Source organism: Hyla sarda, unplaced genomic scaffold, assembly GCF_029499605.1.
Source record: "Hyla sarda isolate aHylSar1 unplaced genomic scaffold, aHylSar1.hap1 scaffold_38, whole genome shotgun sequence".
In the NCBI taxonomy this organism is placed as follows: Eukaryota; Metazoa; Chordata; class Amphibia; order Anura; family Hylidae; genus Hyla; species Hyla sarda.
This window is the reverse complement of record NW_026610399.1, coordinates 584,320-728,498: the sequence shown is the minus strand read 5'-3', so window position 1 is coordinate 728,498 and position 144,179 is coordinate 584,320. Positions and strand designations below refer to the sequence as shown.

General features: G+C 47.8%; 13 protein-coding genes across 13 annotated transcripts; 6 read left to right on the top strand and 7 right to left on the bottom strand.

Moving 5' to 3' along the window:
• The first annotated feature begins 2,117 nt into the window (after nucleotides 1-2,117).
• On the top strand, nucleotides 2,118-2,560 carry LOC130332594 (histone H4-like). The gene has a single exon (XM_056553763.1). It carries the CDS (start codon nucleotides 2,144-2,146, stop codon nucleotides 2,558-2,560), a length of 417 nt encoding a protein of 138 aa, XP_056409738.1. The 5' UTR covers nucleotides 2,118-2,143.
• Nucleotides 2,561-9,766: 7,206 nt separating this feature from the next.
• LOC130332598 (histone H1B-like) lies at nucleotides 9,767-10,435 on the bottom strand. Its single transcript, XM_056553766.1, has one exon. It carries the CDS (start codon nucleotides 10,427-10,429, stop codon nucleotides 9,776-9,778), a length of 654 nt encoding a protein of 217 aa, XP_056409741.1. The 5' UTR covers nucleotides 10,430-10,435; the 3' UTR covers nucleotides 9,767-9,775.
• A 27,479-nt stretch (nucleotides 10,436-37,914) lies between these two features.
• Nucleotides 37,915-38,300, top strand: LOC130332583 (histone H4). The gene has a single exon (XM_056553744.1). It carries the CDS (start codon nucleotides 37,989-37,991, stop codon nucleotides 38,298-38,300), a length of 312 nt encoding a protein of 103 aa, XP_056409719.1. The 5' UTR covers nucleotides 37,915-37,988.
• Nucleotides 38,301-40,907: 2,607 nt separating this feature from the next.
• Nucleotides 40,908-41,288, bottom strand: LOC130332632 (histone H2B 1.1). Its single transcript, XM_056553800.1, has one exon. The coding sequence runs from the start codon at nucleotides 41,286-41,288 to the stop codon at nucleotides 40,908-40,910; it is 381 nt and encodes a 126-aa protein (XP_056409775.1).
• Nucleotides 41,289-41,625: 337 nt separating this feature from the next.
• LOC130332626 (histone H2A type 1) lies at nucleotides 41,626-42,289 on the top strand. Its single transcript, XM_056553795.1, has one exon. It carries the CDS (start codon nucleotides 41,626-41,628, stop codon nucleotides 42,016-42,018), a length of 393 nt encoding a protein of 130 aa, XP_056409770.1. The 3' UTR covers nucleotides 42,019-42,289.
• A 2,004-nt stretch (nucleotides 42,290-44,293) lies between these two features.
• Nucleotides 44,294-89,700, bottom strand: LOC130332630 (uncharacterized). Its single transcript, XM_056553799.1, has 4 exons — nucleotides 89,296-89,700; nucleotides 88,759-88,824; nucleotides 85,909-86,267; nucleotides 44,294-44,708 (listed from the first exon to the last, which is right to left on the bottom strand). Exons 1-4 carry the CDS (start codon nucleotides 89,698-89,700, stop codon nucleotides 44,294-44,296), a joined length of 1,245 nt encoding a protein of 414 aa, XP_056409774.1.
• Nucleotides 85,755-86,300, bottom strand: LOC130332625 (histone H2B 1.1). Its single transcript, XM_056553794.1, has one exon. It carries the CDS (start codon nucleotides 86,283-86,285, stop codon nucleotides 85,905-85,907), a length of 381 nt encoding a protein of 126 aa, XP_056409769.1. The 5' UTR covers nucleotides 86,286-86,300; the 3' UTR covers nucleotides 85,755-85,904.
• Nucleotides 86,622-87,014, top strand: LOC130332624 (histone H2A type 1-like). The gene has a single exon (XM_056553793.1). It carries the CDS (start codon nucleotides 86,622-86,624, stop codon nucleotides 87,012-87,014), a length of 393 nt encoding a protein of 130 aa, XP_056409768.1.
• Nucleotides 89,701-90,521: 821 nt separating the features above from the next.
• LOC130332622 (histone H1B-like) lies at nucleotides 90,522-91,204 on the bottom strand. Its single transcript, XM_056553792.1, has one exon. It carries the CDS (start codon nucleotides 91,191-91,193, stop codon nucleotides 90,540-90,542), a length of 654 nt encoding a protein of 217 aa, XP_056409767.1. The 5' UTR covers nucleotides 91,194-91,204; the 3' UTR covers nucleotides 90,522-90,539.
• Nucleotides 91,205-118,632: 27,428 nt separating this feature from the next.
• LOC130332590 (histone H4-like) lies at nucleotides 118,633-119,075 on the top strand. Its single transcript, XM_056553759.1, has one exon. It carries the CDS (start codon nucleotides 118,659-118,661, stop codon nucleotides 119,073-119,075), a length of 417 nt encoding a protein of 138 aa, XP_056409734.1. The 5' UTR covers nucleotides 118,633-118,658.
• A 2,598-nt stretch (nucleotides 119,076-121,673) lies between these two features.
• On the bottom strand, nucleotides 121,674-122,054 carry LOC130332629 (histone H2B 1.1). Its single transcript, XM_056553798.1, has one exon. The coding sequence runs from the start codon at nucleotides 122,052-122,054 to the stop codon at nucleotides 121,674-121,676; it is 381 nt and encodes a 126-aa protein (XP_056409773.1).
• A 337-nt stretch (nucleotides 122,055-122,391) lies between these two features.
• Nucleotides 122,392-122,784, top strand: LOC130332591 (histone H2A type 1-like). The gene has a single exon (XM_056553760.1). It carries the CDS (start codon nucleotides 122,392-122,394, stop codon nucleotides 122,782-122,784), a length of 393 nt encoding a protein of 130 aa, XP_056409735.1.
• Nucleotides 122,785-126,291: 3,507 nt separating this feature from the next.
• Nucleotides 126,292-126,974, bottom strand: LOC130332589 (histone H1B-like). The gene has a single exon (XM_056553758.1). The coding sequence runs from the start codon at nucleotides 126,961-126,963 to the stop codon at nucleotides 126,310-126,312; it is 654 nt and encodes a 217-aa protein (XP_056409733.1). The 5' UTR covers nucleotides 126,964-126,974; the 3' UTR covers nucleotides 126,292-126,309.
• Nucleotides 126,975-144,179: the final 17,205 nt, after the last annotated feature.

The window sequence follows — 144,179 nt, the reverse complement described above, 5'->3', positions numbered from 1 at the left end:
ATGTCATGGTTATGCCCCTCGTGAATTCACGACACACACCCCTTTCATAGACATGAATAGAGTGGGTGTGATGTCACCAGGGGGTGTGGCCATGATGTCACAATCACGGCCTCCATCTTTGAGTGATCTAAGAAAAACTTGCTACACTATTACTATACACCACTAGAGGGATCCCTGGGTCAACATGATATAATATGATATAAAGACATAATATGATATGTAAGGAACATGGGGTGAGGGGATTTATCAAATTATTTGGTCTTTTTTTTGTTTACTTTTGTCGCAAATTACCAGGCGCAGTCACTTTTTGCATTTTTTGGTGCGATAAACCTAATTGGTCAGAAACCAAAGTCTTGTATTTCAGTTGAATATTTAGTCAGGAAGGTGCAGTGGTAACAAATTCACTATCTGCAACTTTTCTAAAAGTCACAAATTTTGAGGGCAAAAGGCTTTGAAGAGTCGAAAACCTAAGTAAGCCTGGACCACACTTAAAATATCGTAGAGTCACATCTTTTTTTTTCTATTTGAGCAATAGTTATCAAACACCTTGCGACAAAAACACTTCACAAGAGTTGATCAATATCCCCAATGATATCCATCTTTTACATGGATCATATGAATTAGTAAATATTTACAATCATAATAATTAATATATTCATGATCAATAACTAGTGGATGCATCAATAGTGAGCAATTAAATAATTTAATTTATAATTAGATTGTATGGGTATTAATGTAATCATGGATTTAATTTAAAAAAACTAAACAAAACATTATAAATCCACAGCCCCTGCCCCACAGCTCCAAGGAGATCACATAATTCAGGATCTGGGAGATGGAAAATCTGTAACTCCACATCCTAATATACAAACCCTTCTATATTGCATCACTTTATTATAATGTTTTGTTATATCAAGCACAATACAGATGTATTTATTTGTTCCTGATCCCCTTAGGACACTTATACACCCTGTTTATTCTATACTAGATATAATAACACAGCACAATAATTTCAGCTGCTCTTAAAAGTCTTAGTCACCATCCATAGTTGTATCTATTTGCGCCTCTGTAACTTGTATCAGCACCTGGGAAATACAAATACTTGTTACTATTTGGTAACATGTAAAGATTAGAATACAAAGCTCTCACCACCAGGTGTCGCTATTGTAACACAATGTATCTGATCTGTATAAACTGTAACTGGAAGGATTTATACTGCTGTGATAGACGATCTCTATGGATAGATGTGATTTAAGGAAGTTATGATTTACCCAAATTTGGGGGTACATTTAACTCTTTCGATAGCTGGTTTTGCACATGGTGTTTTATCCATCCTGAGAATTATTGGGCTTATTTGTTTGTATGGTATTTTAATACCAATGCAGCCCCGAATGGAGTCTGATTATAGGGGGCGCTGTACTGCACAGTAAAGATTTAGGGGTAGTGACCGCTGACCGTGATTGGGATATGAAGGGGGAAAGCAAAGAGCAGACATAAGGAGGACACTGAAGGGTTAACTGTGTGGGCGGAGATATTAGCCCCGATACTGGAGGTTCATTGGTTGATCACCGGAGATCATGTGATTGTGATATTCCCGATCTTCGGCTGATCGTTTTCCCGCTCTCTCCCCTTCTATCATATAACACGTGGGGTCAGGCTCTCGGACGATTATTCTCGGTCACTCTCATTGCACATATCGGGGCTCCATATAATGTCGTACAATGTGTGCAGGGTCTTGGTGCCCGGGGGGTGAGCAGTCCTGTAGACCTGGTAATGCTGCCCGAGTGATCGATCCATTCACAAGAATCGTTCTGCCATCTGCTGCTCCCCGCACACACATTATACACCTGACAGATTATTGTGCTGCTATTGATCCTCTCCCATGTGTGTAACATACAGCTCACACACCTGCCCGATCACCATTCCCGCTCGGTACAATGACGACTGCTCTTCTCTACATTGTTGGGGAGAATCGCGGTAAGAAAAAAAAAAAAAAAAAAAAAACTGATTATTTAGAATCGGAAAATGCAGCAAACGTTTCGTAATGGGCGGGATATTCAAAACCTTCTCGTCTCGTGTTCAGCCAATCAATGAAAAGGGGAGGGGTCAGGAATGTAAATTTGGTTAAAAGAAACGCCCCCGGATGATGTCATATTTGTTACAGTTCTCTGTCTGGTCCGCTCCTGTGCTATATAATCAGGACTCGGCCGCACTCAGTATTCTGCAGTCTACTCGCTACATAGAGAAGATGTCTGGACGCGGTAAAGGAGGGAAAGGTCTCGGTAAGGGCGGAGCCAAGCGGCACAGGAAGGTGCTCCGGGATAACATCCAGGGCATCACCAAGCCTGCTATCCGCCGTCTAGCTCGCAGGGGAGGCGTGAAGCGCATCTCCGGCCTCATCTATGAAGAGACTCGCGGTGTCCTGAAGGTTTTCCTGGAGAACGTCATCCGTGACGCCGTCACCTACACCGAGCACGCCAAGAGGAAGACCGTCACCGCTATGGACGTGGTGTACGCCCTCAAGCGCCAGGGCCGCACTCTCTACGGCTTCGGAGGTTAATTCTGCTTCTACTCGGCTCCATCTCATCAACCCAAAGGCTCTTCTCAGAGCCGCCCACATGTTCTATGGAAAGGCTACAATTCCTTGTGTCTTCTGTACTGAGAGGTTGTGTGATCGGTGTTTTGCTCTTGTGGTTGCGGTGTTTTTTTTTCCCTTTTCTGCCATAATCTCTGCACCTGATCAGTCTATCGGTGTTTCCCTCTATCTGCTCCGGGGGATCTCCTCTGAATGTTCTGACTACTGCCCTCATCTTCCTCCGTGATTCTAGTTACTGTTACAATCTACACTCATCTTCTCCAGATTACATTACTTCCCTCCCCACCATATCAGTCATTACCTCCCTAAAGAGTCCGTGTTATAGAAGATGCAGATCTCCTGATAATATCCGGGTAACAATTATCTATATCCCGCTATCTGGACAAATGAGCCTTCACTCTATAACACCTGTAGGTTAATGGAGCTGTTCACACCCAAGTATATTGTATATATATTCCGCCTGTTCTCATAAGCAGAATCCCGGGATTGTTCTCTGCAGTTAACCCTCTCAGTGCTGAGTTCAGTTACTATAGTGATGTAGATCGTGTCCTCTGCAGTGTAATGCGCCTGTGTGATCGGTGCTGCTGGCTTCAGTCTCCCGACACCTGTGACCGTAATTGGTGCAGAGGACACTGAAGGGTTAACTCTAGGCGGAGTTATAGACCCGAATGTTCGCTCATTGGATGATCACCGCAGTTGACTATTTTGAAATCCCCGCTCTTCTTCTGGTCGTTTCTCCCTTTGTCTCGTCCTCTTCCCTGTACACGTGACTACATTCCTCTGGTTTCTGTAAATAGGAAGAAAAAGGCGGCGGAGGGGAAACTGTTAGGGGCCGATCAGGGGGATTCTATTGAGGCCTTTGCGGTAGAAGGAGAGAGGACACTATGTCCGGGGCTGACATCACAATGGTGGGTGTATACGGGGTCTTCCCTGCAGAGTATATAGAGGAGCCGCGTCCCTGTCCTATTCCAGACCTGATACCGATCACATCCTGCACCCTCCCCCAGCAGCCTGACACCTTCTCCTGAAGAGGAGGCGGCGGGGAAAGTATTTTTGATACATTTTATTGTTCTATGTATTAAATTACTGGAAAAGATCGCCCAGTGTGAACCCTGATCGTGCGGTTGTTTTACAATCTATTTTACCTGTCAGCGATCACCGTGTATTTAAACCTGATGAAGTCTTAGTGGGGGGAGAGATTCCAGGGCCCGTCATTGATGAAATCCTTCCCGATCTGGATATAACGCGTGTCCGTGTGAATATAGCGTTAACTATAGAAAAGCCTTGGATGAATCTTCTGAAATTAAAATATGATAACAAAAAAATCAAGATGGAACATAATACCAATAAAACGAGGAAAGATGCAAAAAAAGAAAATAAAACATTGATCATGAAGCATAAAAGTAGTCACAGGGCTAGTAGTATTATTGGTTACAATAGATAATAATCTAAACCACTGAAATGCGTCTGGTTACCCCCATCTATGTCACCACACAACTGGAAAATCATTATTTGCGCAAAAAACAAGCGCTAGATTGTGACAACTTTCAATCATTAACTCTTTAGCGAGGACTCTACTCCAGTATTATCACTGGGAACATCCAGACCGCACCTGGACACCACCGATCTCTCCCCTTCAGGCTTCCATGCACGGCCGGTTTATTCACAAGCTGAGACCGAGACAGCGGGAGGGTGATCGGTGTATGAGTGGGAGCGCTGTGCGGTTATCTACACCAGACTTTTACTTATAATTCATGACTAGAATTAATTTCCAAAGATTATAACCAACGGCAGCTGTGCGAGCATTGCGCATAGGATTAGGATCTTTATTGGTGGCATACACGAGAATGAGGGGGATCTCTCCATTGTTATCGGGTCTGGAAGAAGCGGGAAATTCAAACCCTGAACGTCCTGTGATCAGCCAATGTGTGAGTGTGGAAAGGGGCATTAATAAATTATCATTGACCCATCGGGATTTATATAGAATTAATGCTGCCTATGAGCGGAGAAATACCCTGATACTGTGGTGTCCTCCCTGCTGTGTAGAGTCGGGCTCGGGTCCTTTGTCATTTCATTGTAGTAAACATGCCGCTAAAGGGTTAACAATCAGCCGTGCGCGCGGTCCCGATTACAATGGAGAGATCTCCCCGAGATGTAGAGGCTGATTCTGTGGCTGACTACTACCCTCATCCTCCTTGTTTCTCTATTGTCCCCTCCCAGTCAGTGCACAAAGATTATAGCAGCAGGATGAGTGTCTCATAATAAACCCCAGCGATTCCGATCAATAGATTCCCCGATCAGTGAATGAGAATTTATTGATCGTGGAGAGACGACGTGTGGGCACAGGAGAATATACACCCTGCAGTCAGGGAGAACCGCAGCCGCCGCTCTGATCTCACCCGATGCAGAATATATATAGTATCAATAGACTGTACTGACAGAATAGCGGCCACATAGACAGAAGAGAATACGGGGAATACAGACAGGAGAAGCTCCAGCTCTATTATAGACAATGTGGGTGGCTCTTAGAAGAGCCTTTGGGGTGACAGCAGGAGGCGGAGCAGGTTACTTGGCGCTGGTGTACTTGGTGACGGCCTTGGTGCCCTCGGACACGGCGTGCTTGGCCAGCTCTCCAGGCAGCAGCAGGCGCACGGCGGTCTGGATCTCCCGGGAGGTGATGGTGGAGCGCTTGTTGTAGTGAGCCAGGCGGGAGGCTTCCCCTGCGATGCGCTCGAAGATATCATTCACAAAGGAGTTCATGATGCCCATGGCCTTGGAGGAGATGCCGGTGTCAGGGTGGACCTGCTTGAGCACCTTGTACACGTAGATGGCATAGCTTTCCTTCCTGGTCTTCCTTCGCTTCTTGCCGTCCTTCTTCTGAGTCTTGGTCACGGCTTTCTTGGAGCCTTTCTTGGGCGCTGGAGCAGACTTGGCGGGATCAGGCATGATGATCAGTCACAATCCTTCTTCACTAGAACAGAGAGAGAATAATGATGCTTCCTCCTCCCACCGCAGCCGTATTTATAGGCAGCCCATGCAAATGAGAAATGCTGTCTGCTCGCTGTTCTACTGGAGGAGCAAATCATGTGACCTGTGGGAGCGTCCTAAACCACGCCCTGGGAATTATTTATTGGTCAAGTCTCGTCACCATTGGCCGGATTCAAATCTACCCAATCACAGGAGCCGGAGGGCGGAGCTGAAACCTATAAAAGGCAGCAGAAGGAAAAATAATAGTTACATCTCGGAGAGGATTCTCTTGAACATTTGGGATTCACTTACCATTATGTCTGGACGCGGCAAACAAGGAGGGAAGGTTCGGGCTAAGGCAAAGACCCGCTCATCCCGGGCAGGACTTCAGTTCCCCGTCGGTCGTGTGCACAGGCTTCTCCGCAAAGGGAACTACGCCGAGAGGGTGGGCGCCGGTGCTCCCGTGTACCTGGCCGCTGTGCTGGAGTATTTAACCGCTGAGATCCTGGAATTGGCCGGTAATGCCGCCCGGGACAACAAGAAGACCCGCATCATCCCCCGTCACCTGCAGCTGGCCGTGCGCAATGACGAGGAGCTGAACAAGCTGCTGGGAGGGGTGACCATCGCCCAGGGAGGCGTCCTCCCCAACATCCAGGCCGTGCTGCTGCCCAAAAAGACCGAGAGCAGCAAAGCGGCAAAGAGCAAGTGATCACCGCTTATCCCAGACCCATCCTGAACACCAAAGGCTCTTCTAAGAGCCACCCACATTGTCTACTACAGAGCTGGCACCGCTGATCTCGGGTGTGAAAGGGATTTGAGCTGCTATATTTTTCTTACGTAGGACTACGTGTGGGTTGTGCCGAATGTAGTTGGTATCTGAGGGTTAATTCTCTTGTAATGAGTACATTTTCTTAAGTGACCGCAGTGTAGAGATGGCGCCCCCTATACTGTAACCTCCTGAACACATCGGATCTCCAGCCGATCAGGGGTCAGCGCTTCTCCATCGCTGGTTACATAAAGATCCCGGCACTCGCTGTATACAGTGCCCGGGAATTATCGCCCCAGAGCCGGCCGGTCCTGACACCTTATTACATGGAGACAATGAGCGCTTTGTATCCGACTATAGAACTGTTATGTTCCCGCTCATTCTACAGTTATCGCTGTAGAATGAAAATGTTGAATAAATAAAAATATAAATGACACAAATATAATTAAGAATAAAACGAGGGAAGTTGTAGTAAACTAGATATTCTCAGCTGGGTCGCTCGGAGTACAATAACATTGATCATGAAACATAATAGTCATCTCAGAGCCCTTTAGATACTAGGATTATTGGTTAAAATAGATAGTAATCACATAAAAACATAAAATAGTTAACCCATTAATGCACTAGTAAAACAGACAGATCGGTGAAGTGAAGGAAATTCTGAGTTGTTATAAAGAGTAACAATCCCGCTAGATGTAACGAATGAGACTAGAAACACTTTGTTACTAAGAAAATGTCTCAATATTAATTCCAATAAAGAAACATAAAACACCATTTGAATAGTTTTGGTTGGACACGATGTATGATATCGCACTGTGTGTATGCTACCAATGAAAATGTGAGTCCTATGCGCAATATTCGTAAATTAGAGTCCTGAACTAATAGTAAAAGGCCGGTGTACACTCACCGCTCACCCTCCTGCTGTCCCGGCTCAGCTTGTGAATAAATCGGCCTGAGGGGGAGAGATCGGTGGTGTCTATTTTAAACAATAATATTAGTAACCACAGGGTCCTGAGATTACTTTTGATTCATGATAAATGGTGTGTGTGTATATATGTGTATTTTATTTTTTTCCCCTGTAACTTTCCTCCTTTTATTCTGATCAATTTAATTGTTCCTTTTGCTCCATTTTTTTCCTTCCATTATTAGTCTCCCATTCTCTATCCCTTCCCTCCCAGGAGGCTGAGATTCTCGGACACTTATTCGGATAGAGAACACCGAAGGTCTAGGAGATTATTTACTATTAATAGATTAGTCCTGAGCTTTTCTATTAGCGCTATATTCACACGGACACGCGTTATATTCAGATCGGGAAGGATTTCATCAATGACGGGCCCGGAAATCTCTTCCCCCAATAAGACTTCATCAGGTCTAAATACACTGTGATCGCTGACAGGTAAAATAGATTGTAAAACAACCGCACGGTCAGTGTTCACACTGGGCGATCTCTTGCAGCAGAGTGACATAATATCGGAATGTATTACATTAAATCACTACAAACTAACAATGTATAAAATACAGGATAGCTTTCCCCGCCGCATTCTCAGCAGTGTCCGGCTGCAGGGTGTGATCGGTATCAGGTCTGGAATAGGACAGGGACGCGGCTCCTCTATATACTCTGCAGGGAAGACCTGTCAGCCCCGGACACAGCGTCCTCTCTCCTACCGCATCAGCCTCACTAGAATCCCCCTGATCGGCACCAACAGTTTCCCCTCCGCAGCCTTTTTCTTCCTATTTACAGAAACCAGAGGAATGTAGTCACGTGTACAGGGAAGAGGACGAGACAAAGGGAGAAACGACCAGAAGAAGAGCGGGGATTTCAAAATAGTCAACTGCGGTGATCATCCAATGAGCGAACATTCGGGTCTATAACTCCGCCTAGAGTTAACCCTTTAGTGCCCGCTCGTTTCCCCTCTATGCACCAATTACGATCCCAAGTGTCGGGAGACAGAAGCCAGCAGCACCGATCACACACAGGCGCATTACACTGCAGAGGACACGATCTTCATCACTATAGTAACTGAACATAACTCAGCACTGAGGGTTAAAGGCAGAGAACAATCCCGGGATCCTGCTTATGAAAACAGGCGGAGTATAGGAGCAGAACAATGGAGAGGATAAGGAATCAGCTCGTTCTATAGATAATTTGGTGGCTCTGAAAAGAGCCTTTGTGTTGTATGCGGGTCTCGGGCAGATCTAAGCTCGCTCCCCACGGATCCTGCGGGCCAGCTGGATGTCTTTGGGCATGATGGTGACTCTCTTGGCATGGATGGCGCACAGATTGGTGTCCTCAAAGAGTCCCACCAGATAAGCCTCGCTGGCCTCCTGCAGGGCCATGACCGCCGAGCTCTGGAAGCGAAGATCGGTCTTGAAGTCCTGGGCGATCTCCCTCACCAGGCGCTGGAAGGGGAGCTTCCGGATCAGCAGCTCAGTGGACTTCTGGTAGCGGCGGATCTCACGGAGAGCCACTGTACCTGGACGGTAGCGGTGAGGCTTCTTCACCCCGCCAGTGGCGGGAGCGCTCTTCCTGGCGGCCTTGGTAGCCAGCTGCTTGCGGGGAGCTTTCCCTCCGGTGGATTTACGAGCGGTCTGCTTGGTCCTGGCCATGATTCTACGTACACAGCGGAGAAGTGATGGGAAGAGAGGAAAGAGCCGAATATTTATACTCCTGGTCTCATCAGCATTGGCTCATGTAAACCCCACCCCTGCATCCCATTGGCTGATTCTTACAACCAATGAGCCCGCCAAAATACATGTGACGTCAACAATTGTTCTTTGTTAGAAAGAGGCAGGACCCATCCTCGCCCTATTCGGCCCTTCCCCATTTCGGGTGTTCACACTGAATATAGGGGAGCGGCAGGCAATCAGACTCTATTCGGGACTGCATGACTTTATATAGTAATAAAACTATGCAGCAAACTAACCCTCAGGATGGGGGAAATAATATGTACACAACCTATTACCCAAAGGGTTACATTTATCCCCAAATATCTGGTATATTAATAATTTCCATAATCCCGTCTATCCTTAGGGCGTCATTTATCACAGCAGTGTAAATCCTTATAGTTTATACACAAGATCTACAATGTGTTACAATAGTGACACCTGGTGGAGAGATTTATAATCTTTTTGTTGCCGATTTGTAACAATATTTATATTTCCCCCAAGCGCTGACCCTACAAGTGTTACAGAAAGATACAACTATGGTTGGTTACAGAACAGACTCAGCTGAGTGTTCATAAGGGGATCTAGAACTAGTAAAGGCAGATGTATTGGGATTGATAAAATATAATAAAGTGATGATAATATAGAAAGGATTTATATCACTGTATTATATTCTTTATACATCCCGGTGTTACACGGGCGGTGATCATACAGCTCTGGTGGGAGGAGGTGGTGGCTCTGAAAAGAGCCTTTGAGGGATAAGTACAGGACGAGGCTCCCGATTATTTCTTAGCCGCGCTCTTCTTGGCTTTAGTCACCTTCTTTGCCGGGCTTTTGGCAGCTTTGGGTTTTGCCGCCTTCTTAGCAGGGCTCTTGGCAGCTTTGGGTTTGGCCGCCTTCTTAGCCGGGCTCTTGGTCACCTTCTTGGGGGCAGCCTTCGGCTTCTTGGGGCTCTTGGCCGCTGCAGGCTTCTTGGCTTTCTTCGGGCTCTTGGCCGCGCTCGGAGCCTTCTTTGGCTTCTTAGGGGATTTGGTTGCTTTCTTAGCTGCTGCAGGTTTCTTGGCCGCAGCCGCCGGCTTCTTCTTGGCCTCCTTGTCCTTGGTCTCCTGCTGCTTCTTGTTGATCTTGAAGGATCCGGAGGCGCCGCTGCCTTTCACCTGGAGCAGGGTTCCCTTGGTCACCAGCCCCTTGATGGCCAGCTTCAGGCGGCCGTTGTTTCGGTCTACATCGTATCCTCCGGCAGCCAGAGCCTTCTTCAGGGCAGCCAGAGACACCCCACTGCGCTCCTTAGAGGCGGACACGGCTTTAACGAGCAGCTCGGACACGCTGGGACCGGAGGGTTTGTGGCTTTTCTTGGCAGCTGATTTCTTCGGCTGCTTCTTGGATTTTGCGGCCGTTTCGGCGGGAGGAGCAGCGACTGGTGCGGTTTCTGCCATCTTAGAACTCAAAAATATCGTGAACGATAAATGCTGAGACCGGAGCTGCTGGCGCCTCTTATATGTACAGCGGCTGCGCAATGATTGGCTGCTGAGATGTCACCGTCCGGAGCTGCTATTGGCTGACACAGAGCACAGGCCCCGCCCCATCCCGTCTGGACCCGGGCGAAGTTCCGCTACAACCTTGTGCTTCCCTGCCCGGGATAAAAGATCTTTAGCGGCTAGAACCGGACAGGCGAGCTCCCCTTCTCCGTGTCTTATTCCTCCCCAACATCCCCCCTAACAGTTTATACCCGTCACTGGCGGAGGTGCCGGGAAGGAGCCGGGAGGAGGCCCCGGGATCTCCATCACAGTCTTCCCGATCTGCACATCACTGTGTATCCGGGAATATAAATCTGCTGCTGGGGATCGTTCCTTCTATTCCCGGCACCGGTCACCATCACACGGATCTTTACTACAACATCTACCGTCCAGGAAGCTGATTGCACGATGCGGAGACGGCCTGGAGCTGCTGAGAGCCCCGGAGGGTAACACAGGCGGCGCCTCCGCTCACTGCCAGCTCCCTGTCCTGATATATAGATATAATACGGACAACGTGTCCATTTACTGACCCGGAGATGATGGGGGGAGTTGTCCACAAGTAGATGTGATGACTGTTCTCTCCTTCATCTTCCTTACAGCTTCCCGACCCATAACACCCGCAGATGTCTCCTCATGTCTGCAGAGAGCACATGGCCCGGGTGCGGGGGGAGGAGGAGCAGGATTTGGACCTAGAGCTGGGGCTCCTACCCCTGGGGATATTCTCTCACATCCCGGCTGTGCAGGAGGTCAGGGGGAAGGGGATACAGATTCTCCATGATGGGGAATTATGTCATCTCCTTGTTGTTATTCTTTGTAATCTCCAACGTGTTTTGAAGCCACCGGGCAGGAGCTGTCACAGCTGATCCGGCTTCGGGGAGTGTTCGGGCCGGGAACTGAGGAAGGAGATGCCGCAGGTATAAGATCTGATCCGGTCCCCGACTGAAGCTCTGGAAGTAGAAGTGGTCGGGTCGGAGGATCGTGTCCGGGCTGCTCAGCGGTGAGAAAGGAGACAGTGATAGCGGGAACCGGCGAGGACAGAGCGGAGGGAGCGGAGAGCAGTGACGGGGTCAGAGGGGCTGAAGATGGAAGGAGAAGTGAGGAGAACAAAGAAGATTCTGAGAAATAAAGTCAGAATCCTGATCCAGATACAAGAGACTCCGTATTCTCTGTAGGATCCTTCCCCCTCACAGAATGTCTTCCATCCCCAGATCCCTCGTCTATTAAGTGATGACCCCGAGGATCCTATTGTGATTTCTCTCACAGATTATCTCCATTACAGGACCTGCTTGTACATTACCAGGATGACATCGGGGATTCTTATATTGGTTGTGTATATGGTCCTGATAACAGAGAACATTATACCTGGGAGAGAAAGCCCTATCCCGGCCGCTGTACTGATACTTCCATGTCATATTTGTATTCCACACAACAATTGTATAAAGCCAGCCCGCCTGCTGAATCCCAGCTCCTGTGCTCGGGAAAGGTGGAGAGCCGCACAGCAAGCATCAGACTGCCGACATCCAAGAGGAACTCCAGCCCGGGCGGACAATAAAACTCTTCTTCTTTATTATCTTCTAATTAATAATGTAATAAAATATTGTATTTACCTTATACAATGCACGGAATTATAATGTATCATATTAATATAAATGGTTTATATAGATAACAATGTGAATTCATACAGATGTAACAGGCTAAGTCCACAAACTAGACTCCACCCTACAGGTTCGAAACGGGATATAACACGGTATAAGTCTCTATAACCATAAATCCTCATGTCTCTGATAGAATGATGTCTTTTATACTTCCATTGTAAATGTGCAGAGAGAACGATGACGTCACGGCCCATGTACATTAGGGACATGTCACCTACTGTGTTACAGAATGTCCATGTCATGTATTATATAGATGACACCAGACCCACAGCCCATCCACAACGGGGAAACATTATAAAGTAATAAATTCTTTGTTTTGTGCAGTCTCTCCAGGACAAACACATCTTATTCACTCTTTATGATGGACTCCTGTCTGTTAGTTTCCACGTTGATACATTAGTTATTTATTCATTTGTTTATTCTTATTCATACATTGTTGTTACATTGTATACTTTTGTAACTCCCCTTCCTGCTCTCAACGAGACTTCTCAGGAGTATTAGGGGTTAATGAGCAGAGACTGTAATAGAGTAATGGGCAGTATAGAGCTTTATCTCCAAGACGTGTATGACGTCACTATAATGTTATATCGTCTATACATAATAATAGATAGGAATCCTCAATTCTGTAATAGATCCCAGAGATCATCACTGAATAGACGAGGGATCTGCGGATACAATACAGTCTGTGAAGGATCCTACAGAAAGTCCGGATCGTCTTATATCTGGATCAGGATTATTACTTTCCTTCTCAGAATCTTCTCCTTTGTTCTCTTCCCTTATTCTTCATCTTCAGCCCCTCTGACCCCCTCACTGCTCTCCGCTCCCTCCGCTGTCCTCGCCGGTTCCCGCTATCCCTGTCTCCTTTCTCCCGCTCTCTTCTCACCGCTGAGCAGCCCGGAGATCACCCGCCGACCCCACCAGTTCCACATCCAGAGCTTCAGTCGGATCATATCTTATACCTGCGGCATCTTCCTCCTCTCTTACCGACCGAACACTCCCCGGAGCCCGTGTATTTTCCTCCAGACAGCAGAGATCCTGAAGAGAAGGAAGCGCCATCATAGTCTGGTGTATTTGGGGAATCCTGTTGGGGTTTACTGGGGCAGAACAGGACAGGAGCGCAGATATACTGAGGGATTAGAGCCCAGGATGTAAGGGGAGGAGGCCGAGGGTTTACAGAAGTCTTGGGGCGCATTGCCAATCATACATATCATCAGGAGACACTTTGGACACTTTGACCTCTTAATTTTACCCCAAAACCTTTGAACCGATTATTAAAATGTAGCTTTTAAATACTCATTACATACACTGTAGTATAACCTGCGTTTTATATAAAACAAATTAAGAGTGGGTGAGAAATGTGTGTGTGTGTGTGTGTGTGTGTGTATATATATATATATATATATATATATATATATATATATATATATATATATATATATATACACACACACACACACACACACACACACACACACACACACTACAATGCATATGCCTTTGTCCTAGATCCTCAAGAAGAGACACAAGCTCCCGGCTTGACTATATTCTCCATATTAGAGAAACTGGTATCGTGGTGTTCATATAACATCTAGTTGTATCTGTTTGCTACTCTGTAACAATTTTAGTGTCAGTTCTTGAGGAAATGTAAATACTTGTTACAATTTGGCAACATGCAAAGTTTAGAATACAAAGCTCTCACCACCAGGTGTCGCTATTGTAACACTCACTGCAACTGATTTGTATATCCTGAAACTGTAAGAATTTCGTGCAGTGACTAATAGAAAATATTTATTGGAAATTATTAATATTGATTAACCAGAAACATTGTGCTGATTTTAACCCTCTAATCTACTTAATAGGTTGTGGACATATGAAGTTACTAACCCATTCTGAGAATTACTGGGCATTTTGTTCGATCATGGGGGCGCTCTACTGTACTGCCCCATGTAAATGTATATAGAGATTGGAAATAGTGAAGCAGATAGAGCTCTGAGGAATTGTAGGCATAAAGGAGTCTGTATCCGAGGAGCGGGGAATCAGTGTGAATGCCCGAGACCCGGCATCGTGTCATACATGGGGGCGCTATCATCGCTGAGGATGGGCCCCGCCGCTTCAGAACAAAGATCCATCACAGATGTCTCATGTGTTTTGGCGGGCTCTAGTTTGTATGAATCAGCCAATGGGAAGAAGGGGTGTGGTTTACATGAGCCAATAAGGATGAGACCAGGAGTATAAATATTCTGCTCTTTCCTTTCTTCCCATCACATCTCCGCTGTGTACGTGTACAGAGGATCATGGCCAGGACCAAGCAGACCGCTCATATCCCGTCCCACCCCTGCCCCCCGTACCCCACCCCGGCCCACCCCTGCCCCGTCCTCCCCTGCCCGGGCACTTTCTCCTGCCCCCTGCCCCACCCAGCCTCCTTTCTCCCCTGGCCCAGCAGCACCAAACCCCCCTCCAACTGCTGGCACTCGCTCTTCGGAGGATTTTCCTGTGCTTCCTCCCCCAGGTACCATACAGAGAAAGAGGAAAGGACAATACATCAGATGAGTGTGGGGGGGGGGGGGGGGGGGGGTGTGTCTGGCCGCGGACTGGTATGGCTGTGCGAGTCTGAGCGCTCCTGCCTCGCACCTCCTGAGCACCCTTTTATTCCCACTTTATCTCACCAGGAATGGTGAAAATTGGAAAATTGGTCGTTATATACCTGGTGACCCACCTGCGATGCCCAAACAGAAAAGCCAAGCAGCCGTTACGACTTTCTTTGCTAAACGCACCGACAGGTCTCATGCTCACGCTCAAGATGGCGCCTGATCCCACCACACGCTGTAACCCTGAAGAAGAAGGAGGCCAGGACAGCGATTCGGAGGGCGGCGGAGTGGCGGCTATTACGCCAGCCTTCTTCAAATCATTCATGAAGAAGGCTCTAACACAAGCCCTGAAGCCAGTGAGAGCGGACCTGGCGGAAATCAAATCGGAGGTTCGGGCCATCGGCTTTCGCACGAAGGCCCTCGAGTCGGCATGCACAGAGCTCGCTACACACTCTGCTGCACTTGCCACCAGAACCGAAGCCATGGAGACGCATGTCAATAATGCCCTTACTTTGATCGAAGACCAGGAAAACCGCAGCAGGCGGAAAAATATTCGCTTCAAAGGACTTCCGGAATCCTGGGTGCCTGATGTGCTGCCTAAAATTGTCCGTGAGATCTTTGCTGGATTGCTGGGGGACGAGCGCGCTGGCTCCATCGTCATAGAGTGCATTCACAGGGCCCTCCGGCTTCGGCCGAAGCCAGCTGAACCCCCCAGATATGTTATCTGTGGTCTCTTGTCATTTGTGGATACTGCTGCCATCTTACAAGCTGCGAGGGAAAAGAGACCCATCCACTACGGAGCAGATGAAATTTTCCTATATCAGGACATTGCTCCTACTACGCTGATGAAGAGACGTATCATGCGCCCCCTGCTCGAAAAACTCAGGGAGAAAAACCTGACGTACGCCTGGTTGTTCCCGTTCGGGCTTTCGGTTCTGAAAGGAGGGAAGATGATCACCATTAGGACATTAGGACCCCTGACGACCTGCGGAGCGCCTGGCGAGTCCTGGACATCGCCCCTGTTGAGGTACCATCGTGGATGCCGCTGTCAGATCATGTGCCGCTTCCGCAGCTGCCGAACTTGGGAGAGTGGAAGATGGTCGCTCGCTCCAAGTCTCCGAAGCAGAAGAAGACCCCGGTGAAGATGCCTGCCCCAGAGGGTTGAGATAAGTAACCCCTTCTGACTTTTTTGATGGCCCTTTTCTCCAGCCTATATGGATGGCTGACCGGTGACTTTTCCCGATTGATGCTGTAACTAGAACTCTCCTGTTATTTTGTTTTGCACACCTTGCCTCTGCGTGGGGGATTGAGAGAACTTTAGTGCCCGGGATTGCAGCGTAGATACGAGGACTTCACCCTGTCTCCGAATACCTGGTCTGCATTGCTTGAGATGCACCGGGCAGATCCCTGGCATGGGATGCCCTGGCATTCCGAGGAGCCACCGATGAAATCCCACGGACGGGTGACTGCTACTGATCCCTCCTTCATCTAGACCGAGACTTTCCTAGCCCTGAAATTCGACATGGTGACCTAGTTACTGTCTGGCCCTTTCACTGTTGGTGGCCGACAGAGCTTACTTTATCTCCCTTAGGTGTTATATCTGTACCTCTACTATTACTTCTATCCCCTATTCATTTCACTTTTCATCATCCATGCATCCCCGCACACGCTCCCTCCCTCTGAACTCCTGATTCCTCCCTACCCTACCCACCTGCACACTCTACTGCCACAGCCATATCCTCACTCTCTTGTGTCTATTTCAATGTTAGAGGGATGCTTACCCCTAATAAGAGAAACCACATACTTTCTGTAACTAAACGCCTCAACCCTATGATCTAATTCCTGCAGGAAACTCATTTTAAACAAGACAAAATCCCTAAACTCCCCAAAAAACCCTACTCCTGGTTCCACTCCTGCCATCCAGCCTCTGCGTCCAAGGGTGTTTCAATAGCCCTGCATAAAAAATTACCTGTGATAGTACTCCAGCAGCATTCTGACGCAAATGGGAGAGCGCTCTTTTTGAGGGTGCTGATCAACAACTCCAAATATACCTTGGTGAATATTTATGCGCCTAATCATGCACAAGTTTCTTGGCTGCTGGGCACCCTGGACGACCTGAGACTGTTTGCGGATGGTCCGATCATTCTGGGAGGTGACCTCAATGTTACTCTAATCCCTTCTTTAGATACCTCGGCCACAAGATCCACCATCTCAAATCGTGCTTTTGCTTGCTTGCGTGCTAAATTGTCTAATTTGTCCCTTGTAGATGCCTGGCGGACGCTGAACCCCACGGTCAGAGACTACTCTCACTTCTCGGCTGCTCATAATTCCTTCCAACGGCTGGACTACATCTTCATCCATTCATCTCTTCTTCCCTCCCTCACGACCACAGGTATCGATGTCATTACTATCTCTGACCATGCTCCTGTCCACCTGTCTCTATACCTCTCCGGCCCTACACCCTTCACGATACGCTGGCGCCTAAACGAACACATACTGGAAAACAGCGCAGCTAGGGAAGACATTAAAAACCATCTAGTGTCTTACTTTGACCTTAATGGTCGGTCGGGACTGCCCACCCCTATAGTCTGGGAGGCCCATAAATCCTACATCAGGGGGATCTTCATCGCCTGGGGCTCAAAATTGAAAAAGACATACCAGAAAGAGATAGACACTCTCCTACTTAAAATAGCTAGCTTAGAAAGATTACACACGACCACATGCACTGGCCCCGTCCAGGATGACCTACGTTCACTCAGGGAACAATTATTGTCACACCTAAACTATAAATCCTCTAAGGCATATCTTAACTTTAGACACCGCTTGTACACTCATGGTAATAAAGGAGGCAAGCTCATGTCGTCCCTGCTTAAGAAAGCTAAGGCGAAACAGCATATCCACCATGTTAGGGACGAACGGGGCGACTCTTGCACCACAACTGAGGCTATTGCGGTGGCTTTCCAGAAGTTTTATTCTAAATTGTACAATTTAGACGCCACGATAGATCCCCCTACACCTTCAACGAAGACCTCACTCATTGAGGACTTCTTACAACACCTCTCCCTGCCTCGTGTGGAGTAGGGGATGGCCGAGAGCCTGTTAGCCCACATCACTGATGATGAGGTTGGGCGTGTTCTGACCTCTTTCCCTCCAGGCAAGAGCCCGGGCCCTGACGGCCTCCCCCTCCAGTACTATACGAGGTACCGAGACGTACTGACCCCCCATTTGACTGAATGGTGCACCTCGCTGTTTGAGGGCTCCCAATTACCTAGGCAATCCTTAGAGGCACACATCACCCTACTGGCCAAAGAGGGGAAGTATCCGAGTGATTGTGGCAGCTTTCGCCCGATTTCACTATTAAACATGGATCTTAAGCTGTGGGCAAAACTCCTTTCCCTCCGCATCAAAAAATGACTCCCCCACCTAATAGGCGAGGAGCAGGCCGGCTTCGTACAAGGTAGAGAAGGCCGTACCAACACTGAAAAGCTCTTGCAGGCTATCTCTCAGGCACAGCTCTCTGGACGGCCTCTGGCTCTTCTTGGAGTAGACGCCTAGAAGGCAGAGAGTTGACAGAGTTGATTGGCAATTCATGGCGGCGACCCTAAGGAAGTTTCAGTTTCCAGACTGGTTTATTTCTGCAATAATGTCCCTATACTCTTCCCCCTCCGCTTCCCTACTGGTATATGACTCCATCTCACCCCCCTTCCACAAAAAAACGGCACCAGGCAGGGCTGCCCCCTGTCCCCGACTCTGTTCATCCTTGTGATGGAGACATTGCTGCAGAGGGTGCTCCAGTGGTCAGGTCTCAGGGGATTCCACACACCGAGCGGCAAAATGAAAGTGCTGGCATTTGCTGACGACCTTTTGTTCCTACTGGCGAGCCCTCTGGAGGACCTACCCCCCCTGGTTCAACTATTTGACGACTTCGGTGCAGTTTCCAACTTCAAGGTGAATGTATCGAAGTTGGAACTATTGAACATTACCTTGCCCCCTAGAACATCCCGGCTGCTCCGCTCTCAATCTGATTTTAAATGGTCAGATAAGCATATTAAATACCTGGGAGTACATATCACCGCACAAACTGCCTCTTTATACGACGCCAACCTTGCCCCATTATTGAGAGACATCAAAAATATTCTGGAGGAATATGACTTGCCCCTGATCTCTTGGTTAGCTAGACGCAATGTCATCCAATGTTATGTCCTCCCCAAAATCACATACAAACTCGCCATGGTTCCCATAGTACTTCCTGATCGCTTTTTCATTGCAATTAGAAGGCTTTTTTCTGGATTCGTATGGAAGCGAAAAAGGCCCCGCATGTCACATACACTGCTCACCCGCCTGAGGTCGGAGGGGGGCATCGGGCTGCCGGATGTCCGTGACCTTTATAGGGGGATTCAGCTCCAGCGATGGGTATGGTACACCCACCCTTCTCATGCGCCGCGTGGTTTGACTCTCCCCCAGGCGCCTGCTGATGCTGACCCACTAGCGTGGTTGCCCCCTGTGTCCCACGCCAAATATAATGCAAAAAGCAATCATTTATTAATTGAGGGCATTATCTCCTCCTGGTCCTTTCTCTCGACTTTCCTCTCCCCTGGAATTTCTCCTCTTCTTCCTTCGCATCTTATACCTGTGGTCGTGGGGATGGATTCACCCACCTTTACTCCTTTGTGGAGGAGGTTATCAGGGGTTCCAGTCTCGCAGTTGTTCTCTGACGGTGGGGTTCCGGCCGCAGCGGATATATGCCAACTATTCCCTGAGGTAAATCTGACCTTCCTGCACCTAAACCATATCGTCTCATGCTGTACTGCTTTCGCCAAAAAACATTTGCCCCTCAGAGCGCTTACTGAATTTGAAAGCTTCTTGCTTTCCATAGGGGATAGGCCATGGAGGCTTACTGACTCGAAATAAGCCTTGAGGCGGGCGAGACCTCGGGGAAGGCCGGGTTACCTGGCCTCGTGGGAGACCGAGCTTCAGCGCCCCCTGAGTAACATGGAGGTGGATCGTATTCTCTCCTTCACGATGGGCCCTTCCAGATGTGTCCGTCTGCAAGAAAATCACTTTAAGATACTCTCCCGCTGGTACAAGGTGCCTGAGTTCCTACATGCCCACGGTCTCGCCCCCTCCGGTCTATGCTGGAGATGCAAAGCCCAGGTAGGCACACACTCACATGTCTGGTGGCATTGCCCCAGCATAGCCTTGTTCTGGAAGGAGGTGGAGGCCAAGCTGGCCGACATTACTGGTACCACTATTCAACTCACACCGGAATTGGTCCTGCTGGGGTTTCCCTCCATCTCCTATACCCCCGCATCCGACACTCTGATTTCCCCTTCGGCTCTCTGCCCTTATCCCCCCGCCCTACTCACCCCACCCTCATCTTCCTCTTTTACCCTCTTTCTACCCTGACCCCCTATTCCTTCTCTCTCGCTTACCTTCTTCTCCTCATTAACTTACAGCTCCCCCCCCTTCCCCCCCCCCTCACTCAGCTACTGCCTACTACCCCATCCCACAATCCCCCATTTACCCAACCCTTCTGCTAACTTATCCCCACCTGAAATTGATTGCCGCCTATAGTGGCATTACTCCAGCTTCTCCCTCTCCCCCCTCCACTTAACCTTCTCACTCATCATATATGTCCCCCTTCCTCGCCCCCCTCCCCCTCCCTCTCCCTTTCATGCCGTCCCCCTCCCCCATGTGTCAGGTTAACAGAAATCGTGTAGACTATTTCTCATTCGTTGTTCTGTTTTGTTTTGAATTGGAAAAACTGAGCATACTACAAACGCCACACCTGCGAGTGGACTTCATTCCCTTTTGTCTTTTTCGCTCAATAAAAATTATAGTTGAAAAAAAAATACACCAGATGAGTCCCACAAGAGAAAGATTATCGAGACCTGCGAGACCCCTCAAGTTTCAAATGAAGAGGAGGAGATGGAGCAGGTCTGCGAGAGCCTTCAAGCTTCAGATGGAGAGGAGGAGTTGGAGCAGGCCCAAGTGGAACAGGTCCAAGCGGAGCAAGTCCAAGCTCAGTCTATGGAGGAGCTGCTGCAGGACCCAGAAGTCAATAAAATCCTAGACACTCCGGCCAACGACGAGTTCTTGGAAGGGCGCTATGAGAAGTCACAGGAGCTGACAGGCGCCAGAGAAGAGGACCCGCCCGACCAGAGTGGTAACTGGTATCTGAACTAACCTCTCTTTTTATTCCCATGGCTGATCTCAACATCTTCTGCATTAATGTGAGGAGTGTGAGAGCTAGGTTTAGATTTCAGACAGTCCTTACGTTCTTAGATTCTCAGAGGTGTGATGTTTACATCCTGCAGGAATGTGCTTTGTCTGCTTCTAGGTCTTACAACCATCTGGCCAGGCAGTGGCCTCACGGCCCTTCCTACTGGTCTGGTGGGGGTGACAGTAGGTCTGCGGGGGTGGCCATCCTGATCAGGGGAGGCAACTTTGCACTTGATTCCGTCCTGGAGCTCGTCTGTGTCAGACTTCTCGTCGCAGACGGTTCCTGGGCGGGTGAGCCCGTGCGGCTCATCAACGTGTATGCCTCCCCTGAGAGGGATGTCCGACTGGAGGTTCTCCAGGCCCTGGGGGCTGAGCTTGCCACAACTAGGGCAGTAGTGTTGGGTGGTGACTTCAACTGCCCCATTGAGGTGGACGGCCGCAGTTCTGGCACATCCGCCAACCTCGACGTGAAGTCTAAGCTGTTGATTGAGATGATGACAGAGGCATCCTTGCAGGACATTGTTGGGTCCATCGGGAACGGCTCTGTAAACTATACGTGGAGCCGCCCCGATGGCTCGCTCCGTTCTCGGATAGACTTCATCTTCACTTCGAGAGCAGTCAGAAAGGTGTCGTACTCTATGGTCCTCTGCTTCTTCTCTGACCACAGGGACATTCGATTTTGGGGGACTTTGGGCCATGGATTCCCACCTGGCCCAGGCTCCTGGAAGTTGAATTGTGCCCTGTTGGAGCAGAGGGAGGTCATGGAGGAACTTAGGGATGCGTACCTTGTATGGCGTTATGACAAATGTCTGTTTAACTGCATCAGCGATTGGTGGGAATATGTTAAAGTCGAGTTCCGTTGTTTCTTTCAGGCAAAAGGCAGACAACAGGCGTGTGCGAAGAAGTGGGACTTCAGGAAGCTGCAGCACGAGCTGCGGTCCCTGCAGGACCTGCTCCAGTGTGGTTGGGACATCAGGGAGGAGCTGGAGGAGACCAAAAAGAGCTTGAAAAGGCACTTTGAGGAGGAATCCAAGCGAATCGTCTTTCGTTCCAAGGTGGAGAACCTGGAGAAGGGTGAGAAGTGTAACTCTTTCTTTTTCAGGAAGCTCTATGCTGGCCACATGCCCCTGACTGAGCTACGAGATGAGACCGGACACATGAGAAGGGGCAAGGAGGAGGTAGTGGGGGTTGTCTCCGACTTCTACAGCAACCTCTATGCCCCCAAGTCATCCGACCCCGAAGCCGCCGAGGGGTTCCTGTCAGGTATCACTAACGTGGTTGATCCCGCAGGTGCGGCAGCTATGGACGATCCCTTGACGGTGGGGGAGCTGCTCTCTGCCGCTAAATCCTTTAAGCCCGGCAGGACCCCGGGCAGTGACGGTCTCCCGGCTGAGCTCTATGTAGTGCTGGGTGACCTGATCTGTCAGGACCTGTTGGAGGTGTAAGTAGAGATGGTGGTGGGGGGCAGAATGCCTCCGTTGTTGAGGGAGGGGATGATCACAATCTTGTATAAGCGGAAGGGGGAGAGATGTGACCTGAAAAACTGGCGTCCCATCTTTCTCCTGAACGTGGACTACAAGATCCTTGCCAAGGTGCTGGCCAACAGGCTGAAATCTGTCATCGGGCAGATCGTCTATCCGAACCAGACCTGCGGCATTCCTGGTCGCAGGATTGCTGACAGCCTTGCCCTTGTGAGAGACACGGTCCATTACATCCAGGACCGCGGTGGCCACACCGCCCTGGTCAGCTTAGATCAGGAGAAGGCGTTCGACCGTGTCTCCCACGCATTCATGGGCAGAGCTGTGCGCAGGCTAGGTCTGGGGAAGATGTTTTGCTCTTTTGTATTTTGATATTTACAGCACGGTGTTGGTGAATGGCTGGAAGACTAACCCCTTTCCCATCCTTTCAGGGGTTAGACAAGGCTGCCCTCTTTCACCTCTTCTTTTTGTTTGTGTTATAGTGCTCTTCGCTGAGACTATCCGGTAGAATTGAGAGATCAGAGGGATCACCGCACCAGGACCAGATCGCTACGAGGTCAAGTGCTCGCTCTACATGGACGACATGACCGTCTTCTGCGCTGACCAGCGTTCGGTGACTGCACTCGTCCAGACCTGCGAGGACTTCGGCAGAGGACCGACTAGGAAAGATGAACTCTAAAATCGGACTGTAGAGCTCCAGAAAGCTCTTGATTGAAGGCAAGGCACTTGTCCTGCGGAGTGAAGTTTTGCCTGTGCTCCAGTATACCGCACAGGCCTGGCCTCCCCATACCACCGTTTGCAAGGCCATCATCCGGACAGTGTTTTGCTTCATATGGGGCAAAATGGACAGAGTCATACCCCATCCTCAGTCTCCTCATCACCTCATACACCACCTCCCAGCCCCCCCATACCCCATCCTCAGTCTCCTCATCACCTCATACACCACCACCCAGCCCCCCCCCTCATACCCTATACTCAGTCTCCTCATCACCTCATACATTACCACCCAGCCCACCCAGTACCCCATTCTCATTCTCATCATCACCTCATACACCACCACCCAGCCCCCCCATACCCCATCCTCAGCCTCCTCATCACCTCATACACCACCACCCAACCCCCCTGCACCCCATACTCAGTCTCCTCATGACCTCATACACCACCACCCAGCCCCCCAGTACCCCATCCTCAGTCTCCTCATCACCTCATACACCAAACCCAGCCCCCCCTGCACCCCATCCTCATTCTCATCATACACCACCTCCAAGCCCCCCCGTACCCCATCATCAATCTCCTCATCCCCTCATACACTGCCACCAACCCCCCATACCCTATCCTTAGTCTCCTCATCACCTCATAAATCACAACCCAGCCGCCCCCCGTACCCTTAGTCTCCTCATAACCTCGTACACCACCACCCAGCCTCCCCTCCAGTACCCCATCCTCAGCCTCCTCATCACCTCATACACCACAACCCAGGCCCCCTGCACCCCGTCCTCATTCTCATCATACACCACCTCAGTGGCGTTGCGACCCGGGTGCGGGGGGTGCGGCCCGCACCGGGTGACACCAACCTAATGGGGTGACACCAAGACGCTTTGCAGCACCCACACCCCCTCCCCAGCTACACTGACACCCCCCTATGTCCCCGACCGGCCTCCCATCCGTCAGCACCCAGCCCCCCTGTGCTGTGTGTGCGGTGCGCCCGTCCGTTAGCACCCCCCCCCTTTCAGTGCGCCCGTCCGTCATCACGCCCCCCCCCCCCTCTCACCTTCACCAGTACTGTGCCCGGCCTCCGCTCCCACGTCTGCGCCGGCCTGACGTCACACCGCATGGCCACGCAGGGGGACGTCAGTTACGTCACTCGCATTGCGCTCGGTGAGAAAGATCGCTGCGCTGGATGGGTGAGTGTGTGTGTCTGTCTCTATCTATGTTTGTGTGTGTAACTCTGTGTGTGTGACTGTGTGTGTTTGTGTGACTCTCTGAGTGTGTGTGTGACTCTGTGTATTTGTGTGACTCTGTGTGTGACTGTGTGTTTGTGTGACTCTGTGTGTGTGTGTGTGTGTGACTCTGTGTGTCTGTGAGTGTGTGTCTTTCTGACTGTGTGTGTTTGTGTGTGTGTCTCTCTGTGTTGTATGTGTTTTTTTTTTTTTTTTTTGTGTGTGTGTGTGTGCATGTGTGTGTGTGTGTGTGTGTGTGTGTGTGTGTAGACTTTGACGCATTGTGGGGAACCTGCAAGGGAACCTGCGGCCTAATGTGGGGAGTCTATGCTACCTAATGTGGGGAGTCTATGATACCTAATGTGCGGAGTCTATGCTACCTAATGTGGGGAGTCTATGCTAGCTAATGTGGGGAATCTGTGCTACCGAATGTGGGGAAACTGCTACCTAATGTGGGGAATCTGTGCTACCTAATATGGGGAAATTGCTACCTAATGTGGGGTAACTGGTACCTACCTAATGTGGGGAAACCGGTACCAAATGTGGGGAATCTATGCTGCCTAATGTGGGGAAAAGATGCTACCTAATGTGGGGAAACTGCTACCTACCTAATGTGGGGGAACTGCTGCCTACCTAATGCCCCCCCCCCCCCTGGCAGTAGCACCCTCATCATCCGCCAGCAACTACCCCCCCCCCCCCCCAGCAGCACCTCCATCAGCAGATCCTGATGGTGGATGATGGCGGTGCTCCTGCCAGGAGGATGATCCTGCCGATGGATGATGGGGGTGATACTGCCAGGGGGGATGGCCAGTAGCACCCTCATCATCCTTCAGCAACACCCCCCCCCCCCCAGTAGTAGCACCCCGATCATCCACTAGCAACACCACCAATACCCCCCTCCCGTGGTAATAGCATCAGCTAATGGATGTTGAGGGGTGTTACTGCGGTTGTGGTATTATATTCAGAGGGTGCACTGTATGGCAACGTTATATTCAGAGGGCGCAGTGGGTGGTAGTGTTATATTCAGAGGGCACAGTGGGTGGTAGTATTATATTCAGAGGGCGCAGTTTGTGGTAGTATTATTAGAGATGAGCGAACTTACAGTAAATTTGATTAGTCACGAACTTGTCGGCTCAGCAGTTGATGACTTATCCTGCGTAAATTAGTTCAGCTTTCAGGTGCTCCGGTGGGCTGGAAAAGGTGGATACATTCCTGGGAAAGAGTCTCCTAGGACAATATCCACCTTTTCCAGCCCACGGGAGCACCTGAAAGCTGAACTAATTTATGCAGGAAAAGCCATCAACTGCCGAGCCGAGAAGTTTGTGACGAGTTGAATTTACTGTAGTTTGCTCATCTCTAAGTATTATATTCAGAGGGCGCAGTGGGTGGTAGTAATATATTCAGAGTGTACAGTATGTGTTGGTATTATATTCAGAGGGTACAGTATGTGATAGTATTATATTCAGGGGTACAGTAAGTGGCAGATTTATATTCAGAGGGTACAGTATATGGTAGTATTATATTCAGAGGGTACAGTATATGGTAGTATTATATTCAGGGGTACAGTATGTGGCAGATTTATATTCAGAGGGTACAGTATGTGATGGTATTATATTCAGAATGTACAGATGTGTGGTAGTATTATATTCAGTGGGTATGGTGTATGGAAGGTTTATAATCAAAGAGTATAGTGTATAGTAGTATTATATTTAGAGGATACAGTGTCTGGCAGGTTTATAATAATACTTGTTTTCATATAGAGGATGAGAATGCGCTGACATAGTGAGGAGACGTCTGGGCGTCACATTCTAGAGAGAGAAGTTTTAGCTGGACCAGGCGGTATGTACCATCTGAATTAGATAAGGGAAGACTATAGAGAAGACGTCACTGATATCGTTGTACATTCTCCTCTCTATGTCCTATCAGAGCTGTAGTCGCTTGTCAGTTCTACAGTTATGGTCAGTGAAACTACAACTCCCAGCATAACCTCACCACTGCATAAAGGAGTACTCTACTGGAAAACATTTTTTTTAATCAACTGGTGCTACAAAGTTAAACAGATTTGTAAATTACTTCTATTTAAAAATCTTAATACTTCCAGTACTTATTAGCTGCTGTATAAGCGATTCACAGGAAGTTATTTTCTTTTTTAATTTATTTTCTGTCTGACCACAGTGCTCTGTGCTGACACCTCTGTCCATGTCAAGAACTGTCCACAGTAGGAGCAAATCCCCATAGCAAACCTATCCTGCTCTGGACAGTTCCTGACATGGACAGAGGTGTCAGCAAATAGCACTGTGGTCAGATTGGAAAGAACTATGCAACTTCCTGTGGAGCATACACCAGCTTATAAGTACTGTAAGTATTAAGATTTTAAATAGAAGTAATTTAAAAATCTGTTTAACTTTCTGGCACCAGTTGATATAAAAGTAAATGTTTTCCAGTGGAGTACCCCTTTAAATAATTCTGGGAGCTTTATATTTAAATGGTGAAAACTTCTTTAACACTTTCCCATTCTGTGGCAACTGGTATATCTGATTATTATACTGGAATTTCTCACAATGCGCTACAACAGTGGTGTCTGTCACAACAGGCTAAAAACTTACTGGGGGGAGGGGGGAGGTATGGGGGTGACACCATTTTCTACCGCACCGGGTGACACCATCCCTAGCAACGCCACTGCACCACCTCCCTTCCCCCCCGTATCCCATCCTCAGTCTCATCATCACCTCATACACCACCACCCAGCCCCCCATACCCCATCCTCAGTCTCCTCAGCACCTCATACACCACCACTCAGCCCCCCCAGTACCCCATCCTCAGTCTCCTCATCACAACATACATTACCACCCAGCCCACCCAGTACCCCATTCTCAGTCTCATCATCACCTCATACACCACCACCCAGCCCCCCCATACCCCATCCTCAGTCTCCTCATCACCTCATACACCACCACCAAACCCCCCTGCACCCCATCCTCAGTCTCCTCATGACCTCATACACCGCCACCCAGCCCCCCCAGTACCCCATCCTCAGTCTCCTCATCACCTCATACACCAAAACCCAGTCCCCCCTGCATCCCTTCCTCATTCTCATCATACACCACCTCCAAGCCCCCCGTACCCCATTCTCAGTCTCCTCATCACCTCATTTACCACCACCAAGCCCCCCGTACCCTATCCTTAGTCTTCTCATCAACTCGTACATCACAACCCAGCCCCCCATCGCCTATCCACAGTCTCCTCATCACCTCATACACCACCACACAGCCCCCCCCCAGTACCCCATCCTCAGTCTCCTCATCCCCTCATATAACACCACCCAGCCCCCCCATACTGTATCCTCAGTCTCCTCATCACCTCATACACCACAACCCAGCCCCCCTGCACCCCATCCTCATTCTCCTCATACACCACCACCCAGCCCCCCGTACCCTATCCTCAGTCTCCTCATTACCTTATACACCACCACCCAGCCCCCCCAGTACCCTATCCTCAGTCTCCTCATCACCTGATACATTACCACCCAGTACCCCATCCTCAGTCTCCTCATCACCTCATACACCGCCACCCCCCCTCCCCCGTTACCTATCCTTAGTCTTCACTATAGTCTTCACTCTTCACCTCATACATCACAACCCAGCCAACCCGTACCCTATCCTCAGTCTCCTCATCACCTCACAGTGGCGTTGCGACCGGGTGACACCAACCTAATGGGGTGACACCGAGACGCTCCACAGCACCCACCCCACCACCCCCCATATGTGCCCGACCGGCCTCCCATCCGTCAGCACCCCCCCCCCCCCCGCGGCCTTCACCTGCGCTGTGTGTGCGGGTGCGCCCGTCCGTCAGCAACCCCCCCCTTTCACCTGCACTGTGCACCCGTCCCTCATCACACCCCATCCCCCTCACCTTCACCAGCACTGTGCCCGGCCTCCGCTCCCACGTCTGCGCCATATCCTGACGTCACACCGCATGGCCGTGCAGGAGGACATCAGTTACGTCACTCGCAGGGCGCCCGGTGAGAAGGAGCGCTGCGCTGGATGGGTAAGTGTGTGTGTCTCTCTCTATCTATGTTTGTGTGTGTGTGTGTGTGTGTGTGACTGTGTGTATGTGACTGTGTGACTCTGTGTGTGTGTGAATGTGTGTTTTTTTGTGTGACTCTCTGAGTGTGTGTGTGTCTCTCTGTGTTGTATGTGTTTTTTTTTGTGTGTGTGTGTGTGTGTGGGGGGGGGGGGGGGGGGGGGTAAACCAGCGATCTAATGTGGGGAGACTTTGACCCATTGTGGGGAACCTGCAAGGGTACCTGCGGCCTAATGTGGGGAAACTACTACCAAATGTGGGGTGTCTATGCTACCTTATGTGGAGAATCTGTTCTACCAAATGTGGGGAGTCTAGGCTACCTTATGTGGGGAGTCTATGCTACCTTATGTGGGGAGTCTATGCTACCTTATGTGGGGAATCTGTGCTACCAAATGTGGGGAATCTATGCTACCTAATGTGGGGAATCTGTGCTACCTAATGTGGGGAATCTGTGCTACCTAATGTGGGGGAACTTGTACCTACCTAATGTGGGTTAACTGGTACCAAATGTGGGGAATCTATGCTGCCTAATGTGGGGAAACTGCTACCTACCTAATGTGGGGGAACTGCTGCCTACCTAATGTGGGGGAACTGCTGCCTACCTAATGCTCCCCCCCTGGCAGTAGCACCCTCATAATCCACCAGCAACACCCCCCCCCAGCAGTAGCACCTCCATCAGCAGATCATGATGGTGGATGATGGCGGTGATCCTGCCGATGGATGATGGGGGAATACTGCCAGGGGGAATGGCCAGTAGCACCCTCATCATCCTCCAGCAACACCCCCCCCCCCAGTAGTAGCACCCCCATCATCCACTAGCAACACCACCAATACCCCCCTCCCGTGGTAATAGCATCAGCTAACGGATGTTGAGGGGTGTTACTGCGGTTGTGGTATTATATTCAGACGGTGCACTGTATGGCAACATTATATTCAGAGGTCGCAGTGGGTAGTAGCATTATATTCATGGGGTGCAGTGTGTGGTAGTATTATATTCAGAGGGTACAGTGTGTGGTAGTATTATATTCAGAGGGTGCAGTGGGTGGTAGTATTATATTCATGGGGTACAGTGTGTGGTAGTATTATATTCAGAGGGTACAGTGTGTGGTAGTATTATATTCATGGGGTGCAGTGTGTGGTAGTATTATATTCAGATGGCACAGCTTTTGGTAGTATTATATTCAGAGGGTGCAGTTTGTGGTAGTATAATTAGAGATGAACGAACTTACAGTAAATTCGATTAACCACGAACTTCTCGGCTCGGCAGTTGATGACTTATCCTGCGTAAATTAGTTCAGCCTTCAGGTGCTCCAGTGGGCTGGAAAAGGTGGATACATTCCTAGGAAAGAGTCTCCTAGGACTGTATCCACCTTTTCCAGCCCACAGGAGCACCTGAAAGCTGAACTCATTTATGCAGGAAAAGTCATCAACTGCCGAGCCGAGAAGTTTGTGACGAGTTGAATTGACTGTAGTTCGCTCATCTCTAAGTGTTATATTCAGAGGGTGCAGTGGGTGGTAGAATTATATTCAGAGGGTACAGTATGTGGTAGTATTATATTCAGTGGGTACAGTGTGTGGCGGTATTATATTCAGAGTGTACAGTATGTGTTGGTATTATATTTGGAATGTACAGTGTTTGGTAGTATTATATTCAGTGGGTATGGAAGGTTTATAATCAGAGAGTATAGTGTATAGTAGTATTATATTTAGAGGATACAGTGTCTGGCAGTATTATATTCAGAGGGTACAGTGTGTGGCAGTATTATATTCAGAGTGTACAGTATGTGTTGGTATTATATTCAGAATGTACAGTGTTTGGTAGTATTATATTCAGTGGGTATGGAAGGTTTATAATCAGAGAGTATAGTGTATAGTAGTATTATATTTAGAGGATACAGTGTCTGGCAGGTTTATATTAATAATTGTTTTCATATAGAGAGTGAGAATGCCCTGACATAGTGAGGAGACGTCTGGGCCTCACATTCTGCAGAGAGAAGTTTTAGCTGGACCAGGCGGTATGTACCATCTGAATTAGATAAGGGAAGACAATAGAGAAGACGTCACCTGTAGTCACTGATATCATTGTACATTCTCCTCTTTATGTCCTATCAGAGCTGTAGTCACTTGTCAGTTCTACAGTTATGGTGAGTGAAACTACAACTCCCAGCATAACCTCACCACTGCTCACAGGGGTACTCTACTGGAAAACATATTTTTTTTTTTAATCAACTGGTGCTACAAAGTTAAACAGATTTGTAAATTACTTCAATTTAAAAATCTTAATCCTTCCAGTACTTATTAGCTGCTGTATAAGCGATTCACAGGAAGTTCTTTTATTTTTTAATTTATTCTCTGTCTGACCATAGTGCTCTGTGCTGACACCTATCCTGCTAAGGACAGTTCCTGACATGGACAGAGGTGTCAGCAAATAGCACTGTGGTCAGACTGGAAAGAACTACACAACTTCCTGTGGAGCATACACCAGCTTATAAGTACTGTAAGTATTAAGATTTTAAATAGAAGTAATTTAAAAATCTGTTTTACTTTTATATTAACTGGTGCCAGAAAGTTAATGTTTTCCAGTGGAGTACCCCTTTAAGTAATTCTGGGAGCTGTATATTTAAATGGTGAAAACGTCTTTAACACTTTCCCATTCTGTGGCAACTGGTATCTCTGATTATTATACTGGAATTTCTCACAATGCGCTACAACAGTGGTGTCTGTCACAACAGGCTAAAAACTTACTGGGGAGAGGAGGAGGTATGGGGGTGACACAATTTTCTATCTCACCGGGTTACACCAACCCTAGCAACACCACTGTCACCTCAAACACCACCACCCAGCACCCCCCCCCCCCACAGTACCTCATCCTCATTCTCCTCATCCCCTCATATACCACCACCTTGCCCCCCCATACCACATCCTCAGTCTCCTCATCACCTCTTACACCTTAACCGAGCCCCCCTGCACCCCATCCTCATTCTCCTCATACATCACCACCTAGCCCCCCCCCCGTAACCTTTCCTCAGTCTCCTCATCACCCCATACACCACCACCCAGCCCCCCGTAACTTATCCTCAGTCTCCTCATCACCTCATACACCACCACCCAGCCCCCCCTGCACCCCATCCTCAGTCTCCTCATACACCACAATCCAGTCCCCCCTGCACCCCCTCCTCAGTCTCTTCATCAACTCATACACCGACACCCAGCCCCCCTTGTAAACCATCATCAGTCTTCTCCACCTCATACACTATCACCCAGCCCCCCCCTGCACCCCATCATCAGTCTCATCATACACCACCACCCAGCCCCCCATGCACCCCATCCTCAGTCTCCTTATCACCTCATACACCACCACCCAGCCCACCCAGGACCCCATCCTCAGTCTCATCATCTCCTCATACACAACCCCCCAGCCCACCCAGTACCCCATCCTCAGTCTCCTCATCACCTAATACATCACCACCCAGCCCCCCGTGCACCCAATCATCAGTCTCCTCATCACCTCATACACCACCACCCAGTCCCCCACATACCCCATCCTCAGTCTCCTCATCACCTCGAACACCACCTCCCAGCCCCCCCCCCCCTCGTACCCCATCCTCAGTCTCCTCATACACCGCCACGCAGCCCCCCAGTACCCTATCCTCAGTCTCCTCATCACCACATACACCACCACCCAACCCCCTTTCACCCTATCCTCAGTCTCCTCATCACCTCATACACCGCCACCCAGCCCACCCCGTACCCCATCCTCAGTCTCCTCATCACATCATACACCGCCACCAAGCCCCCCGTACCCTATCCTTGGTCTCCTCATCACCTCATACATCACAACCCAGCCCCCCCCCCGTACCCAATCCTCAGTCTCCTCATCACATCATACACCGCCACCAAGCCCCCCCGTACCCTATCCTTAGTCTCCACATCACCTCATACATCACAACCCAGCCCCCCCGTACCCTATCCCCAGTCTCCTCATACACCACCACCCAACCCCCCTGCACCCAATTCTCAGTCTCCTCATACACCACCACCCAGCCCTCCCTGCACCCCATCCTCAGTCTCTTCATCACCTCATACACCGCCACCCAGCCCCCCTTGCACCCCATCCTCAGTCTCATGGTACACCACAACCCAGCCCCACCTGCACCCCATCCTCATTCTCATCATACACCACCTCCCAGCCCACCCTGTACCCCATCCTCAGTCTCCTTATCACCTCTTACACCGCCACCCAGCCCCCCCGTACCTCATCCCCCATCCTCAGTCTCCTCATACACCGCCACCCAGCCCCCAGTACCCCATCCTCAGTCTCCTCATCACCTCATGCACCACCACCCAGCCCCCCCAGTAACCTATCCTCAGTCTCCTCATCACCTCATACACCACCACCCAGCCCCCCCCCCCAGTACCCTATCCTCAGTCTCCTTCTCATCAGCTCATACACTGCCACCGAGTCCAACCCCCCCCCCCGTACCCCATCCTCATTCTCATCATACACCACCTCCCAGCCCACCCCGTACCCCGTCCTCAGTCTCCTCATCACATCATACACCGCCACCAAGCCCCCCGTACCCTATCCTTAGTCTCCTCATCACCTCATACATCACAATCCAGCCCCCCGTACCCTATCCTCAGTCTCCTCATACACCACCACCCAACCCCCCTGCACCCAATTCTCAGTCTCCTCATACACCACCACCCAGCCCCCCCTGCACCCCATCCTCAGTCTCCTTATCACCTCATACACTGCCACCCAGCCCCCCCGTACCTCATCCCCCATCCTCAGTCTCCTCATACACAGCCACCCAGCCCCCAGTACCCCATCCTCAGTCTCCTCATCACCTCATGCACCACCACCCAGTCCCCCCCGTACCCCATCCTCAGTCTCCTCATCATCTCGTACACCACCACCCAGCCCCCCCCAGTACCCTATCCTCAGTCTCCTCATCACCTCATACACCACCACCCAGCCCCCCCCCCCCCCCCAGTACCCTATCCTCAGTCTCCTCATCACCTCATACATCACCACCCGGCCCCTGTACCCTATCTTTAGTCTCCTCTTCACCTCATACACCACCACCCAGCCCCCCCTGCACCCCATTCTCATCATAAACCACCACCCAGCCCCCCCACACCCCATCCTCAGTCTCCTCATCACCTCATACACCGCCACAAAGCCCCCTGTACCCCATCCTCAGTCTCCTCATACACAGCCACCCAGCCCCCCAGTACCCTATCCTCAGTCTCCTCATCACCTCATGCACCACCCAGCCCCCCCCCCAGTACCCCATCCTCAGTCTCCTCATCACCTCATACACCATCACCCAGCCCCCCATACCCCATCCTCAGTTTCCTTATAACCACATACACCGCCACCCAGCCCCCCGTACCTCATCCCCCATCCTCAGTCTCCTCGTACACCACCACCCAGCCCCCCCCCCAGTACCCTATCCTCATTCTCCTTCTCATCACCTCATACACTGCCACCGAGTCCAACCCCCCTAGCACCCCATCCTCAGTCAATCCCCCGAGCACCCCATCCTCAGTCTCCTCGTTGTTAGGTACCCCCACTATCTGTGGTCTCCTCATCAACCGCCCCCCCAGACTCATTAATGAATAACCCCCACAGCCCCAGTCTCCTCATCAGTCAGTCAATCAATCAGGCCCCCCTCCCCCTGCCCTCTTTCTCCTCATCAATCACCCCATCCTCAGACTCCTCATCAATGAATAGAACAAACACACAATGTCCTCATGAGTTTATCACCCCCAGACCCCAGCACCCCCCTCCGGCAGCCTGTCACATGTCTCCTCACCTTCTCACTGCAGCGATGTGGGACGGGCGGCTGCACCTGCCTCTGCATGGTATCGATAACACAGGGCCAGAGGCAGGGATGCATCAGGGGCTTTGTGCTGACGTGCGTGCGTGCCGGTGCGGAGCACGTCCACTCCCATCAGCCCCAGCCCCTGTGGGCCACCCTGGCTATGGGGCCTGGTCGCGATTGTGACCCCTGTGACCTCCATAGCTATGCCACTGCCTCTATATGACCTATGTGATGAATATGATCTATTTGGTATGTGATCTATATGATGCAGGGGTGGCGGTTGTTCTGTCTTCTCAGTGGCATCTGGCACAGGAGGTTACATGTTCCATGCTGCTGGCAGACTTGTTGTCTTAGGGGTGATGACGGATCCTACTGTGCTGAATACTCTCTCTGATTCTACACTTGAGGGTGGATAAAATATCCCTGGTTGTTGTCAGATTTATCCCAGTGTTAAAATGCACACTAAGGTATCGGAACACACAATGGGCTTTTTCCAAGCGTTTCCAGAAATTAAATAACCTATAATAGACTGACACAAGAAAGTGTCCACAACATGCTTTATTATTTACAAAAATGATTAAATACAGCAAAATGAGAGCACTCCCATTTTAAAATGGCCCACCCCTAAAAAAACACCAACCCCAAAAACACAAGATGGGGTGCACATATTGGAATATTCCCAGAGACAACGATCAAACAACAGTGTCACATCTCCCTCATAGTGCACGCCATTATGCCATATGATTTACAAACAGTATTAGTTACCTGTTATTGACATGCTGAGGAATGAGAGAGTACACCCCACCACCACCTCAATACGTGTTCTGAATATTTGTCAGGAAGTGGGGGTGGGTGCAACTGCCTGCCTTATAGGGGTACTCCACTGGAAAACATTTTCTTTTAAATAAATTGATGTCAGAAAGTTTATACAGATTTGTAAATTACTTCTATTAAAAAAATCTTAACCCTTCCAGTGCTTATCAGCTGTTGTATACTACAGAGGAAGTTTTTTTTCTTTTTGAATTTCCTTTCTGTCTGTCCACAGTGCTCTATGCTGACACCTCTGTCTATTTTAGGAACTGTTCAGAGCAGGAGAAAATCCCCATGGCAAATCTCTCCTGCTCTGGAAAGTTCCAGAAATTGATAGATGTTTCAGCAGAGAGCACTGTGGTCAGACAGAAAAGAAATTCAAAAATAAAAACTTCCTTTGGAGCATTCAGCAGCTGATAAGTACTGGAAGGATTAATATATTTTAATAGAAGTAATTTACAAATCTGTTTAACTTTCTGACACCTGTCGATTTAAAATAAAATGTATTTAAAGGGTTACTCCACTGCTAGACATCTTATCCCCTATCCCAGCAACGGGACCCCCTTGATCTTCCGCTGCACCTGGCATTCAAAACAAATGCTGGTTTCTTGCGGCAGTGGTGGTTATGTCATGGTTATGCCCCTCGTGAATTCACGACACACACCCCTTTCATAGACATGAATAGAGTGGGTGTGATGTCACCAGGGGGTGTGGCCATGATGTCACAATCACGGCCTCCATCTTTGAGTGATCTAAGAAAAACTTGCTACACTATTACTATACACCACTAGAGGGATCCCTGGGTCAACATGATATAATATGATATAAAGACATAATATGATATGTAAGGAACATGGGGTGAGGGGATTTATCAAATTATTTGGTCTTTTTTTTGTTTACTTTTGTCGCAAATTACCAGGCGCAGTCACTTTTTGCATTTTTTGGTGCGATAAACCTAATTGGTCAGAAACCAAAGTCTTGTATTTCAGTTGAATATTTAGTCAGGAAGGTGCAGTGGTAACAAATTCACTATCTGCAACTTTTCTAAAAGTCACAAATTTTGAGGGCAAAAGGCTTTGAAGAGTCGAAAACCTAAGTAAGCCTGGACCACACTTAAAATATCGTAGAGTCACATCTTTTTTTTTCTATTTGAGCAATAGTTATCAAACACCTTGCGACAAAAACACTTCACAAGAGTTGATCAATATCCCCAATGATATCCATCTTTTACATGGATCATATGAATTAGTAAATATTTACAATCATAATAATTAATATATTCATGATCAATAACTAGTGGATGCATCAATAGTGAGCAATTAAATAATTTAATTTATAATTAGATTGTATGGGTATTAATGTAATCATGGATTTAATTTAAAAAAACTAAACAAAACATTATAAATCCACAGCCCCTGCCCCACAGCTCCAAGGAGATCACATAATTCAGGATCTGGGAGATGGAAAATCTGTAACTCCACATCCTAATATACAAACCCTTCTATATTGCATCACTTTATTATAATGTTTTGTTATATCAAGCACAATACAGATGTATTTATTTGTTCCTGATCCCCTTAGGACACTTATACACCCTGTTTATTCTATACTAGATATAATAACACAGCACAATAATTTCAGCTGCTCTTAAAAGTCTTAGTCACCATCCATAGTTGTATCTATTTGCGCCTCTGTAACTTGTATCAGCACCTGGGAAATACAAATACTTGTTACTATTTGGTAACATGTAAAGATTAGAATACAAAGCTCTCACCACCAGGTGTCGCTATTGTAACACAATGTATCTGATCTGTATAAACTGTAACTGGAAGGATTTATACTGCTGTGATAGACGATCTCTATGGATAGATGTGATTTAAGGAAGTTATGATTTACCCAAATTTGGGGGTACATTTAACTCTTTCGATAGCTGGTTTTGCACATGGTGTTTTATCCATCCTGAGAATTATTGGGCTTATTTGTTTGTATGGTATTTTAATACCAATGCAGCCCCGAATGGAGTCTGATTATAGGGGGCGCTGTACTGCACAGTAAAGATTTAGGGGTAGTGACCGCTGACCGTGATTGGGATATGAAGGGGGAAAGCAAAGAGCAGACATAAGGAGGACACTGAAGGGTTAACTGTGTGGGCGGAGATATTAGCCCCGATACTGGAGGTTCATTGGTTGATCACCGGAGATCATGTGATTGTGATATTCCCGATCTTCGGCTGATCGTTTTCCCGCTCTCTCCCCTTCTATCATATAACACGTGGGGTCAGGCTCTCGGACGATTATTCTCGGTCACTCTCATTGCACATATCGGGGCTCCATATAATGTCGTACAATGTGTGCAGGGTCTTGGTGCCCGGGGGGTGAGCAGTCCTGTAGACCTGGTAATGCTGCCCGAGTGATCGATCCATTCACAAGAATCGTTCTGCCATCTGCTGCTCCCCGCACACACATTATACACCTGACAGATTATTGTGCTGCTATTGATCCTCTCCCATGTGTGTAACATACAGCTCACACACCTGCCCGATCACCATTCCCGCTCGGTACAATGACGACTGCTCTTCTCTACATTGTTGGGGAGAATCGCGGTAAGAAAAAAAAAAAAAAAAAAAACTGATTGCTGCATTTTCCGATTCTAAATAAACGTTTCGTAATGGGCGGGATATTCAAAACCTTCTCGTCTCGTGTTCAGCCAATCAATGAAAAGGGGAGGGGTCAGGAATGTAAATTTGGTTAAAAGAAACGCCCCCGGATGATGTCATATTTGTTACAGTTCTCTGTCTGGTCCGCTCCTGTGCTATATAATCAGGACTCGGCCGCACTCAGTATTCTGCAGTCTACTCGCTACATAGAGAAGATGTCTGGACGCGGTAAAGGAGGGAAAGGTCTCGGTAAGGGCGGAGCCAAGCGGCACAGGAAGGTGCTCCGGGATAACATCCAGGGCATCACCAAGCCTGCTATCCGCCGTCTAGCTCGCAGGGGAGGCGTGAAGCGCATCTCCGGCCTCATCTATGAAGAGACTCGCGGTGTCCTGAAGGTTTTCCTGGAGAACGTCATCCGTGACGCCGTCACCTACACCGAGCACGCCAAGAGGAAGACCGTCACCGCTATGGACGTGGTGTACGCCCTCAAGCGCCAGGGCCGCACTCTCTACGGCTTCGGAGGTTAATTCTGCTTCTACTCGGCTCCATCTCATCAACCCAAAGGCTCTTCTCAGAGCCGCCCACATGTTCTATGGAAAGGCTACAATTCCTTGTGTCTTCTGTACTGAGAGGTTGTGTGATCGGTGTTTTGCTCTTGTGGTTGCGGTGTTTTTTTTTCCCTTTTCTGCCATAATCTCTGCACCTGATCAGTCTATCGGTGTTTCCCTCTATCTGCTCCGGGGGATCTCCTCTGAATGTTCTGACTACTGCCCTCATCTTCCTCCGTGATTCTAGTTACTGTTACAATCTACACTCATCTTCTCCAGATTACATTACTTCCCTCCCCACCATATCAGTCATTACCTCCCTAAAGAGTCCGTGTTATAGAAGATGCAGATCTCCTGATAATATCCGGGTAACAATTATCTATATCCCGCTATCTGGACAAATGAGCCTTCACTCTATAACACCTGTAGGTTAATGGAGCTGTTCACACCCAAGTATATTGTATATATATTCCGCCTGTTCTCATAAGCAGAATCCCGGGATTGTTCTCTGCAGTTAACCCTCTCAGTGCTGAGTTCAGTTACTATAGTGATGTAGATCGTGTCCTCTGCAGTGTAATGCGCCTGTGTGATCGGTGCTGCTGGCTTCAGTCTCCCGACACCTGTGACCGTAATTGGTGCAGAGGACACTGAAGGGTTAACTCTAGGCGGAGTTATAGACCCGAATGTTCGCTCATTGGATGATCACCGCAGTTGACTATTTTGAAATCCCCGCTCTTCTTCTGGTCGTTTCTCCCTTTGTCTCGTCCTCTTCCCTGTACACGTGACTACATTCCTCTGGTTTCTGTAAATAGGAAGAAAAAGGCGGCGGAGGGGAAACTGTTAGGGGCCGATCAGGGGGATTCTATTGAGGCCTTTGCGGTAGAAGGAGAGAGGACACTATGTCCGGGGCTGACATCACAATGGTGGGTGTATACGGGGTCTTCCCTGCAGAGTATATAGAGGAGCCGCGTCCCTGTCCTATTCCAGACCTGATACCGATCACATCCTGCACCCTCCCCCAGCAGCCTGACACCTTCTCCTGAAGAGGAGGCGGCGGGGAAAGTATTTTTGATACATTTTATTGTTCTATGTATTAAATTACTGGAAAAGATCGCCCAGTGTGAACACTGACCGTGCGGTTGTTTTACAATCTATTTTACCTGTCAGCGATCACCGTGTATTTAAACCTGATGAAGTCTTAGTGGGGGGAGAGATTCCAGGGCCCGTCATTGATGAAATCCTTCCCGATCTGGATATAACGCGTGTCCGTGTGAATATAGCGTTAACTATAGAAAAGCCTTGGATGAATCTTCTGAAATTAAAATATGATAACAAAAAAATCAAGATGGAACATAATACCAATAAAACGAGGAAAGATGCAAAAAAAGAAAATAAAACATTGATCATGAAGCATAAAAGTAGTCACAGGGCTAGTAGTATTATTGGTTACAATAGATAATAATCTAAACCACTGAAATGCGTCTGGTTACCCCCATCTATGTCACCACACAACTGGAAAATCATTATTTGCGCAAAAAACAAGCGCTAGATTGTGACAACTTTCAATCATTAACTCTTTAGCGAGGACTCTACTCCAGTATTATCACTGGGAACATCCAGACCGCACCTGGACACCACCGATCTCTCCCCTTCAGGCTTCCATGCACGGCCGGTTTATTCACAAGCTGAGACCGAGACAGCGGGAGGGTGATCGGTGTATGAGTGGGAGCGCTGTGCGGTTATCTACACCAGACTTTTACTTATAATTCATGACTAGAATTAATTTCCAAAGATTATAACCAACGGCAGCTGTGCGAGCATTGCGCATAGGATTAGGATCTTTATTGGTGGCATACACGAGAATGAGGGGGATCTCTCCATTGTTATCGGGTCTGGAAGAAGCGGGAAATTCAAACCCTGAACGTCCTGTGATCAGCCAATGTGTGAGTGTGGAAAGGGGCATTAATAAATTATCATTGACCCATCGGGATTTATATAGAATTAATGCTGCCTATGAGCGGAGAAATACCCTGATACTGTGGTGTCCTCCCTGCTGTGTAGAGTCGGGCTCGGGTCCTTTGTCATTTCATTGTAGTAAACATGCCGCTAAAGGGTTAACAATCAGCCGTGCGCGCGGTCCCGATTACAATGGAGAGATCTCCCCGAGATGTAGAGGCTGATTCTGTGGCTGACTACTACCCTCATCCTCCTTGTTTCTCTATTGTCCCCTCCCAGTCAGTGCACAAAGATTATAGCAGCAGGATGAGTGTCTCATAATAAACCCCAGCGATTCCGATCAATAGATTCCCCGATCAGTGAATGAGGATTTATTGATCGTGGAGAGACGACGTGTGGGCACAGGAGAATATACACCCTGCAGTCAGGGAGAACCGCAGCCGCCGCTCTGATCTCACCCGATCCCGGAGCAGAATATATATAGTATCAATAGACTGTACTGACAGAATAGCGGCCACATAGACAGAAGAGAATACGGGGAATACAGACAGGAGAAGCTCCAGCTCTATTATAGACAATGTGGGTGGCTCTTAGAAGAGCCTTTGGGGTGACAGCAGGAGGCGGAGCAGGTTACTTGGCGCTGGTGTACTTGGTGACGGCCTTGGTGCCCTCGGACACGGCGTGCTTGGCCAGCTCTCCAGGCAGCAGCAGGCGCACGGCGGTCTGGATCTCCCGGGAGGTGATGGTGGAGCGCTTGTTGTAGTGAGCCAGGCGGGAGGCTTCCCCTGCGATGCGCTCGAAGATATCATTCACAAAGGAGTTCATGATGCCCATGGCCTTGGAGGAGATGCCGGTGTCAGGGTGGACCTGCTTGAGCACCTTGTACACGTAGATGGCATAGCTTTCCTTCCTGGTCTTCCTTCGCTTCTTGCCGTCCTTCTTCTGAGTCTTGGTCACGGCTTTCTTGGAGCCTTTCTTGGGCGCTGGAGCAGACTTGGCGGGATCAGGCATGATGATCAGTCACAATCCTTCTTCACTAGAACAGAGAGAGAATAATGATGCTTCCTCCTCCCACCGCAGCCGTATTTATAGGCAGCCCATGCAAATGAGAAATGCTGTCTGCTCGCTGTTCTACTGGAGGAGCAAATCATGTGACCTGTGGGAGCGTCCTAAACCACGCCCTGGGAATTATTTATTGGTCAAGTCTCGTCACCATTGGCCGGATTCAAATCTACCCAATCACAGGAGCCGGAGGGCGGAGCTGAAACCTATAAAAGGCAGCAGAAGGAAAAATAATAGTTACATCTCGGAGAGGATTCTCTTGAACATTTGGGATTCACTTACCATTATGTCTGGACGCGGCAAACAAGGAGGGAAGGTTCGGGCTAAGGCAAAGACCCGCTCATCCCGGGCAGGACTTCAGTTCCCCGTCGGTCGTGTGCACAGGCTTCTCCGCAAAGGGAACTATGCCGAGAGGGTGGGCGCCGGTGCTCCCGTGTACCTGGCCGCTGTGCTGGAGTATTTAACCGCTGAGATCCTGGAATTGGCCGGTAATGCCGCCCGGGACAACAAGAAGACCCGCATCATCCCCCGTCACCTGCAGCTGGCCGTGCGCAATGACGAGGAGCTGAACAAGCTGCTGGGAGGGGTGACCATCGCCCAGGGAGGCGTCCTCCCCAACATCCAGGCCGTGCTGCTGCCCAAAAAGACCGAGAGCAGCAAAGCGGCAAAGAGCAAGTGATCACCGCTTATCCCAGACCCATCCTGAACACCAAAGGCTCTTCTAAGAGCCACCCACATTGTCTACTACAGAGCTGGCACCGCTGATCTCGGGTGTGAAAGGGATTTGAGCTGCTATATTTTTCTTACGTAGGACTACGTGTGGGTTGTGCCGAATGTAGTTGGTATCTGAGGGTTAATTCTCTTGTAATGAGTACATTTTCTTAAGTGACCGCAGTGTAGAGATGGCGCCCCCTATACTGTAACCTCCTGAACACATCGGATCTCCAGCCGATCAGGGGTCAGCGCTTCTCCATCGCTGGTTACATATAGATCCCGGCACTCGCTGTATACAGTGCCCGGGAATAATCGCCCCAGAGCCGGCCGGTCCTGACACCTTATTACATGGAGACAATGAGCGCTTTGTATCCGACTATAGAACTGTTATGTTCCCGCTCATTCTACAGTTATCGCTGTAGAATGAAAATGTTGAATAAATAAAAATATAAATGACACAAATATAATTAAGAATAAAACGAGGGAAGTTGTAGTAAACTAGATATTCTCAGCTGGGTCGCTCGGAGTACAATAACATTGATCATGAAACATAATAGTCATCTCAGAGCCCTTTAGATACTAGGATTATTGGTTAAAATAGATAGTAATCACATAAAAACATAAAATAGTTAACCCATTAATGCACTAGTAAAACAGACAGATCGGTGAAGTGAAGGAAATTCTGAGTTGTTATAAAGAGTAACAATCCCGCTAGATGTAACGAATGAGACTAGAAACACTTTGTTACTAAGAAAATGTCTCAATATTAATTCCAATAAAGAAACATAAAACACCATTTGAATAGTTTTGGTTGGACACGATGTATGATATCGCACTGTGTGTATGCTACCAATGAAAATGTGAGTCCTATGCGCAATATTCGTAAATTAGAGTCCTGAACTAATAGTAAAAGGCCGGTGTACACTCACCGCTCACCCTCCTGCTGTCCCGGCTCAGCTTGTGAATAAATCGGCCTGAGGGGGAGAGATCGGTGGTGTCTATTTTAAACAATAATATTAGTAACCACAGGGTCCTGAGATTACTTTTGATTCATGATAAATGGTGTGTGTGTATATATGTGTATTTTATTTTTTTCCCCTGTAACTTTCCTCCTTTTATTCTGATCAATTTAATTGTTCCTTTTGCTCCATTTTTTTCCTTCCATTATTAGTCTCCCATTCTCTATCCCTTCCCTCCCAGGAGGCTGAGATTCTCGGACACTTATTCGGATAGAGAACACCGAAGGTCTAGGAGATTATTTACTATTAATAGATTAGTCCTGAGCTTTTCTATTAGCGCTATATTCACACGGACACGCGTTATATTCAGATCGGGAAGGATTTCATCAATGACGGGCCCGGAAATCTCTTCCCCCAATAAGACTTCATCAGGTCTAAATACACTGTGATCGCTGACAGGTAAAATAGATTGTAAAACAACCGCACGGTCAGTGTTCACACTGGGCGATCTCTTGCAGCAGAGTGACATAATATCGGAATGTATTACATTAAATCACTACAAACTAACAATGTATAAAATACAGGATAGCTTTCCCCGCCGCATTCTCAGCAGTGTCCGGCTGCAGGGTGTGATCGGTATCAGGTCTGGAATAGGACAGGGACGCGGCTCCTCTATATACTCTGCAGGGAAGACCCCGTATACACCCACCATTGTGATGTCAGCCCCGGACACAGTGTCCTCTCTCCTACCGCATCAGCCTCACTAGAATCCCCCTGATCGGCCCCAACAGTTTCCCCTCCGCCGCCTTTTTCTTCCTATTTACAGAAACCAGAGGAATGCAGTCACGTGTACAGGGAAGAGGACGAGACAAAGGGAGAAACGACCAGAAGAAGAGCGGGAATTTCAAAATAGTCAACTGCGGTGATCATCCAATGAGCGAACATTCGGGTCTATAACTCCGCCTAGAGTTAACCCTTTAGTGCCCGCTCGTTTCCCCTCTATGCACCAATTACGATCCCAAGTGTCGGGAGACAGAAGCCAGCAGCACCGATCACACACAGGCGCATTACACTGCAGAGGACACGATCTTCATCACTATAGTAACTAACCCTCAGTGCTGAGTTACGTTCAAAGGCAGAGAACAATCCCGGGATCCTGCTTATGAAAACAGGCGGAGTATAGGAGCAGAACAATGGAGAGGATAAGGAATCAGCTCGTTCTATAGATAATTTGGTGGCTCTGAAAAGAGCCTTTGTGTTGTATGCGGGTCTCGGGCAGATCTAAGCTCGCTCCCCACGGATCCTGCGGGCCAGCTGGATGTCTTTGGGCATGATGGTGACTCTCTTGGCATGGATGGCGCACAGATTGGTGTCCTCAAAGAGTCCCACCAGATAAGCCTCGCTGGCCTCCTGCAGGGCCATGACCGCCGAGCTCTGGAAGCGAAGATCGGTCTTGAAGTCCTGGGCGATCTCCCTCACCAGGCGCTGGAAGGGGAGCTTCCGGATCAGCAGCTCAGTGGACTTCTGGTAGCGGCGGATCTCACGGAGAGCCACTGTACCTGGACGGTAGCGGTGAGGCTTCTTCACCCCGCCAGTGGCGGGAGCGCTCTTCCTGGCGGCCTTGGTAGCCAGCTGCTTGCGGGGAGCTTTCCCTCCGGTGGATTTACGAGCGGTCTGCTTGGTCCTGGCCATGATTCTACGTACACAGCGGAGAAGTGATGGGAAGAGAGGAAAGAGCGGAATATTTATACTCCTGGTCTCATCACCATTGGCTCATGTAAACCCCACCCCTGCATCCCATTGGCTGATTCTTACAACCAATGAGCCCGCCAAAATACATGTGACGTCAACAATTGTTCTTTGTTAGAAAGAGGCAGGACCCATCCTCGCCCTATTCGGCCCTTCCCTGCGGATGGACGTAACTCCCGATAATAGCGCCCTCCCCCGTGTCCCCTCAGACATGACGCGGTGCCCCATATCGGGTGTTCACACTGAATATAGGGGAGCGGCAGGCAATCAGACTCTATTCGGGACTGCATGACTTTATATAGTAATAAAACTATGCAGCAAACTAACCCTCAGGATGGGGGAAATAATATGTACACAACCTATTACCCAAAGGGTTACATTTATCCCCAAATGTCTGGTAAATCAATAATTTCCATAATCCCGTCTATCCTTAGGGCGTCATTTATCACAGCAGTGTAAATCCTTATAGTTTATACACAGGATCTACAATGTGTTACAATAGTGACACCTGGTGGAGAGATTTATAATCTTTTTGTTGCCGATTTGTAACTATTTATATTTCCCCCAAGCGCTGACCCTACAAGTGTTACAGAAAGATACAACTATGGTTGGTTACAGAACAGACTCAGCTGAGTGTTCATAAGGGGATCTAGAACTAGTAAAGACAGATGTATTGGGATTGATAATATATAATAAAGTGATGATAATATAGAAGGGATTTATATCACTGTATTATATCCTCTATATATCCCAGGGGTTATGACGGACGTTATTCAGCTGTTCACATAAAATGGATGTTTAAAGGGGTATTCCGGTGGAAAATATTTTTTATAGGTCTTTAACTTCCTTGCACCAGTTGACTTATAAACAGATTTGTAAATTACTTCTATTTAAAAAAAATTACCATTCCAGTACATTTTAGTAGCTTTATGCCACCGAGGAAATTCTTTTAATTTTGAATGTCTTTTCTGTCTTGTGCACAGTGCTCTCTGCTGACACCTCTGTCCGTGTCAGGAACTGTCCAGAGCAGCATAGGTTTGCTATGGAGATTTTCTCCTGCTCTGGACAGTTCCTGATATGGACAGAGGTGTCAGCAGAGAGCACTGTGGACAAGACAAAAAAAAAAAATTCAGAAAGAACAGAATTTTCTCTGTAGCATACAGCTGCTAAAAAGAACAGGAAGGATAAAGATTTTGTAATATAAGTAATTTACAAATCTGTTTAACTTGCTGGCACCAGTTCATTAAAAAAGAAAAAAAAAAACTAGAATACCCCTTTAACCCCTTCATGACCCAGCCCATTTTCACCTTCATGACCTGGGCATTTTTTGAAAATCTGACCACTGTCACTTTAAACATTAATAATTCTGGAATGCTTTTACCTTTCATTCTGATTCCGAGATTGTTTTTTCGTGACATATTCTACTTTATGTTATCGGTAAAATTTCACTGATATTTGTATCCTTTCTTGGTAAAAAATCTAAAAAAATCATGAAAATTTAGAAAATTTTGCATTTTTCTAACTTTGAAAGTCTCTGCTTGAAAGGAAAATGGATATTCCAAATACATTACATATTGATTCACATATAAAATATGTCTACTTTGTGTTTGCATAAAAAAATTGACATGTTTTTACTTTTGGAGGGCACCAGAGGCTTCAAAGTTCCGCAGCAATTTTCCAATTTTTCTCAAGATTTTCAAAATCGTAATTTTTCAGGGCCCAGTTCAGGTTGGAAGTGGATTTTAAGGGTCTTCTTATTAGAAATACCCCATAAATGACCCCATTATAAAAACTGCACCCCCCAAAGTATTCAAAATGACATTCAGTAAGTGTTTTAACCCTTTAGGTGTTTCACAGGAATAGCAGCAAAGTGAAGGAGAAAATTCTAAATCTTCATTTTTTACACTTGCATTTTCTTGTAGACCCAATTTTTGAATTTTTACAAGGGGTAAAAGGAGAGAAATCACCCTAAAATTGGTAACCCAATTTCTCTCGAGTAAGGAAATACCTCATATGCGTATGTAAAGTGTTCGGCGGGCGCAGTAGAGGGCTCAGAAGGGAAGGAGCGACAATGGGATTTTGGAGAGTGAGTTTTTCTGAAAGGGTTTTTGGGGGGCATGTCCCATTTAGGAAGCCCCTATGGTGCCAGAACAGTGGACCCCCCCACATGTGACCCCATTTTGGAAACTATACCCCTCATGGAATTTAATAAGGGGTGCAGTGAGCATTTACACCCCACTGGTGTTTGACAGATATTTGAAACAGTGGACTGTGCAAATCAAAAATTTTATTTTTCATTTTCACAGACCACTGTTCCAAAAATCTGTCATACACCAGTGGGGTGTAAATGCTCACTGCACCCCTTATTACATTCCGTGAGGGGTGTAGTTTCCAAAATGGGGTCACATATGGATATTTATTGTTTTGCGTTTGTCAGAACTGCTGTAACAATCAGCCACCCCTGTGCAAATCGCCTCAAATGTACATGGTGCACTCTCCCTTCTGGGCCTTGTTGTGCGCCCCCAGAGCACTTTGTGCCCACATATGGAGTATCTCCGTACTCGGGAGAAATTGCATTACAAATTTAGAGGGTCTCTTTTCCCTTTTACCTCTTGTGAAAATGAAAAGTATAGGGCAACACCAGCATGTCAGTGTAAAAAAAAAATTTTTTTTTTACACTAACATGCTGGTGTAGACCCCAACTTCACCTTTTCATAAGGGGTTAAAGAAGAAAAAGCCCCCCAAAATTTGTAAGGCAATTTCTCCCGAGTACGGCGATACCCCATATGTGTCCCAAAACTGTTGCCCTGAAATACGACAGGGCTCCAAAGTGAGAGAGCGCCATGCGCATTTGAGGCCTGAATTAGGGATTTGCATAGGGGTGGACATAGGGGTATTCTACGCCAGTGATTCCCAAACAGGGTGCCTCCAGCTGTTGCAAAACTCTCAGCATGCCTGGACAGTCAATGGCTGTCCGGCAATACTGGGAGTTATTATTTTGCAACAGCTGGAGGCTCCGTTTTGGAAACAGTAGCGTACCAGACGTTTTTCATTTTTTGGGGGGAGGGGGGCTGTGTAGGGGTATGTGTATATGTAGTGTTTTTTTACTTTTTATTTTAGGTTAGTGTTAGTGTAATGTAGTGTTTTTAGGGTACAGTCACATGTGCAGAGGTTCACAGCAAGTTTGCCGCTGGAAGTTTGAGCTGCAGCGCAAAATTTGCGCCATCTCAAACTTGCAGCACTCACTGTAAACCTCCGCCCATGTGAGTGTACCCTGTACATTCACATTGGGGGGAGGGGGCAAACATCCAGCTGTTGCAAACTCCGAGCATGCCCTTTGGCTGTCCGTGCATGCTGGGAGTTGTAGTTTTGCAACAGCTGGAAAAACACTGGTTTGGAAACACTAAGTTAAGTAATAAACTTTCAAGTGTTTTGCAACCAAACTTAGTGTTTCCAAACCAGTGTGCCTCCAGCTGTTGCAAAACTACAACTCCCAGCATGCATGGTCTGTCAGTGCATGCTGGGAGTTATAGTTTTGCAACAATTGCAACAGCTGGAGGCACTGAGGTAGGAAATGGACAATGTTTCCCAACTAGTGTGCCTCCAGTTGTTGCAAAACTACAACTCCCAGCATGCCCAGACTGCCCAGGCATGCTGGAAGTTGTAGTTCGGCAATATCTGAAGGATCAGATGTTGCCGAACTACAACTTCCAGCATGCTTGGGCAGTCTGGGCATGCTGGGAGTTGTAGTTTTGCAACATCTGGAGGTCCACAGTTTGGAGACCACTGTATAATGGTCTCCAATCTGTGCTCTTCCAGATGTTAGAGAACTACAACTCCCAGCATGCCTCGACAGACTGAGCATGCTGAGATTTGTAGTTTTGCAACATCTGGAAGAGCACAGATTGGAGACCATTATACAGTGGTCTCCAAGCTGTGGACCTCCAGATGTTGCAAAACTACAACTCCCAGCATGCCCAGAAAGCCAAAGGCTGTCTGGGCATGCTGGGAGTTGCAGTTTTGAAACTCTCAGAGTTTTGAAACTCACCTCCGGGACGCAGCGCAGCCAGGACCGCATGGAAGACGCCGGGACCGCCGGGACCGCTCGGGACACCGCTCCGACGGGTAAGTGATGCCGGGGGACGGGTCAGGGACACTTAGCAGAGCGGTGTGTGTCCCGATCCCCGTGATCGGGACTCACACACCGCGCTGCTATCAGCTAGTCAGATTTGACCAGCTGATAGCAGCGATCGCTGGGGGGGGGGTGGGGGACGAAACCCCCCGTGGTCGCACGGTAAGATCTTTACGGGCGCTGCGGGATGCCGCGAGTAGCGGCAGTAATGTTCATGACGTACAGGTATGTCATAGGTCGGGAAGGGGTTAATAATGGATGAATACTCACAGTGTGAAAGTAGCCGAGCAATCCAAAAAAGTAATGGAGATACCCTTTTTAATAACATTTCCTAGGGTACCATTAAAAAAAAAAAAAATATATATATATATATATATATATATATATATATATATATATATATATTAAAAAAATATACCATAGTAATGGAAAAAATTGTATGTGTGTCTTTTTCACTTTATTTCTTTTTATTTTTTTTATAGGTAGAACCACTACTCCCAGCATGGAGAAAGAAAAAAAATAATTCCATTGTATAATCAATACTATTATGACATTTGTAACACTAGCAGAAGTTTTAAATGCCCAACACTGAAAGGGGATTGGCTGATGAAGTCACATGTTCTGTTCTGGCCAATAGACAGATACTTTCCCCAAACTGTTAATCTCAATGAGCAATTAGAACGTTCTCTGCTCAATTATAGAGAAATATTCTAATTGGTAATTGTGATTGACAGGGGAAAGTATCTTTGGATTGGTCAGAACAGAGCATGTGACTTCATCAGCCAATCCCTGTTCAGTGCGGAATATATACAGCTCTGCAGGAATGCGGCTGATTCCTCTATTTTCTTCCTGTGTGCGCAACGGCCGCCATCTATAGCTTCTGTGTATTATAAATAAAAAATATATAATAATATATACTATATATTTGATAAAGAAAGTCAAGGACCCAGCTGGCCTCTCTGTGTCCCTGGGGGCCCCATGTGCTGAAACTCTGCAGGCGGCTGCCCTCAGTGAATAGAACACATGATGACTGCTGACACTGACAGTTGTATTTATTTTATATATATTTCTTACATAGCTGGTCATTAAAAGCACATTACAGTACGAGCCACAGAGACCACATAGGTGTCAGCTATAGCACCTTCACATTAGGGTCAACCCCCATAACATCCCAGTCACAGTGCCCCATAATAATGCCACCCACAGTGCCCCATAATAATGCCAACCACAGTGCCCCATAATAATGCCAACCACAGTGCCCCATAATAATGCCAACCACAGTGCCCCATAATAATGCCAACCACAGTGCCCCATAATAATGCCACCCACAGTGCCCCACAATAATGCCACCCACAGTGCCCCATAATAATGCCACCCACAGTGCCCCATAATAATGCCAACCACAGTGCCCCATAATAATGCCAACCACAGTGCCCCATAATAATGCCACCCACAGTGCCCCATAATAATGCCACCCACAGTGCCCCATAGTAATGCCAACCACATTATCGGCATATCGGCAAGGTAATTGCCGATAACAACAATGTCAAAAATTGTGAATATCAGTCGATACTATCGGCCAAACCGATAAACGGGGTGAGGAGTACTGTCGCCATCTTAGGGCAAGGCAAGCAGAAGGGCAAATATTATGTGAATAATAGATAGTGTGAACTCAAACCAAAACATAAGGGGAAAATGTGAAACCCTCTATATTTATACGGAGGTGCTGCTCAAGCTTGGATTTTTCTATCTATCTATCTATAATCCAAGGGAAACAGCACCCCAAAAAAAGGAAGTAGCGGTGCACGCAGAGCCGGACCCTGGTCAATGGTCCTATCTGTGATATACATTAATAGAAGTCCGCAGCACACAATCCGAATGAGTGAAAAAAAAGTGAAGTTTTATTCCATAAACAGGTGAAAGTTACAGCGACGGTTCAACCAGCTCTCCTGGTCTTTCTCAAGCATCAGGAGAGCTGGTTGAAACGTCGCTGTAACTTTCACCTGTTTATGGAATAAACTACACTTTTTTTCACTTATTCGGATTGTGTGCTGCGGACTTCTACTAATGTATATCTATCTATCTATCTCGTATCTATCTATCTCATATCTATATCTATTTATCTCATTTCTATCTATCTCATATCTATATATCTATCTCATATCTATCTATCTATCTATCTATCTATCTATCTATCTATCTCATATCTATCTACCTACCGTGTTTCTCAGAAAATAAGCCCGGGTCTTATATTAATTTTAGTCACAAAAAACACACTAGGGCTTAGTTTCAGGGTAGGGCTTATTTATTTATGGGGGGGGGGGGGGGTCCTGTGGGAGTGTGTAGGATGGGGGGCTGTTCCGGTCCGCATTACAGTATTACACATCATAGGCTTAGATACACAGCTCAGTAACATAAAATAGGCTTAGATAAATCAGCTCAGCAGGTAGTACTGCACATCATAGGCTTAGATACATCAACTCAGCAGATATTATCACACATCATAAGGTTAGATTCACAGCTCAGCAGACAGTATCACACATCATAAGGTTAGATACACAGCTCAGCAATATCTTACATCATAAACTTAGATTCACAGCTCAACAGACAGTATCACACATCATAAACTTAGATACACAGCTGAGCAGACAGTATCACACATCATAAGCTTAGATACACAGCTCAGCAGTATCACAGATCATAAGCTTAGATACACAACTCAGCAATATCTCACATCATAAACTTAGATACACAGCTCAACAAACAGTATCACACATCATAAGCTTAGATACACAGCTCAGCAGTATTACAAATCATAAGCTTAGATACACAGCTCAGCAGTATCACACATCGTAAGCTTAGATACACATCTCAGCAGTATCACACATCATAAGCTTAGATACACAGCTCAGCAGTATCACATCATAAGCTTAGATACACAGCTCAGCAGTATCACACATCATAAGCTTAGATACACAGCTCAGCAGTATCACATCATAAGCTTAGATACACAGATCAGCAGTATCACACATCGTAAGCTTAGATACACAGCTCAGCAGTATCACACATCATAAGCTTAGATACACAGCTCAGCAGTATCACACATCATAAGCTTAGATACACAGCTCAGCAGTATCACGCATCATAAGCTTTTATACACAGCTCAGCAGTATTACAAATCATAAGCTTTTATACACAGCTCAGCAGTATCACACATCATAAGCTTAGATATACAGCTCAGCAGTATCACATCATAAGCTTAGATACACAGCTCAGCAGTATCACATCATAAGCTTAGATACACAGCTCAGCAGTATCACATCATAAGCTTAGATACACAGATCAGCAGTATCACATCATAAGCTTAGATACACAGATCAGCAGTATCACACATCATAAGCTTAGATACACAGCTCAGCAGTATCACACATCGTAAGCTTAGATACACAGCTCAGCAGTATCACACATCATAAGATTAGATACACAGCTCAGCAGTATCACATCATAAGCTTAGATACACGGCTCAGCAGTATCACACATCATAAGCTTAGATACACGGCTCAGCAGTATCACACATCATAAGCTTACATACACTGCTCAGCAGTATCACACATCATAAGCTTAGATACACAACTCAGCAGTATCACACATCGTAAGCTTAGATACACAGCTCAGCAGTATCACACATCGTTAGCTTAGATACACAGCTCAGCAGTATCACACATCATAAGCTTAGATACACAGCTCAGCAGTATCACACACAGCACTTCTGTGCCTCTGGCAGTCTCAGCTCCCTGATTGTTCAGCAGGATGGTCTCCATTGTATTAAGGCAGGGCTCCGCTCCCATCACCATGACAACCATCTTGTTTGTATGCTGATCTGCAGCGCACACTCCTGGGATAAGACGCCGGCAAACACATAAGGAGGAGGTAAATATTGGAATCATATTAGCAAAGAAGACAAAGCTTAGATACAATATGTAGATCAGCGGAGTAGATTAACCACCATAGACTTACGGAGCCTGTTGCAAAACTACAATTCCCAGCATGCCCGGACAGCCTATGGTTGTCCGGGCATGCTGGGAGTTGTAGTTTTGTAATAGCTGGAGACAGCCTGACGGGGAAACACTGGACAAAAGTATATGGAGCCTCATGAGGGGATCTGTTCAGGGGGCTTGAATAATATTGATTGTGACTGAATAAAATAATTCCTGAGATTTTATTGGTTGTTTCACCTTCATATATAGTAATAAATAATATCACTGTATACTGTACATATAAATAACACCACCATATACTGTATACATAAACAATACCACCATATACTGTACACATAAATAACACCGCCATATACTGTACACATAAATAATACCACCATGTACTGTACATAAAAATAACACCGCCATATGCTGTACACATAAATAATACCGCCATATACTGTACACATAAATAATACCACTGTATACTGTACACATAAACAATACCACCATGTACTGTACATATAAATAACACCACCATATAATGTACACATAAATAATACCGCCATATACTGTACACATAAATAATACCAACGTATACTATACACATAAATAATACCATTGTATACTGTACACATAAATAATACCACAATATACTATACACATAAATAATACCAGTGTATACTGTACACAAAAATAATACCACTGTATACTGTACATATAAATAACACAGCCATATACTGTACACATAAACAATACCCCCATATACTGTACACATAAATAATGCCATTGTATACTGTACACATAAATAATACCACCGTATACTGTGCACATAAATACCACTGCCAGATATTCTACACATAAATAATACCACTGTATACTGTACATATAAATAATAACACTGTATACTGTACACATAAATAATACTGCCATATACTGTACACATAAATAATGCCGCCATATACTTTACACATAAATATTACCACTGTATACTGTACATATAAATAATAACTCTGTATACTGTACACATAAATAATACTGCCATATACTATACACATAAATAATACCACTGTATACTGTACACATAAATAATGCCATTGTATACTGTACACATAAATAATACCACCGTATACTGTACACATAAATACCACCGCCAGATATTCTACACATAAATAATACCACTGTATACTGTACATATAAATAATAACACTGTATACTGTACACATAAATAATACTGCCATATACTATACACATAAATAATACCCCCATATTCTGTACACATAAATAATACCGCCATATTCTGTACACATAAATAATACCGCCATATTCTGTACACTTAAATTTATATCTGCCGTCATTTCCACGCTGATCCAGAGTTCTCCCTCCTGTTCAGCAAATTAACAGCCTTGTTATTCCTGAGTATACGGGGAAACGGGGGATCAGCACCGGAATGAAGGCGGAGGTAATAAATATATATTTATTTATTTTTTTCTAAAGGATGGACAATGCCGGCAAAAATCTGGTAATCTGCCTCGATATAAATAACACTGCCATATACTATGTATATATACCCCCCCCCCCCCTTATGGTTTTATTGCCCCCTCTGGCCTTTTTGCAGCAGCTAAAGGTGGGCAGGAAACCAAAAACAGCCGAAGCGGGCGAATTATGCACTTTGTGCAACTCCAATTGACATTAATGGCAGTTACATAAATAGCCCAGCCCTTCGAGCTCTGGGAGTTGTAGTTTTGCAACAGCTGGAGGCACATTGATTGGGAAATATTGTCATACTACGTTACTTTTCAGATCTTTTGCTGACGTCACTTATGGAACTTCTAAAAAAAAAGTTTTAACTGCAATTCCCTCTCTTATCCACCAGAGGGCAGTGACAGCTGCAGAAATGCCCCCTCCTCATACTCAACATTCTCCAGAGGCCCAGGATCTCCCAGAGGTAAGAAAAAAAAAAAAAAAAAACATTATTCCAAAATCCTACGATCTGCTGCAAAATGTTCTGTAAAAACAATAAACCTTCTTAATCCCTTAATGACTCAGGATATTTTTTATTTATTTATTTATTTGTTGCATTTTCATGTTTTCCTATTATTCCATCTACAGATCTACAGAGCCACATAAGGGTTGATTTTTGCAGGACCTACTGTGTTTTGTAAAGACATTTTTTATTTTACCGTAAAAAAAAAAATTATATATATATATATATATATATATATATATATATATATATATATAATTTTTATTTATTTGTTATTATTAGTATTATTATTATTTATAGGAAAGGGGGCAGTATTTGTATTATATAAGTAGTTAATTTATATTTTCATAAACATTTTTTGGATTTTTTTTTTTTTTTTTATTGGACACTTTTTCAGTCTTGAAGTATTATGTACCCCAAAAAATAATCCCCCAACACAACAGTATTAACAGGAAACTAAAAATGTTAGATTATTTTTGTATGAAATAAGGCGCACAATGTATAAATGAGGGTTTTGAATTGTTTTTGTTCAATTTGCATATCAAACTATTTTTTTCCATTATTACGTTTAAAGCTATTTTAGTTTAAGTATAAATCAATTGTGCAAGTGACGAGTATAAAAAGTCCTTGTTCTCTTCTCTTCTACTCTTAATTCACTGATTAAATGAGGTAGCTGAAGAATGATTACCAACTTACTGAGGGATCAGGTTACAGCTGCGACCAATAGATGTCTATGGTAAAGGAAGGGGGGGGGAGAGGGAACAGCTGCAGATAGAGAAATTGACACACACACAGAGGTTGATGCAGCTTCTAGTAAGTGTTCTGCTTCCTCACTACCATTGGTGAATTTACAATGACACTGCTTAGCACTGCTCTATAATGTCCATGCTGCTGCTACTTTTAAGTGTATGTAAGAGAGAAAGGGACGGGAGCAAAATCTCCATTGGCTAATAGTCTTATAGACATATTGAGGGTGTGCCCCAGGAGCCTGGCAGGTACACACACTAAGCATATACCAAATGCCACAAATAATGATACAATAGTATCACTGATACAAAAAGCTTTTCTTCAAAGGAGAGAGGTTTTCCATTTGACCACTAGATGCCAGTGTTGTACCAATAGTGTGTGGCAGTTGCAGTTTCTAGTAAGTTTTCTGCTTCCTTACTATCATTGCTTAATTTATAGTGACACTGCTTATTACTGTTCTATAATGTCCTCAATGCTGCTGCTATTTCTAAGTGTATGTAAGAGAGAAAGGTAGGGGAGCAAAATCTCCATTGGCTAATAGTCTTATAGACATATTGAGGGTGTGCCCCAGGAGCCTGGGAGGTACACACACCAAGCATATACCAAATGCAACAAATAATGATACAATAGTATCACTGATACAAAAAGCTTTTCTTCAAAGGAGAGAGGTTTTCCATTTGATCACTAGATGCCAATGTTGTACCAATAATGTGTGGTAGGGGCAGTTTCTAGTAGGTTTTCTGCTTCCTTACTATCATTGCTTAATTTACATTGACACTGCTTATTACTGCTCTATAATGTCCTCCATGCTGCTGCTACTTCTAAGTGTATGTAAGAGAGAGAGGTAGGGGAGAAAAATCTCCATTGGCTAATGGAGCCTTATAGATATATCCAGGGTGTGCCCCAGGAGCCTGGCAGGCACACACACCAAGCATATACCAAATGCCACAAATAATGATACAATAGCTTTTCTTTGTGTGATTTTCCTTCTAACCACCAGATGTCAGTGTTGCACCAGTAGTGTGTGGCAGGTGCCGCTTCATCTCCCCATAGACAGCAGTAAATATAGTAACAACTTCAGTTTGTAAAGGAACAAAATAATTGACAATTCCTATCACCCAAGTGACAGGTTTATTTAGTTACAAATTAAGTTTTCGTATAGATTGAAATGTGTTTTTAGACTTATTTTTGTTTTCTCTGTGAGTCAGAGCTGGGCCCCGGTCTAGGATTTCTTCTCTTTAAAATGATGTGCAAATTATTTATTAACATATTTGTTTATTTGCTGTGAATGTAAGAAGTCGATCTGCGTTTATGTTAGAGCAATAAGACGTTGGGAAGGTTTTTGTGTATACCTTGTGCTTACCTGTTTTAGCTGACATGGCAGGCATAGGTGTTTTCAGCCATACTGACTCATACTCCATTACTGAAATGATTTTCTAATGCTGCCTACATTTCCCATGAATCGTCTGGCTTTGCAGATAGGTGTGAAGTCTGATCACTGCACCTAGTCATCTAATTAGAATGCTGGTGCTAAAGGTCACCCCGGGGGGCTGATTAGACCAATATTTCTCAACCAAGATACATCCAGCTTTTGAAAAACTACAACTCCCAGCTATTGTATCATTATTTGTGGCATTTGGTATATGCTTGGTGTGTGTACCTCCCAGGCTTCTGGGGCACACCCTCAATATATCTATAAGGCTCCATTAGCCAATGAAGATTTTGCTCCCCTACCTCTCTCTCTTACATACACTTAGAAGTAGCAGCAGCATGGAGGACATTATAGAGCAGTAATAAGCAGTGTCATTGTAAATTAAGCAAGGATAGTAAGGAAGCAGAAAACTTACTAGAAACTGCACTTGCACCTATTGGTACAACACTGGCATCTACTGGTCAAATGGAAAACCTCACTTTTTTGAAGAAAAGCTTTTTGTATCAGTGATACTATTGTATCATTATTTGTGGCATTTGGTATATGGTTTGTGTGTGTACCTGCCGGGGACATATGCAGGGGGCTCTGCTGGATACAATAACTGAGAGCACTGTGCTATTCCATTGAGCTGGATGAGGCAAAACAAAGTGTACCGCACAGTATATGTCCTTTTACTTTTGGACCCTTTGTATGATAGATAGTGTTGCTCGCGAATATTCGCAATTCGAATATTATTCGCGAATATCGCATATTCGCGAATTCGCGAATTTCGCGAATATAGCGCTATATATTCGTAATTACGAATATTCGTTTTTTTTTTTTTTTTTTCTTCACAGTACACATCACAGTGATCACCCCTATCTGCTTCCAGCTTGTGTGGTGTAAAGAAGGCTCTAATACTACTGTGTGAGACTGGCGTGCGACAATTCGCATATGCGAAAATTAGCATATGCGAATTTTAGCTTATGCTAATTTTGTATCTGCAAATTTTCGCATACGCGAATGTTCGCATATGCGAAAATAAAGCGAGGATATAACGAATATGCGAATATTCGCGAATATATGACGAATATTCGTCCATATATTCGCGAATATTCGCGAATTCGAATATGGCCTATGCCGCTCAACACTAATGATAGATGCCACTAGGGGGCACCCATCATAACCATACACCGGACATATACGTCTTGTACTTCCCTTCTACCGACATTGCATCTTGCAGGGTAAAGTGCAGTTTTCAGTCTCACCACTAGATGTCAGTGTTGTGTCTATAGTGTTCAGAAGGTGCAGCTGCATCTCCCCATAGACAGCAGTAAAAACAGTTAAAGGAGTATTCCAGGAAAAAAAAAAAACTTTTATTTTTTTAAATATTTTTTGTTAAACAGATTTGTAAATGACTTCTATTAAAAAATGTTGATCCTTCCAGTAGTTATGAGCTGCTGAAGTTGAGTTGTTCTTTTCCTTCTGACAATAGTGCTGGCACCTCAGGCACTGTCCAAAGTAGGATCAAATCCCCATAGCAAACCTCTAATGCTTCGGACAGTTCCTGAGACAAGCAGAGGTGTCAGCATAGAGCACTGTTGTCAGAAAGAAAAGAACAAGTCAACTTCAACAGCTGATAACTACTGGAAGGATTACAATTTTTTTTAATAGAAGTAATTTACAAAGCTGTTTAACTTTCTGGAGCCAATTGATATTTAATTATTTTTTTTCCCTGGAATACTCCTTTAAGACAACTTCAGGCTGTGAAATAATATAATAAATAAATAAATAAATAAATAAATAAAAATATTAATTAATTAATTAAATAAATAAAATAAATAAAAATAAAATAAATAAATAAACACCCACAATTTCTATTTTATGAGTTACGGATCACAGGGTGACGGTAATGTTCTCCACCACAGACATCATGTACCCATTGTCCATCAACCTGGGCACCAAACCTCAGTCGCTCCCCGGTACCATCTGTATAGAGATGTCTGGCAGCGGGATGAGGAGTAGGATCCAGGTGAATAAACCTTATTACTCTGCTCGGTCACATGACGCACGCAGCTCCGGGAGCACGACGTGTCGCTTTACTTCTGTCATTTTTGCCGATCTTGGCAGAGCTAACACGTGGAACAGTCCATTACTTCTCCAGAGGGGGCGGCAGGGACCATTCATCTCACATCAGACACCTTCATTTACCGAGGCACCAACCCCGTAGTAAGTGTTCGCACCGCACATACACCTGAACTGCACACGATTGGACCTCTACTCCATTCACATCCAAAGCTGCACTCACTATGATGTTCAAGGTCCTGTTGAGATAGTGGGCAGAATTCTGAATGCAGCTCTGGAGTGACAGGAGTATATATCCCCCGAGATCCCATTTAATAGATGAGGGGATACATATTAATGATAAATATATAACCGTATATAACCGTTATGGGTTGTTATTGTTTTGTTTTTTGCAGTTTTTTTGCCCGTAATGTGAACACTCAACTCCATCTGTTATATTCCAGCTGCATCTATATGTTTCATTATGCTAACTGGGTCATGTGATCACCAGTCTGACTCATCACCGATCAGTTCCCTCCCCCTTTAGCTCTATCTGTATACTGCTGCTATCGCTATGGGATCAGGATATATAGCAGTTATACCATCCCTTCAAACTCTATCTGTATACTGCTGCTATATCTATGTCATCAGGATATATAGTAGTTATACACCCCCCCCTCCAGTTTTATCTGTATACTGCTGCTATCTCTATGGGATCAGGATACATAGCAGTTATACACCTCCCCTCCAGCTCTATCTGTATACTGCTGCTATCTCTATGGGATCAGGACGTATAGCAGTAATACCATCTCCTTCAGCTCTATCTGTATACTGCTGCTATCTCTATGTCATCAGGATATATAGTAGTTGTATGCCCCCCCCCCCCCTCCAGTTTTATCTGTATACTGCTGCTATCTCTATGGGATCAGGACATATAGCAGTAATACCATCTCCTTCAGCTCTATCTGTATACTGCTGCTATCTCTATGGGATCAGGATATATAGTAGTTATACACCTCCCCTCCAGTTCTATCTGTATACTGCTGCTATCTCTATGGGATCAGGATACATAGCAGTTATACACCTCCCCTCCAGCTCTATCTGTATACTGCTGCTATCTCTATGGGATCAGGACGTTTAGCAGCAATACCATCTCCTTCAGCTCTATCTGTATACTGCTGCTATCTCTATGGGATCAGGACGTATAGCAGTAATATAATCTCCTTCAGCTCTATCGGTATACTGCTGCCATCTCTATGGGATCATTAGTTATACATCTCACCTGAGCCTGTATTAACAGATTACATGTTTGCCATTTTTTATCCGGTTGGTACTAACCATATTTACCATAATTGTGCAAATATTTTGACTCTTCAGAAAATGCCTAAGTTGTGATTATACATAACATCACTTTCTCCTCATTACAATATTTCTCTTAAAAACGCACATAGAATAAGAAAATGCATCAAATCTGCACCTAATGTTAACTGACACAACTCAATTATGGGTCTAATAAGTTCCCCTGGGAGACCTCCAGCAGCAGCCTAATTAGATGACCAGGTGCAGTGATCAGACTCCACACCCTCTCTCTGCAAAGCCAGAGGATTCATGGGAAATTAAGGCAGCATTAGTAAATCATTTCAGTGATGGAATTACAATCAGTATGGCTGAAAACCCCCACACCTGCCACATCAGCTAAAACAAGTAAGCCCAAGGCATACACAAGAACCTCTACATTATTCTCTAATAATAACCCCTGCTGCACTAAATATGATAACATTCTCAGAGGGCCTCTTTAATTTGTAGAAGCTGTTACCATGTATATGGGTCCTGTATAATGTGCAGGGGGGCAATGACTGCAGACCGCCAATTTTATTGTTATCCTGTATTATTAGAGTCACCGCGCCGGACACTATGCGCACGTCGCACACATGAACTTGTTCGAGAACGAGTCGCCCATGTTCAGAATTCCAGCCAATATTTGCTTTTTGAAGTTGTCCCCTGAGGAAGCCGAACCTCCAGGTAAAGAGAAACTCTCTAATGCCTATAATACTGTACAACAAAGAGAAGTCTCCATAGGACTCGGACCATTCTTGTGTGTGTGTGTGTGTGTGTGTATATATATATATATATATATATATATATATATATATATATATATATATGAGAGCGATAGATATGAGAGAGATAGATATGAGATAGATAGATGAGAGAGATAGATAGATAGATTGAGAGAGATAGATGGATAAATAGATAGATACGAGATAGATGAGAGAGATAGATAGATATGAGATAGATGAGAGAGATAGATAGATATGAGATAGATAGATATGAGATAGATAGATGAGAGAGATAGATAGATAGATAGATTGAGAGAGATTGATGGATAAATAGATAGATATATAGGAAAGTAGTGTTGCTCGCGAATATTCGCAATTCGAATATTATTCGCGAATATCGCATATTCGCGAATTCGAAATGGCGTAATTACGAATATTCGTTTATTTATTGTTTTTTTTTTTCCACAGTACACATCACAGTGATCATCCTTCTCTGCTTCCAGCTTGTGTGGTGTAAAGAAGGCTCTAATACTACTGTGTGAGACTGGCGCGCGACAATTCGCATATGCGAAAATTATCATATGCTTTTGCGTGTGCTAATTTTGTATATGCTAATATTCACATATGTTAATTTTCACATATGCGAATGTTCGCATATGCGAAATAAAACGAGAATATAACGAATATGCGAATATTCGCGAATATATGACGAATATTCGTCCATATATTCGCGAATATTCGCGAATTCGAATATGGCCTATGCCGCTCAACACTATTCATTTCATAATATGCACTGGTTGGACACCATATTGTTACTTGGCTTTTAGCAAATAACACTTTAGTATGGTATTGTCAACTTGCTGCTCGGATGCAACTTGCTGACTCATCTAGCCCCTAAATAAGATACCTGGCCTTAAATTGGCCACAGTAGCTATTATATTAAATGAACAGCACATAACATACTGTCAGGATCCGGACTGGTATGCAGGGAGGACAGGGGTGGTGGATTCTCTGAGCCAGTGAGGTTATGGCGTTGGCCGTACCAGGGGAAAGGAGTCTAAGGGGTTACTGGTTTTCACCAGAGCCTGCCGCAAAGCGGGATGGACTTGCAGCGGCAGGTAACCCCCAGGTCGTTTCACCCGATAGTGACTCAACCTCACTGACAGCTGAGACAGGCGCGGTACACAAGGACAAGGCAAGAGCAAGGTCGGACGTAGCAGAAGGTCTGGACAGGCAGCAACGGTTCGTAGTCAGGGGCAACGGCAAGGGTCTGGGTACACTGGCAATGGAACACACAGAAACGCTTTCACAGGGCACTAGGCTACAAGATCCGGCAAGGACAGGAAGGGGAAGTGGGTTTATATAGTGTAGGAAGCGCTTGGGACTAATTGGGCCAGGCACCAGTTAATGGTGCACTAGCCCTTTAAATCTGAGAGACCCGGTGCGCGCACGCTCTAGAGAGCGGGGCCGCGCGTGCAGGGACTGAACAGGAGGACGGGGCAGGTGGGGCACGTCCCGTACCTCAGATCGCGTCCCCACCGGAGACATGGAAGCAGCGCTCGTGGTCAGCGGTGCCGACCTGAGCGCTGCATACACGGGCACGCCGCGAGCGCTCTGGGGAAGCGGCGGGACCCGGAGCGCTCGGCGTGACACATACCTTATCCTCTAATTCCTGACCAATCGTGATGCCTCACAATTACCACATTGGCACATTTATTATTAATAATTAGTGTTGAGCGGCATAGGCCATATTCGAATTTGCGATATTGTGCGAGTATATAATAATATTCATCATATATTCGCTAAATTTGCATATTCGTAATATTCGCGTTTTATTTTGCATATGCGAAAATTAGCATATAAAAACATTGCATATGCGAAAATGCGCACACCGGTCTCACACAGTAGTATTAGAGCCTTCTTTACACCACACAAGCTGGAAGCAGAGAGGGATGATCACTGTGATGTGTACTATGAAAAATAAATAAATAAAACAAATATTTGTAATTGCGAATATATTGTACTATATTCGCGAATATTCGCAAATTCACGAATATGCAATATTCGTGAATAAATTTAGCATTGTGAATATTCGCAAGCAACACTATTAATAATAATAATAATAATAATAATAATAATAATAATAATAACAATAATAATAATAATAATTCCAGAGAATTTATAATCACCTGACAAGGGAAGTCCTTGAAGACCCCAATCTGGGGATAATCCACCCACCACCACTGCAATTTACTTCTGACCAATCATTGTTGGCTCAGAACAAAATCATGGGCCATAGTCCAATAATCTGCAGGCTACCACTAGACTCCCATTATTTTATTATTTTTGTCCGCAACAGGGATCCTTACTGGATTCCTCCCCAAATCACCAAAGCCTCAATTATCACCAACTCCAAGGGCTCCGACTATGAACACTACCATGACTAACCATTCCCTCAATTTCCCAGCCAATCACAACCACCCACCTACCCAATCCTGTGTTTTTTTGTTTTCCACCAACACTGAAATTTCCCCTTCTGTTTTTTATTTTTTTCACATTTAGTATGGGCCATGATTTTACTAATAACCTTTGTAATATGGCCAAAAACCCATCTTGTTTCACACTATTTATAGCCCTACTACTCTTCCCATCTGACTAACACTTACTTACCCCTTTTCCCCTAAACACTAGCCCCAGCCCCTCCAAACCCAGTCATGGCATTTCCCTTAGGTTTTCAGGTTTTGTCTTTCTTTGATAACAAATTGGACCTGACTTGGGTGAGTGAGGAATCTGAATGTGAGCTTTGTAAGTATGGAGCAGCACAAATATTACATTCTGCCTATGAGTAGTGTTGAGCGGCATAGGCCATATTCGAATTCGCGAATATTCTCGAATATATGGACGAATATTCGTCATATATTCGCGATTATGCACATATTCATAATATTCTCCGAATTATTTTCGCATATGCAAAACTTTGTGCATGCGAAAATTAGCATATGCGAATATTAGCATACACCTTAATTGGCATAACCGAAAATTCGCATATACGAAAATAAGCATATGCTAATTTTCGCATATGCGAACATTCACACACCGGTCTCACACAGTAGTATTAGAGCCTTCTTTACACCACACAAGCTGGAAGCAGAGAGGGATGATCACTGTGATGTGTACTGGGAAAAAAAAAATTAAGTAAAAAAAAAATAAATGAATATTCGTCATTACGAATATATAGTGCTATATTTGCGAATATTCACGAATTCGCGAATATGCGATATTCGCTAATAAAATTTGCATTGCGAATATTCGCGAGCAACACTAATCGATAGATTTGAGATAGACAGATATGAGATAGATAAATAGATATGGGATAGATAGATAGATAGATATAGATAGATAGATAGATAGATAGATAGATATAGATAGATAGATAGATAGATAGATAGATATGAGAGAGAGAGAGATAGATAGATGGATAGATAGATAGATAGATAGATAGATAGATGGATGGATGGATAGATCAATAGATAGATAGATAGATAGATAGATAGATAGATAGATAGATAGATAGATGGATGGATAGATAGATGGATAGATAGATAGATGGCCGCCATGTAATACTACATTTCCCCCGCAGAGGCCACTATGTAATAAAATCAGGAGTTTTTTGCGGTGTCAAGAACATAACATGTCATAGCACTAAAACTGATTGAGGCTGGGTCCACACTACGTTTTGTCCCATACGGGAGCGCATACGGCAGGAGGGAGCTAAAACCTTGCGCTCCCGTATGTGACCGTATGCGCTCCCGTATGTCATTCACTTCAATGAGCCGACCGGAGTGAAACGTTCGGTCCGGTCGGCTCATTTTTGCGCCGTATGCGCTTTTACAACCGGACCTAAAACCGTGGTCAACCACGGTTTTAGGTCCGGTTGTAAAAGCGCATACGGCGCAAAAATGAGCCGACCGGACCGAACGTTTCACTCCGGTCGGCTCATTGAAGTGAATGGCATACGGGAGCGCATACGGTTACATACGGGAGCGCGAGCTTTTAGCTCCCTCCTGCCGTATGCGCTCCCGTATGGGACAAAACGTAGTGTGGACCCAGCCTGAGTTGGGTGCAGCAGAGCTGAGTGTGTAATATGTACCAGAGCTGAGTGTGTCATATGTAGTGTTGCTCGCGAATATTCGCAATTCGAATATTATTCGCGAATATCGCATATTCGCGAATTCGCGAATTTCGCGAATATAGCGCTATATATTCGTAATTACGAATATTCTTTTTTTTATTTATTTTTTTTTTTCACAGTACACATCACAGTGATCATCCCTCTCTGCTTCCAGCTTGTGTGGTGTAAAGAAGGCTCTAATACTACTGTGTGAGACTGGCGTGCGAAAATTCGCATATACGAAAATTAGCATATGCTAATTTTCGTATATGCTAATTTTCGCATATGCTAATTTTCGTATATGCGAGAATGAAACGGAGATAACGAATATGCGAATATTCGCGAATATATGCGAATATTCGCGAATATATGACGAATATTCGACCATATATTCGCGAATATTCGCGAATATATGACGAATATTCGACCATATATTCGCGAATATTCGCGAATTCGAATATGGCCTATGCCGCTCAACACTAGTCATATGTAGCAGAGCTGAGTGTGTCATATGTAGTAGTGCTGAGTGTGTCATATGTAGTAGTGCTGAGTGTGCCATATGTAGTAGTGCTGAGTGTGTCATATGTAGCAGAGCTGAGTGTGTCATATGTAGAAGAGCTGAGTGTGTCATATGTAGAAGAGCCGAGTGTGTCATATGTAGAAGAGCTGAGTGTGTCATATGTAGAAGAGCTGACTGTGTCATATGTAGCAGAGCTGAGTGTGTTATATGTAGAAGAGCTGAGTGTGTCATATGTAGTAGAGCTGAGGGTGTCATATGTAGAAGAGCTGAGTGTGTCATATGTAGAAGAGCAGAGTGTGTCATATGTAGTAGAGCTGAGGGTGTCATATGTAGAAGAGCTGAGTGTGTCATATGTAGCAGTGCTGAGTGTGTCATATGTAGTAGAGCTAAGTGTGTCGTACGTAGCAGAGCTGAGGGTGTCGTATGTAGAAGAGCTGAGTGTGTCATATGTAGTAGTGCTGAGTGTGTCATATGAGGAAGAGCTGACTGTGTCATATGTAGAAGAGCCGAGTGTGTCAAATGTAGAAGAGCTGAGGGTGTCATATGTAGAAGAGCTGAGAGTGTCATATGTAGCTGAGCTGAGTGTGTCGTATGTAGCAGAGCTGAGTGTGTCATATGTAGAAGAGTTGAGTGTGTCATATGTAGTAGAGCAGAGTGTGTCATATGTAGAAGAGCTGAGTGTTTTGTATGTAGCAGAGCAGAGTGTGTCATATGTAGAAGAGCCGAGTGTGTCATATGTAGAAGAGCTGACTGTGTCATATGTAGAAGAGCAGAGGGTGTCATATGTACAAGAGCTGATGGTGTCATATGTAGAAGAGCTGAGTGTGTCATATGTAGAAGAGCTGAGTGTGTCATATGTAGTAGTGCTGAGTGTGTCCTATGTAGAAGAGCTGACTGTGTCATATGTAGCAGAGCTGAGTGTGTCATATGTAGAAGAGCTGACTGTGTCATATGTAGAAGAGCTGAGGGTGTCATATGTAGTAGTGCTGAGTGTGTCATATGTAGAAGAGCTGAGTGTGTCATATGTAGAAGAGCTGACTGTGTCATATGTAGAAGAGCCGAGTGTGTCATATGTAGAAGAGCTGAGTGTGTCATATGTAGCAGAGCTGAGTGTGTCGTATGTAGCAGAGCTGAGTGTGTCATATGTAGAAGAGCTGAGTGTGTCATATGTAGCAGTGCTGAGTGTGTCATATGTAGAAGAGCTGACTGTATCATGCGTAGAAGAGCTGAGGGTTTCACATGTAGAAGAGCTGAGGGTGTCATATGTAGAAGAGCTGAGTGTGTCATATGTAGAAGAGCTGAGGGTGTCATATGTAGAAGAGCTGAGTGTGTCATATGTAGTAGAGCTGAGGGTGTCATATGTAGAAGAGCTGAGTGTGTCATATGTAGCAGTGCTGAGTGTGTCATATGTAGTAGAGCTAAGTGTGTCGTACGTAGCAGAGCTGAGGGTGTCGTATATAGAAGAGCTGAGTGTGTCATATGTAGAAGAGCTGAGTGTGTCATATGTAGTAGTGCTGAGTGTGTCATATGTAGAAGAGCTGACTGTGTCATATGTAGCAGAGCTGAGTGTGTCATATGTAGAAGAGCTGACTGTGTCATATGTAGAAGAGCTGAGGGTGTCATATGTAGTAGTGCTGAGTGTGTCATATGTAGAAGAGCTGAGTGTGTCATATGTAGAAGAGCTGAGTGTGTCATATGTAGAAGAGCTGAGGGTGTCATATGTAGAAGAGCTGAGTGTGTCATATGTAGTAGAGCTGAGGGTGTCATATGTAGAAGAGCTGAGTGTGTCATATGTAGCAGTGCTGAGTGTGTCATATGTAGTAGAGCTAAGTGTGTCGTACGTAGCAGAGCTGAGGGTGTCGTATATAGAAGAGCTGAGTGTGTCATATGTAGAAGAGCTGAGTGTGTCATATGTAGTAGTGCTGAGTGTGTCATATGTAGAAGAGCTGACTGTGTCATATGTAGCAGAGCTGAGTGTGTCATATGTAGAAGAGCTGACTGTGTCATATGTAGAAGAGCTGAGTGTGTCATATGTAGTAGAGCTGAGGGTGTCATATGTAGAAGAGCTGAGTGTGTCATATGTAGCAGTGCTGAGTGTGTCATATGTAGTAGAGCTAAGTGTGTCGTACGTAGCAGAGCTGAGGGTGTCGTATATAGAAGAGCTGAGTGTGTCATATGTAGAAGAGCTGACTGTATCATGCGTAGAAGAGCTGAGGGTTTCACATGTAGAAGAGCTGAGGGTGTCATATGTAGAAGAGCTGTGTGTGTCATATGTAGAAGAGCTGAGGGTGTCATATGTAGAAGAGCTGAGTGTGTCATATGTAGTAGAGCTGAGGGTGTCATATGTAGAAGAGCTGAGTGTGTCATATGTAGCAGTGCTGAGTGTGTCATATGTAGTAGAGCTAAGTGTGTCGCACGTAGCAGAGCTGAGGGTGTCGTATGTAGAAGAGCTGAGTGTGTCATATGTAGAAGAGCTGAGTGTGTCATATGTAGTAGTGCTGAGTGTGTCATATGTAGAAAAGCTGAGTGTGTCATATGTAGAAGAGCTGAGGGTGTCATATGTAGAAGAGCTGAGTGTGTCATATGTAGAAGAGCTGAGGGTGTCATATGTAGAAGAGCTGAGTGTGTCATATGTAGCAGTGCTGAGTGTGTCATATGTAGTAGAGCTAAGTGTGTCGTACGTAGCAGAGCTGAGGGTGTCGTATATAGAAGAGCTGAGTGTGTCATATGTAGAAGAGCTGACTGTATCATGCGTAGAAGAGCTGAGGGTTTCACATGTAGAAGAGCTGAGGGTGTCATATGTAGAAGAGCTGAGTGTGTCATATGTAGAAGAGCTGAGGGTGTCATATGTAGAAGAGCTGAGTGTGTCATATGTAGTAGAGCTGAGGGTGTCATATGTAGAAGAGCTGAGTGTGTCATATGTAGCAGTGCTGAGTGTGTCATATGTAGTAGAGCTAAGTGTGTCGCACGTAGCAGAGCTGAGGGTGTCGTATGTAGAAGAGCTGAGTGTGTCATATGTAGAAGAGCTGAGTGTGTCATATGTAGTAGTGCTGAGTGTGTCATATGTAGAAGAGCTGAGTGTGTCATATGTAGAAGAGCTGACTGTGTCATATGTAGAAGAGCCGAGTGTGTCATATGTAGAAGAGCTGAGGGTGTCATATGTAGAAGAGCTGAGTGTGTCATATGTAGCTGAGCTGAGTGTGTCGTATGTAGCAGAGCTGAGTGTGTCATATGTAGAAGAGTTGAGTGTATCATATGTAGCAGAGCAGAGTGTGTCATATGTAGAAGAGCTGAGTGTGTCATATGTAGAAGAGCTGAATGTGTCATATGTAGAAGAGCAGAGGGTGTCATATGTAGAAGAGCTGAGGGTGTCATATGTAGAAGAGCTGAGTGTGTCATATGTAGAAGAGCTGAGTGTGTCATATGTAGTAGTGCTGAGTGTGTCATGTAGAAGAGCTGACTGTGTCATATGTAGAAGAGCTGACGGTGTCATATGTAGTAGTGCTGAGTGTGTCATATGTAGTAATGCTGAGTGTGTCACATGTAGAAGAGCTGAGTGCGTCATATGTAGCAGAGCTGAGTGTGTCACATGTAGAAGAGCTGACTGTATCATATGTAGAAGAGCTGAGGGTGTCATATGTAGAAGAGCTGAGGGTGTCATATGTAGAAGAGCTGAGTGTGTCATATGTAGTAGTGCTGAGTGTGTCATATGTAGAAGAGCTGAGTGTGTCATATGTAGAAGAGCCGAGTGTGTCATATGTAGCTGAGCTGAGTGTGTCGTATGTAGCAGAGCTGAGTGTGTCATATGTAGAAGAGTTGAGTGTGTCATATGTAGCAGAGCAGAGTGTGTCATATGTAGAAGAGCTGAGTGTGTCGTATGTAGCAGAGCAGAGTGTGTCATATGTAGAAGAGCTGAGTGTGTCATATGTAGAAGAGATGAGTGTGTCAAATGTAGAAGAGCCGGGTTTGTCATATGTAGCAGAGCTGAGTGTGTCGTATGTAGCAGAGCTGAGTGTGTCGTATGTAGAAGAGCTGAGTGTGTCGTATGTAGCAGAGATGAGTGTGTCATATGTAGCAGAGCTGAGTGTGTCATATGTAGAAGAGCTGAGGGTGTCATATGTAGCAGAGCTGAGTGTGTCATATGTAGAAGAGCTGATGGTGTCATATGTAGAAGAGCTGAGTGTGTCATATGTAGAAGAGCTGAGTGTGTCATATGTAGAAGAGCCGAGTGTGTCATATGTAGCAGAGCTGAGTGTGTCATATGTAGCAGAGCTGAGTGTGTCATATGTAAAAGAGCTGAGTGTGTCACATGTAGAAGAGCTGAGTGTGTCATATGTAGAAGAGCTGAGTGTGTCATATGTAGAAGAGCTGAGTATGTCATATGTAGCAGAGCTGAGTTTTTAATATGTAGAAGAGCCTCATACACCACCTCCCAGCCCCCCCATACCCCATCCTCAGTCTCCTCATCACCTCATACACCACCTCCCAGCCCCCCCCCCCCTGTACCCCATCCTCAGTCTCCTGATACACCACCACTCAGCCCCCCAGTACCCTATCCTCAGTCTCCTCCTCACCTCATACATTACCACCCAGCCCACCCAGTACCCCATTCTCATTCTCATCAGCACCTCATACACCACCACCCAGCCCCCTAGTACCCCATCCTCAGTCTCCTCATGACCTCATACACCGCCACCAAGCCCCCCCCAGTGCCCCATCCTCAGTCTCCTCAGTCTCCTCATCACCTCATACACCAAAACCCAGTCCCCCCTGCATCCCATCCTCATTCTCATCATACACCACCTCCAAGCCCCCCGTACTCCATTCTCAGTCTCCTCATCACCTCATTTACCACCACCAAGCCCCCCCGTACCCTATCCTTAGTCTTCTCATCAACTCATACATCACAACCCAGCCCCCCATCGCCTATCCACAGTCTCCTCATCACCTCATACACCACCACACAGCCCCCCCCCAGTACCCCATCCTCAGTCTCCTCATCCCCTCATATAACACCACCCAGCCCCCCATACTGCATCCTCAGTCTCCTCATCACCTCATACACCACAACCCAGCCCCCCTGCACCCCATCCTCATTCTCCTCATACACCACCACCCAGCCCCCTGTACCCTATCCTCAGTCTCCTCATCACCTCATACACCACCACCCAACCCCCCGTACCCTATCCTCAGTCTCCTCATCACCTCATACACCACCACCCAGCCCCCCCCGTACCCTATCCTCAGTCTCCTCATCACCTGATACACCATCACCCAGCCCCCCCCGTACCCTATCCTCAGTCTCCTCATCACCTGATACATTACCACTCAGTACCCCATCCTCAGTCTCCTCATCACCTCATACACCGCCACCCCTCCCCCGTTACCTATCCTTAGTCTTCACCTTAGTCTTCTCTCTTGACCTCATAAATCACAACCCAGCCAACCCGTACCCTATCCTCAGTCTCCTCATCACCTCACAGTGGCGTTGCGACCCGGGTGCGGGGGATGCGGCCCGCACCGGGTGACACCAACCTATTGGGTTTAAGATGCTCCGCAGCACCCACCCCCCCCTCCCCAGCTACACCGGCACCCCCCATCTGTGCCCGACCGGCCTCCCATCCGTCAGCACCACCCCCCCCGCGGCCTTCACCTGCGCTGTGTGTGCGGGTGCGCCCGTCCGTCAGCAACCCCCCCCCCCCTTTCACCTGCACTGTGCACCCGTCCGTCATCACACCCCCCCCCCTCACCTTCACCAGCACTGTGCCCGGCCTCCGCTCCCACGTCTGCGCCATATCCTGACGTCACACCGCATGGCCGTGCAGGAGGACATCAGTTACGTAACTCGCAGGGCGCCCGGTGAGAAGGAGCGCTGCCCTGGATGGGTAAGTGTGTGTGTCTCTCCCTATCTATGTTTGTGTCTGTGTGTGTGTGACTGTGTGTATGTGACTCTGTGACTCTGTGTGTGTGTGTCTGTGTCTGTGTGTGTGAATGTGTGTTTTTTTGTGTGACTCTCTGAGTGTGTGTGTGTGTCTCTCTGTGTTGTATGTGTTTTTTGTGTGTGTGTGTGTGGGGGGGGTTTAAACCAGTGATCTAATGTGGGGAGACTTTGACCCATTGTGGGGAACCTGCAAGGGCACCTGCGGCCTAATGTGGGGAAACTACTACCAAATGTGGGGAGTCTATGCTACCTTATGTGGTGAATCTGTGCTACCAAATGTGGGGAGTCTATGCTACCTTATGTGGGGAGTCTATGCTACCTTATGTGGGGAATCTGTGCTACCAAATGTGGGGAATCTATGCTACCTAATGTGGGGAATCTGTGCTACCTAATGTGGGGAATCTGTGCTACCTAATGTGGGGGAACTGGCACCTACCTAATGTGGGGGAACTGGTACCAAATGTGGGGAATCTATGCTGCCTAATGTGGGGAAACTGCTACCTACCTAATGTGGGGGGAACTGCTACCTACCTAATGTGGGGGAACTGCTGCCTACCTAATGCTCCCCCCTGGCAGTAGCACCCTCATCATCCACCAGCAACACCCCCCCCCCCCCAGCAGTAGCACCTCCATCAGCAGATCCTGATGGTGGATGATGGTGGTGATCCTGCCGATGGATGATGGGGGATACTGCCAGGGGGGATGGCCAGTAGCACCCTCATCATCCTCCAGCAACACCCCCCCCCCCCCAGTAGTAGCACCCCCATCATCCACTAGCAACACCACCAATACCCCCCTCCCGTGGTAATAGCATCAGCTAACGGATGTTGAGGGGTGTTACTGCGGTTGTGGTATTATATTCAGAGGGTGCACTGTATGGCAACATTATATTCAGAGGTCACAGTGGGTGGTAGTATTATATTCATGGGGCGCAGTGTGATAGTATTATATTCAGAGGGTACAGTGTGTGGTAGTATTATATTCAGAGGGTGCAGTGGGTGGTAGTATTATATTCATGGGGTACAGTGTGTGGTAGAATTATATTCAGAGGGTACAGTGTGTGGTAGAATTATATTCAGAGGGTACAGTGTGTGGTAGTATTATATTCAGAGGGCGCAGTGTGTGGTAGTATTATATTCATGGGGTTCAGTGTGTGGTAGTATTATATTCAGAGGGTACAGTGTGTGGTAGTATTATATTCATGGGGTGCAGTGTGTGGTAGTATTATATTCAGAGGGCGCAGTTTTTGGTAGTATTATATTCAGAGGGCGCAGTTTGTGGTAGTATTATTAGAGATGAGCGAACTTACAGTAAATTTGATTAATCACGAACTTCTCGGCTCGGCAGTTGAGGACTTATCCTGCATAAATTATTTCAGCCTTCAGGTGCTCCAGTGGGCTGAAAAAGGTGGATACATTCCTAGGAAAGAGTCTCCTAGGACTGTATCCACCTTTTCCAGCCCACAGGAGCACCTGAAAGCTGAACTCATTTATGCAGGGAAAGTCATCAACTGCCGAGCCGAGAAGTTTGTGACGAGTTGAATTTACTGTAGTTCGCTCATCTCTAAGTGTTATATTCAGAGGGCGCAGTGGGTGGTAGAATTATATTCAGAGGGTACAGTATGTGGTAGTATTATATTCAGTGGGTACAGTGTGTGGCAGTATTATATTCAGAGTGTACAGTATGTGTTGGTATTATATTCAGAATGTACAGTGTTTGGTAGTATTATATTCAGTGGGTATGGAAGGTTTATAATCAGAGAGTATAGTGTATAGTAGTATTATATTTAGAGGATACAGTGTCTGGCAGGTTTATATTAATAATTGTTTTCATATAGAGAATGAGAATGCCCTGACATAGTGAGGAGACGTCTGGGCCTCACATTCTGCAGAGAGAAGTTTTAGCTGGACCAGGCGGTATGTACCATCTGAATTAGATAAGGGAAGACTATAGAGAAGACGTCACCTGTAGTCACTGATATCATTGTACATTCTCCTCTTTATGTCCTATCAGAGCTGAAGTCACTTGTCAGTTCTACAGTTATGGTGAGTGAAACTACAGCTCCCAGCATAACCTCACCACTGCTCACAGGGGTACTCTACTGGAAAACATATATATTTTTTTTAATCAACTGGTGCTACAAAGTTAAACAGATTTGTAAATTACTTCAATTTAAAAATCTTAATCCTTCCAGTACTTATTAGCTGCTGTATAAGCGATTCACAGGAAGTTATTTTCTTTTTTAAATTTATTCTCTGTCTGACCACAGTGCTCTGTGCTGACACCTTTGTCCTTGTCAAGAACTGTTCATAGTAGGAGCAAATCCCCATAGCAAACCTATCCTGCTCTGGACAGTTCCTGACATGGACAGAGGTGTCAGCAAATAGCACTGTGGTCAGACTGGAAAGAACTACGCAACTTCCTGTGCAGCATACACCAGCTTATAAGTACTGTAAGTATTAAGATTTTAAATAGAAGTAATTTAAAAATCTGTTTTACTTTTATATCAACTGGTGCCAGAAAGTAAATGTTTTCCAGTGGAGTACCCCTTTAAGTAATTCTGGGAGCTGTATATTTAAATGGTGAAAACGTCTTTAACACTTTCCCATTCTGCGGCAACTGGTATATCTGATTATTATGTAGGCAGTACACAACGCTTTTTAAAAAAACGTATACAGGAGCACATTCGAGCTGCAGTCAATCCGCACCATGTGAACGCCTCCACGGTCTCTAGACATTTTCGGGACGTCCACGGTGGCGATGTCTCTGACATGATTATCTGTGGCATCAAATGTGTTCGCAAACATTTGAGAGGAGGAGATCGGGTTAGAACCCTACGAAACAGAGAGACCTTTTGGATACATAATCTCCAGACCACTCATCCTAGTGGCCTGAATCTTAGAAATGATTTGATTCTCCATTACTAATTGATTCCATTTTTTAGGGCATTATCTATATTGTGCGGTTTTTCCTTGCGGTTTTTCTATGTTTAGTTTTTTCTTTATAATTATTTTTTTTTGTCTTATGTTTTGTTTATTTTCATGAACATAGGATATACATTGTTCCATTATTGCATTTTGTGTGGAATTTTATGTGCAACAATATCTTATTATTACTTACAGGTTTTACCTTTAAGTGTTTGTCAGGGTTAATCTGTCGAGGTAACCGAGTGGGTTAATTATTATGGACTTGGTTCAGCAGACTCCTCCCTTCCTCGGACAGATGCCCGTATATAACCTGTCTTTGTAGTGATTTTACAATGTGCTGAGACAAAGGGTGCATACCCGAAATGCGTCCACGCTGCTCATTGGTTGTTTGTTACCTGGCTGAGTCCTGCTTGCATGCGGTTTTATGGGATCTGAATAAACAGAATTTTTCATCGTACCACTGGCTACCTATTTCTGTTCTATCGATTTGTAAATTACTTCAATTTAAAAATCTTAATCCTTCCAGTACTTATTAGCTGCTGTATAAGCGATTCACGGGAAGTTCTTTTCTTTTTTTAATTTATTCTCTGTCTGACCACAGTGCTCTGTGCTGACACCTTTGTCCATGTCAAGAACTGTCCATAGTAGGAGCAAATCCCCATAGCAAACCTATCCTGCTCTGAACAGTTCCTGACATGGACAGAGGTGTCAGCAAATAGCACTGTGGTCAGACTGGAAAGAACTACACAACTTCCTGTGGAGCATACACCAGCTTATAAGTACTGTAAGTAGTAAGATTTTAAATAAAATAATTTAAAAATCTGTTTTACTTTTGTATCAACTGGTGCCAGAAAGTTAATGTTTTCCAGTGGAGTACCCCTTTAAGTAATTCTGGGAGCTGTATATTTAAATGGTGAAAAAGTCTTTAACACTTTTCCATTATGTGACAACTGGTATATCTGATTATTATACTGGAATTTCTCACAATGCGCTACAACAGTGGTGTCTGTCACAACAGGCTAAAAACTTACTGGGGAGAGGAGGAGGTATGGGGGTGACATCATTTTCTACCACACCGGTTGACACCAACCCTAGCAACGCCACTGTCACCTCATACACCACCACCCAGCCCCCCCCCACAGTACCCCATCCTCAGTCTCCTCATCACCTTATACACCACCACCCAGCACCCCCCAGTACCCTATCCTCAGTCTCCTCATCACCTCAAACACCACCTCCCAGCCCCCCCATACCACATCCTCAGTCTCCTCATCACCTCATACACCTTAACCGAGCCCCCCTGTACCCATCCTCATTTTCCTCAGACATCACCACCTAGCCCCCCCCCCCATAACCTATCCTCAGTCTCCTCATCTCCTCATACACCACCACCCAGCCCCCCCGTAACCTATCCTCAGTCTCCTCATCACCTCATACACCACAATCCAGTCCCCCCTGCACTCCTTCCTCAGTCTCTTCATCAACTCATACACCGCCACCCAGCCCCCAGTACCCCATCCTTAGTCTCCTCATCACCTCATGCACCACCACCCAGTCCCCCCCTACCCCATCCTCAGTCTCCTCATCATCTCGTACACCACCACCCAGCCCCCCCTGCACCCCATCCTCAGTCTCCTCATACACCACAATCCAGTCCCCCCTACACCCCATCCTCAGTCTCCTCTTCACCTAATACATCACCACCCAGCCCCCTCATACCCCATCCTCAGTCTCCTCATCACCTTAAACACCACCTGCCAGCCCCCCCCTCGTACCCCATCCTCAGTCTCCTCATACACCGCCACGCAGCCCCCCAGTACCCTATCCTCAATCTCCTCATCACCACATACACCACCACCCAACCCCCCTTCACCCTATCCTCAGTCTCCTCATCACCTCATACACCGCCACGCAGCCCCCCAGTACCCTATCCTCAGTCTCCTCATCACCACATACACCACCACCCAACCCCCCTTCACCCTATCCTCAGTCTCCTCATCACCTCATACACCGCCACCCAGCCCACCCCATACCCCATCCTCATTCTCATCATACACCACCTCCCAGCCCACCCTGTACCCCATCCTCAGTCTCCTCATCACATCACACACCGCCACCAAGCCCCCCGTACCCTATCCTTAGTCTCCACATCACCTCATACGCCACCACCCAACCCCCCTGCACCCAATTCTCAGTCTCCTCATACACCACCACCCAGCCCCCCCTGCACCCCATCCTCAGTCTCTTCATCACCTCATACACCGCTACCCAGCCCCCCTTGCACCCCATCCTCATTCTCATCATACACCACCTCCCAGCCCCCTCTGTACCCCATCCTCAGTCTCCTCATCACCTCATACACTGCCACCAAACCCCCCTTACCCTATCCTTAGTCTCCTCATCACCTCCTACATCACCACCCAGCCCCCGTACCCTATCCTCAGTCTCCTCTTCACCTCATACACCACCACCCAGCCCCCCCTGCACCCCATTCTCATTCTCATCATAAACCAATACCCAGCCCCCCCATACCCCATCCTCAGTCTCCTCATACACCACCACCCATCCCCCATCCATACCGCATGCTCAGTTTCCTCATACACCACCATCCAGCCCCCCACACCCCATCCTCAGTCTCCTCATCACCTCATACACCGCCACCCAGCCCCCCGTACCCCATCCTCAATCTCCTCATACACCGCCCCCCAGTACCCTATCCTCAGTCTCCTCATCACCTCATGCACAACCACCCAGTACCCCCCGTACCCCATCCTCATTCTCCTCATCATCTCGTACACCCCCACCCAGCCCCCCCTGCACCCCATCCTCAGTCTCCTAATACACCACAATCCAGTCCCCCCTGCACCCCATCCTCAGTCTCTTCATCAACTCATACACCGACACCCAGCCCCCCTAGTACACCATCATCAGTCTTCTCCACCTCATACACTACCACCCAGCCCCCCCTGCACCCCATCATCAGTCTCCTCATACATCACCACCCAGCCCCCCGTGCACCCCATCATCAGTCTCCTCTTCACCTCATACACCACCACCCAGCCCCCCCATACCCCATCCTCAGTCTCCTCATCACCTCATACACCACTACCCAGCACCCCCCAGTACCCCATCCTCAGTCTCCTCATCACCTCAAACACCACCTCCCAGCCCCCCCTCGTACCCCATCCTCAGTCTCCTCATACACCGCCACGCAGCCCCCCAGTACCCTATCCTCAGTCTCCTCATCACCACATACACCACCACCCAACCCCCCTTCACCCTATCCTCAGTCTCCTCATCACCTCATACACCGCCACCCAGCCCACCCCGTACCCCATCCTCATTCTCATCATACACCACATCCCAGCCCACCTCGTACCCCATCCTCAGTCTCCTCATCACATCATACACCGCCACCAAGCCCCTCGTACCCTATCCTTAGTCTCCTCATCACCTCATACATCACAACCCAGCCCCCCGTACCCTATCCTCAGTCTCCTCATCACCTCATACACCACCATCCAACCCCCCTGCACCCAATTAACAGTCTCCTCATACACCACCACCCAGCCCCCCCTGCACTCCATCCTCAGTCTCTTCATCACCTCATACACCGCCACCCAGCCCCCCTTGCGCCCAATCCTCAGTCTCATCGTACACCACAAACCCAGCCCCACCTGCACCCCATCCTCATTCTCATCATATACCACCTCCCAGCCCACCCTGTACCCCATCCTCAGTCTCCTCATCACCTCATTCACTGCCACCAAACCCCCCTTACCCTATCCTTAGTCTCCTCATCACCTCAAACATAACCACCCAGCCCCCATACCCTATCCTCAGTCTCCTCTTCATCTTATATACCACCACCCAGCCCCCCCTGCACCCCATTCTCATTCTCATCATAAACCACCACCCAGCCCCCCGTACCCCATCCTCAGTCTCCTCAAACACCGCCACCCAGCCCGCAGTACCCCATCCTCAGTCTCCTCATCACCTCACACACCATCACCCAGCCCCCCATACCCCATCCTCAGTCTCCTTATCACCTCATACACCGCCACCCAGCCCCCCCCGTACCTCATCCCCCATCCTCAGTCTCCTCATACACCGCCACCCAGCCCCCAGTACCCCATCCTCAGTCTCCTCATCACCTCATGCACCACCACCCAGTCCCCCCGTACCCCATCCTCAGTCTCCTCATCATCTCGTACACCCCCACCCAGCCCCCCCAGTACCCTATCCTCAGTCTCCTTCTCATCACCTCATACACTGCCATCGAGTCCAACCCCCCCCCAGCACCCCATCCTCAGTCAATCCCCCGAGCACACCATCCTCAGTCTCCTCATTGTTAGGTACCCCCACTATCTGTGGTCTCCTCATCAACCACCCCCCCGACTCATCAATGAATAACCCCCACAGCCCCAGTCTCCTCATCAGTCAGTCAATCAATCAGGCCCCCCTCCCCCCGCCCTCTTTCTCCTCATCAATCACCCCATCCTCAGACTCCTCATCAATGAATAGAACAAACACACAATGTCCTCATGAGTTTATCACCCCCAGACCCCAGCACCCCCCTCCGGCAGCCTGTCACATGTCTCCTCACCTTCTCACTGCAGCGATGTGGGACGGGCGGCTGCACCTGCCTCTGCATGGTATCGATAACACAGGGCCAGAGGCAGGGATGCATCAGGGGCTTTGTGCTGATGTGCGTGCGTGCCGGTGGGGAGCACGTCTACTCCCATCAGCCCCAGCCCCTGTGGGCCACCCTGGCTATGGGGCCCGGTCGCGATTGTGACCCCTGTGACCTCCATAGCTATGCCACTGCCTCTATATGACCTATGTGATGAATATGATCTATTTGGTATGTGATCTATATGATGCAGGGGTGGCGGTTGTTCTGTCTTCTCAGTGGCATCTGGCACAGGAGGTTACATGTTCCATGCTGCTGGCAGACTTGTTGTCTTAGGTGTGATGACGGATCCTACTGTGCTGAATACTCTCTCTGATTCTACACTTGAGGGTGGATAAAATATCCCTGGTTGTTGTCAGATTTATCCCAGTGTTAAAATGCACACTAAGGTATCGGAACACACAATGGGCTTTTTCCAAGCGTTTCCAGAAATTAAATAACCTATAATAGACTGACACAAGAAAGTGTCCACAAAATGCTTTATTATTTACAAAAATGATTAAATACAGCAAAATGAGAGCACTCCCATTTTAAAATGGCCCACCCCTAAAAAAACACCAACCCCAAAAACACAAGATGGGGTGCACATATTGGAATATTCCCAGAGACAACGATCAAACAACAGTGTCACATCTCCCTCATAGTGCACGCCATTATGCCATATGATTTACAAACAGTATTAGTTACCTGTTATTGACATGCTGAGGAATGAGAGAGTACACCCCACCACCACCTCAATACGTGTTCTGAATATTTGTCAGGAAGTGGGGGTGGGTGCAACTGCCTGCCTTATAGGGGTACTCCACTGGAAAACATTTTCTTTTAAATAAATTGATGTCAGAAAGTTATACAGATTTGTAAATTACTTCTATTAAAAAAATCTTAACCCTTCCAGTGCTTATCAGCTGTTGTATACTACAGAGGAAGTTTTTTTTTCTTTTTGAATTTCCTTTCTGTCTGTCCACAGTGCTCTATGCTGACACCTCTGTCTATTTTAGGAACTGTTCAGAGCAGGAGAAAATCCCCATGGCAAATCTCTCCTGCTCTGGAAAGTTCCAGAAATTGATAGATGTTTCAGCAGAGAGCACTGTGGTCAGACAGAAAAGAAATTCAAAAATAAAAACTTCCTTTGGAGCATTCAGCAGCTGATAAGTACTGGAAGGATTAATATATTTTAATAGAAGCAATTTACAAATCTGTTTAAATACATTTTATTTTAAATCGACAGGTGTCAGAAAGTTAAAGGGTTACTCCACTGCTAGACATCTTATCCCCTATCCCAGCAACGGGACCCCCTTGATCTTCCGCTGCACCTGGCATTCAAAACAAATGCTGGTTTCTTGCGGCAGTGGTGGTTATGTCATGGTTATGCCCCTCGTGAATTCACGACACACACCCCTTTCATAGACATGAATAGAGTGGGTGTGATGTCACCAGGGGGTGTGGCCATGATGTCACAATCACGGCCTCCATCTTTGAGTGATCTAAGAAAAACTTGCTACACTATTACTATACACCACTAGAGGGATCACTGGGTCAACATGATATAATATGATATAAAGACATAATATGATATGTAAGGAACATGGGGTGGGGGGATTTATCAAATTATTTGGTCTTTTTTTTGTTTACTTTTGTCGCAAATTACCAGGCGCAGTCACTTTTTGCATTTTTTGGTGCGATAAACCTAATTGGTCAGAAACCAAAGTCTTGTATTTCAGTTGAATATTTAGTCAGGAAGGTGCAGTGGTAACAAATTCACTATCTGCAACTTTTCTAAAAGTCACAAATTTTGAGGGCAAAAGGCTTTGAAGAGTCGGAAACCTAAGTAAGCCTGGACCACACTTAAAATATCGTAGAGTCACATCTTTTTTTTTCTATTTGAGCAATAGTTATCAAACACCTTGCGACAAAAACACTTCACAAGAGTTGATCAATATCCCCAATGATATCCATCTTTTACATGGATCATATGAATTAGTAAATATTTACAATCATAATATTTAATATATTCATGATCAATAACTAGTGGATGCATCAATAGTGAGCAATTAAATAATTTAATTCATAATTAGATTGTATGGGTATTAATGTAATCATGGATTTAATTTAAAAAAAACTAAACAAAACACTATAAATCCACAGCCCCTGCCCCACAGCTCCAAGGAGATCACATAATTCAGGATCTGGGAGATGGAAAATCTGTAACTCCACATCCTAATATACAAACCCTTCTATATTGCATCACTTTATTATAATGTTTTGTTATATCAAGCACAATACAGATGTATTTATTTGTTCCTGATCCCCTTAGGACACTTATACACCCTGTTTATTCTATACCAGATATAATAACACAGCACAATAATTTCAGCTGCTCTTATAAGTCTTAGTCACCATCCATAGTTGTATCTATTTGCGCCTCTGTAACTTGTATCAGCACCTGGGAAATACAAATACTTGTTACTATTTGGTAACATGTAAAGATTAGAATACAAAGCTCTCACCACCAGGTGTCGCTATTGTAACACAATGTATCTGATCTGTATAAACTGTAACTGTAAGGATTTATACTGCTGTGATAGACGATCTCTATGGATAGATGTGATTTAAGGAAGTTATGATTTACCCAAATTTGGGGGTACATTTAACTCTTTCGATAGCTGGTTTTGCACATGGTGTTTTATCCATCCTGAGAATTATTGGGCTTATTTGTTTGTATGGTATTTTAATACCAATGCAGCCCCGAATGGAGTCTGATTATAGGGGGCGCTGTACTGCACAGTAAAGATTTAGGGGTAGTGACCGCTGACCGTGATTGGGATATGAAGGGGGAAAGCAAAGAGCAGACATAAGGAGGACACTGAAGGGTTAACTGTGTGGGCGGAGATATTAGCCCCGATACTGGAGGTTCATTGGTTGATCACCGGAGATCATGTGATTGTGATATTCCCGATCTTCGGCTGATCGTTTTCCCGCTCTCTCCCCTTCTATCATATAACACGTGGGGTCAGGCTCTCGGACGATTATTCTCGGTCACTCTCATTGCACATATCGGGGCTCCATATAATGTCGTACAATGTGTGCAGGGTCTTGGTGCCCGGGGGGTGAGCAGTCCTGTAGACCTGGTAATGCTGCCCGAGTGATCGATCCATTCACAAGAATCGTTCTGCCATCTGCTGCTCCCCGCACACACATTATACACCTGACAGATTATTGTGCTGCTATTGATCCTCTCCCATGTGTGTAACATACAGCTCACACACCTGCCCGATCACCATTCCCGCTCGGTACAATGACGACTGCTCTTCTCTACAATGTTGGGGAGAATCGCGGTAAGAAAAGAAAAAAAACTGATTATTTAGAATCGGAAAATGCAGCAAATGTTTCGTAATGGGCGGGATATTCAAAACCTTCTCGTCTCGTGTTCAGCCAATCAATGAAAAGGGGAGGGGTCAGGAATGTAAATTTGGTTAAAAGAAACGCCCCCGGATGATGTCATATTTGTTACAGTTCTCTGTCTGGTCCGCTCCTGTGCTATATAATCAGGACTCGGCCGCACTCAGTATTCTGCAGTCTACTCGCTACATAGAGAAGATGTCTGGACGCGGTAAAGGAGGGAAAGGTCTCGGTAAGGGCGGAGCCAAGCGGCACAGGAAGGTGCTCCGGGATAACATCCAGGGCATCACCAAGCCTGCCATCCGCCGTCTAGCTCGCAGGGGAGGCGTGAAGCGCATCTCCGGCCTCATCTATGAAGAGACTCGCGGTGTCCTGAAGGTTTTCCTGGAGAACGTCATCCGTGACGCCGTCACCTACACCGAGCACGCCAAGAGGAAGACCGTCACCGCTATGGACGTGGTGTACGCCCTCAAGCGCCAGGGCCGCACTCTCTACGGCTTCGGAGGTTAATTCTGCTTCTACTCGGCTCCATCTCATCAACCCAAAGGCTCTTCTCAGAGCCGCCCACATGTTCTATGGAAAGGCTACAATTCCTTGTGTCTTCTGTACTGAGAGGTTGTGTGATCGGTGTTTTGCTCTTGTGGTTGCGGTGTTTTTTTTTCCCTTTTCTGCCATAATCTCTGCACCTGATCAGTCTATCGGTGTTTCCCTCTATCTGCTCCGGGGGATCTCCTCTGAATGTTCTGACTACTGCCCTCATCTTCCTCCGTGATTCTAGTTACTGTTACAATCTACACTCATCTTCTCCAGATTACATTACTTCCCTCCCCACCATATCAGTCATTACCTCCCTAAAGAGTCCGTGTTATAGAAGATGCAGATCTCCTGATAATATCCGGGTAACAATTATCTATATCCCGCTATCTGGACAAATAAGCCTTCACTCTATAACACCTGTAGGTTAATGGAGCTGTTCACACCCAAGTATATTGTATATATATTCCGCCTGTTCTCATAAGCAGAATCCCGGGATTGTTCTCTGCAGTTAACCCTCTCAGTGCTGAGTTCAGTTACTATAGTGATGTAGATCGTGTCCTCTGCAGTGTAATGCGCCTGTGTGATCGGTGCTGCTGGCTTCAGTCTCCCGACACCTGTGACCGTAATTGGTGCAGAGGACACTGAAGGGTTAACTCTAGGCGGAGTTATAGACACGAATGTTCGCTCATTGGATGATCACCGCAGTTGACTATTTTGAAATCCCCGCTCTTCTTCTGGTCGTTTCTCCCTTTGTCTCGTCCTCTTCCCTGTACACGTGACTACATTCCTCTGGTTTCTGTAAATAGGAAGAAAAAGGCGGCGGAGGGGAAACTGTTAGGGGCCGATCAGGGGGATTCTATTGAGGCCTTTGCGGTAGAAGGAGAGAGGACACTATGTCCGGGGCTGACATCACAATGGTGGGTGTATACGGGGTCTTCCCTGCAGAGTATATAGAGGAGCCGCGTCCCTGTCCTATTCCAGACCTGATACCGATCACATCCTGCACCCTCCCCCAGCAGCCTGACACCTTCTCCTGAAGAGGAGGCGGCGGGGAAAGTATTTTTGATACATTTTATTGTTCTATGTATTAAATTACTGGAAAAGATCGCCCAGTGTGAACACTGATCGTGCGGTTGTTTTACAATCTATTTTACCTGTCAGCGATCACCGTGTATTTAAACCTGATGAAGTCTTAGTGGGGGGAGAGATTCCAGGGCCCGTCATTGATGAAATCCTTCCCGATCTGGATATAACGCGTGTCCGTGTGAATATAGCGTTAACTATAGAAAAGCCTTGGATGAATCTTCTGAAATTAAAATATGATAACAAAAAAATCAAGATGGAACATAATACCAATAAAACGAGGAAAGATGCAAAAAAAGAAAATAAAACATTGATCATGAAGCATAAAAGTAGTCACAGGGCTAGTAGTATTATTGGTTACAATAGATAATAATCTAAACCACTGAAATGCGTCTGGTTACCCCCATCTATGTCACCACACAACTGGAAAATCATTTGCGCAAAAAACAAGCGCTAGATTGTGACAACTTTCAATCATTAACTCTTTAGCGAGGACTCTACTCCAGTATTATCACTGGGAACATCCAGACCGCACCTGGACACCACCGATCTCTCCCCTTCAGGCTTCCATGCACGGCCGGTTTATTCACAAGCTGAGACCGAGACAGCGGGAGGGTGATCGGTGTATGAGTGGGAGCGCTGTGCGGTTATCTACACCAGACTTTTACTTATAATTCATGACTAGAATTAATTTCCAAAGATTATAACCAACGGCAGCTGTGCGAGCATTGCGCATAGGATTAGGATCTTTATTGGTGGCATACACGAGAATGAGGGGGATCTCTCCATTGTTATCGGGTCTGGAAGAAGCGGGAAATTCAAACCCTGAACGTCCTGTGATCAGCCAATGTGTGAGTGTGGAAAGGGGCATTAATAAATTATCATTGACCCATCGGGATTTATATAGAATTAATGCTGCCTATGAGCGGAGAAATACCCTGATACTGTGGTGTCCTCCCTGCTGTGTAGAGTCGGGCTCGGGTCCTTTGTCATTTCATTGTAGTAAACATGCCGCTAAAGGGTTAACAATCAGCCGTGCGCGCGGTCCCGATTACAATGGAGAGATCTCCCCGAGATGTAGAGGCTGATTCTGTGGCTGACTACTACCCTCATCCTCCTTGTTTCTCTATTGTCCCCTCCCAGTCAGTGCACAAAGATTATAGCAGCAGGATGAGTGTCTCATAATAAACCCCAGCGATTCCGATCAATAGATTCCCCGATCAGTGAATGAGAATTTATTGATCGTGGAGAGACGACGTGTGGGCACAGGAGAATATACACCCTGCAGTCAGGGAGAACCGCAGCCGCCGCTCTGATCTCACCCGATCCCGGAGCAGAATATATATAGTATCAATAGACTGTACTGACAGAATAGCGGCCACATAGACAGAAGAGAATACGGGGAATACAGACAGGAGAAGCTCCAGCTCTATTATAGACAATGTGGGTGGCTCTTAGAAGAGCCTTTGGGGTGACAGCAGGAGGCGGAGCAGGTTACTTGGCGCTGGTGTACTTGGTGACGGCCTTGGTGCCCTCGGACACGGCGTGCTTGGCCAGCTCTCCAGGCAGCAGCAGGCGCACGGCGGTCTGGATCTCCCGGGAGGTGATGGTGGAGCGCTTGTTGTAGTGAGCCAGGCGGGAGGCTTCCCCTGCGATGCGCTCGAAGATATCATTCACAAAGGAGTTCATGATGCCCATGGCCTTGGAGGAGATGCCGGTGTCAGGGTGGACCTGCTTGAGCACCTTGTACACGTAGATGGCATAGCTTTCCTTCCTGGTCTTCCTTCGCTTCTTGCCGTCCTTCTTCTGAGTCTTGGTCACGGCTTTCTTGGAGCCTTTCTTGGGCGCTGGAGCAGACTTGGCGGGATCAGGCATGATGATCAGTCACAATACTTCTTCACTAGAACAGAGAGAGAATAATGATGCTTCCTCCTCCCACCGCAGCCGTATTTATAGGCAGCCCATGCAAATGAGAAATGCTGTCTGCTCGCTGTTCTACTGGAGGAGCAAATCATGTGACCTGTGGGAGCGTCCTAAACCACGCCCTGGGAATTATTTATTGGTCAAGTCTCGTCACCATTGGCCGGATTCAAATCTACCCAATCACAGGAGCCGGAGGGCGGAGCTGAAACCTATAAAAGGCAGCAGAAGGAAAATAATAGTTACATCTCGGAGAAGATTCTCTTGAACATTTGGGATTCACTTACCATTATGTCTGGACGCGGCAAACAAGGAGGGAAGGTTCGGGCTAAGGCAAAGACCCGCTCATCCCGGGCAGGACTTCAGTTCCCCGTCGGTCGTGTGCACAGGCTTCTCCGCAAAGGGAACTATGCCGAGAGGGTGGGCGCCGGTGCTCCCGTGTACCTGGCCGCTGTGCTGGAGTATTTAACCGCTGAGATCCTGGAATTGGCCGGTAATGCCGCCCGGGACAACAAGAAGACCCGCATCATCCCCCGTCACCTGCAGTTGGCCGTGCGCAATGACGAGGAGCTGAACAAGCTGCTGGGAGGGGTGACCATCGCCCAGGGAGGCGTCCTCCCCAACATCCAGGCCGTGCTGCTGCCCAAAAAGACCGAGAGCAGCAAAGCGGCAAAGAACAAGTGATCACCGCTTATCCCAGACCCATCCTGAACACCAAAGGCTCTTCTAAGAGCCACCCACATTGTCTACTACAGAGCTGGCACCGCTGATCTCGGGTGTGAAAGGGATTTGAGCTGCTATATTTTTCTTACGTAGGACTACGTGTGGGTTGTGCCGAATGTAGTTGGTATCTGAGGGTTAATTCTCTTGTAATGAGTACATTTTCTTAAGTGACCGCAGTGTAGAGATGGCGCCCCCTATACTGTAACCTCCTGAACACATCGGATCTCCAGCCGATCAGGGGTCAGCGCTTCTCCATCGCTGGTTACATATAGATCCCGGCACTCGCTGTATACAGTGCCCGGGAATTATCGCCCCAGAGCCGGCCGGTCCTGACACCTTATTACATGGAGACAATGAGCGCTTTGTATCCGACTATAGAACTGTTATGTTCCCGCTCATTCTACAGTTATCGCTGTAGAATGAAAATGTTGACTAAATAAAAATATAAATGACACAAATATAATTAAGAATAAAACGAGGGAAGTTGTAGTAAACTAGATATTCTCAGCTGGGTCGCTCGGAGTACAATAACATTGATCATGAAACATAATAGTCATCTCAGAGCCCTTTAGATACTAGGATTATTGGTTAAAATAGATAGTAATCACATAAAAACATAAAATAGTTAACCCATTAATGCACTAGTAAAACAGACAGATCGGTGAAGTGAAGGAAATTCTGAGTTGTTATAAAGAGTAACAATCCCGCTAGATGTAACGAATGAGACTAGAAACACTTTGTTACTAAGAAAATGTCTCAATATTCATTCCAATAAAGAAACATAAAACACCATTTGAATAGTTTTGGTTGGACACGATGTATGATATCGCACTGTGTGTATGCTACCAATGAAAATGTGAGTCCTATGCGCAATATTCGTAAATTAGAGTCCTGAACTAATAGTAAAAGGCCGGTGTACACTCACCGCTCACCCTCCTGCTGTCCCGGCTCAGCTTGTGAATAAATCGGCCTGAGGGGGAGAGATCGGTGGTGTCTATTTTAAACAATAATATTAGTAACCACAGGGTCCTGAGATTACTTTTGATTCATGATAAATGGTGTGTGTGTATATATGTGTATTTTATTTTTTTCCCCTGTAACTTTCCTCCTTTTATTCTGATCAATTTAATTGTTCCTTTTGCTCCATTTTTTTCCTTCCATTATTAGTCTCCCATTCTCTATCCCTTCCCTCCCAGGAGGCTGAGATTCTCGGACACTTATTCGGATAGAGAACACCGAAGGTCTAGGAGATTATTTACTATTAATAGATTAGTCCTGAGCTTTTCTATTAGCGCTATATTCACACGGACACGCGTTATATTCAGATCGGGAAGGATTTCATCAATGACGGGCCCGGAAATCTCTTCCCCCAATAAGACTTCATCAGGTCTAAATACACTGTGATCGCTGACAGGTAAAATAGATTGTAAAACAACCGCACGGTCAGTGTTCACACTGGGCGATCTCTTGCAGCAGAGTGACATAATATCGGAATGTATTACATTAAATCACTACAAACTAACAATGTATAAAATACAGGATAGCTTTCCCCGCCGCATTCTCAGCAGTGTCCGGCTGCAGGGTGTGATCGGTATCAGGTCTGGAATAGGACAGGGACGCGGCTCCTCTATATACTCTGCAGGGAAGACCCCGTATACACCCACCATTGTGATGTCAGCCCCGGACACAGCGTCCTCTCTCCTACCGCATCAGCCTCACTAGAATCCCCCTGATCGGCACCAACAGTTTCCCCTCCGCAGCCTTTTTCTTCCTATTTACAGAAACCAGAGGAATGTAGTCACGTGTACAGGGAAGAGGACGAGACAAAGGGAGAAACGACCAGAAGAAGAGCGGGGATTTCAAAATAGTCAACTGCGGTGATCATCCAATGAGCGAACATTCGGGTCTATAACTCCGCCTAGAGTTAACCCTTTAGTGCCCGCTCGTTTCCCCTCTATGCACCAATTACGATCCCAAGTGTCGGGAGACAGAAGCCAGCAGCACCGATCACACACAGGCGCATTACACTGCAGAGGACACGATCTTCATCACTATAGTAACTGAACATAACTCAGCACTGAGGGTTAAAGGCAGAGAACAATCCCGGGATCCTGCTTATGAAAACAGGCGGAGTATAGGAGCAGAACAATGGAGAGGATAAGGAATCAGCTCGTTCTATAGATAATTTGGTGGCTCTGAAAAGAGCCTTTGTGTTGTATGCGGGTCTCGGGCAGATCTAAGCTCGCTCCCCACGGATCCTGCGGGCCAGCTGGATGTCTTTGGGCATGATGGTGACTCTCTTGGCATGGATGGCGCACAGATTGGTGTCCTCAAAGAGTCCCACCAGATAAGCCTCGCTGGCCTCCTGCAGGGCCATGACCGCCGAGCTCTGGAAGCGAAGATCGGTCTTGAAGTCCTGGGCGATCTCCCTCACCAGGCGCTGGAAGGGGAGCTTCCGGATCAGCAGCTCAGTGGACTTCTGGTAGCGGCGGATCTCACGGAGAGCCACTGTACCTGGACGGTAGCGGTGAGGCTTCTTCACCCCGCCAGTGGCGGGAGCGCTCTTCCTGGCGGCCTTGGTAGCCAGCTGCTTGCGGGGAGCTTTCCCTCCGGTGGATTTACGAGCGGTCTGCTTGGTCCTGGCCATGATTCTACGTACACAGCGGAGAAGTGATGGGAAGAGAGGAAAGAGCGGAATATTTATACTCCTGGTCTCATCACCATTGGCTCATGTAAACCCCACCCCTGCATCCCATTGGCTGATTCTTACAACCAATGAGCCCGCCAAAATACATGTGACGTCAACAATTGTTCTTTGTTAGAAAGAGGCAGGACCCATCCTCGCCCTATTCGGCCCTTCCCCATTTCGGGTGTTCACACTGAATATAGGGGAGCGGCAGGCAATCAGACTCTATTCGGGACTGCATGACTTTATATAGTAATAAAACTATGCAGCAAACTAACCCTCAGGATGGGGGAAATAATATGTACACAACCTATTACCCAAAGGGTTACATTTATCCCCAAATATCTGGTATATTAATAATTTCCATATTCCCGTCTATCCTTAGGGCGTCATTTATCACAGCAGTGTAAATCCTTATAGTTTATACACAAGATCTACAATGTGTTACAATAGTGACACCTGGTGGAGAGATTTATAATCTTTTTGTTGCCGATTTGTAACAATATTTATATTTCCCCCAAGCGCTGACCCTACAAGTGTTACAGAAAGATACAACTATGGTTGGTTACAGAACAGACTCAGCTGAGTGTTCATAAGGGGATCTAGAACTAGTAAAGGCAGATGTATTGGGATTGATAAAATATAATAAAGTGATGATAATATAGAAGGGATTTATATCACTGTATTATATTCTTTATACATCCCGGTGTTACACGGGCGGTGATCATACAGCTCTGGTGGGAGGAGGTGGTGGCTCTGAAAAGAGCCTTTGAGGGATAAGTACAGGACGAGGCTCCCGATTATTTCTTAGCCGCGCTCTTCTTGGCTTTAGTCACCTTCTTTGCCGGGCTTTTGGCAGCTTTGGGTTTGGCCGCCTTCTTAGCAGGGCTCTTGGCAGCTTTGGGTTTGGCCGCCTTCTTAGCCGGGCTCTTGGTCACCTTCTTGGGGGCAGCCTTCGGCTTCTTGGGGCTCTTGGCCGCTGCAGGCTTCTTGGCTTTCTTCGGGCTCTTGGCCGCGCTCGGAGCCTTCTTTGGCTTCTTAGGGGATTTGGTTGATTTCTTAGCTGCTGCAGGTTTCTTGGCCGCAGCCGCCGGCTTCTTCTTGGCCTCCTTGTCCTTGGTCTCCTGCTGCTTCTTGTTGATCTTGAAGGATCCGGAGGCGCCGCTGCCTTTCACCTGGAGCAGGGTTCCCTTGGTCACCAGCCCCTTGATGGCCAGCTTCAGGCGGCCGTTGTTTCGGTCTACATCGTATCCTCCGGCAGCCAGAGCCTTCTTCAGGGCAGCCAGAGACACCCCACTGCGCTCCTTAGAGGCGGACACGGCTTTAACGAGCAGCTCGGACACGCTGGGACCGGAGGGTTTGTGGCTTTTCTTGGCAGCTGATTTCTTCGGCTGCTTCTTGGATTTTGCGGCCGGTTCGGCGGGAGGAGCAGCGACTGGTGCGGTTTCTGCCATCTTAGAACTCAAAAATATCGTGAACGATAAATGCTGAGACCGGAGCTGCTGGCGCCTCTTATATGTACAGCGGCTGCGCAATGATTGGCTGCTGAGATGTCACCGTCCGGAGCTGCTATTGGCTGACACAGAGCACAGGCCCCGCCCCATCCCGTCTGGACCCGGGCGAAGTTCCGCTACAACCTTGTGCTTCCCTGCCCGGGATAAAAGATCTTTAGCGGCTAGAACCGGACAGGCGAGCTCCCCTTCTCCGTGTCTTATTCCTCCCCAACATCCCCCCTAACAGTTTATACCCGGAGGTGGCGGAGGTGCCGGGAAGGAGCCGGGAGGAGGCCCCGGGATCTCCATCACAGTCTTCCCGATCTGCACATCACTGTGTATCCGGGAATATAAATCTGCTGCTGGGGATCGTTCCTTCTATTCCCGGCACCGGTCACCATCACACGGATCTTTACTACAACATCTACCGTCCAGGAAGCTGATTGCACGATGCGGAGACGGCCTGGAGCTGCTGAGAGCCCCGGAGGGTAACACAGGCGGCGCCTCCGCTCACTGCCAGCTCCCTGTCCTGATATATAGATATAATACGGACAACGTGTCCATTTACTGACCCGGAGATGATGGGGGGAGTTGTCCACAAGTAGATGTGATGACTGTTCTCTCCTTCATCTTCCTTACAGCTTCCCGACCCATAACACCCGCAGATGTCTCCTCATGTCTGCAGAGAGCACATGGCCCGGGTGCGGGGGGAGGAGGAGCAGGATTTGGACCTAGAGCTGGGGCTCCTACCCCTGGGGATATTCTCTCACATCCCGGCTGTGCAGGAGGTCAGGGGGAAGGGGATACAGATTCTCCATGATGGGGAATTATGTCATCTCCCTGTTGTTATTCTTTGTAATCTCCAACGTGTTTTGAAGCCACCGGGCAGGAGCTGTCACAGCTGATCCGGCTTCGGGGAGTGTTCGGGCCGGGAACTGAGGAAGGAGATGCCAGGTATAAGATCTGATCCGGTCCCCGACTGAAGCTCTGGAAGTAGAAGTGGTCGGGTCGGAGGATCGTGTCCGGGCTGCTCAGCGGTGAGAAAGGAGACAGTGATAGCGGGAACCGGCGAGGACAGAGCGGAGGGAGCGGAGAGCAGTGACGGGGTCAGAGGGGCTGAAGATGGAAGGAGAAGTGAGGAGAACAAAGAAGATTCTGAGAAATAAAGTCAGAATCCTGATCCAGATACAAGAGACTCCGTATTCTCTGTAGGATCCTTCCCCCTCACAGAATGTCTTCCATCCCCAGATCCCTCGTCTATTAAGTGATGACCCCGAGGATCCTATTGTGATTTCTCTCACAGATTATCTCCATTACAGGACCTGCTTGTACATTACCAGGATGACATCGGGGATTCTTATATTGGTTGTGTATATGGTCCTGATAACAGAGAACATTATACCTGGGAGAGAAAGCCCTATCCCGGCCGCTGTACTGATACTTCCATGTCATATTTGTATTCCACACAACAATTGTATAAAGCCAGCCCGCCTGCTGAATCCCAGCTCCTGTGCTCGGGAAAGGTGGAGAGCCGCACAGCAAGCATCAGACTGCCGACATCCAAGAGGAACTCCAGCCCGGGCGGACAATAAAACTCTTCTTCTTTATTATCTTCTAATTAATAATGTAATAAAATATTGTATTTACCTTATACAATGCACGGAATTATAATGTATCATATTAATATAAATGGTTTATATAGATAACAATGTGAATTCATACAGATGTAACAGGCTAAGTCCACAAACTAGACTCCACCCTACAGGTTCGAAACGGGATATAACACGGTATAAGTCTCTATAACCATAAATCCTCATGTCTCTGATAGAATGATGTCTTTTATACTTCCATTGTAAATGTGCAGAGAGAACGATGACGTCACGGCCCATGTACATTAGGGACATGTCACCTACTGTGTTACAGAATGTCCATGTCATGTATTATATAGATGACACCAGACCCACAGCCCATCCACAACGGGGAAACATTATAAAGTAATAAATTCTTTGTTTTGTGCAGTCTCTCCAGGACAAACACATCTTATTCACTCTTTATGATGGACTCCTGTCTGTTAGTTTCCACGTTGATACATTAGTTATTTATTCATTTGTTTATTCTTATTCATACATTGTTGTTACATTGTATACTTTTGTAACTCCCCTTCCTGCTCTCAACGAGACTTCTCAGGAGTATTAGGGGTTAATGAGCAGAGACTGTAATAGAGTAATGGGCAGTATAGAGCTTTATCTCCAAGACGTGTATGACGTCACTATAATGTTATATCGTCTATACATAATAATAGATAGGAATCCTCAATTCTGTAATAGATCCCAGAGATCATCACTGAATAGACGAGGGATCTGCGGATACAATACAGTCTGTGAAGGATCCCACAGAAAGTCCGGATCGTCTTATATCTGGATCAGGATTATTACTTTCCTTCTCAGAATCTTCTCCTTTGTTCTCTTCCCTTATTCTTCATCTTCAGCCCCTCTGACCCCCTCACTGCTCTCCGCTCCCTCCGCTGTCCTCGCCGGTTCCCGCTATCCCTGTCTCCTTTCTCCCGCTCTCTTCTCACCGCTGAGCAGCCCGGAGATCACCCGCCGACCCCACCAGTTCCACATCCAGAGCTTCAGTCGGATCATATCTTATACCTGCGGCATCTTCCTCCTCTCTTACCGACCGAACACTCCCCGGAGCCCGTGTATTTTCCTCCAGACAGCAGAGATCCTGAAGAGAAGGAAGCGCCATCATAGTCTGGTGTATTTGGGGAATCCTGTTGGGGTTTACTGGGGCAGAACAGGACAGGAGCGCAGATATACTGAGGAATTAGAGCCCAGGATGTAAGGGGAGGAGGCCGAGGGTTTACAGAAGTCTTGGGGCGCATTGCCAATCATACATATCATCAGGAGACACTTTGGACACTTTGACCTCTTAATTTTACCCCAAAACCTTTGAACCGATTATTAAAATGTAGCTTTTAAATACTCATTACATACACTGTAGTATAACCTGCGTTTTATATAAAACAAATTAAGAGTGGGTGAGAAATGTGTGTGTGTGTGTGTGTGTGTGTATATATATATATATATATATATATATATATATATATATATATATATATATATATATATATATATACACACACACACACACACACACACACACACACACACACACTACAATGCATATGCCTTTGTCCTAGATCCTCAAGAAGAGACACAAGCTCCCGGCTTGACTATATTCTCCATATTAGAGAAACTGGTATCGTGGTGTTCATATAACATCTAGTTGTATCTGTTTGCTACTCTGTAACAATTTTAGTGTCAGTTCTTGAGGAAATGTAAATACTTGTTACAATTTGGCAACATGCAAAGTTTAGAATACAAAGCTCTCACCACCAGGTGTCGCTATTGTAACACTCACTGCAACTGATTTGTATATCCTGAAACTGTAAGAATTTCGTGCAGTGACTAATAGAAAATATTTATTGGAAATTATTAATATTGATTAACCAGAAACATTGTGCTGATTTTAACCCTCTAATCTACTTAATAGGTTGTGGACATATGAAGTTACTAACCCATTCTGAGAATTACTGGGCATTTTGTTCGATCATGGGGGCGCTCTACTGTACTGCCCCATGTAAATGTATATAGAGATTGGAAATAGTGAAGCAGATAGAGCTCTGAGGAATTGTAGGCATAAAGGAGTCTGTATCCGAGGAGCGGGGAATCAGTGTGAATGCCCGAGACCCGGCATCGTGTCATACATGGGGGCGCTATCATCGCTGAGGATGGGCCCCGCCGCTTCAGAACAAAGATCCATCACAGATGTCTCATGTGTTTTGGCGGGCTCTAGTTTGTATGAATCAGCCAATGGGAAGAAGGGGTGTGGTTTACATGAGCCAATAAGGATGAGACCAGGAGTATAAATATTCTGCTCTTTCCTTTCTTCCCATCACATCTCCGCTGTGTACGTGTACAGAGGATCATGGCCAGGACCAAGCAGACCGCTCATATCCCGTCCCACCCCTGCCCCCCGTACCCCACCCCGGCCCACCCCTGCCCCGTCCTCCCCTGCCCGGGCACTTTCTCCTGCCCCCTGCCCCACCCAGCCTCCTTTCTCCCCTGGCCCAGCAGCACCAAACCCCCCTCCAACTGCTGGCACTCGCTCTTTGGAGGATTTTCCTGTGCTTCCTCCCCCAGGTACCATACAGAGAAAGAGGAAAGGACAATACATCAGATGAGTGTGGGGGGGGGGGCAGTCTGGCCGCGGACTGGTATGGCTGTGCGAGTCTGAGCGCTCCTGCCTCGCACCTCCTGAGCACCCTTTTATTCCCACTTTATCTCACCAGGAATGGTGAAAATTGGTCGTTATATACCTGGTGACCCACCTGCGATGCCCAAACAGAAAAGCCAAGCAGCCGTTACGACTTTCTTTGCTAAACGCACCGACAGGTCTCATGCTCACGCTCAAGATGGCGCCTGATCCCACCACACGCTGTAACCCTGAAGAAGAAGGAGGCCAGGACAGCGATTCGGAGGGCGGCGGAGTGGCGGCTATTACGCCAGCCTTCTTCAAATCATTCATGAAGAAGGCTCTAACACAAGCCCTGAAGCCAGTGAGAGCGGACCTGGCGGAAATCAAATCGGAGGTTCGGGCCATCGGCTTTCGCACGAAGGCCCTCGAGTCGGCATGCACAGAGCTCGCTACACACTCTGCTGCACTTGCCACCAGAACCGAAGCCATGGAGACGCATGTCAATAATGCCCTTACTTTGATCGAAGACCAGGAAAACCGCAGCAGGCGGAAAAATATTCGCTTCAAAGGACTTCCGGAATCCTGGGTGCCTGATGTGCTACCTAAAATTGTCCGTGAGATCTTTGCTGGATTGCTGGGGGACGAGCGCGCTGGCTCCATCGTCATAGAGTGCATTCACAGGGCCCTCCGGCTTCGGCCGAAGCCAGCTGAACCCCCCAGATATGTTATCTGTGGTCTCTTGTCATTTGTGGATACTGCTGCCATCTTACAAGCTGCGAGGGAAAAGAGACCCATCCACTACGGAGCAGATGAAATTTTCCTATATCAGGACATTGCTCCTACTACGCTGATGAAGAGACGTATCATGCGCCCCCTGCTCGAAAAACTCAGGGAGAAAAACCTGACGTACGCCTGGTTGTTCCCGTTCGGGCTTTCGGTTCTGAAAGGAGGGAAGATGATCACCATTAGGACATTAGGACCCCTGACGACCTGCGGAGCGCCTGGCGAGTCCTGGACATCGCCCCTGTTGAGGTACCATCGTGGATGCCGCTGTCAGATCATGTGCCGCTTCCGCAGCTGCCGAACTTGGGAGAGTGGAAGATGGTCGCTCGCTCCAAGTCTCCGAAGCAGAAGAAGACCCCGGTGAAGATGCCTGCCCCAGAGGGTTGAGATAAGTAACCCCTTCTGACTTTTTTGATGGCCCTTTTCTCCAGCCTATATGGATGGCTGACCGGTGACTTTTCCCGATTGATGCTGTAACTAGAACTCTCCTGTTATTTTGTTTTGCACACCTTGCCTCTGCGTGGGGGATTGAGAGAACTTTAGTGCCCGGGATTGCAGCGTAGATACGAGGACTTCACCCTGTCTCCGAATACCTGGTCTGCATTGCTTGAGATGCACCGGGCAGATCCCTGGCATGGGATGCCCTGGCATTCCGAGGAGCCACCGATGAAATCCCACGGACGGGTGACTGCTACTGATCCCTCCTTCATCTAGACCGAGACTTTCCTAGCCCTGAAATTCGACATGGTGACCTAGTTACTGTCTGGCCCTTTCACTGTTGGTGGCCGACAGAGCTTACTTTATCTCCCTTAGGTGTTATATCTGTACCTCTACTATTACTTCTATCCCCTATTCATTTCACTTTTCATCATCCATGCATCCCCGCACACGCTCCCTCCCTCTGAACTCCTGATTCCTCCCTACCCTACCCACCTGCACACTCTACTGCCACAGCCATATCCTCACTCTCTTGTGTCTATTTCAATGTTAGAGGGATGCTTACCCCTAATAAGAGAAACCACATACTTTCTGTAACTAAACGCCTCAACCCTATGATCTAATTCCTGCAGGAAACTCATTTTAAACAAGACAAAATCCCTAAACTCCCCAAAAAACCCTACTCCTGGTTCCACTCCTGCCATCCAGCCTCTGCGTCCAAGGGTGTTTCAATAGCCCTGCATAAAAAATTACCTGTGATAGTACTCCAGCAGCATTCTGACGCAAATGGGAGAGCGCTCTTTTTGAGGGTGCTGATCAACAACTCCAAATATACCTTGGTGAATATTTATGCGCCTAATCATGCACAAGTTTCTTGGCTGCTGGGCACCCTGGACGACCTGAGACTGTTTGCGGATGGTCCGATCATTCTGGGAGGTGACCTCAATGTTACTCTAATCCCTTCTTTAGATACCTCGGCCACAAGATCCACCATCTCAAATCGTGCTTTTGCTTGCTTGCGTGCTAAATTGTCTAATTTGTCCCTTGTAGATGCCTGGCGGACGCTGAACCCCACGGTCAGAGACTACTCTCACTTCTCGGCTGCTCATAATTCCTTCCAACGGCTGGACTACATCTTCATCCATTCATCTCTTCTTCCCTCCCTCACGACCACAGGTATCGATGTCATTACTATCTCTGACCATGCTCCTGTCCACCTGTCTCTATACCTCTCCGGCCCTACACCCTTCACGATACGCTGGCGCCTAAACGAACACATACTGGAAAACAGCGCAGCTAGGGAAGACATTAAAAACCATCTAGTGTCTTACTTTGACCTTAATGGTCGGTCGGGACTGCCCACCCCTATAGTCTGGGAGGCCCATAAATCCTACATCAGGGGGATCTTCATCGCCTGGGGCTCAAAATTGAAAAAGACATACCAGAAAGAGATAGACACTCTCCTACTTAAAATAGCTAGCTTAGAAAGATTACACACGACCACATGCACTGGCCCCGTCCAGGATGACCTACGTTCACTCAGGGAACAATTATTGTCACACCTAAACTATAAATCCTCTAAGGCATATCTTAACTTTAGACACCGCTTGTACACTCATGGTAATAAAGGAGGCAAGCTCATGTCGTCCCTGCTTAAGAAAGCTAAGGCGAAACAGCATATCCACCATGTTAGGGACGAACGGGGCGACTCTTGCACCACAACTGAGGCTATTGCGGTGGCTTTCCAGAAGTTTTATTCTAAATTGTACAATTTAGACGCCACGATAGATCCCCCTACACCTTCAACGAAGACCTCACTCATTGAGGACTTCTTACAACACCTCTCCCTGCCTCGTGTGGAGTAGGGGATGGCCGAGAGCCTGTTAGCCCACATCACTGATGATGAGGTTGGGCGTGTTCTGACCTCTTTCCCTCCAGGCAAGAGCCCGGGCCCTGACGGCCTCCCCCTCCAGTACTATACGAGGTACCGAGACGTACTGACCCCCCATTTGACTGAATGGTGCACCTCGCTGTTTGAGGGCTCCCAATTACCTAGGCAATCCTTAGAGGCACACATCACCCTACTGGCCAAAGAGGGGAAGTATCCGAGTGATTGTGGCAGCTTTCGCCCGATTTCACTATTAAACATGGATCTTAAGCTGTGGGCAAAACTCCTTTCCCTCCGCATCAAAAAATGACTCCCCCACCTAATAGGCGAGGAGCAGGCCGGCTTCGTACAAGGTAGAGAAGGCCGTACCAACACTGAAAAGCTCTTGCAGGCTATCTCTCAGGCACAGCTCTCTGGACGGCCTCTGGCTCTTCTTGGAGTAGACGCCTAGAAGGCAGAGAGTTGACAGAGTTGATTGGCAATTCATGGCGGCGACCCTAAGGAAGTTTCAGTTTCCAGACTGGTTTATTTCTGCAATAATGTCCCTATACTCTTCCCCCTCCGCTTCCCTACTGGTATATGACTCCATCTCACCCCCCTTCCACAAAAAAACGGCACCAGGCAGGGCTGCCCCCTGTCCCCGACTCTGTTCATCCTTGTGATGGAGACATTGCTGCAGAGGGTGCTCCAGTGGTCAGGTCTCAGGGGATTCCACACACCGAGCGGCAAAATGAAAGTGCTGGCATTTGCTGACGACCTTTTGTTCCTACTGGCGAGCCCTCTGGAGGACCTACCCCCCCTGGTTCAACTATTTGACGACTTCGGTGCAGTTTCCAACTTCAAGGTGAATGTATCGAAGTTGGAACTATTGAACATTACCTTGCCCCCTAGAACATCCCGGCTGCTCCGCTCTCAATCTGATTTTAAATGGTCAGATAAGCATATTAAATACCTGGGAGTACATATCACCGCACAAACTGCCTCTTTATACGACGCCAACCTTGCCCCATTATTGAGAGACATCAAAAATATTCTGGAGGAATATGACTTGCCCCTGATCTCTTGGTTAGCTAGACGCAATGTCATCCAATGTTATGTCCTCCCCAAAATCACATACAAACTCGCCATGGTTCCCATAGTACTTCCTGATCGCTTTTTCATTGCAATTAGAAGGCTTTTTTCTGGATTCGTATGGAAGCGAAAAAGGCCCCGCATGTCACATACACTGCTCACCCGCCTGAGGTCGGAGGGGGGCATCGGGCTGCCGGATGTCCGTGACCTTTATAGGGGGATTCAGCTCCAGCGATGGGTATGGTACACCCACCCTTCTCATGCGCCGCGTGGTTTGACTCTCCCCCAGGCGCCTGCTGATGCTGACCCACTAGCGTGGTTGCCCCCTGTGTCCCACGCCAAATATAATGCAAAAAGCAATCATTTATTAATTGAGGGCATTATCTCCTCCTGGTCCTTTCTCTCGACTTTCCTCTCCCCTGGAATTTCTCCTCTTCTTCCTTCGCATCTTATACCTGTGGTCGTGGGGATGGATTCACCCACCTTTACTCCTTTGTGGAGGAGGTTATCAGGGGTTCCAGTCTCGCAGTTGTTCTCTGACGGTGGGGTTCCGGCCGCAGCGGATATATGCCAACTATTCCCTGAGGTAAATCTGACCTTCCTGCACCTAAACCATATCGTCTCATGCTGTACTGCTTTCGCCAAAAAACATTTGCCCCTCAGAGCGCTTACTGAATTTGAAAGCTTCTTGCTTTCCATAGGGGATAGGCCATGGAGGCTTACTGACTCGAAATAAGCCTTGAGGCGGGCGAGACCTCGGGGAAGGCCGGGTTACCTGGCCTCGTGGGAGACCGAGCTTCAGCGCCCCCTGAGAAACATGGAGGTGGATCGTATTCTCTCCTTCACGATGGGCCCTTCCAGATGTGTCCGTCTGCAAGAAAATCACTTTAAGATACTCTCCCGCTGGTACAAGGTGCCTGAGTTCCTACATGCCCACGGTCTCGCCCCCTCCGGTCTATGCTGGAGATGCAAAGCCCAGGTAGGCACACACTCACATGTCTGGTGGCATTGCCCCAGCATAGCCTTGTTCTGGAAGGAGGTGGAGGCCAAGCTGGCCGACATTACTGGTACCACTATTCAACTCACACCGGAATTGGTCCTGCTGGGGTTTCCCTCCATCTCCTATACCCCCGCATCCGACACTCTGATTTCCCCTTCGGCTCTCTGCCCTTATCCCCCCGCCCTACTCACCCCACCCTCATCTTCCTCTTTTACCCTCTTTCTACCCTGACCCCCTATTCCTTCTCTCTCGCTTACCTTCTTCTCCTCATTAACTTACAGCTCCCCCCCCTTCCCCCCCCCCCCTCACTCAGCTACTGCCTACTACCCCATCCCACAATCCCCCATTTACCCAACCCTTCTGCTAACTTATCCCCACCTGAAATTGATTGCCGCCTATAGTGGCATTACTCCAGCTTCTCCCTCTCCCCCCTCCACTTAACCTTCTCACTCATCATATATGTCCCCCTTCCTCGCCCCCCTCCCCCTCCCTCTCCCTTTCATGCCGTCCCCCTCCCCCATGTGTCAGGTTAACAGAAATCGTGTAGACTATTTCTCATTCGTTGTTCTGTTTTGTTTTGAATTGGAAAAACTGAGCATACTACAAACGCCACACCTGCGAGTGGACTTCATTCCCTTTTGTCTTTTTCGCTCAATAAAAATTATAGTTGAAAAAAAAATACACCAGATGAGTCCCACAAGAGAAAGATTATCGAGACCTGCGAGACCCCTCAAGTTTCAAATGAAGAGGAGGAGATGGAGCAGGTCTGCGAGAGCCTTCAAGCTTCAGATGGAGAGGAGGAGTTGGAGCAGGCCCAAGTGGAACAGGTCCAAGCGGAGCAAGTCCAAGCTCAGTCTATGGAGGAGCTGCTGCAGGACCCAGAAGTCAATAAAATCCTAGACACTCCGGCCAACGACGAGTTCTTGGAAGGGCGCTATGAGAAGTCACAGGAGCTGACAGGCGCCAGAGAAGAGGACCCGCCCGACCAGAGTGGTAACTGGTATCTGAACTAACCTCTCTTTTTATTCCCATGGCTGATCTCAACATCTTCTGCATTAATGTGAGGAGTGTGAGAGCTAGGTTTAGATTTCAGACAGTCCTTACGTTCTTAGATTCTCAGAGGTGTGATGTTTACATCCTGCAGGAATGTGCTTTGTCTGCTTCTAGGTCTTACAACCATCTGGCCAGGCAGTGGCCTCACGGCCCTTCCTACTGGTCTGGTGGGGGTGACAGTAGGTCTGCGGGGGTGGCCATCCTGATCAGGGGAGGCAACTTTGCACTTGATTCCGTCCTGGAGCTCGTCTGTGTCAGACTTCTCGTCGCAGACGGTTCCTGGGCGGGTGAGCCCGTGCGGCTCATCAACGTGTATGCCTCCCCTGAGAGGGATGTCCGACTGGAGGTTCTCCAGGCCCTGGGGGCTGAGCTTGCCACAACTAGGGCAGTAGTGTTGGGTGGTGACTTCAACTGCCCCATTGAGGTGGACGGCCGCAGTTCTGGCACATCCGCCAACCTGGACGTGAAGTCTAAGCTGTTGATTGAGATGATGACAGAGGCATCCTTGCAGGACATTGTTGGGTCCATCGGGAACGGCTCTGTAAACTATACGTGGAGCCGCCCCGATGGCTCGCTCCGTTCTCGGATAGACTTCATCTTCACTTCGAGAGCAGTCAGAAAGGTGTCGTACTCTATGGTCCTCTGCTTCTTCTCTGACCACAGGGACATTCGATTTTGGGGGACTTTGGGCCATGGATTCCCACCTGGCCCAGGCTCCTGGAAGTTGAATTGTGCCCTGTTGGAGCAGAGGGAGGTCATGGAGGAACTTAGGGATGCGTACCTTGTATGGCGTTATGACAAATGTCTGTTTAACTGCATCAGCGATTGGTGGGAATATGTTAAAGTCGAGTTCCGTTGTTTCTTTCAGGCAAAAGGCAGACAACAGGCGTGTGCGAAGAAGTGGGACTTCAGGAAGCTGCAGCACGAGCTGCGGTCCCTGCAGGACCTGCTCCAGTGTGGTTGGGACATCAGGGAGGAGCTGGAGGAGACCAAAAAGAGCTTGAAAAGGCACTTTGAGGAGGAATCCAAGCGAATCGTCTTTCGTTCCAAGGTGGAGAACCTGGAGAAGGGTGAGAAGTGTAACTCTTTCTTTTTCAGGAAGCTCTATGCTGGCCACATGCCCCTGACTGAGCTACGAGATGAGACCGGACACATGAGAAGGGGCAAGGAGGAGGTAGTGGGGGTTGTCTCCGACTTCTACAGCAACCTCTATGCCCCCAAGTCATCCGACCCCGAAGCCGCCGAGGGGTTCCTGTCAGGTATCACTAACGTGGTTGATCCCGCAGGTGCGGCAGCTATGGACGATCCCTTGACGGTGGGGGAGCTGCTCTCTGCCGCTAAATCCTTTAAGCCCGGCAGGACCCCGGGCAGTGACGGTCTCCCGGCTGAGCTCTATGTAGTGCTGGGTGACCTGATCTGTCAGGACCTGTTGGAGGTGTAAGTAGAGATGGTGGTGGGGGGCAGAATGCCTCCGTTGTTGAGGGAGGGGATGATCACAATCTTGTATAAGCGGAAGGGGGAGAGATGTGACCTGAAAAACTGGCGTCCCATCTTTCTCCTGAACGTGGACTACAAGATCCTTGCCAAGGTGCTGGCCAACAGGCTGAAATCTGTCATCGGGCAGATCGTCTATCCGAACCAGACCTGCGGCATTCCTGGTCGCAGGATTGCTGACAGCCTTGCCCTTGTGAGAGACACGGTCCATTACATCCAGGACCGCGGTGGCCACACCGCCCTGGTCAGCTTAGATCAGGAGAAGGCGTTCGACCGTGTCTCCCACGCATTCATGGGCAGAGCTGTGCGCAGGCTAGGTCTGGGGAAGATGTTTTGCTCTTTTGTATTTTGATATTTACAGCACGGTGTTGGTGAATGGCTGGAAGACTAACCCCTTTCCCATCCTTTCAGGGGTTAGACAAGGCTGCCCTCTTTCACCTCTTCTTTTTGTTTGTGTTATAGTGCTCTTCGCTGAGACTATCCGGTAGAATTGAGAGATCAGAGGGATCACCGCACCAGGACCAGATCGCTACGAGGTCAAGTGCTCGCTCTACATGGACGACATGACCGTCTTCTGCGCTGACCAGCGTTCGGTGACTGCACTCGTCCAGACCTGCGAGGACTTCGGCAGAGGACCGACTAGGAAAGATGAACTCTAAAATCGGACTGTAGAGCTCCAGAAAGCTCTTGATTGAAGGCAAGGCACTTGTCCTGCGGAGTGAAGTTTTGCCTGTGCTCCAGTATACCGCACAGGCCTGGCCTCCCCATACCACCGTTTGCAAGGCCATCATCCGGACAGTGTTTTGCTTCATATGGGGCAAAATGGACAGAGTCATACCCCATCCTCAGTCTCCTCATCACCTCATACACCACCTCCCAGCCCCCCCATACCCCATCCTCAGTCTCCTCATCACCTCATACACCACCACCCAGCCCCCCCCCTCATACCCTATACTCAGTCTCCTCATCACCTCATACATTACCACCCAGCCCACCCAGTACCCCATTCTCATTCTCATCATCACCTCATACACCACCACCCAGCCCCCCCATACCCCATCCTCAGCCTCCTCATCACCTCATACACCACCACCCAACCCCCCTGCACCCCATACTCAGTCTCCTCATGACCTCATACACCACCACCCAGCCCCCCAGTACCCCATCCTCAGTCTCCTAATCACCTCATACACCAAACCCAGCCCCCCCTGCACCCCATCCTCATTCTCATCATACACCACCTCCAAGCCCCCCCGTACCCCATCATCAATCTCCTCATCCCCTCATACACTGCCACCAACCCCCCATACCCTATCCTTAGTCTCCTCATCACCTCATAAATCACAACCCAGCCGCCCCCCGTACCCTTAGTCTCCTTAGTCTCCTCATAACCTCGTACACCACCACCCAGCCTCCCCTCCAGTACCCCATCCTCAGCCTCCTCATCACCTCATACACCACAACCCAGGCCCCCTGCACCCCGTCCTCATTCTCATCATACACCACCTCAGTGGCGTTGCGACCCGGGTGCGGGGGGTGCGGCCCGCACCGGGTGACACCAACCTAATGGGGTGACACCAAGACGCTTTGCAGCACCCACACCCCCTCCCCAGCTACACTGACACCCCCCTATGTCCCCGACCGGCCTCCCATCCGTCAGCACCCAGCCCCCCTGTGCTGTGTGTGCGGTGCGCCCGTCCGTTAGCACCCCCCCCCCCTTTCAGTGCGCCCGTCCGTCATCACGCCCCCCCCCCCCCTCTCACCTTCACCAGTACTGTGCCCGGCCTCCGCTCCCACGTCTGCGCCGGCCTGACGTCACACCGCATGGCCACGCAGGGGGACGTCAGTTACGTCACTCGCATTGCGCTCGGTGAGAAAGATCGCTGCGCTGGATGGGTGAGTGTGTGTGTCTGTCTCTATCTATGTTTGTGTGTGTAACTCTGTGTGTGTGACTGTGTGTGTTTGTGTGACTCTCTGAGTGTGTGTGTGACTCTGTGTATTTGTGTGACTCTGTGTGTGACTGTGTGTTTGTGTGACTCTGTGTGTGTGTGTGTGACTCTGTGTGTCTGTGAGTGTGTGTCTTTCTGACTGTGTGTGTTTGTGTGTGTGTCTCTCTGTGTTGTATGTGTTTTTTTTTTTTTTTTTTGTGTGTGTGTGTGTGCATGTGTGTGTGTGTGTGTGTGTGTGTGTGTAGACTTTGACGCATTGTGGGGAACCTGCAAGGGAACCTGCGGCCTAATGTGGGGAGTCTATGCTACCTAATGTGGGGAGTCTATGATACCTAATGTGCGGAGTCTATGCTACCTAATGTGGGGAGTCTATGCTAGCTAATGTGGGGAATCTGTGCTACCGAATGTGGGGAAACTGCTACCTAATGTGGGGAATCTGTGCTACCTAATATGGGGAAATTGCTACCTAATGTGGGGTAACTGGTACCTACCTAATGTGGGGAAACCGGTACCAAATGTGGGGAATCTATGCTGCCTAATGTGGGGAAAAGATGCTACCTAATGTGGGGAAACTGCTACCTACCTAATGTGGGGGAACTGCTGCCTACCTAATGCCCCCCCCCCCCCCCCCTGGCAGTAGCACCCTCATCATCCGCCAGCAACTACCCCCCCCCCCCCAGCAGCACCTCCATCAGCAGATCCTGATGGTGGATGATGGCGGTGCTCCTGCCAGGAGGATGATCCTGCCGATGGATGATGGGGGTGATACTGCCAGGGGGGATGGCCAGTAGCACCCTCATCATCCTTCAGCAACACCCCCCCCCCCAGTAGTAGCACCCCGATCATCCACTAGCAACACCACCAATACCCCCCTCCCGTGGTAATAGCATCAGCTAATGGATGTTGAGGGGTGTTACTGCGGTTGTGGTATTATATTCAGAGGGTGCACTGTATGGCAACGTTATATTCAGAGGGCGCAGTGGGTGGTAGTGTTATATTCAGAGGGCACAGTGGGTGGTAGTATTATATTCAGAGGGCGCAGTTTGTGGTAGTATTATTAGAGATGAGCGAACTTACAGTAAATTTGATTAGTCACGAACTTGTCGGCTCAGCAGTTGATGACTTATCCTGCGTAAATTAGTTCAGCTTTCAGGTGCTCCGGTGGGCTGGAAAAGGTGGATACATTCCTGGGAAAGAGTCTCCTAGGACAATATCCACCTTTTCCAGCCCACGGGAGCACCTGAAAGCTGAACTAATTTATGCAGGAAAAGCCATCAACTGCCGAGCCGAGAAGTTTGTGACGAGTTGAATTTACTGTAGTTTGCTCATCTCTAAGTATTATATTCAGAGGGCGCAGTGGGTGGTAGTAATATATTCAGAGTGTACAGTATGTGTTGGTATTATATTCAGAGGGTACAGTATGTGATAGTATTATATTCAGGGGTACAGTAAGTGGCAGATTTATATTCAGAGGGTACAGTATATGGTAGTATTATATTCAGAGGGTACAGTATATGGTAGTATTATATTCAGGGGTACAGTATGTGGCAGATTTATATTCAGAGGGTACAGTATGTGATGGTATTATATTCAGAATGTACAGATGTGTGGTAGTATTATATTCAGTGGGTATGGTGTATGGAAGGTTTATAATCAAAGAGTATAGTGTATAGTAGTATTATATTTAGAGGATACAGTGTCTGGCAGGTTTATAATAATACTTGTTTTCATATAGAGGATGAGAATGCGCTGACATAGTGAGGAGACGTCTGGGCGTCACATTCTAGAGAGAGAAGTTTTAGCTGGACCAGGCGGTATGTACCATCTGAATTAGATAAGGGAAGACTATAGAGAAGACGTCACTGATATCGTTGTACATTCTCCTCTCTATGTCCTATCAGAGCTGTAGTCGCTTGTCAGTTCTACAGTTATGGTCAGTGAAACTACAACTCCCAGCATAACCTCACCACTGCATAAAGGAGTACTCTACTGGAAAACATTTTTTTTAATCAACTGGTGCTACAAAGTTAAACAGATTTGTAAATTACTTCTATTTAAAAATCTTAATACTTCCAGTACTTATTAGCTGCTGTATAAGCGATTCACAGGAAGTTATTTTCTTTTTTAATTTATTTTCTGTCTGACCACAGTGCTCGGTGCTGACACCTCTGTCCATGTCAAGAACTGTCCACAGTAGGAGCAAATCCCCATAGCAAACCTATCCTGCTCTGGACAGTTCCTGACATGGACAGAGGTGTCAGCAAATAGCACTGTGGTCAGATTGGAAAGAACTATGCAACTTCCTGTGGAGCATACACCAGCTTATAAGTACTGTAAGTATTAAGATTTTAAATAGAAGTAATTTAAAAATCTGTTTAACTTTCTGGCACCAGTTGATATAAAAGTAAATGTTTTCCAGTGGAGTACCCCTTTAAATAATTCTGGGAGCTGTATATTTAAATGGTGAAAACTTCTTTAACACTTTCCCATTCTGTGGCAACTGGTATATCTGATTATTATACTGGAATTTCTCACAATGCGCTACAACAGTGGTGTCTGTCACAACAGGCTAAAAACTTACTGGGGGGAGGGGGGAGGTATGGGGGTGACACCATTTTCTACCGCATCGGGTGACACCATCCCTAGCAACGCCACTGCACCACCTCCCTTCCCCCCCGTATCCCATCCTCAGTCTCATCATCACCTCATACACCACCACCCAGCCCCCCATACCCCATCCTCAGTCTCCTCAGCACCTCATACACCACCACTCAGCCCCCCCAGTACCCCATCCTCAGTCTCCTCATCACAACATACATTACCACCCAGCCCACCCAGTACCCCATTCTCAGTCTCATCATCACCTCATACACCACCACCCAGCCCCCCCATACCCCATCCTCAGTCTCCTCATCACCTCATACACCACCACCAAACCCCCCTGCACCCCATCCTCAGTCTCCTCATGACCTCATACACCGCCACCCAGCCCCCCCAGTACCCCATCCTCAGTCTCCTCATCACCTCATACACCAAAACCCAGTCCCCCCTGCATCCCTTCCTCATTCTCATCATACACCACCTCCAAGCCCCCCGTACCCCATTCTCAGTCTCCTCATCACCTCATTTACCACCACCAAGCCCCCCCGTACCCTATCCTTAGTCTTCTCATCAACTCGTACATCACAACCCAGCCCCCCATCGCCTATCCACAGTCTCCTCATCACCTCATACACCACCACACAGCCCCCCCCCAGTACCCCATCCTCAGTCTCCTCATCCCCTCATATAACACCACCCAGCCCCCCCATACTGTATCCTCAGTCTCCTCATCACCTCATACACCACAACCCAGCCCCCCTGCACCCCATCCTCATTCTCCTCATACACCACCACCCAGCCCCCCGTACCCTATCCTCAGTCTCCTCATTACCTTATACACCACCACCCAGCCCCCCCAGTACCCTATCCTCAGTCTCCTCATCACCTGATACATTACCACCCAGTACCCCATCCTCAGTCTCCTCATCACCTCATACACCGCCACCCCCCCTCCCCCGTTACCTATCCTTAGTCTTCACTATAGTCTTCACTCTTCACCTCATACATCACAACCCAGCCAACCCGTACCCTATCCTCAGTCTCCTCATCACCTCACAGTGGCGTTGCGACCGGGTGACACCAACCTAATGGGGTGACACCGAGACGCTCCACAGCACCCACCCCACCACCCCCCATATGTGCCCGACCGGCCTCCCATCCGTCAGCACCCCCCCCCCCCCCCCGCGGCCTTCACCTGCGCTGTGTGTGCGGGTGCGCCCGTCCGTCAGCAACCCCCCCCTTTCACCTGCACTGTGCACCCGTCCCTCATCACACCCCATCCCCCTCACCTTCACCAGCACTGTGCCCGGCCTCCGCTCCCACGTCTGCGCCATATCCTGACGTCACACCGCATGGCCGTGCAGGAGGACATCAGTTACGTCACTCGCAGGGCGCCCGGTGAGAAGGAGCGCTGCGCTGGATGGGTAAGTGTGTGTGTCTCTCTCTATCTATGTTTGTGTGTGTGTGTGTGTGTGTGTGACTGTGTGTATGTGACTGTGTGACTCTGTGTGTGTGTGAATGTGTGTTTTTTTGTGTGACTCTCTGAGTGTGTGTGTGTCTCTCTGTGTTGTATGTGTTTTTTTTGTGTGTGTGTGTGTGTGTGTGTGTGTGTGTGTGGGGGGGGGGGGGGGGGGGTAAACCAGCGATCTAATGTGGGGAGACTTTGACCCATTGTGGGGAACCTGCAAGGGTACCTGCGGCCTAATGTGGGGAAACTACTACCAAATGTGGGGTGTCTATGCTACCTTATGTGGAGAATCTGTTCTACCAAATGTGGGGAGTCTAGGCTACCTTATGTGGGGAGTCTATGCTACCTTATGTGGGGAGTCTATGCTACCTTATGTGGGGAATCTGTGCTACCAAATGTGGGGAATCTATGCTACCTAATGTGGGGAATCTGTGCTACCTAATGTGGGGAATCTGTGCTACCTAATGTGGGGGAACTTGTACCTACCTAATGTGGGTTAACTGGTACCAAATGTGGGGAATCTATGCTGCCTAATGTGGGGAAACTGCTACCTACCTAATGTGGGGGAACTGCTGCCTACCTAATGTGGGGGAACTGCTGCCTACCTAATGCTCCCCCCCTGGCAGTAGCACCCTCATAATCCACCAGCAACACCCCCCCCCCAGCAGTAGCACCTCCATCAGCAGATCATGATGGTGGATGATGGCGGTGATCCTGCCGATGGATGATGGGGGAATACTGCCAGGGGGAATGGCCAGTAGCACCCTCATCATCCTCCAGCAACACCCCCCCCCCCCAGTAGTAGCACCCCCATCATCCACTAGCAACACCACCAATACCCCCCTCCCGTGGTAATAGCATCAGCTAACGGATGTTGAGGGGTGTTACTGCGGTTGTGGTATTATATTCAGACGGTGCACTGTATGGCAACATTATATTCAGAGGTCGCAGTGGGTAGTAGCATTATATTCATGGGGTGCAGTGTGTGGTAGTATTATATTCAGAGGGTACAGTGTGTGGTAGTATTATATTCAGAGGGTGCAGTGGGTGGTAGTATTATATTCATGGGGTACAGTGTGTGGTAGTATTATATTCAGAGGGTACAGTGTGTGGTAGTATTATATTCATGGGGTGCAGTGTGTGGTAGTATTATATTCAGATGGCACAGCTTTTGGTAGTATTATATTCAGAGGGTGCAGTTTGTGGTAGTATAATTAGAGATGAACGAACTTACAGTAAATTCGATTAACCACGAACTTCTCGGCTCGGCAGTTGATGACTTATCCTGCGTAAATTAGTTCAGCCTTCAGGTGCTCCAGTGGGCTGGAAAAGGTGGATACATTCCTAGGAAAGAGTCTCCTAGGACTGTATCCACCTTTTCCAGCCCACAGGAGCACCTGAAAGCTGAACTCATTTATGCAGGAAAAGTCATCAACTGCCGAGCCGAGAAGTTTGTGACGAGTTGAATTGACTGTAGTTCGCTCATCTCTAAGTGTTATATTCAGAGGGTGCAGTGGGTGGTAGAATTATATTCAGAGGGTACAGTATGTGGTAGTATTATATTCAGTGGGTACAGTGTGTGGCGGTATTATATTCAGAGTGTACAGTATGTGTTGGTATTATATTTGGAATGTACAGTGTTTGGTAGTATTATATTCAGTGGGTATGGAAGGTTTATAATCAGAGAGTATAGTGTATAGTAGTATTATATTTAGAGGATACAGTGTCTGGCAGTATTATATTCAGAGGGTACAGTGTGTGGCAGTATTATATTCAGAGTGTACAGTATGTGTTGGTATTATATTCAGAATGTACAGTGTTTGGTAGTATTATATTCAGTGGGTATGGAAGGTTTATAATCAGAGAGTATAGTGTATAGTAGTATTATATTTAGAGGATACAGTGTCTGGCAGGTTTATATTAATAATTGTTTTCATATAGAGAGTGAGAATGCCCTGACATAGTGAGGAGACGTCTGGGCCTCACATTCTGCAGAGAGAAGTTTTAGCTGGACCAGGCGGTATGTACCATCTGAATTAGATAAGGGAAGACTATAGAGAAGACGTCACCTGTAGTCACTGATATCATTGTACATTCTCCTCTTTATGTCCTATCAGAGCTGTAGTCACTTGTCAGTTCTACAGTTATGGTGAGTGAAACTACAACTCCCAGCATAACCTCACCACTGCTCACAGGGGTACTCTACTGGAAAACATATTTTTTTTTTTAATCAACTGGTGCTACAAAGTTAAACAGATTTGTAAATTACTTCAATTTAAAAATCTTAATCCTTCCAGTACTTATTAGCTGCTGTATAAGCGATTCACAGGAAGTTCTTTTATTTTTTAATTTATTCTCTGTCTGACCATAGTGCTCTGTGCTGACACCTATCCTGCTAAGGACAGTTCCTGACATGGACAGAGGTGTCAGCAAATAGCACTGTGGTCAGACTGGAAAGAACTACACAACTTCCTGTGGAGCATACACCAGCTTATAAGTACTGTAAGTATTAAGATTTTAAATAGAAGTAATTTAAAAATCTGTTTTACTTTTATATTAACTGGTGCCAGAAAGTTAATGTTTTCCAGTGGAGTACCCCTTTAAGTAATTCTGGGAGCTGTATATTTAAATGGTGAAAACGTCTTTAACACTTTCCCATTCTGTGGCAACTGGTATCTCTGATTATTATACTGGAATTTCTCACAATGCGCTACAACAGTGGTGTCTGTCACAACAGGCTAAAAACTTACTGGGGAGAGGAGGAGGTATGGGGGTGACACAATTTTCTATCTCACCGGGTTACACCAACCCTAGCAACACCACTGTCACCTCAAACACCACCACCCAGCACCCCCCCCCCCCACAGTACCTCATCCTCATTCTCCTCATCCCCTCATATACCACCACCTTGCCCCCCCATACCACATCCTCAGTCTCCTCATCACCTCTTACACCTTAACCGAGCCCCCCTGCACCCCATCCTCATTCTCCTCATACATCACCACCTAGCCCCCCCCCCGTAACCTTTCCTCAGTCTCCTCATCACCCCATACACCACCACCCAGCCCCCCGTAACTTATCCTCAGTCTCCTCATCACCTCATACACCACCACCCAGCCCCCCCTGCACCCCATCCTCAGTCTCCTCATACACCACAATCCAGTCCCCCCTGCACCCCCTCCTCAGTCTCTTCATCAACTCATACACCGACACCCAGCCCCCCTTGTAAACCATCATCAGTCTTCTCCACCTCATACACTATCACCCAGCCCCCCCCTGCACCCCATCATCAGTCTCATCATACACCACCACCCAGCCCCCCATGCACCCCATCCTCAGTCTCCTTATCACCTCATACACCACCACCCAGCCCACCCAGGACCCCATCCTCAGTCTCATCATCTCCTCATACACAACCCCCCAGCCCACCCAGTACCCCATCCTCAGTCTCCTCATCACCTAATACATCACCACCCAGCCCCCCGTGCACCCAATCATCAGTCTCCTCATCACCTCATACACCACCACCCAGTCCCCCACATACCCCATCCTCAGTCTCCTCATCACCTCGAACACCACCTCCCAGCCCCCCCCCCCCTCGTACCCCATCCTCAGTCTCCTCATACACCGCCACGCAGCCCCCCAGTACCCTATCCTCAGTCTCCTCATCACCACATACACCACCACCCAACCCCCTTTCACCCTATCCTCAGTCTCCTCATCACCTCATACACCGCCACCCAGCCCACCCCGTACCCCATCCTCAGTCTCCTCATCACATCATACACCGCCACCAAGCCCCCCGTACCCTATCCTTGGTCTCCTCATCACCTCATACATCACAACCCAGCCCCCCCCCCCGTACCCAATCCTCAGTCTCCTCATCACATCATACACCGCCACCAAGCCCCCCCGTACCCTATCCTTAGTCTCCACATCACCTCATACATCACAACCCAGCCCCCCCGTACCCTATCCCCAGTCTCCTCATACACCACCACCCAACCCCCCTGCACCCAATTCTCAGTCTCCTCATACACCACCACCCAGCCCTCCCTGCACCCCATCCTCAGTCTCTTCATCACCTCATACACCGCCACCCAGCCCCCCTTGCACCCCATCCTCAGTCTCATGGTACACCACAACCCAGCCCCACCTGCACCCCATCCTCATTCTCATCATACACCACCTCCCAGCCCACCCTGTACCCCATCCTCAGTCTCCTTATCACCTCTTACACCGCCACCCAGCCCCCCCGTACCTCATCCCCCATCCTCAGTCTCCTCATACACCGCCACCCAGCCCCCAGTACCCCATCCTCAGTCTCCTCATCACCTCATGCACCACCACCCAGCCCCCCCAGTAACCTATCCTCAGTCTCCTCATCACCTCATACACCACCACCCAGCCCCCCCCCCCAGTACCCTATCCTCAGTCTCCTTCTCATCAGCTCATACACTGCCACCGAGTCCAACCCCCCCCCCGTACCCCATCCTCATTCTCATCATACACCACCTCCCAGCCCACCCCGTACCCCGTCCTCAGTCTCCTCATCACATCATACACCGCCACCAAGCCCCCCGTACCCTATCCTTAGTCTCCTCATCACCTCATACATCACAATCCAGCCCCCCGTACCCTATCCTCAGTCTCCTCATACACCACCACCCAACCCCCCTGCACCCAATTCTCAGTCTCCTCATACACCACCACCCAGCCCCCCCTGCACCCCATCCTCAGTCTCCTTATCACCTCATACACTGCCACCCAGCCCCCCCGTACCTCATCCCCCATCCTCAGTCTCCTCATACACAGCCACCCAGCCCCCAGTACCCCATCCTCAGTCTCCTCATCACCTCATGCACCACCACCCAGTCCCCCCCGTACCCCATCCTCAGTCTCCTCATCATCTCGTACACCACCACCCAGCCCCCCCCAGTACCCTATCCTCAGTCTCCTCATCACCTCATACACCACCACCCAGCCCCCCCCCCCCCCAGTACCCTATCCTCAGTCTCCTCATCACCTCATACATCACCACCCGGCCCCTGTACCCTATCTTTAGTCTCCTCTTCACCTCATACACCACCACCCAGCCCCCCCTGCACCCCATTCTCATCATAAACCACCACCCAGCCCCCCCACACCCCATCCTCAGTCTCCTCATCACCTCATACACCGCCACAAAGCCCCCTGTACCCCATCCTCAGTCTCCTCATACACAGCCACCCAGCCCCCCAGTACCCTATCCTCAGTCTCCTCATCACCTCATGCACCACCCAGCCCCCCCCCCCAGTACCCCATCCTCAGTCTCCTCATCACCTCATACACCATCACCCAGCCCCCCATACCCCATCCTCAGTTTCCTTATAACCACATACACCGCCACCCAGCCCCCCGTACCTCATCCCCCATCCTCAGTCTCCTCGTACACCACCACCCAGCCCCCCCCCCAGTACCCTATCCTCATTCTCCTTCTCATCACCTCATACACTGCCACCGAGTCCAACCCCCCTAGCACCCCATCCTCAGTCAATCCCCCGAGCACCCCATCCTCAGTCTCCTCGTTGTTAGGTACCCCCACTATCTGTGGTCTCCTCATCAACCGCCCCCCCAGACTCATTAATGAATAACCCCCACAGCCCCAGTCTCCTCATCAGTCAGTCAATCAATCAGGCCCCCCTCCCCCTGCCCTCTTTCTCCTCATCAATCACCCCATCCTCAGACTCCTCATCAATGAATAGAACAAACACACAATGTCCTCATGAGTTTATCACCCCCAGACCCCAGCACCCCCCTCCGGCAGCCTGTCACATGTCTCCTCACCTTCTCACTGCAGCGATGTGGGACGGGCGGCTGCACCTGCCTCTGCATGGTATCGATAACACAGGGCCAGAGGCAGGGATGCATCAGGGGCTTTGTGCTGACGTGCGTGCGTGCCGGTGGGGAGCACGTCTACTCCCATCAGCCCCAGCCCCTGTGGGCCACCCTGGCTATGGGGCCTGGTCGCGATTGTGACCCCTGTGACCTCCATAGCTATGCCACTGCCTCTATATGACCTATGTGATGAATATGATCTATTTGGTATGTGATCTATATGATGCAGGGGTGGCGGTTGTTCTGTCTTCTCAGTGGCATCTGGCACAGGAGGTTACATGTTCCATGCTGCTGGCAGACTTGTTGTCTTAGGGGTGATGACGGATCCTACTGTGCTGAATACTCTCTCTGATTCTACACTTGAGGGTGGATAAAATATCCCTGGTTGTTGTCAGATTTATCCCAGTGTTAAAATGCACACTAAGGTATCGGAACACACAATGGGCTTTTTCCAAGCGTTTCCAGAAATTAAAGAACCTATAATAGACTGACACAAGAAAGTGTCCACAAAATGCTTTATTATTTACAAAAATGATTAAATACAGCAAAATGAGAGCACTCCCATTTTAAAATGGCCCACCCCTAAAAAAACACCAACCCCAAAAACACAAGATGGGGTGCACATATTGGAATATTCCCAGAGACAACGATCAAACAACAGTGTCACATCTCCCTCATAGTGCACGCCATTATGCCATATGATTTACAAACAGTATTAGTTACCTGTTATTGACATGCTGAGGAATGAGAGAGTACACCCCACCACCACCTCAATACGTGTTCTGAATATTTGTCAGGAAGTGGGGGTGGGTGCAACTGCCTGCCTTATAGGGGTACTCCACTGGAAAACATTTTCTTTTAAATAAATTGATGTCAGAAAGTTTATACAGATTTGTAAATTACTTCTATTAAAAAAATCTTAACCCTTCCAGTGCTTATCAGCTGTTGTATACTACAGAGGAAGTTTTTTTTCTTTTTGAATTTCCTTTCTGTCTGTCCACAGTGCTCTATGCTGACACCTCTGTCTATTTTAGGAACTGTTCAGAGCAGGAGAAAATCCCCATGGCAAATCTCTCCTGCTCTGGAAAGTTCCAGAAATTGATAGATGTTTCAGCAGAGAGCACTGTGGTCAGACAGAAAAGAAATTCAAAAATAAAAACTTCCTTTGGAGCATTCAGCAGCTGATAAGTACTGGAAGGATTAATATATTTTAATAGAAGTAATTTACAAATCTGTTTAACTTTCTGACACCTGTCGATTTAAAATAAAATGTATTTAAAGGGTTACTCCACTGCTAGACATCTTATCCCCTATCCCAGCAACGGGACCCCCTTGATCTTCCGCTGCACCTGGCATTCAAAACAAATGCTGGTTTCTTGCGGCAGTGGTGGTTATGTCATGGTTATGCCCCTCGTGAATTCACGACACACACCCCTTTCATAGACATGAATAGAGTGGGTGTGATGTCACCAGGGGGTGTGGCCATGATGTCACAATCACGGCCTCCATCTTTGAGTGATCTAAGAAAAACTTGCTACACTATTACTATACACCACTAGAGGGATCCCTGGGTCAACATGATATAATATGATATAAAGACATAATATGATATGTAAGGAACATGGGGTGAGGGGATTTATCAAATTATTTGGTCTTTTTTTTGTTTACTTTTGTCGCAAATTACCAGGCGCAGTCACTTTTTGCATTTTTTGGTGCGATAAACCTAATTGGTCAGAAACCAAAGTCTTGTATTTCAGTTGAATATTTAGTCAGGAAGGTGCAGTGGTAACAAATTCACTATCTGCAACTTTTCTAAAAGTCACAAATTTTGAGGGCAAAAGGCTTTGAAGAGTCGAAAACCTAAGTAAGCCTGGACCACACTTAAAATATCGTAGAGTCACATCTTTTTTTTTCTATTTGAGCAATAGTTATCAAACACCTTGCGACAAAAACACTTCACAAGAGTTGATCAATATCCCCAATGATATCCATCTTTTACATGGATCATATGAATTAGTAAATATTTACAATCATAATAATTAATATATTCATGATCAATAACTAGTGGATGCATCAATAGTGAGCAATTAAATAATTTAATTTATAATTAGATTGTATGGGTATTAATGTAATCATGGATTTAATTTAAAAAAACTAAACAAAACATTATAAATCCACAGCCCCTGCCCCACAGCTCCAAGGAGATCACATAATTCAGGATCTGGGAGATGGAAAATCTGTAACTCCACATCCTAATATACAAACCCTTCTATATTGCATCACTTTATTATAATGTTTTGTTATATCAAGCACAATACAGATGTATTTATTTGTTCCTGATCCCCTTAGGACACTTATACACCCTGTTTATTCTATACTAGATATAATAACACAGCACAATAATTTCAGCTGCTCTTAAAAGTCTTAGTCACCATCCATAGTTGTATCTATTTGCGCCTCTGTAACTTGTATCAGCACCTGGGAAATACAAATACTTGTTACTATTTGGTAACATGTAAAGATTAGAATACAAAGCTCTCACCACCAGGTGTCGCTATTGTAACACAATGTATCTGATCTGTATAAACTGTAACTGGAAGGATTTATACTGCTGTGATAGACGATCTCTATGGATAGATGTGATTTAAGGAAGTTATGATTTACCCAAATTTGGGGGTACATTTAACTCTTTCGATAGCTGGTTTTGCACATGGTGTTTTATCCATCCTGAGAATTATTGGGCTTATTTGTTTGTATGGTATTTTAATACCAATGCAGCCCCGAATGGAGTCTGATTATAGGGGGCGCTGTACTGCACAGTAAAGATTTAGGGGTAGTGACCGCTGACCGTGATTGGGATATGAAGGGGGAAAGCAAAGAGCAGACATAAGGAGGACACTGAAGGGTTAACTGTGTGGGCGGAGATATTAGCCCCGATACTGGAGGTTCATTGGTTGATCACCGGAGATCATGTGATTGTGATATTCCCGATCTTCGGCTGATCGTTTTCCCGCTCTCTCCCCTTCTATCATATAACACGTGGGGTCAGGCTCTCGGACGATTATTCTCGGTCACTCTCATTGCACATATCGGGGCTCCATATAATGTCGTACAATGTGTGCAGGGTCTTGGTGCCCGGGGGGTGAGCAGTCCTGTAGACCTGGTAATGCTGCCCGAGTGATCGATCCATTCACAAGAATCGTTCTGCCATCTGCTGCTCCCCGCACACACATTATACACCTGACAGATTATTGTGCTGCTATTGATCCTCTCCCATGTGTGTAACATACAGCTCACACACCTGCCCGATCACCATTCCCGCTCGGTACAATGACGACTGCTCTTCTCTACATTGTTGGGGAGAATCGCGGTAAGAAAAAAAAAAAAAAAAAAAAAAAAAAACTGATTATTTAGAATCGGAAAATGCAGCAAACGTTTCGTAATGGGCGGGATATTCAAAACCTTCTCGTCTCGTGTTCAGCCAATCAATGAAAAGGGGAGGGGTCAGGAATGTAAATTTGGTTAAAAGAAACGCCCCCGGATGATGTCATATTTGTTACAGTTCTCTGTCTGGTCCGCTCCTGTGCTATATAATCAGGACTCGGCCGCACTCAGTATTCTGCAGTCTACTCGCTACATAGAGAAGATGTCTGGACGCGGTAAAGGAGGGAAAGGTCTCGGTAAGGGCGGAGCCAAGCGGCACAGGAAGGTGCTCCGGGATAACATCCAGGGCATCACCAAGCCTGCTATCCGCCGTCTAGCTCGCAGGGGAGGCGTGAAGCGCATCTCCGGCCTCATCTATGAAGAGACTCGCGGTGTCCTGAAGGTTTTCCTGGAGAACGTCATCCGTGACGCCGTCACCTACACCGAGCACGCCAAGAGGAAGACCGTCACCGCTATGGACGTGGTGTACGCCCTCAAGCGCCAGGGCCGCACTCTCTACGGCTTCGGAGGTTAATTCTGCTTCTACTCGGCTCCATCTCATCAACCCAAAGGCTCTTCTCAGAGCCGCCCACATGTTCTATGGAAAGGCTACAATTCCTTGTGTCTTCTGTACTGAGAGGTTGTGTGATCGGTGTTTTGCTCTTGTGGTTGCGGTGTTTTTTTTTCCCTTTTCTGCCATAATCTCTGCACCTGATCAGTCTATCGGTGTTTCCCTCTATCTGCTCCGGGGGATCTCCTCTGAATGTTCTGACTACTGCCCTCATCTTCCTCCGTGATTCTAGTTACTGTTTCAATCTACACTCATCTTCTCCAGATTACATTACTTCCCTCCCCACCATATCAGTCATTACCTCCCTAAAGAGTCCGTGTTATAGAAGATGCAGATCTCCTGATAATATCCGGGTAACAATTATCTATATCCCGCTATCTGGACAAATAAGCCTTCACTCTATAACACCTGTAGGTTAATGGAGCTGTTCACACCCAAGTATATTGTATATATATTCCGCCTGTTCTCATAAGCAGAATCCCGGGATTGTTCTCTGCAGTTAACCCTCTCAGTGCTGAGTTCAGTTACTATAGTGATGTAGATCGTGTCCTCTGCAGTGTAATGCGCCTGTGTGATCGGTGCTGCTGGCTTCAGTCTCCCGACACCTGTGACCGTAATTGGTGCAGAGGACACTGAAGGGTTAACTCTAGGCGGAGTTATAGACCCGAATGTTCGCTCATTGGATGATCACCGCAGTTGACTATTTTGAAATCCCCGCTCTTCTTCTGGTCGTTTCTCCCTTTGTCTCGTCCTCTTCCCTGTACACGTGACTACATTCCTCTGGTTTCTGTAAATAGGAAGAAAAAGGCGGCGGAGGGGAAACTGTTAGGGGCCGATCAGGGGGATTCTATTGAGGCCTTTGCGGTAGAAGGAGAGAGGACACTATGTCCGGGGCTGACATCACAATGGTGGGTGTATACGGGGTCTTCCCTGCAGAGTATATAGAGGAGCCGCGTCCCTGTCCTATTCCAGACCTGATACCGATCACATCCTGCACCCTCCCCCAGCAGCCTGACACCTTCTCCTGAAGAGGAGGCGGCGGGGAAAGTATTTTTGATACATTTTATTGTTCTATGTATTAAATTACTGGAAAAGATCGCCCAGTGTGAACACTGATCGTGCGGTTGTTTTACAATCTATTTTACCTGTCAGCGATCACCGTGTATTTAAACCTGATGAAGTCTTAGTGGGGGGAGAGATTCCAGGGCCCGTCATTGATGAAATCCTTCCCGATCTGGATATAACGCGTGTCCGTGTGAATATAGCGTTAACTATAGAAAAGCCTTGGATGAATCTTCTGAAATTAAAATATGATAACAAAAAAATCAAGATGGAACATAATACCAATAAAACGAGGAAAGATGCAAAAAAAGAAAATAAAACATTGATCATGAAGCATAAAAGTAGTCACAGGGCTAGTAGTATTATTGGTTACAATAGATAATAATCTAAACCACTGAAATGCGTCTGGTTACCCCCATCTATGTCACCACACAACTGGAAAATCATTTGCGCAAAAAACAAGCGCTAGATTGTGACAACTTTCAATCATTAACTCTTTAGCGAGGACTCTACTCCAGTATTATCACTGGGAACATCCAGACCGCACCTGGACACCACCGATCTCTCCCCTTCAGGCTTCCATGCACGGCCGGTTTATTCACAAGCTGAGACCGAGACAGCGGGAGGGTGATCGGTGTATGAGTGGGAGCGCTGTGCGGTTATCTACACCAGACTTTTACTTATAATTCATGACTAGAATTAATTTCCAAAGATTATAACCAACGGCAGCTGTGCGAGCATTGCGCATAGGATTAGGATCTTTATTGGTGGCATACACGAGAATGAGGGGGATCTCTCCATTGTTATCGGGTCTGGAAGAAGCGGGAAATTCAAACCCTGAACGTCCTGTGATCAGCCAATGTGTGAGTGTGGAAAGGGGCATTAATAAATTATCATTGACCCATCGGGATTTATATAGAATTAATGCTGCCTATGAGCGGAGAAATACCCTGATACTGTGGTGTCCTCCCTGCTGTGTAGAGTCGGGCTCGGGTCCTTTGTCATTTCATTGTAGTAAACATGCCGCTAAAGGGTTAACAATCAGCCGTGCGCGCGGTCCCGATTACAATGGAGAGATCTCCCCGAGATGTAGAGGCTGATTCTGTGGCTGACTACTACCCTCATCCTCCTTGTTTCTCTATTGTCCCCTCCCAGTCAGTGCACAAAGATTATAGCAGCAGGATGAGTGTCTCATAATAAACCCCAGCGATTCCGATCAATAGATTCCCCGATCAGTGAATGAGGATTTATTGATCGTGGAGAGACGACGTGTGGGCACAGGAGAATATACACCCTGCAGTCAGGGAGAACCGCAGCCGCCGCTCTGATCTCACCCGATGCAGAATATATATAGTATCAATAGACTGTACTGACAGAATAGCGGCCACATAGACAGAAGAGAATACGGGGAATACAGACAGGAGAAGCTCCAGCTCTATTATAGACAATGTGGGTGGCTCTTAGAAGAGCCTTTGGGGTGACAGCAGGAGGCGGAGCAGGTTACTTGGCGCTGGTGTACTTGGTGACGGCCTTGGTGCCCTCGGACACGGCGTGCTTGGCCAGCTCTCCAGGCAGCAGCAGGCGCACGGCGGTCTGGATCTCCCGGGAGGTGATGGTGGAGCGCTTGTTGTAGTGAGCCAGGCGGGAGGCTTCCCCTGCGATGCGCTCGAAGATATCATTCACAAAGGAGTTCATGATGCCCATGGCCTTGGAGGAGATGCCGGTGTCAGGGTGGACCTGCTTGAGCACCTTGTACACGTAGATGGCATAGCTTTCCTTCCTGGTCTTCCTTCGCTTCTTGCCGTCCTTCTTCTGAGTCTTGGTCACGGCTTTCTTGGAGCCTTTCTTGGGCGCTGGAGCAGACTTGGCGGGATCAGGCATGATGATCAGTCACAATCCTTCTTCACTAGAACAGAGAGAGAATAATGATGCTTCCTCCTCCCACCGCAGCCGTATTTATAGGCAGCCCATGCAAATGAGAAATGCTGTCTGCTCGCTGTTCTACTGGAGGAGCAAATCATGTGACCTGTGGGAGCGTCCTAAACCACGCCCTGGGAATTATTTATTGGTCAAGTCTCGTCACCATTGGCCGGATTCAAATCTACCCAATCACAGGAGCCGGAGGGCGGAGCTGAAACCTATAAAAGGCAGCAGAAGGAAAAATAATAGTTACATCTCGGAGAGGATTCTCTTGAACATTTGGGATTCACTTACCATTATGTCTGGACGCGGCAAACAAGGAGGGAAGGTTCGGGCTAAGGCAAAGACCCGCTCATCCCGGGCAGGACTTCAGTTCCCCGTCGGTCGTGTGCACAGGCTTCTCCGCAAAGGGAACTATGCCGAGAGGGTGGGCGCCGGTGCTCCCGTGTACCTGGCCGCTGTGCTGGAGTATTTAACCGCTGAGATCCTGGAATTGGCCGGTAATGCCGCCCGGGACAACAAGAAGACCCGCATCATCCCCCGTCACCTGCAGTTGGCCGTGCGCAATGACGAGGAGCTGAACAAGCTGCTGGGAGGGGTGACCATCGCCCAGGGAGGCGTCCTCCCCAACATCCAGGCCGTGCTGCTGCCCAAAAAGACCGAGAGCAGCAAAGCGGCAAAGAACAAGTGATCACCGCTTATCCCAGACCCATCCTGAACACCAAAGGCTCTTCTAAGAGCCACCCACATTGTCTACTACAGAGCTGGCACCGCTGATCTCGGGTGTGAAAGGGATTTGAGCTGCTATATTTTTCTTACGTAGGACTACGTGTGGGTTGTGCCGAATGTAGTTGGTATCTGAGGGTTAATTCTCTTGTAATGAGTACATTTTCTTAAGTGACCGCAGTGTAGAGATGGCGCCCCCTATACTGTAACCTCCTGAACACATCGGATCTCCAGCCGATCAGGGGTCAGCGCTTCTCCATCGCTGGTTACATATAGATCCCGGCACTCGCTGTATACAGTGCCCGGGAATTATCGCCCCAGAGCCGGCCGGTCCTGACACCTTATTACATGGAGACAATGAGCGCTTTGTATCCGACTATAGAACTGTTATGTTCCCGCTCATTCTACAGTTATCGCTGTAGAATGAAAATGTTGACTAAATAAAAATATAAATGACACAAATATAATTAAGAATAAAACGAGGGAAGTTGTAGTAAACTAGATATTCTCAGCTGGGTCGCTCGGAGTACAATAACATTGATCATGAAACATAATAGTCATCTCAGAGCCCTTTAGATACTAGGATTATTGGTTAAAATAGATAGTAATCACATAAAAACATAAAATAGTTAACCCATTAATGCACTAGTAAAACAGACAGATCGGTGAAGTGAAGGAAATTCTGAGTTGTTATAAAGAGTAACAATCCCGCTAGATGTAACGAATGAGACTAGAAACACTTTGTTACTAAGAAAATGTCTCAATATTCATTCCAATAAAGAAACATAAAACACCATTTGAATAGTTTTGGTTGGACACGATGTATGATATCGCACTGTGTGTATGCTACCAATGAAAATGTGAGTCCTATGCGCAATATTCGTAAATTAGAGTCCTGAACTAATAGTAAAAGGCCGGTGTACACTCACCGCTCACCCTCCTGCTGTCCCGGCTCAGCTTGTGAATAAATCGGCCTGAGGGGGAGAGATCGGTGGTGTCTATTTTAAACAATAATATTAGTAACCACAGGGTCCTGAGATTACTTTTGATTCATGATAAATGGTGTGTGTGTATATATGTGTATTTTATTTTTTTCCCCTGTAACTTTCCTCCTTTTATTCTGATCAATTTAATTGTTCCTTTTGCTCCATTTTTTTCCTTCCATTATTAGTCTCCCATTCTCTATCCCTTCCCTCCCAGGAGGCTGAGATTCTCGGACACTTATTCGGATAGAGAACACCGAAGGTCTAGGAGATTATTTACTATTAATAGATTAGTCCTGAGCTTTTCTATTAGCGCTATATTCACACGGACACGCGTTATATTCAGATCGGGAAGGATTTCATCAATGACGGGCCCGGAAATCTCTTCCCCCAATAAGACTTCATCAGGTCTAAATACACTGTGATCGCTGACAGGTAAAATAGATTGTAAAACAACCGCACGGTCAGTGTTCACACTGGGCGATCTCTTGCAGCAGAGTGACATAATATCGGAATGTATTACATTAAATCACTACAAACTAACAATGTATAAAATACAGGATAGCTTTCCCCGCCGCATTCTCAGCAGTGTCCGGCTGCAGGGTGTGATCGGTATCAGGTCTGGAATAGGACAGGGACGCGGCTCCTCTATATACTCTGCAGGGAAGACCCCGTATACACCCACCATTGTGATGTCAGCCCCGGACACAGCGTCCTCTCTCCTACCGCATCAGCCTCACTAGAATCCCCCTGATCGGCACCAACAGTTTCCCCTCCGCAGCCTTTTTCTTCCTATTTACAGAAACCAGAGGAATGTAGTCACGTGTACAGGGAAGAGGACGAGACAAAGGGAGAAACGACCAGAAGAAGAGCGGGGATTTCAAAATAGTCAACTGCGGTGATCATCCAATGAGCGAACATTCGGGTCTATAACTCCGCCTAGAGTTAACCCTTTAGTGCCCGCTCGTTTCCCCTCTATGCACCAATTACGATCCCAAGTGTCGGGAGACAGAAGCCAGCAGCACCGATCACACACAGGCGCATTACACTGCAGAGGACACGATCTTCATCACTATAGTAACTGAACATAACTCAGCACTGAGGGTTAAAGGCAGAGAACAATCCCGGGATCCTGCTTATGAAAACAGGCGGAGTATAGGAGCAGAACAATGGAGAGGATAAGGAATCAGCTCGTTCTATAGATAATTTGGTGGCTCTGAAAAGAGCCTTTGTGTTGTATGCGGGTCTCGGGCAGATCTAAGCTCGCTCCCCACGGATCCTGCGGGCCAGCTGGATGTCTTTGGGCATGATGGTGACTCTCTTGGCATGGATGGCGCACAGATTGGTGTCCTCAAAGAGTCCCACCAGATAAGCCTCGCTGGCCTCCTGCAGGGCCATGACCGCCGAGCTCTGGAAGCGAAGATCGGTCTTGAAGTCCTGGGCGATCTCCCTCACCAGGCGCTGGAAGGGGAGCTTCCGGATCAGCAGCTCAGTGGACTTCTGGTAGCGGCGGATCTCACGGAGAGCCACTGTACCTGGACGGTAGCGGTGAGGCTTCTTCACCCCGCCAGTGGCGGGAGCGCTCTTCCTGGCGGCCTTGGTAGCCAGCTGCTTGCGGGGAGCTTTCCCTCCGGTGGATTTACGAGCGGTCTGCTTGGTCCTGGCCATGATTCTACGTACACAGCGGAGAAGTGATGGGAAGAGAGGAAAGAGCGGAATATTTATACTCCTGGTCTCATCAGCATTGGCTCATGTAAACCCCACCCCTGCATCCCATTGGCTGATTCTTACAACCAATGAGCCCGCCAAAATACATGTGACGTCAACAATTGTTCTTTGTTAGAAAGAGGCAGGACCCATCCTCGCCCTATTCGGCCCTTCCCCATTTCGGGTGTTCACACTGAATATAGGGGAGCGGCAGGCAATCAGACTCTATTCGGGACTGCATGACTTTATATAGTAATAAAACTATGCAGCAAACTAACCCTCAGGATGGGGGAAATAATATGTACACAACCTATTACCCAAAGGGTTACATTTATCCCCAAATATCTGGTATATTAATAATTGCCATAATCCCGTCTATCCTTAGGGCGTCATTTATCACAGCAGTGTAAATCCTTATAGTTTATACACAAGATCTACAATGTGTTACAATAGTGACACCTGGTGGAGAGATTTATAATCTTTTTGTTGCCGATTTGTAACAATATTTATATTTCCCCCAAGCGCTGACCCTACAAGTGTTACAGAAAGATACAACTATGGTTGGTTACAGAACAGACTCAGCTGAGTGTTCATAAGGGGATCTAGAACTAGTAAAGGCAGATGTATTGGGATTGATAAAATATAATAAAGTGATGATAATATAGAAGGGATTTATATCACTGTATTATATTCTTTATACATCCCGGTGTTACACGGGCGGTGATCATACAGCTCTGGTGGGAGGAGGTGGTGGCTCTGAAAAGAGCCTTTGAGGGATAAGTACAGGACGAGGCTCCCGATTATTTCTTAGCCGCGCTCTTCTTGGCTTTAGTCACCTTCTTTGCCGGGCTTTTGGCAGCTTTGGGTTTGGCCGCCTTCTTAGCAGGGCTCTTGGCAGCTTTGGGTTTGGCCGCCTTCTTAGCCGGGCTCTTGGTCACCTTCTTGGGGGCAGCCTTCGGCTTCTTGGGGCTCTTGGCCGCTGCAGGCTTCTTGGCTTTCTTCGGGCTCTTGGCCGCGCTCGGAGCCTTCTTTGGCTTCTTAGGGGATTTGGTTGATTTCTTAGCTGCTGCAGGTTTCTTGGCCGCAGCCGCCGGCTTCTTCTTGGCCTCCTTGTCCTTGGTCTCCTGCTGCTTCTTGTTGATCTTGAAGGATCCGGAGGCGCCGCTGCCTTTCACCTGGAGCAGGGTTCCCTTGGTCACCAGCCCCTTGATGGCCAGCTTCAGGCGGCCGTTGTTTCGGTCTACATCGTATCCTCCGGCAGCCAGAGCCTTCTTCAGGGCAGCCAGAGACACCCCACTGCGCTCCTTAGAGGCGGACACGGCTTTAACGAGCAGCTCGGACACGCTGGGACCGGAGGGTTTGTGGCTTTTCTTGGCAGCTGATTTCTTCGGCTGCTTCTTGGATTTTGCGGCCGGTTCGGCGGGAGGAGCAGCGACTGGTGCGGTTTCTGCCATCTTAGAACTCAAAAATATCGTGAACGATAAATGCTGAGACCGGAGCTGCTGGCGCCTCTTATATGTACAGCGGCTGCGCAATGATTGGCTGCTGAGATGTCACCGTCCGGAGCTGCTATTGGCTGACACAGAGCACAGGCCCCGCCCCATCCCGTCTGGACCCGGGCGAAGTTCCGCTACAACCTTGTGCTTCCCTGCCCGGGATAAAAGATCTTTAGCGGCTAGAACCGGACAGGCGAGCTCCCCTTCTCCGTGTCTTATTCCTCCCCAACATCCCCCCTAACAGTTTATACCCGTCACTGGCGGAGGTGCCGGGAAGGAGCCGGGAGGAGGCCCCGGGATCTCCATCACAGTCTTCCCGATCTGCACATCACTGTGTATCCGGGAATATAAATCTGCTGCTGGGGATCGTTCCTTCTATTCCCGGCACCGGTCACCATCACACGGATCTTTACTACAACATCTACCGTCCAGGAAGCTGATTGCACGATGCGGAGACGGCCTGGAGCTGCTGAGAGCCCCGGAGGGTAACACAGGCGGCGCCTCCGCTCACTGCCAGCTCCCTGTCCTGATATATAGATATAATACGGACAACGTGTCCATTTACTGACCCGGAGATGATGGGGGGAGTTGTCCACAAGTAGATGTGATGACTGTTCTCTCCTTCATCTTCCTTACAGCTTCCCGACCCATAACACCCGCAGATGTCTCCTCATGTCTGCAGAGAGCACATGGCCCGGGTGCGGGGGGAGGAGGAGCAGGATTTGGACCTAGAGCTGGGGCTCCTACCCCTGGGGATATTCTCTCACATCCCGGCTGTGCAGGAGGTCAGGGGGAAGGGGATACAGATTCTCCATGATGGGGAATTATGTCATCTCCCTGTTGTTATTCTTTGTAATCTCCAACGTGTTTTGAAGCCACCGGGCAGGAGCTGTCACAGCTGATCCGGCTTCGGGGAGTGTTCGGGCCGGGAACTGAGGAAGGAGATGCCGCAGGTATAAGATCTGATCCGGTCCCCGACTGAAGCTCTGGAAGTAGAAGTGGTCGGGTCGGAGGATCGTGTCCGGGCTGCTCAGCGGTGAGAAAGGAGACAGTGATAGCGGGAACCGGCGAGGACAGAGCGGAGGGAGCGGAGAGCAGTGACGGGGTCAGAGGGGCTGAAGATGGAAGGAGAAGTGAGGAGAACAAAGAAGATTCTGAGAAATAAAGTCAGAATCCTGATCCAGATACAAGAGACTCCGTATTCTCTGTAGGATCCTTCCCCCTCACAGAATGTCTTCCATCCCCAGATCCCTCGTCTATTAAGTGATGACCCCGAGGATCCTATTGTGATTTCTCTCACAGATTATCTCCATTACAGGACCTGCTTGTACATTACCAGGATGACATCGGGGATTCTTATATTGGTTGTGTATATGGTCCTGATAACAGAGAACATTATACCTGGGAGAGAAAGCCCTATCCCGGCCGCTGTACTGATACTTCCATGTCATATTTGTATTCCACACAACAATTGTATAAAGCCAGCCCGCCTGCTGAATCCCAGCTCCTGTGCTCGGGAAAGGTGGAGAGCCGCACAGCAAGCATCAGACTGCCGACATCCAAGAGGAACTCCAGCCCGGGCGGACAATAAAACTCTTCTTCTTTATTATCTTCTAATTAATAATGTAATAAAATATTGTATTTACCTTATACAATGCACGGAATTATAATGTATCATATTAATATAAATGGTTTATATAGATAACAATGTGAATTCATACAGATGTAACAGGCTAAGTCCACAAACTAGACTCCACCCTACAGGTTCGAAACGGGATATAACACGGTATAAGTCTCTATAACCATAAATCCTCATGTCTCTGATAGAATGATGTCTTTTATACTTCCATTGTAAATGTGCAGAGAGAACGATGACGTCACGGCCCATGTACATTAGGGACATGTCACCTACTGTGTTACAGAATGTCCATGTCATGTATTATATAGATGACACCAGACCCACAGCCCATCCACAACGGGGAAACATTATAAAGTAATAAATTCTTTGTTTTGTGCAGTCTCTCCAGGACAAACACATCTTATTCACTCTTTATGATGGACTCCTGTCTGTTAGTTTCCACGTTGATACATTAGTTATTTATTCATTTGTTTATTCTTATTCATACATTGTTGTTACATTGTATACTTTTGTAACTCCCCTTCCTGCTCTCAACGAGACTTCTCAGGAGTATTAGGGGTTAATGAGCAGAGACTGTAATAGAGTAATGGGCAGTATAGAGCTTTATCTCCAAGACGTGTATGACGTCACTATAATGTTATATCGTCTATACATAATAATAGATAGGAATCCTCAATTCTGTAATAGATCCCAGAGATCATCACTGAATAGACGAGGGATCTGCGGATACAATACAGTCTGTGAAGGATCCCACAGAAAGTCCGGATCGTCTTATATCTGGATCAGGATTATTACTTTCCTTCTCAGAATCTTCTCCTTTGTTCTCTTCCCTTATTCTTCATCTTCAGCCCCTCTGACCCCCTCACTGCTCTCCGCTCCCTCCGCTGTCCTCGCCGGTTCCCGCTATCCCTGTCTCCTTTCTCCCGCTCTCTTCTCACCGCTGAGCAGCCCGGAGATCACCCGCCGACCCCACCAGTTCCACATCCAGAGCTTCAGTCGGATCATATCTTATACCTGCGGCATCTTCCTCCTCTCTTACCGACCGAACACTCCCCGGAGCCCGTGTATTTTCCTCCAGACAGCAGAGATCCTGAAGAGAAGGAAGCGCCATCATAGTCTGGTGTATTTGGGGAATCCTGTTGGGGTTTACTGGGGCAGAACAGGACAGGAGCGCAGATATACTGAGGGATTAGAGCCCAGGATGTAAGGGGAGGAGGCCGAGGGTTTACAGAAGTCTTGGGGCGCATTGCCAATCATACATATCATCAGGAGACACTTTGGACACTTTGACCTCTTAATTTTACCCCAAAACCTTTGAACCGATTATTAAAATGTAGCTTTTAAATACTCATTACATACACTGTAGTATAACCTGCGTTTTATATAAAACAAATTAAGAGTGGGTGAGAAATGTGTGTGTGTGTGTGTGTGTGTGTATATATATATATATATATATATATATATATATATATATATATATATATATATATATATATATATATATATACACACACACACACACACACACACACACACACACACACACACTACAATGCATATGCCTTTGTCCTAGATCCTCAAGAAGAGACACAAGCTCCCGGCTTGACTATATTCTCCATATTAGAGAAACTGGTATCGTGGTGTTCATATAACATCTAGTTGTATCTGTTTGCTACTCTGTAACAATTTTAGTGTCAGTTCTTGAGGAAATGTAAATACTTGTTACAATTTGGCAACATGCAAAGTTTAGAATACAAAGCTCTCACCACCAGGTGTCGCTATTGTAACACTCACTGCAACTGATTTGTATATCCTGAAACTGTAAGAATTTCGTGCAGTGACTAATAGAAAATATTTATTGGAAATTATTAATATTGATTAACCAGAAACATTGTGCTGATTTTAACCCTCTAATCTACTTAATAGGTTGTGGACATATGAAGTTACTAACCCATTCTGAGAATTACTGGGCATTTTGTTCGATCATGGGGGCGCTCTACTGTACTGCCCCATGTAAATGTATATAGAGATTGGAAATAGTGAAGCAGATAGAGCTCTGAGGAATTGTAGGCATAAAGGAGTCTGTATCCGAGGAGCGGGGAATCAGTGTGAATGCCCGAGACCCGGCATCGTGTCATACATGGGGGCGCTATCATCGCTGAGGATGGGCCCCGCCGCTTCAGAACAAAGATCCATCACAGATGTCTCATGTGTTTTGGCGGGCTCTAGTTTGTATGAATCAGCCAATGGGAAGAAGGGGTGTGGTTTACATGAGCCAATAAGGATGAGACCAGGAGTATAAATATTCTGCTCTTTCCTTTCTTCCCATCACATCTCCGCTGTGTACGTGTACAGAGGATCATGGCCAGGACCAAGCAGACCGCTCATATCCCGTCCCACCCCTGCCCCCCGTACCCCACCCCGGCCCACCCCTGCCCCGTCCTCCCCTGCCCGGGCACTTTCTCCTGCCCCCTGCCCCACCCAGCCTCCTTTCTCCCCTGGCCCAGCAGCACCAAACCCCCCTCCAACTGCTGGCACTCGCTCTTTGGAGGATTTTCCTGTGCTTCCTCCCCCAGGTACCATACAGAGAAAGAGGAAAGGACAATACATCAGATGAGTGTGGGGGGGGGGGCAGTCTGGCCGCGGACTGGTATGGCTGTGCGAGTCTGAGCGCTCCTGCCTCGCACCTCCTGAGCACCCTTTTATTCCCACTTTATCTCACCAGGAATGGTGAAAATTGGTCGTTATATACCTGGTGACCCACCTGCGATGCCCAAACAGAAAAGCCAAGCAGCCGTTACGACTTTCTTTGCTAAACGCACCGACAGGTCTCATGCTCACGCTCAAGATGGCGCCTGATCCCACCACACGCTGTAACCCTGAAGAAGAAGGAGGCCAGGACAGCGATTCGGAGGGCGGCGGAGTGGCGGCTATTACGCCAGCCTTCTTCAAATCATTCATGAAGAAGGCTCTAACACAAGCCCTGAAGCCAGTGAGAGCGGACCTGGCGGAAATCAAATCGGAGGTTCGGGCCATCGGCTTTCGCACGAAGGCCCTCGAGTCGGCATGCACAGAGCTCGCTACACACTCTGCTGCACTTGCCACCAGAACCGAAGCCATGGAGACGCATGTCAATAATGCCCTTACTTTGATCGAAGACCAGGAAAACCGCAGCAGGCGGAAAAATATTCGCTTCAAAGGACTTCCGGAATCCTGGGTGCCTGATGTGCTACCTAAAATTGTCCGTGAGATCTTTGCTGGATTGCTGGGGGACGAGCGCGCTGGCTCCATCGTCATAGAGTGCATTCACAGGGCCCTCCGGCTTCGGCCGAAGCCAGCTGAACCCCCCAGATATGTTATCTGTGGTCTCTTGTCATTTGTGGATACTGCTGCCATCTTACAAGCTGCGAGGGAAAAGAGACCCATCCACTACGGAGCAGATGAAATTTTCCTATATCAGGACATTGCTCCTACTACGCTGATGAAGAGACGTATCATGCGCCCCCTGCTCGAAAAACTCAGGGAGAAAAACCTGACGTACGCCTGGTTGTTCCCGTTCGGGCTTTCGGTTCTGAAAGGAGGGAAGATGATCACCATTAGGACATTAGGACCCCTGACGACCTGCGGAGCGCCTGGCGAGTCCTGGACATCGCCCCTGTTGAGGTACCATCGTGGATGCCGCTGTCAGATCATGTGCCGCTTCCGCAGCTGCCGAACTTGGGAGAGTGGAAGATGGTCGCTCGCTCCAAGTCTCCGAAGCAGAAGAAGACCCCGGTGAAGATGCCTGCCCCAGAGGGTTGAGATAAGTAACCCCTTCTGACTTTTTTGATGGCCCTTTTCTCCAGCCTATATGGATGGCTGACCGGTGACTTTTCCCGATTGATGCTGTAACTAGAACTCTCCTGTTATTTTGTTTTGCACACCTTGCCTCTGCGTGGGGGATTGAGAGAACTTTAGTGCCCGGGATTGCAGCGTAGATACGAGGACTTCACCCTGTCTCCGAATACCTGGTCTGCATTGCTTGAGATGCACCGGGCAGATCCCTGGCATGGGATGCCCTGGCATTCCGAGGAGCCACCGATGAAATCCCACGGACGGGTGACTGCTACTGATCCCTCCTTCATCTAGACCGAGACTTTCCTAGCCCTGAAATTCGACATGGTGACCTAGTTACTGTCTGGCCCTTTCACTGTTGGTGGCCGACAGAGCTTACTTTATCTCCCTTAGGTGTTATATCTGTACCTCTACTATTACTTCTATCCCCTATTCATTTCACTTTTCATCATCCATGCATCCCCGCACACGCTCCCTCCCTCTGAACTCCTGATTCCTCCCTACCCTACCCACCTGCACACTCTACTGCCACAGCCATATCCTCACTCTCTTGTGTCTATTTCAATGTTAGAGGGATGCTTACCCCTAATAAGAGAAACCACATACTTTCTGTAACTAAACGCCTCAACCCTATGATCTAATTCCTGCAGGAAACTCATTTTAAACAAGACAAAATCCCTAAACTCCCCAAAAAACCCTACTCCTGGTTCCACTCCTGCCATCCAGCCTCTGCGTCCAAGGGTGTTTCAATAGCCCTGCATAAAAAATTACCTGTGATAGTACTCCAGCAGCATTCTGACGCAAATGGGAGAGCGCTCTTTTTGAGGGTGCTGATCAACAACTCCAAATATACCTTGGTGAATATTTATGCGCCTAATCATGCACAAGTTTCTTGGCTGCTGGGCACCCTGGACGACCTGAGACTGTTTGCGGATGGTCCGATCATTCTGGGAGGTGACCTCAATGTTACTCTAATCCCTTCTTTAGATACCTCGGCCACAAGATCCACCATCTCAAATCGTGCTTTTGCTTGCTTGCGTGCTAAATTGTCTAATTTGTCCCTTGTAGATGCCTGGCGGACGCTGAACCCCACGGTCAGAGACTACTCTCACTTCTCGGCTGCTCATAATTCCTTCCAACGGCTGGACTACATCTTCATCCATTCATCTCTTCTTCCCTCCCTCACGACCACAGGTATCGATGTCATTACTATCTCTGACCATGCTCCTGTCCACCTGTCTCTATACCTCTCCGGCCCTACACCCTTCACGATACGCTGGCGCCTAAACGAACACATACTGGAAAACAGCGCAGCTAGGGAAGACATTAAAAACCATCTAGTGTCTTACTTTGACCTTAATGGTCGGTCGGGACTGCCCACCCCTATAGTCTGGGAGGCCCATAAATCCTACATCAGGGGGATCTTCATCGCCTGGGGCTCAAAATTGAAAAAGACATACCAGAAAGAGATAGACACTCTCCTACTTAAAATAGCTAGCTTAGAAAGATTACACACGACCACATGCACTGGCCCCGTCCAGGATGACCTACGTTCACTCAGGGAACAATTATTGTCACACCTAAACTATAAATCCTCTAAGGCATATCTTAACTTTAGACACCGCTTGTACACTCATGGTAATAAAGGAGGCAAGCTCATGTCGTCCCTGCTTAAGAAAGCTAAGGCGAAACAGCATATCCACCATGTTAGGGACGAACGGGGCGACTCTTGCACCACAACTGAGGCTATTGCGGTGGCTTTCCAGAAGTTTTATTCTAAATTGTACAATTTAGACGCCACGATAGATCCCCCTACACCTTCAACGAAGACCTCACTCATTGAGGACTTCTTACAACACCTCTCCCTGCCTCGTGTGGAGTAGGGGATGGCCGAGAGCCTGTTAGCCCACATCACTGATGATGAGGTTGGGCGTGTTCTGACCTCTTTCCCTCCAGGCAAGAGCCCGGGCCCTGACGGCCTCCCCCTCCAGTACTATACGAGGTACCGAGACGTACTGACCCCCCATTTGACTGAATGGTGCACCTCGCTGTTTGAGGGCTCCCAATTACCTAGGCAATCCTTAGAGGCACACATCACCCTACTGGCCAAAGAGGGGAAGTATCCGAGTGATTGTGGCAGCTTTCGCCCGATTTCACTATTAAACATGGATCTTAAGCTGTGGGCAAAACTCCTTTCCCTCCGCATCAAAAAATGACTCCCCCACCTAATAGGCGAGGAGCAGGCCGGCTTCGTACAAGGTAGAGAAGGCCGTACCAACACTGAAAAGCTCTTGCAGGCTATCTCTCAGGCACAGCTCTCTGGACGGCCTCTGGCTCTTCTTGGAGTAGACGCCTAGAAGGCAGAGAGTTGACAGAGTTGATTGGCAATTCATGGCGGCGACCCTAAGGAAGTTTCAGTTTCCAGACTGGTTTATTTCTGCAATAATGTCCCTATACTCTTCCCCCTCCGCTTCCCTACTGGTATATGACTCCATCTCACCCCCCTTCCACAAAAAAACGGCACCAGGCAGGGCTGCCCCCTGTCCCCGACTCTGTTCATCCTTGTGATGGAGACATTGCTGCAGAGGGTGCTCCAGTGGTCAGGTCTCAGGGGATTCCACACACCGAGCGGCAAAATGAAAGTGCTGGCATTTGCTGACGACCTTTTGTTCCTACTGGCGAGCCCTCTGGAGGACCTACCCCCCCTGGTTCAACTATTTGACGACTTCGGTGCAGTTTCCAACTTCAAGGTGAATGTATCGAAGTTGGAACTATTGAACATTACCTTGCCCCCTAGAACATCCCGGCTGCTCCGCTCTCAATCTGATTTTAAATGGTCAGATAAGCATATTAAATACCTGGGAGTACATATCACCGCACAAACTGCCTCTTTATACGACGCCAACCTTGCCCCATTATTGAGAGACATCAAAAATATTCTGGAGGAATATGACTTGCCCCTGATCTCTTGGTTAGCTAGACGCAATGTCATCCAATGTTATGTCCTCCCCAAAATCACATACAAACTCGCCATGGTTCCCATAGTACTTCCTGATCGCTTTTTCATTGCAATTAGAAGGCTTTTTTCTGGATTCGTATGGAAGCGAAAAAGGCCCCGCATGTCACATACACTGCTCACCCGCCTGAGGTCGGAGGGGGGCATCGGGCTGCCGGATGTCCGTGACCTTTATAGGGGGATTCAGCTCCAGCGATGGGTATGGTACACCCACCCTTCTCATGCGCCGCGTGGTTTGACTCTCCCCCAGGCGCCTGCTGATGCTGACCCACTAGCGTGGTTGCCCCCTGTGTCCCACGCCAAATATAATGCAAAAAGCAATCATTTATTAATTGAGGGCATTATCTCCTCCTGGTCCTTTCTCTCGACTTTCCTCTCCCCTGGAATTTCTCCTCTTCTTCCTTCGCATCTTATACCTGTGGTCGTGGGGATGGATTCACCCACCTTTACTCCTTTGTGGAGGAGGTTATCAGGGGTTCCAGTCTCGCAGTTGTTCTCTGACGGTGGGGTTCCGGCCGCAGCGGATATATGCCAACTATTCCCTGAGGTAAATCTGACCTTCCTGCACCTAAACCATATCGTCTCATGCTGTACTGCTTTCGCCAAAAAACATTTGCCCCTCAGAGCGCTTACTGAATTTGAAAGCTTCTTGCTTTCCATAGGGGATAGGCCATGGAGGCTTACTGACTCGAAATAAGCCTTGAGGCGGGCGAGACCTCGGGGAAGGCCGGGTTACCTGGCCTCGTGGGAGACCGAGCTTCAGCGCCCCCTGAGAAACATGGAGGTGGATCGTATTCTCTCCTTCACGATGGGCCCTTCCAGATGTGTCCGTCTGCAAGAAAATCACTTTAAGATACTCTCCCGCTGGTACAAGGTGCCTGAGTTCCTACATGCCCACGGTCTCGCCCCCTCCGGTCTATGCTGGAGATGCAAAGCCCAGGTAGGCACACACTCACATGTCTGGTGGCATTGCCCCAGCATAGCCTTGTTCTGGAAGGAGGTGGAGGCCAAGCTGGCCGACATTACTGGTACCACTATTCAACTCACACCGGAATTGGTCCTGCTGGGGTTTCCCTCCATCTCCTATACCCCCGCATCCGACACTCTGATTTCCCCTTCGGCTCTCTGCCCTTATCCCCCCGCCCTACTCACCCCACCCTCATCTTCCTCTTTTACCCTCTTTCTACCCTGACCCCCTATTCCTTCTCTCTCGCTTACCTTCTTCTCCTCATTAACTTACAGCTCCCCCCCCTTCCCCCCCCCCCCTCACTCAGCTACTGCCTACTACCCCATCCCACAATCCCCCATTTACCCAACCCTTCTGCTAACTTATCCCCACCTGAAATTGATTGCCGCCTATAGTGGCATTACTCCAGCTTCTCCCTCTCCCCCCTCCACTTAACCTTCTCACTCATCATATATGTCCCCCTTCCTCGCCCCCCTCCCCCTCCCTCTCCCTTTCATGCCGTCCCCCTCCCCCATGTGTCAGGTTAACAGAAATCGTGTAGACTATTTCTCATTCGTTGTTCTGTTTTGTTTTGAATTGGAAAAACTGAGCATACTACAAACGCCACACCTGCGAGTGGACTTCATTCCCTTTTGTCTTTTTCGCTCAATAAAAATTATAGTTGAAAAAAAAATACACCAGATGAGTCCCACAAGAGAAAGATTATCGAGACCTGCGAGACCCCTCAAGTTTCAAATGAAGAGGAGGAGATGGAGCAGGTCTGCGAGAGCCTTCAAGCTTCAGATGGAGAGGAGGAGTTGGAGCAGGCCCAAGTGGAACAGGTCCAAGCGGAGCAAGTCCAAGCTCAGTCTATGGAGGAGCTGCTGCAGGACCCAGAAGTCAATAAAATCCTAGACACTCCGGCCAACGACGAGTTCTTGGAAGGGCGCTATGAGAAGTCACAGGAGCTGACAGGCGCCAGAGAAGAGGACCCGCCCGACCAGAGTGGTAACTGGTATCTGAACTAACCTCTCTTTTTATTCCCATGGCTGATCTCAACATCTTCTGCATTAATGTGAGGAGTGTGAGAGCTAGGTTTAGATTTCAGACAGTCCTTACGTTCTTAGATTCTCAGAGGTGTGATGTTTACATCCTGCAGGAATGTGCTTTGTCTGCTTCTAGGTCTTACAACCATCTGGCCAGGCAGTGGCCTCACGGCCCTTCCTACTGGTCTGGTGGGGGTGACAGTAGGTCTGCGGGGGTGGCCATCCTGATCAGGGGAGGCAACTTTGCACTTGATTCCGTCCTGGAGCTCGTCTGTGTCAGACTTCTCGTCGCAGACGGTTCCTGGGCGGGTGAGCCCGTGCGGCTCATCAACGTGTATGCCTCCCCTGAGAGGGATGTCCGACTGGAGGTTCTCCAGGCCCTGGGGGCTGAGCTTGCCACAACTAGGGCAGTAGTGTTGGGTGGTGACTTCAACTGCCCCATTGAGGTGGACGGCCGCAGTTCTGGCACATCCGCCAACCTGGACGTGAAGTCTAAGCTGTTGATTGAGATGATGACAGAGGCATCCTTGCAGGACATTGTTGGGTCCATCGGGAACGGCTCTGTAAACTATACGTGGAGCCGCCCCGATGGCTCGCTCCGTTCTCGGATAGACTTCATCTTCACTTCGAGAGCAGTCAGAAAGGTGTCGTACTCTATGGTCCTCTGCTTCTTCTCTGACCACAGGGACATTCGATTTTGGGGGACTTTGGGCCATGGATTCCCACCTGGCCCAGGCTCCTGGAAGTTGAATTGTGCCCTGTTGGAGCAGAGGGAGGTCATGGAGGAACTTAGGGATGCGTACCTTGTATGGCGTTATGACAAATGTCTGTTTAACTGCATCAGCGATTGGTGGGAATATGTTAAAGTCGAGTTCCGTTGTTTCTTTCAGGCAAAAGGCAGACAACAGGCGTGTGCGAAGAAGTGGGACTTCAGGAAGCTGCAGCACGAGCTGCGGTCCCTGCAGGACCTGCTCCAGTGTGGTTGGGACATCAGGGAGGAGCTGGAGGAGACCAAAAAGAGCTTGAAAAGGCACTTTGAGGAGGAATCCAAGCGAATCGTCTTTCGTTCCAAGGTGGAGAACCTGGAGAAGGGTGAGAAGTGTAACTCTTTCTTTTTCAGGAAGCTCTATGCTGGCCACATGCCCCTGACTGAGCTACGAGATGAGACCGGACACATGAGAAGGGGCAAGGAGGAGGTAGTGGGGGTTGTCTCCGACTTCTACAGCAACCTCTATGCCCCCAAGTCATCCGACCCCGAAGCCGCCGAGGGGTTCCTGTCAGGTATCACTAACGTGGTTGATCCCGCAGGTGCGGCAGCTATGGACGATCCCTTGACGGTGGGGGAGCTGCTCTCTGCCGCTAAATCCTTTAAGCCCGGCAGGACCCCGGGCAGTGACGGTCTCCCGGCTGAGCTCTATGTAGTGCTGGGTGACCTGATCTGTCAGGACCTGTTGGAGGTGTAAGTAGAGATGGTGGTGGGGGGCAGAATGCCTCCGTTGTTGAGGGAGGGGATGATCACAATCTTGTATAAGCGGAAGGGGGAGAGATGTGACCTGAAAAACTGGCGTCCCATCTTTCTCCTGAACGTGGACTACAAGATCCTTGCCAAGGTGCTGGCCAACAGGCTGAAATCTGTCATCGGGCAGATCGTCTATCCGAACCAGACCTGCGGCATTCCTGGTCGCAGGATTGCTGACAGCCTTGCCCTTGTGAGAGACACGGTCCATTACATCCAGGACCGCGGTGGCCACACCGCCCTGGTCAGCTTAGATCAGGAGAAGGCGTTCGACCGTGTCTCCCACGCATTCATGGGCAGAGCTGTGCGCAGGCTAGGTCTGGGGAAGATGTTTTGCTCTTTTGTATTTTGATATTTACAGCACGGTGTTGGTGAATGGCTGGAAGACTAACCCCTTTCCCATCCTTTCAGGGGTTAGACAAGGCTGCCCTCTTTCACCTCTTCTTTTTGTTTGTGTTATAGTGCTCTTCGCTGAGACTATCCGGTAGAATTGAGAGATCAGAGGGATCACCGCACCAGGACCAGATCGCTACGAGGTCAAGTGCTCGCTCTACATGGACGACATGACCGTCTTCTGCGCTGACCAGCGTTCGGTGACTGCACTCGTCCAGACCTGCGAGGACTTCGGCAGAGGACCGACTAGGAAAGATGAACTCTAAAATCGGACTGTAGAGCTCCAGAAAGCTCTTGATTGAAGGCAAGGCACTTGTCCTGCGGAGTGAAGTTTTGCCTGTGCTCCAGTATACCGCACAGGCCTGGCCTCCCCATACCACCGTTTGCAAGGCCATCATCCGGACAGTGTTTTGCTTCATATGGGGCAAAATGGACAGAGTCATACCCCATCCTCAGTCTCCTCATCACCTCATACACCACCTCCCAGCCCCCCCATACCCCATCCTCAGTCTCCTCATCACCTCATACACCACCACCCAGCCCCCCCCCTCATACCCTATACTCAGTCTCCTCATCACCTCATACATTACCACCCAGCCCACCCAGTACCCCATTCTCATTCTCATCATCACCTCATACACCACCACCCAGCCCCCCCATACCCCATCCTCAGCCTCCTCATCACCTCATACACCACCACCCAACCCCCCTGCACCCCATACTCAGTCTCCTCATGACCTCATACACCACCACCCAGCCCCCCAGTACCCCATCCTCAGTCTCCTAATCACCTCATACACCAAACCCAGCCCCCCCTGCACCCCATCCTCATTCTCATCATACACCACCTCCAAGCCCCCCCGTACCCCATCATCAATCTCCTCATCCCCTCATACACTGCCACCAACCCCCCATACCCTATCCTTAGTCTCCTCATCACCTCATAAATCACAACCCAGCCGCCCCCCGTACCCTTAGTCTCCTTAGTCTCCTCATAACCTCGTACACCACCACCCAGCCTCCCCTCCAGTACCCCATCCTCAGCCTCCTCATCACCTCATACACCACAACCCAGGCCCCCTGCACCCCGTCCTCATTCTCATCATACACCACCTCAGTGGCGTTGCGACCCGGGTGCGGGGGGTGCGGCCCGCACCGGGTGACACCAACCTAATGGGGTGACACCAAGACGCTTTGCAGCACCCACACCCCCTCCCCAGCTACACTGACACCCCCCTATGTCCCCGACCGGCCTCCCATCCGTCAGCACCCAGCCCCCCTGTGCTGTGTGTGCGGTGCGCCCGTCCGTTAGCACCCCCCCCCCCTTTCAGTGCGCCCGTCCGTCATCACGCCCCCCCCCCCCCTCTCACCTTCACCAGTACTGTGCCCGGCCTCCGCTCCCACGTCTGCGCCGGCCTGACGTCACACCGCATGGCCACGCAGGGGGACGTCAGTTACGTCACTCGCATTGCGCTCGGTGAGAAAGATCGCTGCGCTGGATGGGTGAGTGTGTGTGTCTGTCTCTATCTATGTTTGTGTGTGTAACTCTGTGTGTGTGACTGTGTGTGTTTGTGTGACTCTCTGAGTGTGTGTGTGACTCTGTGTATTTGTGTGACTCTGTGTGTGACTGTGTGTTTGTGTGACTCTGTGTGTGTGTGTGTGACTCTGTGTGTCTGTGAGTGTGTGTCTTTCTGACTGTGTGTGTTTGTGTGTGTGTCTCTCTGTGTTGTATGTGTTTTTTTTTTTTTTTTTTGTGTGTGTGTGTGTGCATGTGTGTGTGTGTGTGTGTGTGTGTGTGTAGACTTTGACGCATTGTGGGGAACCTGCAAGGGAACCTGCGGCCTAATGTGGGGAGTCTATGCTACCTAATGTGGGGAGTCTATGATACCTAATGTGCGGAGTCTATGCTACCTAATGTGGGGAGTCTATGCTAGCTAATGTGGGGAATCTGTGCTACCGAATGTGGGGAAACTGCTACCTAATGTGGGGAATCTGTGCTACCTAATATGGGGAAATTGCTACCTAATGTGGGGTAACTGGTACCTACCTAATGTGGGGAAACCGGTACCAAATGTGGGGAATCTATGCTGCCTAATGTGGGGAAAAGATGCTACCTAATGTGGGGAAACTGCTACCTACCTAATGTGGGGGAACTGCTGCCTACCTAATGCCCCCCCCCCCCCCCCCTGGCAGTAGCACCCTCATCATCCGCCAGCAACTACCCCCCCCCCCCCAGCAGCACCTCCATCAGCAGATCCTGATGGTGGATGATGGCGGTGCTCCTGCCAGGAGGATGATCCTGCCGATGGATGATGGGGGTGATACTGCCAGGGGGGATGGCCAGTAGCACCCTCATCATCCTTCAGCAACACCCCCCCCCCCAGTAGTAGCACCCCGATCATCCACTAGCAACACCACCAATACCCCCCTCCCGTGGTAATAGCATCAGCTAATGGATGTTGAGGGGTGTTACTGCGGTTGTGGTATTATATTCAGAGGGTGCACTGTATGGCAACGTTATATTCAGAGGGCGCAGTGGGTGGTAGTGTTATATTCAGAGGGCACAGTGGGTGGTAGTATTATATTCAGAGGGCGCAGTTTGTGGTAGTATTATTAGAGATGAGCGAACTTACAGTAAATTTGATTAGTCACGAACTTGTCGGCTCAGCAGTTGATGACTTATCCTGCGTAAATTAGTTCAGCTTTCAGGTGCTCCGGTGGGCTGGAAAAGGTGGATACATTCCTGGGAAAGAGTCTCCTAGGACAATATCCACCTTTTCCAGCCCACGGGAGCACCTGAAAGCTGAACTAATTTATGCAGGAAAAGCCATCAACTGCCGAGCCGAGAAGTTTGTGACGAGTTGAATTTACTGTAGTTTGCTCATCTCTAAGTATTATATTCAGAGGGCGCAGTGGGTGGTAGTAATATATTCAGAGTGTACAGTATGTGTTGGTATTATATTCAGAGGGTACAGTATGTGATAGTATTATATTCAGGGGTACAGTAAGTGGCAGATTTATATTCAGAGGGTACAGTATATGGTAGTATTATATTCAGAGGGTACAGTATATGGTAGTATTATATTCAGGGGTACAGTATGTGGCAGATTTATATTCAGAGGGTACAGTATGTGATGGTATTATATTCAGAATGTACAGATGTGTGGTAGTATTATATTCAGTGGGTATGGTGTATGGAAGGTTTATAATCAAAGAGTATAGTGTATAGTAGTATTATATTTAGAGGATACAGTGTCTGGCAGGTTTATAATAATACTTGTTTTCATATAGAGGATGAGAATGCGCTGACATAGTGAGGAGACGTCTGGGCGTCACATTCTAGAGAGAGAAGTTTTAGCTGGACCAGGCGGTATGTACCATCTGAATTAGATAAGGGAAGACTATAGAGAAGACGTCACTGATATCGTTGTACATTCTCCTCTCTATGTCCTATCAGAGCTGTAGTCGCTTGTCAGTTCTACAGTTATGGTCAGTGAAACTACAACTCCCAGCATAACCTCACCACTGCATAAAGGAGTACTCTACTGGAAAACATTTTTTTTAATCAACTGGTGCTACAAAGTTAAACAGATTTGTAAATTACTTCTATTTAAAAATCTTAATACTTCCAGTACTTATTAGCTGCTGTATAAGCGATTCACAGGAAGTTATTTTCTTTTTTAATTTATTTTCTGTCTGACCACAGTGCTCGGTGCTGACACCTCTGTCCATGTCAAGAACTGTCCACAGTAGGAGCAAATCCCCATAGCAAACCTATCCTGCTCTGGACAGTTCCTGACATGGACAGAGGTGTCAGCAAATAGCACTGTGGTCAGATTGGAAAGAACTATGCAACTTCCTGTGGAGCATACACCAGCTTATAAGTACTGTAAGTATTAAGATTTTAAATAGAAGTAATTTAAAAATCTGTTTAACTTTCTGGCACCAGTTGATATAAAAGTAAATGTTTTCCAGTGGAGTACCCCTTTAAATAATTCTGGGAGCTGTATATTTAAATGGTGAAAACTTCTTTAACACTTTCCCATTCTGTGGCAACTGGTATATCTGATTATTATACTGGAATTTCTCACAATGCGCTACAACAGTGGTGTCTGTCACAACAGGCTAAAAACTTACTGGGGGGAGGGGGGAGGTATGGGGGTGACACCATTTTCTACCGCACCGGGTGACACCATCCCTAGCAACGCCACTGCACCACCTCCCTTCCCCCCCGTATCCCATCCTCAGTCTCATCATCACCTCATACACCACCACCCAGCCCCCCATACCCCATCCTCAGTCTCCTCAGCACCTCATACACCACCACTCAGCCCCCCCAGTACCCCATCCTCAGTCTCCTCATCACAACATACATTACCACCCAGCCCACCCAGTACCCCATTCTCAGTCTCATCATCACCTCATACACCACCACCCAGCCCCCCCATACCCCATCCTCAGTCTCCTCATCACCTCATACACCACCACCAAACCCCCCTGCACCCCATCCTCAGTCTCCTCATGACCTCATACACCGCCACCCAGCCCCCCCAGTACCCCATCCTCAGTCTCCTCATCACCTCATACACCAAAACCCAGTCCCCCCTGCATCCCTTCCTCATTCTCATCATACACCACCTCCAAGCCCCCCGTACCCCATTCTCAGTCTCCTCATCACCTCATTTACCACCACCAAGCCCCCCCGTACCCTATCCTTAGTCTTCTCATCAACTCGTACATCACAACCCAGCCCCCCATCGCCTATCCACAGTCTCCTCATCACC

What these genes read in the sequence shown, in the direction of transcription:
- LOC130332632 (XM_056553800.1), bottom strand. Translation starts at nt 41,288, where the DNA reads ATGCCTGATCCCGCCAAGTCTGCTCCAGCGCCCAAGAAAGGCTCCAAG.
- LOC130332622 (XM_056553792.1), bottom strand. Translation starts at nt 91,193, where the DNA reads ATGGCAGAAACCGCACCAGTCGCTGCTCCTCCCGCCGAACCGGCCGCA.
- LOC130332630 (XM_056553799.1), bottom strand. Translation starts at nt 89,700, where the DNA reads ATGGCCAGGACCAAGCAGACCGCTCGTAAATCCACCGGAGGGAAAGCT. An exon ending in GCAGGATCCGTGGGGAGCGA is followed by an intron (nt 88,825 to 89,295) that starts GCTTAGATCTGC and finishes TTCTGTAAATAG; the next exon opens with GAAGAAAAAGGCTGCGGAGG. An exon ending in ATTCTAGTGAGGCTGATGCG is followed by an intron (nt 86,268 to 88,758) that starts GTAGGAGAGAGG and finishes GATCCCGCCAAG; the next exon opens with TCTGCTCCAGCGCCCAAGAA.
- LOC130332583 (XM_056553744.1), top strand. Translation starts at nt 37,989, where the DNA reads ATGTCTGGACGCGGTAAAGGAGGGAAAGGTCTCGGTAAGGGCGGAGCC.
- LOC130332629 (XM_056553798.1), bottom strand. Translation starts at nt 122,054, where the DNA reads ATGCCTGATCCCGCCAAGTCTGCTCCAGCGCCCAAGAAAGGCTCCAAG.
- LOC130332625 (XM_056553794.1), bottom strand. Translation starts at nt 86,285, where the DNA reads ATGCCTGATCCCGCCAAGTCTGCTCCAGCGCCCAAGAAAGGCTCCAAG.
- LOC130332594 (XM_056553763.1), top strand. Translation starts at nt 2,144, where the DNA reads ATGATGTCATATTTGTTACAGTTCTCTGTCTGGTCCGCTCCTGTGCTA.
- LOC130332591 (XM_056553760.1), top strand. Translation starts at nt 122,392, where the DNA reads ATGTCTGGACGCGGCAAACAAGGAGGGAAGGTTCGGGCTAAGGCAAAG.
- LOC130332624 (XM_056553793.1), top strand. Translation starts at nt 86,622, where the DNA reads ATGTCTGGACGCGGCAAACAAGGAGGGAAGGTTCGGGCTAAGGCAAAG.
- LOC130332626 (XM_056553795.1), top strand. Translation starts at nt 41,626, where the DNA reads ATGTCTGGACGCGGCAAACAAGGAGGGAAGGTTCGGGCTAAGGCAAAG.
- LOC130332589 (XM_056553758.1), bottom strand. Translation starts at nt 126,963, where the DNA reads ATGGCAGAAACCGCACCAGTCGCTGCTCCTCCCGCCGAACCGGCCGCA.
- LOC130332598 (XM_056553766.1), bottom strand. Translation starts at nt 10,429, where the DNA reads ATGGCAGAAACCGCACCAGTCGCTGCTCCTCCCGCCGAAACGGCCGCA.
- LOC130332590 (XM_056553759.1), top strand. Translation starts at nt 118,659, where the DNA reads ATGATGTCATATTTGTTACAGTTCTCTGTCTGGTCCGCTCCTGTGCTA.